This window comes from Sturnus vulgaris, chromosome 2 (genome assembly GCF_052056855.1).
Source record: "Sturnus vulgaris isolate bStuVul1 chromosome 2, bStuVul1.hap1, whole genome shotgun sequence".
Classification (NCBI taxonomy): Eukaryota; Metazoa; Chordata; class Aves; order Passeriformes; family Sturnidae; genus Sturnus; species Sturnus vulgaris.
Window position 1 is genome coordinate 5,198,292 of NC_142244.1, and position 109,542 is coordinate 5,307,833.

At 40.8% G+C, this 109,542-nt stretch overlaps 1 protein-coding gene across 1 annotated transcript; it reads right to left on the reverse strand.

Moving 5' to 3' along the window:
- Window positions 1-8,570: 8,570 nt before the first annotated feature.
- On the reverse strand, window positions 8,571-100,735 carry UVRAG (UV radiation resistance associated). The gene is made up of 15 exons (XM_014882053.2): window positions 100,517-100,735; window positions 86,000-86,117; window positions 84,526-84,560; window positions 82,616-82,777; window positions 81,775-81,849; window positions 77,209-77,294; window positions 63,926-64,031; window positions 61,960-62,086; window positions 60,989-61,073; window positions 60,433-60,520; window positions 59,807-59,867; window positions 57,623-57,788; window positions 41,174-41,252; window positions 23,314-23,405; window positions 8,571-10,539 (listed from the first exon to the last, which is right to left on the reverse strand). The coding sequence occupies exons 1-15, from the start codon at window positions 100,595-100,597 to the stop codon at window positions 9,837-9,839; spliced, it is 2,064 nt and encodes a 687-aa protein (XP_014737539.2). The 5' UTR covers window positions 100,598-100,735; the 3' UTR covers window positions 8,571-9,836.
- Window positions 100,736-109,542: the final 8,807 nt, after the last annotated feature.

A 109,542-nucleotide genomic window follows, 5' to 3' on the forward strand; every position in this document is an offset into this window, starting at 1 on the left:
GGATGCCAGAGGAGAGGTGCACAGGGGCAAGAGGAATAACACATCTTCCTTTCCAGGCACGTTGCCACAATGCTGCCCCTGTTCAAGGGCTGCTGACGGCTTGTGCCTGGGATTTCAGCCTGGATTCATACAGAAACAGGGAGGCTGGACTGGAAAACTGGGGAACTCCATTCATTTCTTATGCTCCATCCTAAGCACTCAGAAGTGAGAGTAGCTTCTCTTCTGCTGCCCATTACACACTGCACCCACAGAGCAGCACCCATGGGGTACGCAGTGCAGGAAACATCCACAGAGGGGTAACACCATCACACGGGGTGGGGAAAGGGATCCTACCAAGGGGATGCTCAGAGGAAGCTGAAATCCCAGGTACAAGCCATGTGCCAGATTTTAAAATAATTTCAAACTCGATGAGAAGAATCCAATGCAATCATAGGATATCCTGAGCTGGAAGGGGCCCACAAGGATCATCAAGTCCAACCAAGGGCCTGAGAGTGCTGTTCAAAGGCACACCATCTCTAAATAAATGGTTTAATTGAAGCTTCTATTCAGTAGGTGCTAATGTTATTATTCTTGATGTTCTCCCTAATTATTGTCACATTCCCTGAGGTTTCCTCCTAAATTCTTCTTACAGAGACCCTTGACATTTTATAGTTAGCTGAATGGAGAAAATACTTGGAGAAAAGGAAGGTGAAGTTTGGTTCCTCCAACCAAAAGTCATGGGACTGAAGTCTTAAAACTAAATTAAATGAAACAAATATAAACCTTTATTCATAACTCTAGCCCCTAATTCTCTAACCTGTTTATGGTGAATCTGGGGATGAGATGAGACCTTTATTTCCTTTGAGGGATCATTGAAGTTCCTCTGCCTTGCATGTGCAGACATGCAATCATGTGGCAGACGTGGCCATGCATCCCCATGAATTACTGAAGTCAAGAATGGCATTTGCAGGGCACTTGCAGCCTCTTTTCTTCCCTGCAAATGCTCAGCAGCATGAGGAGCTGGTCATCTCCATTCTTTGTCCACTCCTTCTGGTTTCCAATCACTGGGAACAGCTTAGGCTGGAAGCATTTGCCCTGGCCAAGTCATTAAGAATCACCCTTGGAGAATTCATGCTCTTCCTCCTCTCCTCTGTTCAGTGACTGCTTGTGTGATTCAGATTCCAGAGCCTCTAATTTGCTCTACTTTCACTAACTACACTAGTACCAAAATTAAAGTGAGGGATATTAAGTCAAACTAAAGTCACACCTGTTTCACAGTGATTTTGTCAGGGAAGAAATCTCTAACATGATCGACTCCAACCATTCCCACAGCACTGCAAAACCCACTTGCTCCCAAACGCCATATCCACCCAGCTTTTAAATCTCACCTGGGATGGGGACTCCCCTACTGCCCTGGGCAGCCTGTTCTGGGGCTGGACAGGCTTGTAATGAAAATGAATAAAAGTTTTGGGACTCATTTGTTTTGGCAGGTAGAGAATGATGAATGGTGTCTGTTTTACTTGTTTATCTTATGCTGAAAATCACAGCTGAGATTTCAAGATGCTTAGCCAAAGGGCATGAAAAATGTTCCTCTACTCCACTGCTCCCCAGCTTGACAAACTCTGCTCAAGGCAGCAACACTTTTCATTAAGGCTGGAAGCTTTGCTGCACAGAGTGAACCCACGCACTCCAGTGCCTGATATCTGGCTAACATCAAGGAGGATTAAAGCTTCCCTCTTTGGCCCTTTAAGTTCCCAGCAAAGCTGACAGCATCTTGGAATTCTCACCCAGGACAAATCCTACCCCAATTTAGCAAGCCTCCTCCATGGACAATAGGGTAGCCAAACTGCTTTTTTGTTGTCACACTATGTGTTATTGACAAAGTTATCACTATAAAAACACCGAGCCAAGCCAGCCAGAGCCCTCCACTTACTCCAGCATGAGAACATTTCCCGCTAGCTCAGAGGAAAAGGTTATTAAAGGCACACTTGGAGGGAAAGAGTGCTGCCATAGGTTGTGCACCTGCACTTGATACACTATCAGTGTATCAGTGTATCAGTATCAGTGTTCAAAGTCCAAGAAAGGTGATCAGTGAAAGGAGGGGTCCACCTGGTAGATGAGGAATATGAAATCCAAAGGTGAGATGTTAAAACGAAATGAGGTAGATGGTAAAAATGTGCAGCAGGAATGTGGTTGAATGTGCTTAAACTGACCAGGGAATTAAGTGAGAAGATGCTGAAGTTTCAAGAGTTTTTAGCTGCCCAAGTCAATACTCTGAACAGACATAGAATCACAGAATCATTAAGGTGGGAAAAGCTCTCCATGATCATCAAGTCCAACTGTTACCCCAGCACTGCCAAGGCCACCACTAACCCATGTCCCCAAGTGCCACATCTACACTATCTATCTGTTAAACCCTTCCAGGAATAGGGACTCCACCACTGCCCTGCACAGCCTGTGCTGGGGCTGGACAACTTTTGGGAAAAAAGTTTCCCTGATATTCAATTTAAATCTCCTGTGGCACATCTTGAACCTGTTTTCTCTTGTCCTAAGAGACCAACACCCACAAAGTAGAAAGGGAGATGTGACATATATCAGTGGGTGGAGAAGCCATGCAGAATCCATAAGGCACTTGCCTTTCATGGCCACCTGAAAAATATGTGCAGCTATCAACCTCTTTCCAAAACAAGTAACTTTTTTTTGGTTACAAATGTAACAGAGAAACAGAAAACAGGGAATGTTTTTAGAGAATTCCAGGTAACTTTCAGCCTGCCAAGAGGGGGTTAAAGGAGGTGTTCTCAGACAGCAGAAAACCACCATAGAATTGCTTTTGTCCTTCGCTTGCAGAGGAACTGAAGATGTCCTGCCTGAGCATACAACATAACCTGTGCTGGAGGAGGAGCAGCCCATCAGCAAGGAAGAGCAGGGTTTCTGCTCCTCAGATCAACCATCTTGGAGCCAGCACAGTCCTGTTTCTGGACACCAGGAGAAGAGCATCTGTGCACTGCCCCAACTGCCCTTACACCTAGAGTGACTTTACCTTTATTTGCCTCCAGAAAGGTGCTTTCTAATTCCATCAGAGCAGCTGGAACATCCATCTCACCACACACACTTCTGGCACAATGCCTTTCTCATGGCAATCACAGCCAGGTCACAAGGAGGAACTCAAAGCTCCTCTGGTAAGCTCAGCTTTAACACTCACCACTAGAACCTCATCTGTAGTGAACAGTGAAAAGAAAAAACAGTATTGTCACCAGCATTTTGGTTTTGAGGTGAAGGAATCTGATGCTGTGCAGGTATGGCAAGACAGTAGGGAACACCTCTACCTTTTGTCAAGGACTGAGAATTCCTATCCAGAGAAGCTGTGGCTGCCTCATGCCAGGAAGTGTTCAAGGCCAGACTGGACAGGGCTTGAAGCAACCTGGCTTAGTGGAAGGTGTTCCTGCCCATGGCTGGGGGTGGAACTGGATGGTCTTTAAAGTCCCTTCCAAACTAAACCATTCTGTGATTCCAATGTGCTTCTGGAGCAGAGTACAACCAGCAATTCCCATGGCAGAAGCTCTGATTCATCCAAGCCCGGAGAACACCAGGCATATTTGATTTCAGATCTCTTGGGATCAGATGTCAAGCTGTGGCCAGAAGCACAATGGCTCATGAACAGGAACCCTCAGCATCTTCCAGGTGAGGCATCAAGACACAGAAGAACTTCCTAGAAAGCAATTTAGACAGTGTTGAACTTTGTTTATTGATGCTCTTTTCAGCATTAGTTTCAACATCTGTGAAAGGAGAAAGTCTCTGAGACTACCCCAAAGCTGAGATGTTATCAAAACCTCCAACAGATGCCGCATCTCATCTAAAGGAATTGTTCTCTCTTAGACCTGCAAAGGGCACAACTGAACCCACAGAAGGGCCCTCTTTCTGCTGTCCACTCATATATCCAATTAAACCATCAAGGATGTATTGGGTTGCAGTGAAATTTCACCATCATTGCAAATTTGCAGGGAGATTGATACAGGAAAATTATTTCCAAACCCAGGACCCATATTTTGAGCAGAGCTAGCGAGGCCAAATGAAACTACAGAAGACAACCCCAAACTCTGTCAAGAATTTCAGAGCAACAACTGAAACCAGACTGATGAAAGAACAACCAGAAAAGCAAGGCTGAAAAAAAGAGACAGACAGTTTTCTGCAGCAGAGCTCCACCAAGGAGAGACAAGGAAGTCTGTGCATGTCCTCCTTTGGAGACACCCTGTAAGGAAAAGATTTTCTTCCCAAAAAATGCCTTGCTTGTAGCATGTGCGAAAATAGATGCACTTAGCATTGGGAGTATTGACAGCAATCACCTGGCCAGCTAGATAGTGCTTTGCTGAAAGGAGAAGTCCAAAGAGACTCATAAGTAGAAGAGCCCCCAAGAGATAATGCTGGGATTCAGATCTGGGTAAGTAACTCAACCATCCATCGTGATGTCACCATCTTGCCACCTTCAGTTGATGCCTGGCAAGGCTGACCTAGAACAGAGACTAGATAAAGCAAAAAGATTAAAATAGGTATTTACTGCAAGGGGGAGTGCAAGAGCCTGGCTGGGGCTACACCCACGTCAAATCCAAAATGGATCCCAGTCACAAGTTTTTACATATTTATAAGTTTTGGCTCATCTACATATTGGGATCAATTGTCCAACCACAGCCCCAGGTTACGAAGTCTCAGCCCATGGCTTGCCGCCTTCCCTTCACCATTGTTTGTGCTTTTTAGGTAATAATTTTCCTTGATTCTCTAGCTGGGAAGGGATTGTTTTGTCTAGCTACCCTGCGAAGAGAACTTACCAACACCCAATATAAAGTTTCAGAGTTACACACCAAGTAGAGAATCTATTGAAAAATATAAAAGCTAAAACCCAAGGCATCGCTGCATGAAGCATAAGGAGAGAAACAGGAGCAGAAGTTCCTCTGCCTACCCTGTCCACAAAGTGCAATCTCACATCTTCATGCCTGGCAGAAGCACAATGGCTGAGCTGGCAGTTTTTCTGTGACTACCAACTCTGAATGTTCGAGGTTAAGAGCTTTTTGTGCAGCTTAAGTGACTGAGCTACCTTATTGCTCTATTTTAAAAAGAAACACATTTTGCATGAAATTTTGAGGCAGGTAGGAGTGTTCTATGTTTGTACATCTGTTTTATACAAACATAAGTATGCTATGGCAGTTCAGGAGTTGCCAATTGGTTCTCATCCATGGTTTCACTTAACACCTGAGACGAGACCATACAACCTGATTTGCAAACTCATTTTTAGCAGATGTAAGAAACACGCTACGTAAGGCAGCTGGCCAGAGGATCACAGAAGTCCAGGCTCAGCTCACAGTTTAAGCACCATCACCTAAAGATGCTCTGAGGGCTGGAGCAGCTCTGGCATGAGAAAAAACCAAGAGAAATAGTATTCTTCAGCCTGGAGAAGGCTCAAGGAAGAACTTAGAGCCCCTGCCAGTGCCTAAAGGGGCTCCACAAGAGTTGTAGAGGAGCTTGGAACAAAGCCCTGAAATGACAGGACCAGAATGAATGGCTTCCCACTGCCAGAGGTTGCTAGATGGAATATTGGGGAAAAAATCCATCCCTGTAAGGGTGGTAAGGCCCTGGCACAGGTTGCCCAGGAAAGCTGAGGCTGCCCCATCCCTGGAAGTGTTCAAGACCAGGATGGATGGGGCTCTGAGCAACCAGGTCTAGTGGGAGGTGTCCTGCCCATGGCAGGACGTGGAACTGGATGATGTTGAAGGTCCCTTCCAAGCCTAATCTATGATTCTATGAAGTAACCTAGTAGAGCAAGACTGAAGAGTCCTGCAGATTAAATGTTGAGCCAGTCAATGCAATACATTCACCACTAAAATGAGCAGCAGCAGAGCTGACATCTCACAGTTATTTAGGGCAAAAAAGCTTTCATACTGTTTAATGAAAAGTTGTAAACCAATGTTGCATTTTACCATATAAAAATAAGTGATCATTTCAGAGCACATAGAGTACATGCAAACCATTCCACCTGAAAAAGGTCAAAATCCAGACAGCAAGGACACATACCTTCTCTGGCCATTTAGAAAGGTGACAGAATGAGGCATAGAAGAGTCCAAGGTTTACCTAGATTAAGTCCACTCTTCCAGCAGCACCTCCATTTTATTCTTCGCTTTCATGCAACTATATTTCAGTAATGCTGTTCAACACTGTAAAATAAAGTACAATTTCTCTCCTGTATCTTCCCACTTCAGCTCCTGGACTATACAGATGTTGCCTTGGGTTTTTACTCTCTGCTGGTAGACAGACTGGGTAGGAGAAAAAAAACCACCCAAAAAAACTCCTAAGACTGGAGAGTCCCTGTAGCTCTTCATATTTCACTGCTTCCCACCAGAGACTCCATATGAGTTGTGGAGAAATTCCTGCCAAGACTCATGCAACAGACTGTTGTTCACTACTGTTCATCAGCATTTTGGGCAGACATATGTTGATCATTAGCTGGCATAACAGAAGGTGCTGGACGAGTAGCAATGCTTCCCCAATGAAGGAACACAATTATTTCCACTATCCATAAATATCTACAAATACAGCTTGATCCCAGCCCCAACGCAGGCTGGAGCTATTTTTCCAGGTGCATGCCATCTTTTGGGGAGAAGCATGAAAAAGAACTTCAGTACCAGCTCTCCTGAAATAGGATTTGGAGCCATCAAGGCAGTCAGATCTTCAGGCAACTCTTCTTGTCCAAACATTAACATCTGAAGCAATATTGATTTGATGAACAATAAGCCAAGGAGTTTTGGGGCTGGGAAAGCCACTGGGGTTTAAACCAGGCTCATAAAGAAAAAAAACACATGGGAGCCATTGAAGAACACTCAAGTTGCGAGATACAAATCAGTTTTATTTTATAAAGACAGACGAGCTTTCCTGCAATTGCCAACATAGCTTTAATGTGTCATTTACTATGGGATATTCTGGTCTCGCTTATTTTAAATACTTGGTCAAGCAAGGATAAACCAATGCTGTAGTGCTTACTATAAAAATATAGTGGGATCTGATATTCCAAAACTAATATGCTCAAGAATCTTAAGGATTTCTAATGAGAGATTAGATTGAGATTGCAATGAAATGCTTTCTCCATTTGAAGACGCTTGCAGACTTAAGTGCCACAGCTGTGCAGGAACTGAAAGGCTCTTGAAAATTGAAAGCACACTGTGATCCAATAACTCATCCTTAAACCTCCTGTTTGTTTCTCTTCCACTACACTGTTTCCAAAGTAATTTACAGGGGGTGAAAAAAATAAACACCAAAAGGAGAAAGCTATGACACGTCTGCAGCCTGTACAACCCCCTTCCTCACAGCCACAAGGAGCTGGTCAGTGCTTCATCAGCCCTGTGATGCTGTCCCACCTCACACCACCTGCTACATGGAAAGTGGTAGAAGTGGAAGAGAAACACAGGGAAAATTTAAGGCTGACTAAAGATACGTCCATAGAAAGCCCATCTGAGCAGCTTTGTGCAACAGATGCAAAAATCAACCGTAGTGTTTGACACATTAACAATTACAGGGGTTAAACAGGAACAGCAACACAACATTGGGGAGGAGAACTAGACTTCATTTGGTTTGTGCAACCTGAGAAATAAACAACTAATAAAACAAAAAAAAAAGAAGTCCCACTGATGCTGTACAAACCTGATTTCACATGTTGCTCAACTGCGCTGAAATGCTCCATATTCACCTACAAAACACAGTGACTTCACAACTACTCTTTGGGTTGCTTTGAAAAGTCCCCATCACACACAAGCTAATGCTTTTCTGTTATACAGGAACACGAGTGTGTGTACAAACAGGCCTGTGCTGCCTCGAGCGTGCCAGATCCCATCCCACAGCATGCAAAACTGACCTAAAGTTACTGAATTTCACCTGAAATTATACTGGTATCAGAAGATGGTACAGGGTCAAGGACAGAATATCTTATGCTCATCACTATGAAGTGCTCTTCTTTCAGGTGTTTATTTCTCCCTCTCTAGGCAGGAGGGAGAAATAAGCACCTGAAAGAAGCACAGCAAGAGCTTCCCTACCTATTCCTTCCCAAAGATGATGGCAGTGCTTTGAGCTACTGCAGCACTTCCTTTGAGGAAGTTTTCATGAGGCTGGAACAGAGGAGATAATTTAGAGGAGAAGATACTCATGGATGTGTCCAACTTTGCACCTGAAATCATGTTCAGTGTCTCAAAATCAAGGTCTCCAAGTGCTCTCATCTAGCACATCATCCTGGGACAGACCAAAGCCAACAAATTGCTGCAGAGAGAGGCTCAATCCCACCACTCAACTGTGGACACAACCATTAAAAGCTAACTGAAGAAATGTGAATATAGTTTTAATACAATCATTAAGGCGTTACCTGGAAAAATGCATATTCTAGAACAGTGCTATTATGTATACTGGTTCTCACAAACACACCTTGTTTTGACAACAGAAAGCTGAGATTATACATATCCATATTTTTTAAAAGTTAATTTCAGCTAGCCTTACAGTGAAGTTAGGAAAAGACTAGGTTGTGGGCTCAAAAGAAAACATAAACCAGGGAGAGAAAAAAAGCCAGGCATGATGAAATATTTTTATTCTGCTATATACCTTTATATTTCAGAGCTCACAACTGAGCCCAGATTCTTGGGTATACAATATAGAAAGCAAGAGCAATGAAATCCAAACTGAAACACATACCAGGAATCACAAAGCAGGCTGCAAACTGCTTTCCCATTAGTGCAGCTGAACACATGTGGTAACCTACCCAACAGCAAACTGCAGCTCCAGAAAACCACTGGAAGTTTCTTTCCTCAAAGTATAGATGGTTTAAAAAACCCCTGTTAATTCAGATGAATAATGTTAAGCACCTCCTTTTTACAGAGGGTGGAGCAATTCCACACATTCACCTAATTCCAAAGTGCTTCATTCCCAGTCTGGGTGTTTTGGAAGATGTCTGAAGTGTCTCAGGGCACACTGTCCCCACTGCACACCTTGGAGGGTAGCAGCTGAATCCCATGTTGGTACTGGGTTCATTAAGTCTCTACTAAAGAGATCTGTGCCCAACCTAAGTGGGGGAGTGGTCAGGCTGAGATTATTACACAGAACCTTAGAGGTGCCTACCTCAAGGTTTCCACTGGTAGGAAGAGCAAGTATGGAGGAAAAGAGGAGTGGGAAAACCCCCAAATATAATTTCTGATTAACCAGGTGCAAGGAAACTGCAAAAATCTTACACGTGCTCGTTCTCTGGCAAGTTCACACCACCAACTGAAGACTCCTCAGTGCAAACTAGAACTTCAAAGGCTACAGAGCACAGCCAAAATAAAGTTGTAGAATTGTAACAAATTCATGGTATTTCTCTAATACTGACTACATTGCTCAAGCAAACACAGGAGTACATGGGAGAATGTAAAGACATCTTACCATAAAAGTATTTTAAATTAAAGGGTTTTTTCTTCTGAAAAGATTAAAATAAATTTAACTCTAAATAATAATTAAGAACTTAACAAACATTCATAGAAGGGGCTGATCAGCACTAGAAGTTGTTTTCAGGAAAGCCTTTATAAATGGATTCCAATGCCCAAGAAAAGAAACCCCACAAAACCTCTAACAGATTATAAATACCAGACATAAAAGGACTTAAAGCAGAATGAAAATTTACCTGGGCTGTGAATACACCATGATCCTGTGTTATTGTGCTCAAGTCCATTTGTCTAACACCATAGGGACAACTTTAGCTTTTTTATTTTCATAATTAATATAAAGAATAAGTGCAATTTTATTTCTATTTCAGATCACTGATTTCACCTCAATGTCTGCTGTCAAATCCCTGTCCGAGCTCACTTGTCCGAGCTTTTACGAGGCCTGCGGAAGCTGGACATGTTCTCATTCAGTGCACAGATCCTTCGAGAGAACTCCTCAAACTCCCCCAGGACTTGTTCATCACACTCAACCGCTACAGCATGTTCCACTGGGATGGAATTAAAGTCTTCCAGCTGCTCTCCTGTGCTGAACCCTGTCGCTTCCATACCCATGATCTCCTCTGCCTGCTCCACAGTGCAGCAAAGCACGGGGTTGAGTGCGGGCTGAAACTCACAGGGCTGCTCGTTGCTCGTGGTGCCAGAGCACTCGCCAGGCAGAAACGCCCCATTTATTGCACTAGAACGTCCTAGGAAAGATTCCTGCCCGTCCTGGGTACTGTTTAGGCTTTCATTTTCTCCATTTAAACTACTGCATGAGTCCTGACCTTTCTTGCTATTTCTTTTGGAGGAGTCCATGGAGGTGTCCAAGGAAGAACATACGGGTCCAGGTTTTTTATCCAGCTCTCCAACACGGGCTGTGACAGCAACAGGCTGTGTTAAAGCAGAGTTGTAACTAGGAGGAGGGGTTTTGTACTGTAGTCTCTCGTTTCCTGTGCTGGCTCGTTTTCGGAGTCCTTTATCTGGAGAAGGAAGCCCGCTGGAAAAACCAATATCCAACCTGCCGAAGCTAGAGCTCTGTCTCTTTGGAACGGGAATTGCACTGGATGTATGGTGTCGATCGCTATGAAAGAAGGAAAGAATACATCACACCCATCAGGCATGCTCATGAGCAATACAGATGTTTAACCAAAGGCTGAAGCAACTGTTTTATCACAACTCCAGGCTCTGTTTGGCCAACAACTTGTATCCCAAAGTGCTAAAACCCCAAACGTGTTTAGTGCCATATGAACCACAGAAGACACCCCAGAGGACAGCTGCACTGAAAAACAGTGAGGTTGTGTAGGAACACTTACACAGCTCTATGGTTTGGCAAGCCAATCACCCAGAAACCATCACATTATGCTAATTTATACTGTTAACACCGTTTTATAGGACCAAGCTGGACTTTATGAAATATTACTATTGACTATATATTTAAATATTTAAGGCCTGTATTGGGTCATCATAAATTCTTCAAAAGTGAGCAATAAGGGATTAATCCTCTATGAGCAAAAATCCAATGGTGGACTTCCCTGACAGCAGCACAAAGGAGAAAACCACACCAACCTCACTATTTGCAGAGGGTTATTCCTGCCAGATCTTCTGCTTTTCTGTGCCAGAACTTCCAAAACTTTTTGGACAAATGCCAACCTCTATTTCTTAAGGAACATGAACCAATCAAGCCTAATTTACAAGTCTGACTTTATTGTTTAATTCCACAGGCCACTTTCACTGTCTCAAGCTCTATAATTTGGAAAATCCACTTTACGTCATCTTGGGTATGTTATGAGAATTCTCCTTCATCCGCTCAATACTATAATCAATATATATATACAATATATCTATAATACAACTATAATCACCATCTTATATGCAAATAGTATGCTGTACATCAACATAGGCAGCTGGTTCATTTTCCTTCCAAATTAAAAAAAAAAAAAAAAAGGGTAAAAAAAGGGCTATTATTGACTTGCTGAATATACAACCCTAAGATTCAACCACTGTCAGTATGAAACTTCACAAACTCCATTTAAAAGAAACTCCTTCTGCCCAAGGCCTGACACATTTTGGGTTTTGTCTGACACAAAATCTCATGTTGTGGTTTAACAGATTGTGTGGTTTTTAGGTGGGGAGGGAGTCCACGGGCTCTGGGACTGGTTCCCTGTGGGGACCAGGCAGAACTAATCAGCTGACTAGTTTTGAAGATTGACACCTGATAAAAACACTTAAAAGAGCTGGATATGCCTCTGTGAAAACACATGTAATGATGGGCAAGCCCGTGAAAAGCTCTGTTGCTTCTGGCCTTTGAACAGATTACTGGGCACTGGCCCCTTCCCAGCGGAGCCCACAGGCCCTTTCTTCCAGCGGCACTGCTGGACCATGCTGCCAGAGGCCATCCCAACACCAGAAGCCAGGTGTGGCTGGGACCAGATGCAGGAGTAGCCCCGAGGGCAGTGCTGGAGGTGGCCCTGAGGCTGGGAGTGGCCACGTGCCCAGGCCTGCTTGAAACTGGCATGGACGGAGCAGTGCCGGACGGCCATGGCTATCTTGGCATGGCTTGCAATGAACTTTGTTTGCTTAGCTGCTTTTAGCCAGCCATGCTGTGGACAGAAGGACAAAAGCAGTGAAGGCAGCTTTTTTTTTTTTTTTTGGCACCCCTTGTGAAGACAATGTGGGGGGTGGCACCAGCAGCCAGTGTGACTCGCATGGTGTCAGTGGAGACCACATGAGCAGCAGCGAGAGGCACAGTGAGTGATTTCCCTGATGCAGAGCCTGGATGAGATAAACCTTCCAGCACTGCAGAACTCTATAAAAATCAGCTTCAATTGATAAAGCTTGAGAACAAGTGAACACCAATTCTCTCCCGAATCAGGAAAAAGGAAAGGGTGAAGACAGATAGAGGAAACAACATGTACACTGAGGTCAGTAAAGAGGGAGTCAAATTCTAGATGGGAGGAGACTGAGGAGCCTTAGTCTTGGGCTGAAATTCTCTTGTAAGGCTGTGGTGAAGAGATAATTGATGCATCAGACTTATATTTTTTCCCTGCAACTCCTGGAACGCACCGGGGGGATGTAGTGTTCTAGCCACAGCCGTGAGCAGAAGCACCTATGCTGAAGTAAGCAGGTGTTGAAGTAGCTTGAACAGAAAGACATGAGAGAAATGAGAAACCTTGCCCCAGGAATAGAAGAAGGAAACCTCTGTTTTCCAGAGATGGATGAAGAGAACTTTTGCTTTCATGCTAGAACAGCTCATCCTTAAAATAGTACCCCATAAGTTGACACGGCCCATGAAAGCTGTAAGCTGAGGGGAGGAACTTTCACACTGTGAAAAGGTTTTCCTTTCCCAAGGGGCTGCTTCGCTGTGATACTGAAGCCACGAGAGAACTGTTTCTTGTGGAGAAGTCTCATAGCATGGCAGACAGACTCCTCTCCCTAAGAGAACTGAAGAAAGACTATTATACAGGTGGTAAACTGACTGAAAGTCCCAGGTTTTGTCTCTTTACGTTGTCAGTGGGAAAGAAAAGAGAATGTGGCAGCAGGAGAAGTGTTCTGAAGGTTTATTCTGATTTCTTATTTTTTTCCTTTTAGTGCTGTTAATAAAGTTTTCTTTATACTCTTTAAAGTTTTGAGCCTGCTTTGCTCTCCTCCTAACCCTTAACTCACAGCAGAAAATGAGTAAATTATTCTAATGGGTGCACTGGCATTTGGCCAGCACTACGTCCACTACATTAATTGGTGTATTGACTCGGAAATTCAGATTGGCGAATCAAAACCACAACACTTAATTGGTGTTTCTGCCCAGTTTTTGAACTGAAGCCACCACATCTTGAAACAGCAGTTAGGAGTAATCTCTACCACAGATCCTTTTCCACATTACCTTTCTTGTTTTGCTCCCCTTTATAAATAGAATAAAGTAGACTGCACTAAGTCCCTCATAAGCATCCCCATGGGAGGGCAGTGAGTAGTACTACTGCCAGTGAATTTCCTCTCCCATATTACCTCCTCCCAGGCTGCCCCTAAATGCATCTATAGGGCTTCCACAAAACCTTCAAATCACCTTAAGGAGAAGCTGGTTTTCAGAATACACAGTTGCAGACAGTGTAAGGGTAAGGTAAGGGCCACACATGAAGGCAGCAGCAAAAACATCAACTTTCTTCTTAGATTTCAACAGCTGTTTCAGACCTCTTGAATGCAAACTCCACAAAGCTTTTACACCTTTGTCTTTCAACCAAGCCCTACAGCATCAACCATTTATTTTCAGAATGATGTAATATGACAAACACAAGAATCTGCAGCAGGAGACTTGTGAACTGTACACGGGCAATTTGCATTGCAGATATTTTAGGGATGGTCTGTTTCGCCCTTCCTTCCCATAGTTTAGTACTTTCTGTCTTTATTCAGAAAAATAAATGAATACTCTGTATCACTTATTTGTTGAGATTCTGTTTATCTTACAGTTAAATGACAAATTCAAGGAATTTACCCAAATTCCAAGATGTGCAAATATTCACAAAGACAGATATTCAAGACACTTTGGTGGGTCAAAGGACACATCATCCCATTTTTATGTGAACTAATTGCCCAGGACAAATTACGGCTGAATGTACAGATCACTACTCAAATTATAGGACACTTTGCAAAGAAGTAGGTGGTGCTTTTCAGTTCAAGAGACCTAAAGCTTTGCTGCCTTCCCCATTATAGGTACACCCAGGTTGCAGAGCTGAATTCTCTCTCTCTTATTTGGGCAGTGTATAATAAGGTGATTTCCATGTGCTATCACAGAGATGTGGCAAGATGCATGTCCCACCCTGAGCCACAGAAAGGACAGTCAGTGGCTCCGTGCAACAGAACTGGACTTCCTTCTCCCCTCTTCTTTAAAGAACTGAGCCCAAAGCACAGGCTGGGACTATTCTTTCTGCTAAGAGCAGCTTAAGTCTATTCAAGCCTGGAGGAGTACAAAAAGGAGCCTCCAGACAAGTGAGTTTTGAGCTTTTTGCAGCTCTAGAATGAGCTGTATATAATTTATTTTTAGGTCTGGACCTATCTGACAAATCAGTTGCCCATTAGCATTTAAAACAGTGAGTGTGCAAAGAAGATGGGGTGGACACCATTCCCACAGGAGCTCCTTTTCAAACTCAAGGGCCACCTATTGTAGATGTGTGGATGTGGCACTTGGGGACATGGGTCAGTGGTGGCCTTGGCCTAGGGAATGGTTTGTCTTGATGATCTTAGAGGTCTTGTCCAACCTTAATGATTCTATGATTGCCATCCCTTTCCAAAAGAAACGGGCCATTCCCAAAAACTATTTCCAGTGCTATACCCCCTGAAACAGCAATGATAAAAATCATTCTGCTTGCCTTCCGTCAAGATGTCAGAAAGTGGAAATATATTCCTGCTGAATCAGAACCAAGGGGGGCTGCAATCCAGAGAAACAATTCCCACATTTGAAATAAAATTTTTTTTTAAATTTTAAAAAAATTTCAAGTCCCCCATCAACCAAACCAACCAACCAAAAAAAAATTAAAAAAGAACTCCAGGACTAGGTATAATATAAGATTTACTGGAAGGATAACTTTTTTCCCCTCATGTGCAATGGATGGCAGAGACAGAGATGTATCATGTTAGCTCTTCTGCCAACAGTTTGTGTTCAGGTTCACCAAGAGACTTCCACAGCAACAGCAGGAACAGTCTCTGTGGCAGCTACAGAAGTTACAGTATAGGACACTTGTATTGTTCCCAAAGTAAAAGAATAGTTTGATGTCAAAGCATCAGATCTTTAACACCTCATATAGCAGTGAGGGCTTCCTATCTCCCCTTCTAGGCAGAATGACTAGAAGGTTTATAGGAAATTCGGCCCCTTCTCTGTGTTTTATTCAATCATCCACAGGTTAAAATAGGTATTTAGGACACTAAAACCTAATTCAGGAAGAATTTCAAGCTGTACCTTGTGGATTTCAGTGATGTATGTTTGTCAAAATAGTGACATAACTATCTACTCTTTCCACAATATTGTGGAAAAATATTGTGATAAAAACTCTTGCCTGGAACATAAACAGTCAGAATTGAGCCCAGACAAGTTACAAACACAGTGGCCTGAACAGCCTATGCTTGGGTTTGGAGAAGACCATCCTGTTGAATACATCACCTTGCAGGCCAAGATGCAAGACCATGCAAGAATAAGTGCCACCTCAGATGAGAAGGATATGGAAGGAAAGAAGAGCAGAAAGTAGGTCTGAAGTTCTGAAGTTGCAGAGGCACACTGTTGTACAAAACACAAGTAATTCTAGGAGAGATCAAACCCAAAGGGAAAGTCTCTTTGCTGTCTTGAGGGAGTAATACCTCTTAACTGTTGTGCTGTGTCTCAAGCTTGCTCAAATTAATTCAACTTACACTGGACTCCTTAGAGGACAGAGACTTCAGTATGGCCTAGGACTGCCTAATTGGCAGGCCCTAAGGTACCTGCAGAATAGCTGAGGTCACTTGGCTTGTTCAGCCTGGAGGATGCTGAGGATCTCCCCACAGGCTGCAGCTTCTTCCCAAGGGGCAGTGGAGCAGCAGCTCCAATCTCTGCTCCCTGTAACTAGGAACAGGACCCAAGGGAATGCCTGGAGCTGTGTCAGGGGAGATTAACGCTGGTTTTCAGGAAAGGGTTCTTTCCTTAGAGTGTGGTCAGGCACTAAACAGGCTCCCCAGGGCAGTGATCACATCCCCAAGGCTGTGAGAGTTCAAGAAGTGTTTGGACAACGCTCTCAGGCACAGGGTGGAATTGCTGGAGTGTCCTGTGAGGGCCAGGAGTTGGACATGACAATATCTGTGTCCCTTCAACTCAGGATATTCTGTGATTCTTCAGCAAAACTTAATCAGCTCAATTTAGGCACAGCAGCAACTCTTTTATGATGCAGAAGAAATTTAAGTATCTGAGTAAACTAACATGAAAACCAAGGTGTCTAGAAACAAGAAAAACAGCTTTAAAAATTGTTGCAGTGGGTGTATAAATTTAAATTCCCCCTCAAAAGAAACATTCTTACATTCCCTTGTAAAACTAGACCTTACAGGAAAATGGGTGAGAAATTAATTAGTTTGCAGGACCAGGAGAGTTTTTTAAGAGGTTATTAGGACAAGGCTACTCAAGCTAACATGTTAGATATGCCTGAACAATACCTCTTTAGCTCAGCAGCCAAAAAAAAAAATCTTCCCTTCCTTACTAAATTGTACTGGCAGAATGATCTATACCAAGAGTATACCTAAGTGTAGCAGTAGTAAGTTGTTTATCTCTCTCATCTACAAAATAACTTCTCAGTAAGCAGAGTACATAAGGGCTGCCCCATAGGGCAGTAAAGCAGGAATTATCCCCATTTATTCTGCAGATATTCAAACTAATGTATTAGATCAAAAAGTGCTTGCAGCCAGATTCCTTGATTGACATGCACTGAAATGGACCTTACGACTTTAAAACCAGATTTTGAGCTGCTGGAGAAATATAAAGGCAGAGTTCAGAAACTGTCCATTGTTACCAATAAATATGAATAGGATGGGTTGAGTTTCAGTCAGGAATAAATACAGGAATAAAAACATCCCAAATCTGAGAATGGAGGAATGAAGTCAATAGTATGGTTTATTTGCTTATCAAATATTACCTAAGGCATCTAGATAGAAGTGAATATGTATGAAGGGATTTGGAGATGACCCAATCAAGAGTTAATTGCCTGGGCGCCTTCCACAGTCACTGGAGAAGGAAAATGAGAAAAGGGTGGTAATCCCCTATTTGAGAGCCAGTTATATCAGTGGGAAAGTCATCCTCCCCGGATACCTCTTCTTGATCACAGGGGGCAACCTAGGCAACAAGCTCGGGCTGAGTGACAAGTGTCTACAAGGCAAACATGAGAAGATAAATAGCTCTCTATAGACTTTTAAGTAGAACAATGGTCTCAGTCTTGCAGGCAAGTAAAACAAATCCATAAGGGATCTGGGTACAGTTGGTTAAACTGTTATGTCTTTTCCTGTGCCATCACCTCCCTCCAAGTAAGAATGGAAGTCATACTGAGGTTTTAGTTCAAAAGTAATGTTTAGACAGAGGCACAGAGCTCAGAAATATAAAGCTGCTATTAATACCTATGAAAACAAGCAGCTGATGGAGGGTTTCTATTCCATTTGTGTTTTCCTTGAGGCTGTATTGTTACTGGAATTCACAGCATTCACATCAAGGTAAAGTCCAGAGAAAGAATCCCAGAAGGATCTGGGTTCAAAGCATCTTTCAAGACCATCTAGTTCCAATCCCCCTGCCATGAGCAGGGACACCTTCCACTAGACCAGGTTGCTCCAAGCACCATCCAACCTGGCTTTGAACACTTCCAGGGATGGGACAGCCACTGCTTCTCTGGGCAGCCTGTGCCAGGCTTCCTCACCCTCACAGGGAAGAATGGCTTCCTAATGGCTAAACTAAACCCACCCTCCATCAGTTTAAAGTCATTGTCCCTTGTCCTTTGAGCTTCACAGCTCATGAAATTAATAAAAATATATAAATACATATGAAAAAGAAAGTAATGTTAGAAAACTATCATCCAGTTACTCAGAAACTTTGGAGACTCTCAGGTATTGTCCCGAGTGAGAAGGGCTTGGCTTGCAGGAGCACAGTCCTTTACTCTAAGGCACAGCCTTGAGCTGAATTTCTCAGGCTGGGCTGATTCAGCTTCCAGCAACAATCCCTTGGTTGGTCTCCTGAGACAGCAGACAGGTGTGGATGTCTGTCCAAAAAGAATGGCCTGTGACCTGTGGAGTATAAAAACTGATTTGATTAATGGTCATCAGGGCCCTAATGACTTTTAGTCATCAGGCTGGAGGTCACTAGAACTGGTTGCGCATACGGGTATGTACAGTTCCTGTCAGAAAGCAGGATTTCTAAATTAAAAAAAAACACAAAAACCAAAAAAACAAAAACAAAAACAAAACCTGAGAAGCCTCAGGTCACCAATTTCAATGTTTCAATTGCATCCAAATCTCAAAAGCCAATTCTAACAGTCTGACTTCAGCTCTAAGTTTTTCTGGCAGAAAAATAACAAAGTAGCCTTGTCATTTGTAATTTTCTCCAAAAATATTAATTTTCTCTAGTTAATAAACAGTCAGTTTGAGCATTTGTAGCCCTAAGGTGGAAGACTCCCCACTGTAAACACGTGAGATAAAGTGACTGAAGCAAAGACACAAACATTTCTGAAATTATTTTCTTAATGAACATATTCTGGTTGCATTTTTGCTAAAACATTTCTTTGGTCAGATTCACCTATGATTATTTTATCTGTCTGCAAGTGGCTCAGAGAAACTGTAAAGCAATATGAGGGACAAAATACAATTTACAGGCTCAAATATGTATCTTTTCCTCCCCACAAAATGTTTCCTGTGAGGAACATTACTGGATCACAGCTGGACAAAATACTAAATTTTGATTGCCTGGCCAAAAGCCAAAATCCACAGCTACAGCTCTTTGCTATGAGAATGCTTTAAAAAAACCACAAAAACCTAAACACCATTTTTGATCTTTTTGTGTTGCAAACTATGACCTCATAGCAGTAAGAATACTAAATGAAGGTGTTTTAGTTGGTTTATAGCCATCTGAAATGCTTGAAGCTCCATGAGCAGTTCAGAGCCAATATCATGTCAACTGTGCTAAAAAGCAATAATAGTTTCTCACCTTCTTAGAGATTACTGGTTAAATAATGTACAATAGCAATAGGAAGGCTGCCAATATGAAGTTAAGATGAAACTGCATCTTTCGGCAGCTAAAAAATTCTGCAACACATTTTAAAAAAACGAAATCTTCATAAATCAAGCCACCAGAGTTTTCAGAACTAAGAAGTTTTGGGCTCCTCTTGATGCTAGCAGTATATTAATCAAGACATAGCCTCAAAACACAAATTTAAACCTTGGCACTCAAATATTTTTGAGAAAAGCCTTTAAATGCAGCTCAAAAGGGCACCTCCCTGCCTACAGACCAGCCATTCCAAAGGAGTTTCTTGTATTTGCCAGCATTAGATAAATCTACTGCCTGTTCACTTAAGAAAAAAATCTTCTCGCTGGACTGCTAAGGTTTGCCAGCATGTTCTTTACTTTCTATTAATTACAAATACTATCCTCCCTCAAAAGCTACAGAGTGGGGAAAAAAAGGGCTGAAGAATAGGAGAGAAAATGAGTCAGAGTCTCTTGATTTAATGCGACCATGATCAAAAGAGCCTAAACTCATGAAAGGTAAATCCGAACACGCAAAAAGAAATAAAACTATGTTAAAAATGTAGAGGCTACACGATAGTGATAATTTGAAGGGGACTTATGAAAAACAGGGAGAGCAACTTTTTAAAGAGTCAGAGAGGGACAGGACAAGGGGGAACGGTTTTAAACTAAGAGAGGGGAGATTCAGATTAGAGATTAGGAAGAAATTCTTGCTTGTGATGGTGGTGAGGCCCTGGCACAGGTTGCCCAGAGAAGCTGTGCCTGGCCCATCCCTGGAAGTGTTCAAATCCAGGTTGGGTGGGGTTTGGAGCAACCTGGGATAGTGGAAGGTGTCCCTGCCCGTTGGCCAGGGAGTGGAACTGGATGACCTTTAAGGTCCCTTCCAATCCAAACCTTTCTATGATTAGGTCTCAAATGCAGGAATAAACTGCCTGCTCACAAGAAAAAGAATTTAACACAAAATTTGCATAGGGCTTTTTGCATCCACAAAAGCTAACCTAAAAAACTGAGCTACTTTTCTAGAAGCTAGTGAAACTCCAGGACTAAAAAACTGAAAACAGAGAGATGTATTCCCAAAAGGAAACAGGAAAGATTCGGGGGACAAAAGTAAACATAGCAGGATATTGGTACCAGGAGAGAGATGAATATGGAAGCAGAGCTTGTAGACCTGCAAGCTTGCTGCAATAAATCACACAAGTTAGGATGTGAAAACATGTATTAATCATTTAAGTGTAATGCCTATGAAACCAAAACAACACAAATCTCACCAGGCACAGGGAACAAGCCACTAAACCTTGATGCAGACACTGGACTCTGCAGACCTTTCAAAGGGCCAAAGGCTAGCCCAGAGCTCCAGGCAAAACAGGGGAACTGATAGAAGACTGAAGCAGAGACTTTACAGCCAAATTTGCTCTGATAGATATATGAAATAGGTGAGCTCATCTACAAAAGCCATGGAGGAATTTTTGGGTTTCTTTTTAGTCTAAAATGGTAATGATTATGGTGGTGACAGAACGCAAATTCAGAAAAACTCAGCTACAGTGCTCAGAAAGGAAAGTGAAGAACAGCAAGAGAACCAAACTAATCAGGCAGTGCAAGTGAATATAAGGATAAGAAAACCTCTTGTCTTCCTGCTCTTATCCTGCAAACGAAGAATAACCTGGAAATATTTTCCTGACTACAGTTTGTGTCAGAGGGTATCAGATGACTCACAGTAACCTGAAAACAAAAAACTCCGTCAAATATTAGCTTTAACAGCTAGTGGCTTTTCTGCTTGTTTCAATGTTCGTAATCAGGTATTATCCACAGGACAGCAGACATCTGTATTCTGCCCAATTATGAAAGTCTAGCCAGTTTTCCCCTCAAGACAGACTCCCTGTAAAGCCTCATTTCCATTTATATTATTAGGAAGCACTAAGAAGCATTGTTTGGAACCATCATTTAAAAAAAAAAAAAAAAAAGTTAAAAATGAACAACTATTCATACAAGTTCTGGAGGTGAGAAGGAAATGAGGCATAGACATCCATGGGGAGAAGAATGGAATATGATACTCCCAAAGAACTAAGCTTAATATTCCTAGATGGAAATATTATCCAGCCAAAAAAAATGTGCTTTGTTATGTTAATGGTTGTGCATCACCTATAGAAAACAACAACAGGATTGTACAGTGGCAAAACCTCCAAGGCATAACTAAAGTTTCCAGATCAGCTCTTCAGAGATAGCACATGCCAGAATGGAAGAACAGGTATTCACACTGAGAATTATTCCCATTTCACGTGTTCCAGTGTCAATCCACTTCTGCTTATTCAAGACTGTAGGAGACATTCATGACCTGCACCCCTCTCACTCTACTGATGAGCAGACAGAAGGGCTACAGATGTCACAGTCTGGCCTTTCATTTTCAGATTTTCTGAGGGGACCACACATCAGCTAAGGATTTTTACACTATTGTGATGGATACAACACGAAAACTCACAGTGATATTTTCCCAATGAAAAAGGCTTTTCTTTATGCATCTTGCTAGAGGAAAAAGCAAAAGCAGGGAGAATCTTTTCAGCTGTGCCTGAAATTACTTACAGAATAAAACTGCATAAGAGGCTGAGCTTCCTTTTCTCAGGACCTATTTACTTCCTCTGTTGGCTGAGTTGAATTTCCATCAAGCAACACTTTTTACAGTATTGCTTAAAGAGGAAGCTTTTTCTACTCCTACATTTGTTTTCCTTAGACAAGACTCCAAAGAGCAACGTGGGGGTGGGGGTGTTCAGCTTGGGAGAACGCTCCAGATACACATTAAAGCCCCTGCCAGTGCCTAAAGAGGCTCCAAGTGAGCTCCAGAGGGACTTTGGACAAGGGCCTAGAATGACAGGACAAGGAAGAATGGCTTTCCACTGCCAGAGGAAGGGTTAGAAGGAATATTGGGAAAAAATTCTTCCCTGTTAGAGTGGTGAGCCCCTGGCAAAGGCTGCCCACAGAAGCTGGGGCTGCCCCATCCCTGGAAGTGTTCAAGACCAGGATGGATGGGGCTCTGAGCAACCAGGTCTAGTGGAAGGTGTCCCTGCCCATGGCATGGGATGGGAACTGGATGATCATTAAGGTCTTTCCAGCACAAACCATTCTATGACTCCCTGTGACCTGTTATAGTAGGATTCACACAAGCACTTTTTAACATCAAAATCAATTTTAAAAAGAGGAAAATGTCAGGAAAAGAAACTGCTTTGTTCATGAGAGTTAAGAAGTCAGGAAAACAAGACCATTCTATGATTCTGTGATAAGAGGAGAATGCAGGACAAAATAATTGCTTAAAGCAAGAGACTGCATGAGTGCACACAATTGAAAGAGTATAAATTAAAGCTGTGTGAATACAAACCATCTATCACCTGTTGAAATACACTGGGTAGTAAGCTGTGCTTCACATTTAGTAAAGCTCACCTCCGTTTCAGGAGAATTGGTTAAGCCTCCTGCTCAAACAACTGCTGCAAGGTAAACCTAAACTACCTTCAGCCTTAAAACATAGAAACCTGTCTGACTTGATTTTCTGCAGTCAGTAGAAGATGAGTCTGAATCCTGCAGAGCGAATCAGAACAGAAGTACACGGGATTTCCCTGGAAGATACTATAACCTTCAGTTATTTATTAATGCAGCTTCTCATTTAGCAACAACGCTGAACATGCAATAGCTATTTTCATTAGCAGTAATTATACTACAGGGAGGTTGTTTTGCTTATCATTCAGATTCCTATGCAGCTCACTTGAATTACAGTCAGGGACTGCCCAGGCTATGAGATGTTCTGCTTAAGCAGTTTGATACAGAAGGTGCACCTGCTACCAAATATTAGATACAGTCTTAAGACAAGAATTAATTCACCTCCCTCCGGTGAACAGTATTGTTTTTTCAAACACAGTTCCCTTGCTACATCAACCTCTGAGAAGGATTGTGGGCCCATCATATGAAAGAACTTGTAAGACCATAAGAAAACAGTAGAATGTTGTGGACAGTTACACGGTCTGTATTTTGGAGAGGTCATAATCTCACTAAGCTTGTGAAGAGGAGCTGCTTGTTTGAGACAAACCCTTACCTTCAATTTTTTCTGTAGCACCCACCTCTTTCTTTAAAATTACAAAAAATAAATACTTACCACCTAACCATTAGCCCAAGCTCCATGAAGTTTTTCAGGTTAGGAAGAGTTTGCCTTAGATCTGGAGTACTCAGCCCATACTGGTATCTAAGCTAGAAAAAGAGAAAAAAAAAATCCTAAAAATTAGCACAGCTTTCCAAATCCCAAAGAATATAACATCATGTTCAGTTAAGTTACTAGAAAGTTTAGGATGATTATCCAGCAGTTCCAAGATATTTATTCCCCTTAAGAAAATGTTCAATTTACTACTTGTATTAGAAAACTCACCCAAGAACTGGGACAACCTAACTCTTAAACCTCCTTACACTTTCTCCATTTACTATCTGCAACAGGAGAGCAGGCTCACAGCTTAATAAAAACATGGCCTTTATGGGAAGAGACCAAATTCCATCACAATGTTCTATATTAATGAATTCCAAATATTTATTTGTGTGTACTTGTCAGTCTGAGTGTATCAGTGTATACTGGAACCAGTAATGGAATTAGTATACTAACATCATTGAGTAAAAATACTATTGTCACACAGCTGATCAATATCTGTGCTCCTTACACAGTTTATATCAGCATTTAAACTCCTGTTACTAGTACCATAATTAAATCCAGCACTCAAATCAGATGCTACTTAGGGAAGGGAAAGGCTTTAAACACTGACATACTTTAACCTGAATATTGACTCCTACAAGTTGTTCTTATGTCATCCACATGACAAAACTGACTGCTGAGAATGATAAAACTCCGTGTTTAACAAGTCACCAAATTAAAAATACCTCTGAAGAAAACAGCACATGGAAAGGAAAAAAGTCTGTCTTTCAAGTTTGAATCTCAAAATTTCAGGGAAACTTTGCAGAGAAATTTATCCCTTGTGTGGTTAAAACATGAAAAAAACCCCAACACCCTTCATTCCAGTATCTCTAAGGCTACTGGAATGATGCACTATCAATTTAATAAGCAGTTCTCAGCATATGTTAACACACTCTAGAAGTCTCTGCTGGATCCAATACAGGCACACACAGTAGCTGCACAAATTTAGTGCTCATAGAGCTACTTGCTGAAACATGGAACAATCCCACTCAAAGTTAAATTTCTTTTGTTTAGAATCGCACACCTGTTTCCATAATTCCTGACAGTAAGATGCAGGAAAGTATCTTAAGTTTCAAAAATTTTTGACGTCTTCCAAATAAGCAGTTTTTCAGAGAAAAAGACTCCTGAAATTGGGAATGATTTTTATGCTTGTCTGAGTTTCAGAAAGAAAAATTACTTTGGAAGAAAATCACCCTCAGTACCGCATTGTACAACAGCCGGCCATTTATTACAGTTTATTATTTCCATATGGACAAAGCCAAATCATATGGTGGGCTTGGGTTCATATTTTCTGCTACAGTGACAGAACCTGGATTAAGACAACCGTACAATATAAATTACAAAACCATCACCACATTCTCCTGATGGGATTATAGTGGATTTGGTTAACCGGAGAACTAGCCTGAAGCAAAAGAAATAAAGAAGAAAAATCCCACAAACCTCAAAAACGTCACATTTGTTCCTCCTCCAACAATGAAAAGTTCACGGAATACCCCTTTTTCTAGTCATTCTTACATTTTAAGGTTTCAGAGCATGAAAATAAGGTGGATTAAGGGATCTCTGCAACAGTCAAGATCAGAAGAATTCATGGGAGACCCCAGCATCCAAACATGAGCAAAATACTGCTTCTACTAGAAGATATTTTCAGATTTCCAAGAGTAGACATGCATATTAAGTAAAGTCAGGATGCAAGTTTCATGAAAGCTCTAGAAAAATTCATTTAACTTCACAAACTGCATACTATTTTGGCTTTGTAACAGATTAAAAGCAAAGCAATACTGCCTTGTGTCTGCATCAATACAAGCTGCTGCTGATGTATTTACAATTCCAGAAACCGCTGAAAAACTCATTTGCCTTCTAGGGACAGAAAGAAACATACAAAAACCAGCTGATAAATTGGGTTTTAGTCTGGATCCAAAATTATCACTCCATTAATGCAGCAAAGGTTAACTCCTGCTTCACATAATTCTGTAGTAGTCTCAAGTACCGTGACAAAGGAATCTCTGCTTTGCTGCATGATGCAGGCCACTACAGGTACACCACCAAACAAATGAGAACATGAAGGCGAAGGGACCTTAAAACACAAGTTTTTTTACTTAAAAGAACAGAATTCCTCTTCCTCCTCTCCTTAAACTCTGACAATGTAAAAAAAAAAAAAATTAGTAAAGACTTTCCCCAGTCCACAAAGCATTTCTCATACACCTTCCCTTAAGTTTAATTTTTTTAACATCCAACACCACACATGCAGGGCTAGTTACTCCATCTCATCCAATAAATAGTAAGGCACTGAACAACAGTCATAATGACTGAATCCAGAGGACACCATGGAGATACACTAAGGATTGCTGGAGCACCTCTGCTCTGGAGACAGACTGGAAGAGCTAGGGCTATTCAGCCTGGAGAAGAGCAGGCTTTAGGGAGACCTCAGAGCCCCTTCCAGTACCTAAAGGGGCTTGAAGAGCTGGAGAGGGACTTTGGACAAGGGCCTAAAACAACAGGACAAAGGGGAATGGCTTCAAACTAACAGAGGATCGGGTTAGATGTTGGGAAGAAATTCTTGGCTGTGAGGGTGGCGAGGCCCTGGCACAGGTTGCCCACAGAAACTGAGGCTGCCCCAGGCTTGGAAGGATGGAGCCCCAAAGCCAGGCTGGATGGGGCTTGGAGCAACCTGATCTAGATGAGGTTTCCCTAACCATGGCAGGGGGGTGGAACTGGATGATCTTTAAGGTCTGCTCCAGTCTAAACCATTCTCTGATTCCCTGTGACCTGTTACAGTAGGATTCACACAAGTACTTTGTAACATCAAAATCAAACTTTAAAAAGAGAAAAATGTAGGGAGAAGCTGCTTTGCTCATGAGAATTAAAAGGGCATGAAAACTAGAGCATACAGAGGTAACCATGTGCTGTTCCTAAGAAACAGTTCGAATTTCAATTGCTGCTATTAAAAGTCACCCATCTCCACACTAAGTTTCCAATGCAATAATTTTCAAAAGCAGCATTTAAGATTTTAAAGTTTAGATTGTTTCTCCAGGATATTCAGGACATTGTTTCTATAAACCCAGCCATCCAAAGAAAACGTGCCTGTTTTAAGTGGAGTAAAGAGGCATCCAAGATTTGTGTTCACATAGAAGACCATGTACTCTCCACAAGACTGAGTAAATTATTAATGATGTTCCAGTGATAAAATATTAATTCTGATTTCCATACCAATATTCAGCTCCTATGCACAGCTTTGTTTTTCCAAGTGCTGCTCTCGTATTAGTTACTAGCATCACTTACTTCACAGAAACAAGATAAAGGAGACAAGATGCATCATATTTTAGGAACAGTTCAAGACAGAAGAACTTTAAAAATTATCTGTATGGAGCACTCTGAAGAAATAGAATAATACATTTACTTTAAGGCCAACTTCTCTACAGAAGACCAGCTAATCATGCCAGTGGGTATTTTCTCTTATACCTATATATTCCAACATCACAGAAGACCATAAGTGTTAAAATAAACTGCATTTAAAACAATGTTCTCAGAGGGAAGGGTAGATTTATTCTTAAAAAGCTTGGATTAGCTTTATAAGAAAGTGTTTAAAGACTGAATTTCCTCAAAAGACTAGTACTACCAAAACCATAGCATTAGCTGTAGGTTAGGCACAAAAAACTAAAGTTAAATTGTAACAAAATAGGCATAATTATTCTACACTTTTTAAGATGAGAGCAAATAATATTCAGCTGCTCCAGTTTCTACCTTGTATTTCCTTCTCTGCAATGGTCTGAACTTACATTGGAAAGTGTCTGTACCCAACACTGAACCAGCTCCAACCTGAACATCTCTAGTCTACTGCCAATCAAACAGTTTCCAAGGATTTATTTCATCAGCTGGACTGTTAGACTTAAAAATCATGACCTAAAATCATGTTAGACAACAGAAAAGCTTACTGCCTTCCTAAAGGTAACAATTCCATAGCATAATCTTCATCCATAAAATCTACCAGTAGAGATACATCATTTGTTAACTAAAATACAAACCTACAAAAGTTCAGTTACTCTCCTACAAAGTCCATAAGAAATGCTAGGACTACTGAAGTTTTTCAATTAAGTTGGCTTAAAAAGAAATTATTTAGTTATTTTTCTATCTCTGGGTAATTGTAGGGTGCACTCAAGATCAAAATTAGAGGGTTTGCCACTCTAGGCCTGCTCTTAAGAAAAATAATTATATCCTCCATTTATGTGCAAAGAACAACTGTCCCCTTCCTGTCCTAATTCCTGCAACAGTATTTAATAACTAATGGTACACACGCATATACATTTACTTCCAGCCAGAAACCACAGAGTACTGGACTCAAATATCTTTTTTGTTTGGAGGGGAGTGCAGAATGACTAATTCTAAACTCATCTGTTCATCATTTCTCATATAGTTTCCCTAGCCATATTCATCTTGTTCTAAGCCATGTGGAAGCAGTCTAACAACCAGAATATATTATTAAAGTTCAAGATAGCAGCCACTTAAGTACATATTGTGCATAATATTCAAGTCTATGCCAAACTCTGTTGTATTTCAGACTTCCCTTAGTCCCTACTGCAGGCAACTGGTTCTTGATGTTGTAGCAGCACCTGTACCTACACAATAGGTGGACACAACCCACTATTACACTATGCAAAGATCTTGCAATATTAAGGCAGTCAAAAGCAATTTTGAATTATTTTCAGCTGTATGAGGAGTTTCTCTTGATAGCATCAAGAATTTCAAAAGCACATCTGCTCCACAAATGTGAAAACCTACAGAGAAAAATAGGAGCAAAAGTATTGTTTCAATCAAATTTGTAGAGCTGGCCACAAGCCAAGCATTTGCATAAGGTTTTCAGAGAACGTCAAATACTGGGACAGAAATATTAACTTTTAGAAGTTTTAATAAAATGACATAGTTAATTGTTTTACAAGATCCTGGGTGACTTTTCAGAGTATGACAGAGCACTGGCAAGGATTCAGATGACTAAGCACTGCAATAATGAAAATGGGAAGTGTTGTTATAATGCCTGTTGCTATATAAACAACTATGGGGGATCAGTGAAATAATGCCTGCTGCTATATAAACAGTTGTGTGTGTTTATACCTTTTGGGGGCAATTACAGAATTTTAGATTACTGAACTCTTCACATGTTCCTTGCCTTTGTTTTATTGAATCTGGCTAGCTGTTCTAGCTCTGAACACCTATGTGGGTTTACTTAAGCCACAACATTAGTGAAACATGTTGTAGTATCAATAGCTCTTTAGATAAGGTACCTCCAAACTAAGCATCTAAAAATCACTTTCATTTCTCATACTTCAAAAGACTATCAGTAAGCATCAATTAGAGTTTAGAAATAACCACAACAAAAGGGTTTTTAAAACTTTTTAAAGATTCTTGGGGAAACAGGAGCTGAAAAAAGAAAAATAACCACTGTGATTATAAGAAGTCTTGAAGCCTTGAAGTCCTCAATCTTGCTTCCAGAAGGAGCGAATAGTGGGCTTGCACAGTAGTGACAGCCCTCATCCAAGCAAGAGGAAGAGCTCAAATACAACAGCTATTTCAATAGATATTATGACTTATCTTCATATGCCTGTGTCCATCTCCCAGAGTTACACCTGAAAAGCAGATGTTTACTTTGCAATTCTTTCAAGAGTATTAAACTAACAAGAAAGCAAGTTACACCCACATCCTTGAAGACCCATGCCCTTCATTAATCCATTGAGCATTTTCAAGTTCCTCAAGCCAACCCAGCATGCCTAAAGCCTTCACTAAAACCATCCTAAAAGACTCCCTCCACAATTTTGATTTAGCAATAGCAAATAAGGCACACAAACAGCAATCAAAGCAGGATGAGAAAATAACTGCATTTTATTCTATACCTTTGAAGGACACCTACAATCAGTTATTTTCAAAGCATACTTAGTCCGAACTAACCCGATTTGTCCCACATTTACAAGGGAGATGCTGATATCAATAAGACAATTTCCTGTTATCACAAAATCCTAGAATAATTTGGGTTGGAAAGGACTTTTAAGGCTCATCCAGTTCTAAATCTCCTGCCATGAGCCTAGATACCTTCCACTAGACCTGACTGCTCCAAGACCTGTCCAGCCTGGCCTTGAACACTTCCAGGGATGGGGCAGTCACAGCTTCCCTGGGCAACCTGTGCCAGGGCCTCATCACTCTCACAGCCAATAAATTCTACCCAATATTCCATCTAAACCTGTCCTCTGTAAGTGGGAAGCCATTCTCCCTTGTCCTATCATTCCAGTCCCTCTCCTGGTCTCTTGGAGCCCCTTCAGGCACTGGAAGGGGCTTTAAGGACCCCTCGAGCATTCTTTTCTGCAGGCTGAATCCCCAGCTCTCCTAGGCTGTCTCCAGAGCAAAGAGGCCCCAGCCCTTGGAGCATCTCCATGGCCTCCACTGGACTCACTCTAACAGGCCCACGTCCTTCTAATGTTGAGGGCCCCTCACTCTCTCATTATGACCTGTAACAGTGATAACTAACACGGGGGATGCTCCACAGTCCCTGGAGCAGGACAGTCACTAGTACAGTTCAGAAATGTTGATCTCTACATTAGAGCAAAATGCCCTCACAGAGCTCTGGCCGATTCAGTTCTCACAAACTGCATCAAACTGAGATGGAAACTTGTTCTCACCACTGGTCCTTCCTGCCCCAAGAACAGCCTTTCTTGGGAAAGGAAACCTCCTTTCCTCTCTTTTCCTCTCAGCCTGGAGAATTTTAATTCACTTCCATCTGAAAGGCAAGGGAAATTCATGCATGAAATCTACATACAGGAATGATTCAGAAGTGACAAGGGAAATTATATTCTCATCTGATAATAGACCTAATTCCCTTTCATCTCCTTTGATTTGTCCTAGGATTATATTAAGCTGCTTCTTACTTTTGCATTCACCAAAACAGAGTTTGATCTTTATTCAAAGACAGCAGCAGCTTCAATTCTAAATGCACAGCAACTTTTACTATCCTGCCAAACATCTATGAGGCAGTTTTCTTCTAATTTTTAAAACTTCAGCAATATTTAATACTGGATTTTGGTTTCACATCAATAGTGTTTATTGGAGATAGACCTCAAGAAAATAAGGAAATAGGAGTATGTGTTTGAGTACATGTAGAACACACTGCAGATGAACATCTAGATGAGCCAAAAAGTTGCATTTCCTCAAGAACTCTCTCGCTGATATTTATGAAACCCTTCTTGAGAGTAAACACAACACCCCTCCAAGAGAGGTCTCAAACATCACCCTTCATAGTTTCAGTCTGGTGTCCAGTAAGGGGAACTACTGTCAAAGACAGGCTGGAAGAAATAGTCACTCCTGTGAGTAAAGTATTCCTATAAAACTTAGCAGTTACTGGGCTTGTTACAAAAACCGGCATATATGGGCCCCCATGCCCATAAAGGTACACCTCATATGCCACAACTGTTTCATAAAAGAACATTTAAAAAGGCAATTTAGAAGATAGAGCAGTTACTAGCCTCCAAAAAGCTTCCCCTGCTCCCCACTGAAGCACTCAAATAACTAAAACCATGTTTACTGCAGTCTTGCTGCATTAATAGCTTGATAAGATGAAACGATAGAGCCCATAACCTTTACTGGTTCAGGTCAGAGCTTCTTAAAAGGGTTCAGTATTACTAATTGATGTTCACTGGATTATAGGAAATGGGCACACTTATTTCCTATGACTTCATTTATCCTGAGCTTTTGTATTAAAAATCATTACATCAGGCACAGAACAAGAGGTCAGATGTGCAAAAGTCAAAAGGACAAAGATAAGTAACATTCTGTGCCTCCATCTTAAATGTGAAACCTTCTCTGTGTGTTTAGTTCCTCAAATGTAATTCTTAATATCTGAAATTTGCTTTTTACCTATATATCAATCTATGACTACCATAAGGGCAATATTCTCAGGGAATACACAGGTATGTACAAAGAACTCTCCCACCTTGTCCTGCATGGAAATCAGAAAATATATGGCTAAGGTTATAATGCTACACACTCCTCCTCCACTTATCCATTATTTTCACTTTTTAATAAATCCACTCCAAAACCAGGCAATTTTCCCATATGATATCAGTCCAGCTCTACCCTGTACGTTAAGATGTTGCAGAAAAGGAACTCATAGTATTATTTCAGTGGGCAAACAATGAGCTCCAACAGATGTTTTAAACACAAAATCTTTCTGCTATTTGTTCTTTCATGTTGCGTCAGGAAAGCACTTGTTTTAAAAAGGGTGAAATTGAGCTTCTGGCCATTCATTCATCCAGGTTTGTGAACCCTGCTCTTCCAGGTGAAAAGGCTTTTGCTTTGAGAAGGCTTTACTCAAATAGCAAGTGATTTAGCCCATGACATGGCGCTTAAATGGAAGAAGAATTTGGGGATTCTCTGCTCCCAGCCACGTCTTGCATTTCAGCTGAACTGCTTTCCAGGTATCTATTACATTACTGTCAGTGAACAAAGGAGACTGACTTCTAAAAAAAAGATTAGATTGTGAATCAAATGGGAAGCCCTCTCACTTGAGGAGTACAGAATGAACAGTTTAACCTGTGAAAGACTGGCTTCCTATCAGGATAACACCAGCATTCAGTGAATTCCACTTGGCAGTAAGACACAACAGCACAGGAAATGGTTTTCCATATGATGGATGATATTTCAAACTTAAAAGCTGAGGTCAGAGAGCATTAAACCAAGGACAGTTCAGCACTGGTCTTCCTGAAAACGTCAACTTACACATGCAAAATTGAAGCAGAGCTTGGTTTTTTCCTAATTACACAATATTAACGTCACAAATATATACATGAATTATACACAAGGCTAGCAAAGAGAGATGCAATAACCCCTTCAGTATTTCCAGTCTCTTGAAAAACAAAATATTTTAAAGCTCTGGATTTCCAAACATTCTGGACTGATCAAAAACTGTATGAGCCCATACATATCAGACACTTTTATTCCATTTGTTGGAGAACAAGTTGCTCTAAACTTCAACCACCGTATATAAAAAACCTGAAAGGCATTTATGGATGATTAATTATCTACATACCAAAAGCTTTCAAAATAGGCTTTGTGCCCTGATGTGCCAAATCTTACACACAGAAGTATGAGACCAATTCTGACCCAAGGAGGACAAAACAAACATATTAAATTATACAACAGAAGAGCAAAGAATGTGGGGGCAGAAGTGAAGATAACAGAAGCAAAGAAAAAAAAAAAAATCAACCCCACAAGTCGTAGCTTGTCACTTGCTTGAAAATAAAAGATAAGAATTTTTTACACATTAAAGTAAGCAAAGTTTCAAGAAATGAGATGCATTTTACCATAATTTCTTTTACCCATGAAGAAATGGGCCACATGGCAGAAAGAGAGAAGGCTCTGAAGGAAGAAACAGGTTTACAAGGCAGGACCTGGAATTCCACAGATGTAAACACTTCATATTTGAATGCCCAGCTTTGCCTCCAGTTCATACACCCTACTTGTTAAGAAAAACTATACACTGCATCTTTTTCCTACACTGGCACATTGTGCCAGGGCTTGGTAACAGACTTCCCACTTTCCTATTTCTTTCAATTCTATAACACAGAACTTATATACACTACAAAGCAGCTGAAGCTGGCAGACAACGTGTTTATGTCAGATTAACTATATCAGGAATCAATTTGCCTTTTGATTACTCAATTTTGGTTCTATTTTAAAAACATACTCATTTTTTAGGAAACTTTGCAGTCTGAAGAGTTAATGCACAGAGATGATGACAGCTACACAGTACAAAAGCTACAGAATAAACACAGAACATGCTTGCAAGGCTGGTCCCCCAAAATTATTTTAGAGGACTGACTCTAAGCACAGCTGGTGATGCCACATCTCCTATTCATAGAAACCCAGAAGAGTTTGGGTTAGAAAGGACTTTTAAGCTCATCCAGTTCTAATCCCCCTGCCATGGGCCTAGATACCTTCCACTAGACCTAGCTGCTCCAAGACCTGCCCAGCCTGGCCTTGAACACTTCCAGGGATGGGGCAGCCACAGCTTCTCTGGGCAACCTGTGCCAGGGCCTCACCGCTCTCACAGCCAATAATTTCTGCCCAATATCCCATCTAACCCTGCCCTCTGACAGTGGGAAGTCATTCTCCCTCGTCCTGTCACTCCTGGCTCTTCTCCAAAGTCCCTCTTCAGCTGTCTTGGAGCCACTTCAGGCACTGGAAGGGGCTCTGAGGTCCTCCTAAAGCCAGGATGAAAAAATCTCTCTTCTCTGGCATGAAAAATCCAAGCTCTCTCAGCCTGCCCATACATGAGAAGTGCTTCATCCCTCCAGTCACTCAACTACACTGGTCATCTCATTAGAGCTGCAGGAGCCTCCAGCACTGCCTGGGCTTAGGCTGCAGATGCTGGGATCTGAACGGGTTGAACAGCCAAGATCTGGTCCCTCACAGAGTAAGTTAATCTTGGCTTTTGCCTATAGACAAGGATAGGCAGGCTTTCAGTTGAATGAAAGCTGGGACTTTAGTTACAGCTAATCCTGTCTCATTTCAACTTATTTTATCTTGGCATAGGCGATAGGAAAGAAAAAAATTTAAAAAGCCTTTCCAAAAAGTTTGCAAAAAACATATATAAATTTCCCAATTCTAAATGATCTGGTTAAGTATCAGCTCACTGTTACCCTAGGAAAGTTTCAGGAATGAAACCTCTCCTAAGAGCTTTTGGCTCTACACAGCTGGAGAAGGTACTTTGTGGTTTTACAGGTGCAGTCCCTTCCTCTTAACATTAAATGAAAACTTGGCACTTCACAAGACAAGGACTAGACTCTGGCTTCAACCCGTGTTCTTTCAAGAACACTTTTCTGTATGTAGCTAAATTGGCCTTGGATTCAGATGGCGCATTCTTTCTGAACCGTATGTTTTATAATCTTAGTTTAGGGGCCTCATAAAAGATGTAGTGTGCAAGTCACAGTATCCTACACTCAAAGGCCCATAACCACTGCTCATACACCACTACCCACAGAAATCTTAAAGACACTTCTGCTCCTTCGTGTTTACTGCCAAAACAAATTTCTAGGCCTAACATTTCTGCTGTTCAGCTTCCCATGGAAAAGTTTATTAGTTTCTATTATAGAGTTGATTTTCTCTCATGTTTGATAGTCTAACAGAGCCAGAAACTGAACCTCTTGCCTCATTTCATGTTTAACAGCTGAGTTTCAGTTCAGCCCCTTACATATGGCACTAGTACATAAGCATTCAACTTTAATTCCATGCAGTTATTAGGAAGACAGCACTTTAACTGCACCTACAATATAACAAGAATTTTGCTTTCCTTCTATGGTTCTTTGAATGTTACTTTGTGCATTAGACAAGCAACTCACCCACAAAACAGCACTGGCTGCTCAGCTTCTCAAGCAGATTACACAAAGCACATAAACGCCACCTGCCACCACCATGTGGACACATTGGCCGTGGACACACAAGAGGAGGCCTAGACATCAGTTACTTCCCTGGATCTGTGCTCTGCTGATGAGAAAAAGAACCTTGGGGGAGCTGACAAGAGACTGATTTTTTTTTTTTTTTTTTCACATCAAATAGCAAAGTCCTGGTGTTGCTCATGACTGTCAGATGAAAGCAGAACTATTCTCTGCCAGGGCTGAGAAAGTCATGCCAATGTGAACAGGAGTATCAGTCCAACACAACTCAACAGCGGTCTGACAAAACAAACGTGGATGAGAAAAGAAGCCTTCCCTGTGAAACAACCCGAAACACAGCATCCAGCCTCAACAGAAGAAAAAATAACCTTAACTTATACAGGGTAACAAATTCCACGGGTTTCACTAAAACCTGGAAGTGATGCCTGGAAGGTGATACTCTATCTGACACCACATGCAGAGACCCCGTTAACAAATACCAATTATGAACTTTTTACATGGGCAGACAGGGATAGAAAAAGGTGAAGAGATTTAAACTAAAAAGGGCAGATTTACATTAGATACTAGAAAAAAACTCTTTACTAAGAAGGTGATGAGGCCCTGGTTGTCCACAGAAGCTGTGGCTGCCCCATCCCTGGAAGTGTTCAAGGCCAGGTTAGACAGGGCTTGGAGCAACCTGGTCTAGGGTTGGTGTAGAGAAGGTGTTGGTCTAGGGAAGGTGTACCCTGCCCATGATCAAGATGGTCTTCAAGTTCCCTTCCAACCCAAACTGTTGTATGATTCTATGAACTGAGGTAAGACTAGACACATTCACTCCTTGGGTTGGCTGTAGGAATACAAAAAGTTGTAAAATGGTCAAAATTATTTGACACCTGGTTTTGCAAGTCTACTTTTCAAGAGTCATTAATTTAGACAAGGACAGAACATCACCACTCCTGAGGCCATGACCAATAAAGCCAGATGGAGATAGTGACCAAGGTCACAGCTAAAAAATACAAGGGGTCTCACAACAGTCATACAGCTGCCCTCTGGTTCTGTGGTAAAGCTGAGATAAGTCTTAGAATAAGAAATCCAGAAGATTAAGAGGCAAACTAATTTGATGTCCTTTAGTGGCTGACTGAAATAGCAAATCAATTGACACTTAGATTGTAAATAATCTGACTGCCCCATTCAAGAAAATAGCTGCAGTAAATTCCCTTCTTACAGGTACATAAAGAAACCAGCTTTACAGTTCTATTGAAATTATGTCCTCTGCAAGCAAACTGGGAACTGGACAAGGAATAATGCCTGTCAAGTATCATGCAAGAGACAACCTCTTGAATACCTAAAGAAATTGGAATTTCGATGAACACGATGGACATGCTCTCCTCAATGGCTACACATCATAAATGCACACATTAGACATAATGACCAATACAGTACAGAAATAATTTAATATAGGATAGCAGAATTGTTTCGGTTGGAAGGGATTCAAGTCCATCTCATTCTAATCCTCTGCCATGGGCAGGGACACCTTCCACTAGACCAGGCTGCTCCAAGCCTCATCCAACCTGGCCTTGGACACCTCCAGGGATGGGGCAGCCACAGCTTCTGTGAGCAGCCTGTGCCAGGGCCTCACCACTCTCATCTTTCTGGGTATACAATTCTGGGCAAGTTATTCTCCCACAGTAACACTGTATGTGCTCTCTAGGGACTCACTCAAGGAGGGACTCAAGGAGGATAATCACTAAATTAAGATCAACTCATCATATGTAAAGAAGAACCTACACTGAAGTCAGGTCAAAGCAATTAAGGCTCTGGGAATGAAGGAAAGAGACAACAAAGCAGTCAGTAAAGCAGCAATAAAGATGCTTTATTTCTACAGGCCTGTGGCTCAAAACTCAAAGCCACTGCACTCTCAATACCCTCTACTTCAAAGTTTTTAAAAAAATTAAATAATTGAGATGGAAAAATCTAGAGCAGCAAGACCACTGCTCAAGCACTTGTGAGAGCTCAGTTCCACAAGGTCCATGTCTGTGCCCCAGTAGAACTGGGTGCCACCCACCACAGTATGTTCAGAACAAAGAGAACTCTGAGAGGTGCCATTTTGACCCTGTTCTGTGTTCACTTCTCACCCACAAAAAACTTCACCAAGCCTCAGGGATTTCCTAATATTCATCCACCATAACAAGAGGTTTTCATTGTGTAATCTCAGTTACTTCACTGTGAATACCAGGACAAGAGTTCACTTCTTTCTCCTACTAAAGCTTCAGCTGCCTCAGATACTCCATGCACATCCTTAACTTAGGAGCTACAGAGTTTATGGGGCTAGTACTTGCTGATACTCTCCCCCTGTCTAATGCTTTGGAGAGCTGTGCAATTCATTCCCATTTTTAGCAACTCTCTTGTACTTTACCTTTGATAATGATAGTGAATTTTTTTGGTAGGTATTATTAGACATAAGTGACTAATTTCTCTTGGAAAAAAACCCCCACGTTTCTATGCTAGCGAGAGTCAAACAGCTGAAATCTTAAATGGAAATTTACGGCCTTAGATAATGTTATCCAACTCAAAAAGCTCCTCTGTGAACTTTGTGAGAGAGTCAATTTTACAAACAGAAAATATGGCTATTGAAACAATTCGTGCTCACATACAGATGGAAGTTATTATGAACTCTCGGAATTAACACACACTGTTTCAACTTTGGAATGTAACAGCAAAGCAAGTTTCTCCAAAAAATACTCTTACCATGCCAGCACTAAGCTGCTTCTAATTCCAGCTGAATTCTCCTGAGTGCAAGATGTGGTTTCCAGTGTTATTATGCTGCTGTTTTACAAAACAGTACCACTTTATCTCTAGAAGAGTTTTTATGTCAGTAATTTTATTTAATATCAACCCCATTTCACTTCTTCCACATTCACATTTTTCCTTGCTGCCAGAATTCTAGGTAATTGCAAAAGGAAAAAAAAATATATAAAAATCTGTGAAACCAAGGAAGCTTATACAAATAATTTCATAATATTTCTTTAACTTGATAAGAGTTTTTCTGGGCTCTTCGTTTGTCAGAGTGTTCAAAACTTGCATGAATGATTTAAGTGAGGCGATAGAGACCCAGGCTCTTGTTTTCATGCTCCAGTGAAGTCACCACTATTCCTCCCACACCTCCAACCTTCCCACAGCCCACAGAGGGAACTAAGCAACTGATTTACATTTATTCCTGACAAAGAGGACTGGTTCTTTGAATTAAGGCCAACACCTCTGGGTGATGGTCTGAAGATAAGAGAGAGGCAGCTGCTCATTCTCTGTCCAAACTTGATTTTTCACACATTCACACAAACTAAGCATATCTGGATACTTCTCTGAAAGCAGCCGTAAGTCTGCTAAAAGCTGTGTAAATTCAACAGCTTCAGCATCCCAAAGAACACACAAAGGATACAGACAATCTTGGGTTTCTACTTCAAGTCAGCCCCAGAGCACAGAGGTTTTGTGATGCATTTCTGCACATTATCTACCTGCTCTGCTTTCGCAATGGAATTTCCCTTGGCAGAACTATAAAAAGCAGCAATATTTGACCAAGGACATCAAAACAAAGGTGAGTACAACAGTTTATGTGGACATCAGTAACACTTTAATGATTAAATAAGTAGTAGAAGCACACCCAGAAATTCCAATTTACTTTTATTATGTTTTTATATCCAACATACAATCTCAAGCATTAAGATGTGAACCACAAGTGTTCCACTAACCACTTTCAAGTCTGGCCACTGACTAGCTTGTTCCAGCACCAATGACCCCAGGTAGAATGGGAAACTCTTTTTATACCAATACATACTTAAAGTCTTCATTTACTTTTATAAGTTTAAACACACACCAGTGATTTCAGAAAGCAACTGCAAGGAATTGTAAGACAACATGGGTGAGTGATTGTGTGTTCAACCACCCAGAGTCCTTCAGAAACAGGACAAGAAAAGCAGAATGAGAAGTTTCAGTAGGTCCAAGAGTGGTAACAACTCAGAGGTGACAAGTCAGAGATCAACAGGAAAACAAGTGAAGTGGTGACAGCTCCTATAAAAAAAATACTACAGGCACAAATATCAAGTAAGCTAAACTACATGAACAGGAAAGACAACCACCCTGGGCTCAATGAAGAATTAATCATTACAATGAAAAAAACAACAGAGCTTCTTGCTTACATCACATAACTGAATGGCAAACTCCAGAATAAGGTAAAAACCAGGAAGGGCTGAAAGGCAAAGCAAACAGCATCAACGACTCAAGTTACAGAATGAACTAGTGTAAGCAGGATGAACTAGGAAGAAGAGATTAAGGAAAGCATTGATTTGATAGTAATGAAGAGATCTATCAAAGCATTTGAGGGAAAGACTAATCCCTTTTTCTCACTAATCTTCCCTCTGGAGGTCAAGTGTGAACAGCTGGCTGCCATTACTAATACCACCAACAAGGAGGTACAGTCTAAGATACATTAACAGCCTGGCTAAGTGAATTTCCAAGATTAATAGGACTTGATTAACTTTGTCTTAAGATATTTTAGCCTTTAAATAATTGCAGAGGTCATTGTCCAAAATACACTAAGCATGGGCAAGTCTGGAAAATGGTAAATGCAATCCAAGCTTAAAAAACAAACAACACAGAAAGACTCAGAAGCTTTACTTCAATTTGGGATAAGGAACGGCAAAAAAGTGATGGAAGAGAAAACTGGAAAAACAAACAAGACTAGTAGAAAGTAAGCATAAAAAGGTCAGATTTTTCAAGACTAAAACTAAGACTAAGATAATTTCAAATAGGTTAGAAACAGAAATGTCTTATTTCTGTTGGAATTTACATCTCCTGGCATTTTCTGATATAATATACTCACAAGCATGCTGGGGAAATGGGATATTGATGAAATACAAGTGAATACAGAAAGGTACTCTTTGGGAGAAATAAAGAATGGTTCATGGCAAAAACTGAAGTGCTGGCAAAATGGGACTCCACCTGGAATAACAGAACCCCAGTTCTATCCAATATTTTAATCAGGTAATCTGGATAGGGCATAGGCTCAGATGCAGCCAGCACAAAGCTGAGACTGAGTTCTCAACCTCTGGTGTTATGCCACCAAAGCAGAAATATGATTGAGAACAAAAAAGTTCATCTTTAATAATAAATTCAAGGTACAGAATGTAAAATGTGAATTAAACAAGCTGCCTGCACAAATTCAGAATGGACTCTTGTGTTGCTGTAGAGAAGATACTTGGGGCTGTTGGTTGCAGAGAATCATTAAGATTTACTCTGCTAGGCTTTTAAGTGTACAAACCTATTAGAACCCAATGAACTGGAAATAAAAGGACAAGACTTAGGAAGCATTTCTCCCATCCTACTCAATGTTTTGAAAGCAACAGTTGCTCGCTGTATCTAGCCTCGGGCATTGCATTTAAAAAAAAAAGTGGATTCAGGTGGAGAATTTGAGACAAGAGAAGTGTTGAAAAGTGGTTTTTCAATGCATGAAAGTCTGCAAAGAGGAAGAGATTTAAATGGATCCGATTATTGTAATATATAAAGAAAGGCAAGACAGGTTTGGACTCAATGTCAGAAATTAGATGTCTTAAGTGGCCAAGACAGTCATGCATTGGAACTAAGCAGTACTTACATCACAGGCTTTTCTTCACACCAGAACATCACCAGGGACAGCATAAGAGCAGCTGACCCTGCCTTAGGACTACACACCACTTGAAACAGCCAGGCCTCTTTCAGACCAGCTTTCTGAACATTCTCTGAATTCCATACCAAATGTGTTAGCTACAGGTATTACTGCCATCTCAAATACAACTTTGCAAAGTCTCTTGCATTTTTCAGACTAAAGGATGTTTTTAAAAATACATTAAAAACAAGGAAGTAAGGTTGATTAGAGGACTTTTTAAATAAAAGTCATACATTTGCAATACTTCCTATTTTCCATATATTGGTTTTTCTTATAAGGGTAGAATACTAATTGAAGTAATAATACAGCAAAATTAAAGACACGTGAGCAAGAATTATATTAATAGACCTTCAGGTACGACAGAATAAAAAACGAGAGAATATTTTAAGTTTTCAAAACAGTGTGAGATCTACAGACTCATAGAATGTACTATTTGAAAAGGAAAAGCTTCATTATTATCTGGCAAGTCCTTCTCTAAGCCACATAGAAGAAATCTCAAGCACAAAGCTGTAAGGTGAGTGTAAATTATGTTTTCAAGGACATTTTTCTTAGTTCATAGGTTTTCACCATAGGGAGCAGTATCACAAGACAGCACATGCACAGTCATGTCATATTGACACCAAGCAGAGAGTAGATATAAATAATAATAAAAAATAATCTTGAATGTACCAACCTGTGCTATATTTTTGTTGAGAAGATAAACTCCATATTCAAACTGAAGCTTCTCCCCTCCTTTTGCATATAAAGGAAATCTGATGGGAAAAAAAAGGGAGGGGAGAGGAGAAAGTATTTAAGGTGAAATTATTCAGAAGCTTATGTAAACTTCAAAAAGCCCCAGATTCCTTTTCTGAGAAGGTAAAGATTTAAAAAGTTTCCCTTGTTGACTTCTCCCAGGAACTCCTGGGATGTATTTAGGAACCCTCTGCAACTCCAGTCAATCAGCATTTAAAAAGTAATGTCAAAACTCAGCTATGGAATTCCATTTTTAAAAGTATTTCAGGTTTTTAAGATTATGATTCTCCCAGAGCTGCAACATCCCTCTCACCAATCAAAGCGTAATTTCAGAAGAACACAGCACAATTCCAGATCCCACATTATCCCTCTGCATTCAGCCAGTCACACTTGGTTAGCTCATTTCCAAACAGAAATAATCTTTTAAAAAAAGGTGCTCTTTAGATCATTATCCTGTGATTGACAGAGCACAAAGCCCTTTACACAGAGAAGAAATCTGCAGGCTCACTTACCATAACAACATTCAGAATTGAAGTGATTTCTTTCAGCAAACTTCACACAAGCACCAAAGGCTTGAGTCACAGCATCACAGGTCACTATTGCCCTTGCAAACATTTTATTACTGATCTTTATTTTTCCTATATAATAAATATTGCTTACCATTTTAAATACCCAGATGTAGTGAACAGCTTTTAAGAACACAGCACGACACTGCTGCGTGAGACAAGAGAACTGAAACATTAGTCCCTTAAATACTGAAACTCTTTGACAGTTTCTGCATTAAAGAATATAATAATTTACATTATATTGTCTGCTTATATCACATATGTATGCTTAAAAAATCTCTGCTTAAGTGAAGCAGTTCTCAAACAACTTTAACAGCTGTACACTGCATTTCTAAGGATTGTCTTCTGACTCCTCCTCAGCACAAGAGGTTACGAGGTCATCATGGTCAATTCAGCAATCTTAGTGCAAACTAAAATTTATTTTTATGGCAACTATAGCATGAATCAAGATTTTGCCTTTTCACAAACCACACACTGCAGCTCCTAATTAAGATGCTGAACGGCTTATCCACATAAGCCCCACGCCTCAGCAGAAACCAAAGTCTCCCTCAAATATAAGATAACAAATACAGGAGATCAATATCTACTAGAAAAAACACACATTCTGGAGAGGTGATTAGGCAAAGTGAATTTTATCATCCATCAGCCCCACAGTAGAGTGCATTTGTAATTTTAGGAATTATATAGTGCCATTAAAGCTAAAGGTTAAACGGTCACCATCACAGCAGATCAAATATTGAGATGTCAGCTTCAGGTTTTCTGCTACTTTCAAATTTGCTAGGTCTCTAAGTTGAGGAACATTAAAATTTTTGTGAATAGTAAATATCTAGCTCACCTTGCTTAATAGATCTATAAATCAAACTAGTTCCCCATGCAGGAAAATGAAACTTTTTAAAATGAAAACATGCTACAAAAATTCCACAACACATTATTCTAAGTGTTCTAAAATACAAAGCAAGAGGAATTCATTTCACTATCTCCAATTACACTATCCAAACAGATCAAGGGTTAGATTTAAAGAATAACTTTACAATTAACAGTCTAAAACTAACCACTTTTTTTACAATAAAAGCACCATTAAGAACACAAATCATGTTTCTCTAGAAGGCAGCATTTCATGAAGTCACTGGTAATGGGAAACATGTATTCTATTATTAGACACAGAGCTCTTTGATCCATGCAGTATAGAAAGGGGGTAAAAACTCGTTTATGGTGCTTGCTGACATCTCCCACACAGATTCTTTTTAAAGGGAAGATCAGACTTTTCTGCTTATCACATTGATCCTGATTCTTTGCCAATATTCACATTTCTATCCTCTAACTTCCACTAATTAATCTTAAACCACGTACATCCTCAGGTCAGCTTTCACAACATAATCACTTAAACAAAGTCTTGAAAACTGTCGGTGGATGTCTCTGCATATAACATTTATGACTCACGAGAAAAAATATTACTAAGTTTTATGCCTCTCTCATTGTATTTTATCTTGCTTGCCTATTAAGCCTGGTCACAAGCAATAAACTCAAGGGAGAGGAACTCAAACATTTTATATACTGCTTCAGTGAGTATAATTGAACCCAACTTGAACTGCTGCCTCCCTGAGTGAAATTCTTCTTGCCCACTCCACAGAAAAGCATTGACTGTAAGCTTAATCTCTCCCTTTGGCATGCTGCAAAAAGCTGGGTCTGCTGTGTAAGGTTTTAGTTATACTAAATACTTTTGAAAAACACTCTTTTAGTGTTGTTATAATCACAAAACACATAATAAAATTCAAAATAGCATCTGCCTACCTATTCTACTCCAAAGTGCACCTTCCTTCTTCCCATTCTTGCTGATATATTTGGGGAAAAAAAAAATCACTAAGCTCCTTTAAAGCAAAACACAGATACTTATTCTGAGATAAAAAATTTGAAGGAGTGTGGTATGTTAAGTGGAAAGAATAAAAAACACAAGCTAGAAGTACCCTTTCTATAATCAACAGAAAATACTATCTAAGGAAAGTTATCAAGTGCTGCAGTCCAGAACAGAGCTCAGAAGTTGAGCTCTGGTCCTCCTCAGAGTAGTACTTACACACTTTGGGAAACCATGCATCATCCATGTGAACAGCCAGGAATTATGAACAAAACAGCTTCTGCACAGTGAGGGTCAACATGTCCCTTTGTAAAAATATGTTGTCATTTACACACAGCTACAGAAAATGACATTTCAATAGCATGTAGACTTCTCAAAATACAGTGTTACCACACCCTGAGTTTACAGAAGATTATCTATAGCTGTATATAAAGAGACAGGCAATACAGCAATAATAGTTTTTATAGTGACTTGTAAAGAAGATCCTGGTTTAGAGAACATTAACCTGATGCAAGAAAAGCCCACCATGTTTAGTAACTTGTAACAGGTTTACCCCATTCAGAGCTGTTTCTGCACCTGGTGTTTCCACTGCTTTTAAGACATGTCAGCAATGGTAAGAGCCTGTAGTGGGGAAAAGCACAAGAACTAGGAGAGATTAAGCTAATAATCAGCCAGTAGGCATGCATAAAGGTGCCTTTAGAATCTATGAGAATTGTGCCAAAGATGCTGAAATTAAACAAGCCTCACTCTGAATTCATAAGGTGAGAACTCTGCGTAAGAGTGATCCAAACTGCACACCAAACTGATTTGAACCATATGGTCAATATATGCTTTCAAGGTCTAAGATAACATAAAGAAGATTCTTGATCTTAAAAGCTTACATTTTTTGGGGGGAGTCTCATGTTTTGCTTATTTAATACTATAGGACTGTGACAAACACTACCTTTTTACTAATTTCTTTTAGTCATGTTCTGTTTTACAGGGCTCACTGGGATCCAAGTCAGATGACCAGTGTTACCCAGCTGCATCATAATGCATATCTATAATAAAACACATGCAGGGCATTTTTAGGCACATAGCTCATATCCCCTTCCATGGCATGTCACTTTTGACAAAACTTGTGTTCTTCTATGGTGATGCCACAATGACTGAACAGTTTCTCCCCTACTGAACCAACACTATTATGTTCAAGACCCAAGCGTTCCCAGCCACACAGGAAGAGATTTTGATTGTCATTTTTCACAGATGACAAAATAAATAAAATAAGCCTAAAATAATAGAAGCAGATAAAAGACACTTTTAATCATCTCTGAATAGCTTAATTTTAGAGGAGCTTAGAATAGAGCTGAGAATCATCTGCCCTAACCTTACCTCTCATCCTTACCCACTTGACCTCTCTCCCATCTCTCCTGCTTGAAGGCTTCCCAAGCCCGTCCTCTATACCTGCAATCTTCATTTCAGCAAGCCATTATCCACCACTTTATTTTGATACATTCCCTATTAATTTCTGCCACACTTCCTAAGCAGACATTAGCTACTGGATAAAGTACTCTTCAACTTAAAACTTGCTTTTCTGTCAAAGGCACCGAACATTCAAATATTTAAACATATGGAGGATCTGCTGATATGCAATGAGTAAGGAAACAAGTGTGAGCAGGTGAAGGTTCAATAGAGTTGTGAAAAAGAAAAAGCGAGGCACAGGTTATGTGCTTGGTTCACAGTTACCCTGACGGGGAAAAGTAACATCAAGTCAGACTTCTAAATAAAAAACAGAGCTGAAAGTCTACCTGTAATCCACACTGAAACTACAAAACCAACACATTACCATCAACAATGGAATTCAGTTTTGAGTTCAAGGACCTCACAACGCTTCGCAAATGCTATGTTTTAAATAGTTTGAATATTTGCATTAAAAATATCATTCTGGTACGTATCAAGCTTATACCAAACTACACCATCAACAGGACTCTGAGGGAGCTGTTACTTTGTTTAGTCAAATTAGACTTTATTCTACCATGGTATTTAATCAAGTAGAACATTCTGTAGACATAAGAAACACACGTCACTCTAAGAAACCTCAAAACCATGTATAATCTCATTACAGTAAATCACATCAAGGTTACAAAGATTAGACAGGATACTAAATCACCCACTCTGGTTTAGAAGTCTTTCTATTAAAAAAGAAAAAGCCAATATATGTGTTTCCAGTCAATATAAAAAAACAATGGTGGCCAGTCGTCAGCATTTCCACTCCAGTTGACTCATGCAGATTCAAAGAGCTGAACAGAAATCCCAGCGTCAAACCAAGGCAAATTCCAATTTCAGTACAAGAAGGATTCCTGAATATGTCTAAACACATTTGTGGTCTTGTGGCAGTACAGCAGCAGCAGACAGGATTTCAGATGAACACTTCTGTCATTTGTGCTTGTCTAGGGGCCTGAAGGCATTTCTGCTAAAAGTTGGTTCTGTAATTCTACAGGATCCCTGCAGGAATCTGATCCAGAGGCTGCAGCCCACCCCATGAGAGCACAAGGCACGGCTCTGTGTTGCCATTCGTCCAGATACAAGGGGATTATCCTGTAATCATAAAGCTACAGGGACAAGGAATTCTAATGTATCACCTCTAAGGCAAGTTCAAACTGCTCTGAACACTCAGTTACTGTAACACTTTCCTCTAAATAAACTTCATCCTTCCTAGGAGTAGCAAAGTTAAGTCATCCTCCATTTTTGATTTAAGTCTTTTCCATGGTTGAAGATATAATGAAGACTGTGCTCATGTGCTGCTAAAAGTAAACCCAAGAAAATTCAGAGGCATATGGAAGAAAAAGCAAGGATTGCTTGCAAGGGTTTTTCATTTTCATGTCTACAGTTTGAGGTGTGATGCCTGCAATTCATATCCATAATGTATTCTAAGTAGTTTTGTTTTTTTTCCTTATAAGGAGTATTATTGATTTCTTAACAAAACAAAGGGTTGCAATCCATCTCTTACCGACTTTAAAAATCCCTGGCTTTGGTACAGCACAGGCAACAATTTGCTAATATAGTGTCTTCAACCAAAACTGCTCACCAATACTCATGTATTTAAAAACCAGAAAACTGACTACAGAAAAAGATATTTTAAAGCTGCTCACAGATATTGATTCTGGAAAACCAGAGGCCTGTTTCAAAGCTAAAACTACGATTAAACTACTTGCAGTGTTTTAAGCATTACACCATTCTTACAACTCAAATAAATTGTGCTAAGTATTTTACTCTAACCACTAAGAACTCTTCACTGTTCTCCTTTCTCCAGCTGACCCTCAACAAATACTCATCAGCCATCAGGAACTAATTTAATTTCATATCTTGAGCTCATCTTTAGCTGTTTTACATAGTCACTTTGGTGCTTGATGAACACTACAGGATCCCTGGCTCAGGCAGATGGTGTATGTTAGGAAAAGTTGAAAGAATCCTTATTCCACACATTTATTTCAGATCTCAAGTATCTCTTACAAATTCAAGTCCAAATACATTTATTGTTGTGTTCTGTGATTTATGAACTCTGCATTCAGAAATATCACATATGTACCAATATAGTGATGGCCCACTTTTATTGTCTATAACCACCTGCCTTTAACACAAACTATTTTTAAAGCTTATGAAATTGCTTCATTTTTAACTGCTTTCACCTGCTTCTACTTTGGCAATACACCATATGTTTTAGATCTTTCATTCTCTCTTCTGTTCAGACCTCTGCCATATCCCCAATTATATTAAAGTCTCAAAGTTTAATCTGTACTTCAGAAAGCTCTTAAGGGAAGAAGTCAGTAAAATAATGGTTTTTACACATCATATCCAACTGTCTTGCACAGGCTGAAGTGCAGCACTATTTAAATATCATATTACATCTCATTTGGCAAATCTAAGTAAAATTCCAAATCTAGTTTAGAGTCATGTTACATAGCCTTAACTTTCCAAGGGATTCAGAACTTTAAGGACCAGTAGTATTTGCAACATTATAAACTAAATTAGGACACTTATGCTTTAAGAACACTCAATTATCACAAAATGGTCTGTGTTGGAAGGGACCTTAAAACCCATCTTATTCCAACCTCCTATCATGGGCAGGGACACCTCCCACTAGACCAGGTTGCTCCAAGCCCTGTCCTACCTGCCCCTGCACATTTTCAGGGATGAGGCAGCCACTGCTTCTCGGGGTAAGCTCTGCCAGGGCCTCCCCACCCTCACAGCCAAAAATTTCTTCCCAATATATCATCTAACCCTGCTGTCTGACAGTGGGAAGCCATTCTCCCTTGTCCTGTCACTGCAGGCCCTTGCTTAAAATCCCTCTGGAGCTCTCTTGGAGCCCCTTTATTCACTGGAAAGAGCTCTCAGGTCTCCTTGGAGCATTCTATTCTTGAGGCTGCCCCTGTGGCCTCCACTGGATTCACTCCAACTCCATCCTTCTGATGTTGGACCCCAGAGCTGGAGGCAACTCTGCAGGTGTGGTCTCACCAGAGCAGGACAGAGGAGCAGAATTTCCCCCCTCCCCTGCTGCCCATGCTGTGGGATCAGCCCAGCACATGGGGGCTTCTAGGTGCCAGCACACATGGCCAGGGTATGTCCAGCTTCTCATCCAGCCATTTTCCCAAGCTGTCCTTCTCCTCAAGGCTGCTCTCAATCCATTCTCTGCCCAGCCTGAACTTGTGCTTGGGATTGCTACAAGCCCAGAGCAGCACCTTGCACTTGGCCTGGTTGAACTTCCAGAGGCTGGCACAGGCCCACCTCTTTAGCCTGTCCAGGTCCCTCTGCATGTCATCCCTTCCCTCTAGCACCACACAGCCTGGTGTTATTGGCAAACTCCATCTCACTGACCATGTCATTTACTTAGAAATTAAACAGTGTTGGTCACAATTACAAATCATGAGAACATCAATCATCACTGCTGTCCATTTGGACATCAAGACATCACCCAGTAGTTAAGTGCAGATTGGAATCTTAGTCCAAAGATAAAATGAAGCTGACACCACCACATTTTCACATCACTGTATTTACACTATCTTTGATACTTCCTGCCCAATTGTGTCCAATTTGCCAGAGAACAAACTCAACCTGGCTTTTTCTTTCACTTCTCATTTTCAAGGACAGTAAGCAAAATGACTGCAGGGAGATGGCTGCAAAGCAGACTTGGCAGAATGCAGCTGAAACCCAGCTATTCACTATCATATAGATAAAGAATTGATGTAATTTCTGTGACTGTAAGTCACTCGTGTCATAGCAGAGTCATCTATCGGATCTGGGGGAACAACTGTGTCTCACACAACACTATTAAAAATGGGTCAGTTAAGAAAAAAAAGTCTTAAGCTTTAGACCGTGGATAGGACACTATATACAAGGATAGGACTAAATAGTACAATCCAGATAAGATAATGGCCTGAAAAAAGTCACAAGTTCTTGTTTGAAATGTCTGAAGTATGAGGAGTGTACAAGAAGAGGTTTAAATATTTACTGGAGTTTGAGTTATTTCAGCCTCACCCCCTTTGGGGTCTACAAGGGGGGCAGGCAGAGGAGGAAAGAACTAGTATTTTCCCTCCACCTTAACCACATCCTGTTTGCTCACTGTAATGGAATGTTGTATCCAGAGGAGGAAGCTTGTTTTATTTAAAAGTCCTGGGGCTTCTCTGAACCAGAAGAAATTAAACCCTGAAAGCCTTTTAAGTGAGAAGGGCCACCACTGTCCGGACAGCTCACTTGAGATCACAGTTTCCCAGGACACTTCAAATCAAACACTAGGACAAATAAGCTGATCAAGAGCCACAAGCACCAAAATATCTAGCATTCCTAACACCTTAGCACTCCTCCTGAAGATCAAGGTGCAAGAAGCTTTGGCTTCACAGCTTTAAAATCTGTTTCCTTCTCAGATAAGCTATACCACAGGTCTATCAGCTTCAAAGCAGAGACTGCACAGATCTACTGAAGAAGACCCAAAATTAAATTAAAAGTCAGAAAAAACGACTACAAGCATGCATTTTGCTTGTAATTGCAGATTAAGACATAAACATGAGTTACAAATCACAAGCAAATTCAGACTGGATTACTATATGGTTTTGAGTTCCTACTTAACCAAATAAGCTACACTTGTAAAACAAATTTGATGACAAAAAATACAGACTGCCATGAGGAAAAAGCATATCCCCATTCAAGCTTCATACAAAACAGAAATAATTAGTTTACTGGGAAAAGAAAACATTGGTTTAACTTTATGAAATGTATTCTCAAAATGCTTTTCTGAACAGTTCAGATGATGATATAATCATAAGCAGAAGCATCTTTCTGTGATAAGTGTAACTGCTGTGACCTTGCTCTTGGGGAATGCACAATAGCTTCAGTATGTAAAGACTGTAGAGAGAAAATAAAAGCAAAGATCTAGATTATGAGTCAGGCAGCTCCTTACAAGACAGTCACCACTTTGTGCAAGAGGGTATCATTCTACTGCTTTAGCAAATAATTTCAAACACCTCAAAATGACAACAAAGAATCCACGGAGCCAGTGACACTGATGGCTTTTTGTAAATTGGCATTTCCGTGACATTTTCAGCTTGGATTCAAGGCTTGCACCATACAAGACATTGATGGATGTCACAACACGTGGATTATCTCTAAGGACAGAGTAGACAACCTTGCTATCAGAACTTTAAATTTCACTGTCACTGAAGGATCATTTTTAATTAGAAGACACTTTATACAGGTCAAGTGTCTGCTTATATAAAAAAATGAAGTAATGTTTTAGAAAAAAAAAAAAAATCTCAACAGGAGTATAGTGTTCCAATGGGAGTAAATTAAGACTAGCACATCTTCACAAAAATATTTCTCAGCTGGTCTCAGATGTCTGGGGTCAGTGGTCTCATCTATTGTAGTAAACAAAATCTATTTTCTCAGACTGGCCAGGAGCATGTAAAAATTTCCAGTTCCCAGAAACCATGTTAACAGTATCTAAATTCATTAAACAACACCTGATCTAATTCTTTATCTATACACAGCAGTATCTGCTGACTCAATGAAGGCAAAAGCATTGTTTTGCTAATTAAGAATCAAATAAGCCAGGATTCTAGCTAAATGTTCTCAAGAATTTTAGAATGCAAAAATGCAGTTCAAGATAAGTTCATGGCAAAAAGCATTCTTTGAGCAATACAGCTAAACCCTTAACACACACTCAATCTACCCCAAAGAATCAACTTTTCTTTGATAGCTATTAGATTTCTCAAGCAACCATCTCCCTCCATCTAAGTTTGCCAAGATTTCTTCCCAAAGCTGCCATTTCATTACCTCAGCTGAAGTACCAAATATGATTAAAGACTTCTCAATTGAGTTGGAAAATCTTCACGTCAGGGAAAAGTTATTCTTCACGTGCTTGTGTTCTGATTTTTCAGACTGCTTTGTTTGCAAGTGACTTATCTGTTACCAGGCACAGAGCAATAACAACCTTAGTGATGTTGTACTAAGTCTACTGTAGCTGAAATCCTGATGTTCCCATTCTTCCAAACTGGAGTAAGGCCATAATAAGGAAGAACACTTACAGATTATGCTCATTCCACAAGTGGATTGCAAATGTTCCAAAATTCTATCCATAGGCTAGTTCAGCAACACTTATCTCCACTCATTTGCAGATCCAGCTTGCCACACTTAAAAAAATTAAAGATAATACATCAAGAAAGGTAATTTGGAACCCTTTGCAGAACTGGCAAGGAATCCCATAAGTTTCCTTTATTCAGAGGCCTGAAAAGAAATTTTTTTACATCAGAGCTTCCACTGTCAGTAACTCACTTTTCATGATTTAACACTGTGTGAACCACATACAACATACCAGTTTTCCTGAGCAGTGCAAATGAGTAGGTTTAAAATACAACACTAATGTACCAAAATAATTGTTTGAGTATGTGCAGATTCAAAATATGTCCTGCCTGATTTACTTAGATCTTCTCCACTTCTAATGAAACATGGTTCCCTAAACTAATGAAAAGCACCCCAAACTTGAGTAATCCAGTCTGCTGGGGTTTGAGTTCAAGATTCAGTCAACCAACTGTGGAGATACATCAGCATTCCCCACACATAAATGTGCTACAGACCTTAATACAACTAAAGTTGAAGTACAAGATAAACTTACTCAATGCTTTGCATACTTAAGGAATCCAGAACCCTCTGAAGACCCAAGAAGTACACCTCTGGCTCATTCTTCACACGCTCCTCAGGTGCAACCATCCCAGTGGAGGGTGACCTGTTTTTTATTTATAGACTTCCCCTTCCCACAAGGGCTACAGTAATGAAATCAAACTGGCCCTCAAAGTATCAGAACCTAGAGAAATCAAACATCAAGAAAAAAACTGACTAACCACTGCAATCTTCTGGCATGCTTGAGGTTCTCAATAATGATCAAGCTGAGCTGCAGAAAAACACAACTTTGAGGGTGTAACTCCACATCAGAGAAATAGTTTCCAGGAAATTATTTCAGGAACAAACCTATCCCTTTTAGTGATATTATTAGATAGCTGTATTTTGATCCTGTTCTCTATGAGGACCCCATATTACAACAGACAGATGTTTCCTATTTTAATGACAACAAAAGGTATTTAGACAGGACAAGTAACCCATGGTAGCATCCTTCATTTCACTCTCCCTTACATCATTTCATACAACTTTTGGCTCCTGAGGTACATCAACGTCATAAAACAACTGCAAAGATATCAGATGCCCCAACGTACATGCCCAAGACCTGCAGGGTAGCTGTGTGAATCTTTGGCCTTTGCTGTCTGTGTTTGTCAGGCAGAGTGAAAGAAAAGAAAAAAATTGTCTTTCTATAAATTACAAAATACCAAGGAAACCTTTACAGTTGTTTACTGTTATCTCGGATCAACTAATGCCAAATATTTCTGAAAAAAATGCACCAGACTAGATCAGGTTTCTTCCATTACTGTCTAGGTCCTGTTTGTTTATCCTAATATGTTACATATATTTTTTGCCTTTATAACAACGAATACCAACAAGTTCAATATTTAAATATGTGTCAATAAAAAAAAAAGCCCTTTCTGGAGATGAGACAACTCTGCAATGCCACTCCAGTACTCCAGTACTGCAGTACTCCAGTAGCTATGCTTGCAAACAACAATGTTCTAGCTACCTTTTAAATATAAAACCTTTTTAGGCATTGTTGCCATTTTCTACCTCTTCATTCTTTGCTCAATCTGAAGTATGGCACTGAGGTGGCCACTTTCTTACTACTGCTCCTACTAGTCCTCCCTTAACACATTTTGGTGGGAAGAAGGTGTAGCATCCACTATTTGATTTCTCTATTATTATTAGAGAGAAATAATGTTAGCAAAACTATAGTTTCCAGTTCTAAATTACCTGGCAGGGAATTAAGAGTTCTTGAAAAATCTTTGAGACATAGTAGGAGTGCTAGTGCAAAAATTCAACATAAATAATTTGTCTGAATGTACATTTCACTTGTCCAGATATACAAAGCATACCAGAAAGGTGAGTAAACTTAAAAAAACCCTATTTTTCTTCTTAGAGGAATATATATATTTCCAAACTGTTTGTACTCAAAAATATCATGACATGAGCAGCAACACCAACACAGGGAATGTCACAATGTATGTCTCACTCCAGTCACAACAATCCTTATTTTGCCCTAAACTGGGAATCATTCTTTATTAAAAATCTAGGAGCAGACTAACAGAAGCATTAAATACAGGGCTTCAGAGACACACTATCAGAACATACCAGAAATAGTTTCATCTTAGAATTTTCCCTCTGTTGCTCAGCACATGATGAAGTGCTAGGTTTCATTTCCACCAGAACACTGCCAAAGAATTTAGATGATTTATTCTGCAAGCAAGCTTGTTCATCAATGGAGAGAGGATCATGTTGCTGTATAAACAGCTCTAATTTGGGAGTTACATATCCATAGACTCACAGAATCATTAAGGTTCTTAGATCTTTAAGAAAATCCCAAACTAAACCACTTGCCCAGCACTGCCAAGGCCACCACTGACCCATGTTTTTCAAGTGCCACATCCACATGGCTTTTAAATCCCTCCAGGGATGTTGACTCCACCACTGTACCAGACTCATACAGTGCTGGACAACACTTTCAGGGAAAAAATGTTTCCTAAAATCCTAAAACTTCTCTGGCACAATTTGAGGCAGTTTCCTCTCATCCTGTCACTTGTTACCTGGGAACAGAAACTCCCCACCTGGCTTCACCCTCCTGTGGAGTTGTAGAAAGTGTAAAGGTCCCCCCTGAGCCTCCTCTTCTCTGCCAAACTGCTTCAGCCTCTCCTGCTGCTCCAGACCCTTCCTGAACTCCACCCCCATCTCGGGGGACGCTCCAGCTCCTCAATGTCTGTCTTACTGAGAGAGGCCCAGAATTGGAGGTGCCTCACCATTGCCCAGCACAGGGGAACAGTCACTGCCCTGGGCCTGATGCCACACCAATCCTGTACAGGCCAGGTGCCATTGGCCTCTTGCTCACCTGGGCACACCTGGGCTCATGTTCAGCCACTGTCCATCAGCACCCCCAGGACCCTTCCCAGCTTTCCAGTCACTTTGCCCCAATCCTGCAGCGTTCCACGGGGTTGTGGTGACCCAAGGGTAGGATACAACCCTTGTTCCTGTTGAATCTCATACAGCTGGCCTTGTCCCATCAATGCAGCCTGTCCAGATCCTTCTGCAGAGCTTTCCTGCCCCCTCCAGCAGGTCAACACTCCTGCCAAACACGGTGTCCTCTGCAAACTAACTCAAAGGCTACTCATTGCTTTGAAATCTTTCAGACTCCAGAACTTCTGAGAAATCTTTTTTTCCTACATATTGTATACACTCTGGAGATGCTGAAAGGGACCACTGAAAAAGTGAATTAATGAGAAATTTTGTAAAAATCAGATTCTTGACTCAGCATGGTAATTCAAAAAGTCATAGAAGTAGATATCATAGGAGAAAACTTAGAGCATTTTGGTAGCACCAAAATTAGGTTTTGGAATACAAAAGAGGAACAGTTATGGAGCAGATTATGAACACTACAAGGCTGACCATATACTATATGGTACTAACAGTCACTCTAGACTTCATTTATATACTTCATCATATACTTCATTCTACATCCAGTACTGTGGCCAGACAAGTGCTTAGTTCTCACCACAGCCTCCTACTTCAAAGTCCCAATGTAACAGTTATTGTAGCAGAAAAAATTGTAAATTCTCAAGGTCCTCATAGAAGTGACCTGGATGATGCAAGTGAACCAATCTGAAGCAGATGAAGCATTTCCCAGAAGTTACTTACATTCTGAAAGCTCTCAAAATATTTAACCAGCTCAACAGGAGGGCTTAGAAAGGTTGGTAAAGAAACTTGAAAGTGTAGTAACATCTTTATACAGTATAACTTTAAAAACAAACACCTGTACTTATGAATTTGCTCTTGAGTGAAAACCTCAGCTATTTACCCCAACAAACAATTTCTAGAAACTCCTAATAAAGATCTCAGAGAAACCCTGCATTTTGGTTTAAAGGAGAAGTATCTGCCAAGGAAAGCAGGAACCTTCCTGGGATGGAAATCATGAACTCCTTCCCTCCAAATTACTATAACTTTGAAATTAAGGGGTTTTCAGGCAAAGATATGGGAAAAGGAGTAACAGACCAGCCCCTGACCTCCAGCCCATTCTCGCTGCATTTTCCAAGAGAAAACCTCCCAGCTAGGAGACAGAAGCAAACTGCACTCCCTCCCCCATACTGGCCACACCTTTTGTCTCCCTTAAGTTTCTGTAATTCTCATCTCTTGGACAACAAATGGGAGAAAAACTTCCTGAGAATGAAAAATAAAAAAAAAAAAAAAAAAGAAATAAAAATCCTAACCTCCAACACGCTGCAATAAAAGAAAAACAAAAGCCAAGTATGTAAATATAAGCCAGTCAATAACAGGACACTGAGTGTTATAGTGAAGATCAAATATAGGGATTACATCACTGCAATTACTCAACAAATTATGTTGGAGTTTGAAAAGCTGCTAAAGGATAGGTAACTGAAATAAAGAAATTTAATAAGGCACGTTAACTGCTGTGCTCAACACAATTAGAAGCAAGGGAGAAACATGATCTATTAGTTTAGAAAGAAAACTGCAATTTAAGACATTTGACATAAGACCTTGGAGTTGGTTGGATTGTTTCTCCAATAGCTGGGAAGAAAAGATCTCCAGCAGGACCTAATTCTGAAAAAGTCTTGCACAACACAGGTAAATAGCCCAACAGGGATTCATTTACTTAGCTAAACTCTGTCCTTTTCAGAAATCTGTTGTGAAATTAGGTATTAAGTCACAAGAGTTTGGAAGGCTGTGGCATGAAGCGCTAAACCTTCCAATCTATATGAGAGAGCAGGAAATTGAATTAATCTTTACACACCCACACACAGGGAGCTCTGCTACTCAGAAATTTGTTTTCAAGACACAAATGTTCTAGTTTGCAATCCTTCTCAAAGCGATGTACATGAAGGAATATGATATCTGCTTCAAGAACTACACTGAAGCAAAACAGGTCTATGTTCTATTAAGGGACCCAGGAAGTGTGTTCAGACAAGTTATTAAAGTCGTATCAAAATTACTCTGCAAGACAATTATATAGTTGTGTTTTATGGGGTTAAAACAGGAAGACTTCAGCAAGTAAGTCTAAATCTTAAGGCAAATTACCTTGCCTGTCCTGCCAAAAGTCACTAACCTTCAAAGAGAAATCAGACCCTTTCAAGCATCCCAATCCTGTCAACTAGACACAATAAAACCCTTCCATCTTTATTTGGATTATGAGGAATTAGTGTTAAAATGTTGTAATACTTTGACTGTGTATTTCCAAAAATAAGAATCTGGCTTTTCACAGCTTCCTGTCAATAGAGTCAGCTACTTTCCACAAGTTCATTTCCCCTCAGTCATTTTCTCTGCTCCTTTTCAAACTTTTGTGGAAAAATGAAATTATTGATGCTGCAAGCCATCCAGACACACAGTTGCAGAATCCCTGAGTTGTAAGGGACTTCAAGCTAATCTCATTCCAACTCCGTGCCAGGGCAGGGACACCTTCAGCTAGACCAGGTTGCTCCAAGCCCCATCCAACCTGGCCTTGAACACTTCCAGGAATGGGTAGTCCATAAACTCTCTGGGCAAACTTTGCCAGTGCCCAGAATCTGAACGGAGCAGTTGGCCTCCCACCAATGGTCAGTGCTGCATTCCGGGCAGTTCAACGGTTTCAGGTTACAAAGGGAACCTTAACCAGTCATTGCCACTAATTTTGTATTAGAGCACACGGGTGCAAAGACAGTGGGAAAATAAACAAATTTCCAAAACGCAGGAGACTTTCAGAGAGTCAATTTAAAGACAGCAAGATGGTTTCCTAGAAGGAAAATAGTAACAGTGTAGCTACATGTTCAAAGACTATGATTATAGAACAAATTAAAAGCTCTGTATTGAATATTCAGTTGATTTATAGTAGGTGGCAGGTTACTGTGTTTTTCCAATTGATTAAAGAACTCTGTGTTAAAACAAAGCTATTTGTTCTCTCCCCTTTATGAACCACTATTCCAGCACTGGCAGCAGCTCCTCATTGAAACTACACTTGCTATCTGCAGTTTATTCCCATAGCCAGCAGCAAAACATAAAAGGCAAGTTTTCTAAATAGAAACCAAAACTCATTAAACACTATTTAAGTTTTTCTAGCATTACTGGATGCCAAACCAAAGGCATTTATGTGCCAACAGACCCAGAATAAAAAAGCTGAGCTACCCTATTGTATCCCAAAATTCCAACAAGAGAAACTCAATGACTATTCCACGCTACTGAAAGCGGTAAAAAGTAACTTCAAATCTCATATTGCCTCAGACTACCCAAAACTGTTTAATATGGGGTTTTCTGTGTGTTGATTTGCTGTTTTGAAGAAAGTAGATCTGTGTGTTTACAATATACTTACTCTCGCTCTTTCTCCGTCAGCTTGTCATTTATATTATCTTTGATTGTAGACCGGGAGCCCTTGTGAATTATAGGATACCTGAGTGGCACTTGTAAGAAGAAGGATATCATGGAAACTAGGTGAGCGGTATAGCCCAGGGCAACAGCGATGCTTCCATCATCTTTTGCTGTCAATGACAAAAAGATTCTATTATTAATTGTATCCATCGAATCCTAGCATTTATCTTTATTCCTTAGAGAACCACAATTAATGTAGCCCTCAGAAATCAGAACTCAAGGAAAGAAGGAGGCCTGGAGTAATTTTAGAGAGCTTTACAAGCGTTTGCAGTTCACTGTGTCGTGTTTGCCTCTTGTGACCAGGCACAGAAAACTAGTGATGGCTTGTTCTGCAAATTTTACTTTCAAAGCTACACTGCCAGGATGGGGGAGGGTAAGGAAGATATGGGAAAAGTGAAACAAAACTCCCAAGACAAAACTCAAGTATTAAGCTTTCTGCGTTTCTCTAGATGAAGCTGACACGTGTGAGTGGGATCAGGGGAAAGCTGCATTCCTCCTCAACTTTATTCATGAGTGAGATCAGTTGGAGAGCACTGACCTCAAGCTATGAACTCTATTCTCTGCCAACAGCTAGAAAAACTTAGATTAACCCATTGTTTTAAAGTATCATTTTCAATTTGATATTTAAGCTTTCATCCTTAAAGCTTCACCTGCCAGGAATACACATAGATCTTGCAATTGAAACTACATCTTTTAGCCATATAAAGGCTTTTCTTTTCTCTTTTCTCTATTTTAAATTCTTTTTAAGGGATACAGACAGTGCAATAGTCATCTCTTCTGATGCATCCCTGAAACCAGCTAAACAGAGGATCTTCAAGAAAGCTTATAATGATATTCAACGACCATTCACTGAGCTCTATCAGGGTCTGTCATGATAATTGTATTTAAGTTACACCCCTGTCGAAATGGATTTTGTAAAATAGGTCAAAATTTGCAGCAAAACTGCCTTTTTTGGGATTTTTTTTTTCATTTTTCAGATGCCCACATTTTTAAAAGATGGTATCTACTGAGTCAGAGAAGATCCATGCCAGACAGCTGGGTTTCAAATTTAACTGCCTATTTTGCTAAATTGAATGCTTAGTACTTCTTCCTCAAAATACAATACTTTTAGAGACTCGGAAAAAAGAATTAGTAATTCTTTTGCAATGAATTAATACCAGCAAACTGAAAATGGGCCAGAAGATGGCACACCACTGATTCCCCAAGAGTTAGCAAACCGAGTTGATTACCACATTCAATGCAATCAGGGAAACAAAGCAATAGACTGATTTTTGTCCTACTGACAAATTAATCTGTTTTAAACATTATTCCTCCAATATACATATTATTAGTACAAGTTAATTACTATGGGGTGGCTTTAAAGAGTTAGATAATTGATGGAGGTTTTTGCTCAAGAAACCAGAGTGAACAAGTACTGGGGGCAACAAATCCTCACGGAGATTTTAATGAATTTCCAGTTCACGTCAAACATTTGTAGATGAATGCATGCAGTTACCTGTACAACTGTTATACAGGCAGGCACATGATATATTTGCTTCTGCAATAGGATGAGGGTTGACAGTTAAAGTAGAGAGTCACTTGTAAGGTACTCCATACTGTCAGAGAGGTCCAAAGTCTTTTTTTGCAATGTATTTATTTGGCAAGTTCACCAGCAACTACAGCAAACCAAATGGAGATTCATGCCTGTTGCCCACCAAGATTTATGGACTAAAAGTAGCCCCAGTGTAATTCTAGGTCAGACATAAATACTTTCCAGAATTACTGAATTTGAAAGGCACCTCTGGGAATGGCACAGTCCTCATCCCTGGCTCAGAGAAGATTGTCCCCAAGACTGTATCCAGCTGGGTTCTGAGCATCCCCAAGGATGAAGACTTTGCTGCCTCTCTAGGTAACGTGCTCCAGTGTTTCAATATGCAGTCTTAGACCACACAGGTGCTTTACTAAGAGTCAAAATTAATCTCCTTAGCTTTAGCTAGGGAGTAGCAACAAATAATTCATACGTGTTCTTCTAGTCTAGATCTTTCTGGTCAAAAATTTGGACCCCAAGCTATTGCTACCAGTTTTCTTAATTTCAATAAGTTTAGAAGCAGTGTTAACTGTAACAACTACATTAAGAATATGCAGTTACCTTGAAAATCTTCAGAATTAGGAAGCTTGACTCCACAAACAAAGTAATCCTTTTGGTTATTCTGTAAGTTTAAAATCAACAGTGGAAAGTGAGCATAAAATAGTAACATCCATAACACCAAAACCTGCATAAAACATGACAACAAAGCTAACACACAATAAAATAAAAATCAAAAAACTAAATATTCAACTAAACTAAGAGGGTCTGACACAGTATTTTAATCCATATCTCACATAGTTCAGAAAATAAATGCAACGTTTTTAAAGAGTGAAGATCTTTATATTAATTCAATATATAAAAGATTTTGAAGCTTAGCATTTTAACATATGTTTCTATGCACTCAGCTAGCCTACTGTCAGGGTTGCTTTATGCAATTATACACAAAGTGGAAAACATCCTTTAAATTATAGCTGCTCTATTTTCATAGAGGACACTGTATAAGAGGTGCTGGTGTAAGTTCCTTCCCTGCAAAGTTTATAATCTAAAGAGCAAATGTAAGAAAAAGTTGAAACAAACAGAATGAGCAAAGAGCATATTCTGTCACAAGTAAAGCATATTTGTTTGCAGTGTAATAAATAGGAAGTCCATTTCACATTGAGCAGATTGTCAGGATGTTGAAAACATACCAAATCAATAGGGTAGATGTAGGACAGCTCCGACAGCAACTGCTTGCAACGAATAGTCTGCTGGGCATTTGTCTTCAAAAACTGTTCTCTTTGGGGAAAGAGATTCCAAAACCATTACTTCCTTCAAAAGCTCCAAATAAAGGTATTGAGCTGTCACATCCCCTCTGCAGCTTTCCAATTATCACCTCCTATCCTCCAAAAAGTTAGGTAAATCCACCCGAAAAAAAATACAGCACACAAAGCTAATTTTTGTTTTCAGGCACACCATACACTATAGACATATTTTGAATCAGGTATTACAAAGCTGTGTTACACTAAAATACACCTAGAAGTCCTATCAGACTCTACATATACAACCAAGCATCTGTTTTCTTCTATTCTAGACTTGCCACTGGTAATTATCACTTTAGATATCTATGAATTGTAGCAGACATGTCTTAACAGAAGTTTTAGGGCAACATGAGGAAGAATTTGGTGCCACAAGTCCCATTTTCGATGGCTTGCTCCCCAGCTTATCTCTTTTTTCCAATTACAGAACAAACATAGGTCCTTTTACCTCTTAGCAGTGCATTCCTTTCTTAATTCATACAGAGATTCATTATGCTCTTCAAGTTTCTGGTGTTCAGTCCCAAATGCATTCTCTAAGCAACATGAGGAATCAGGAAAAAAATAGTTATAAGTATTTTCTTAGTTATCCAAAGTTTTAAAAGTAGATACTGACAAAATGTTGGCAATAATCCTCCACTTATTCTTAACCTCCCATTTTTCATATTATGCTCTCATTATAGAGAATGTCAGCACAGGAGGAATACCCATCTTCATGCACTACACACTACTCACCAGCCAAATATCCTCTTTTAGTATCTATTTCTCTCAACCACACAGTGCAGTAATCTAATTATGGGGTCTCAATACTTGCATAGCCAGACTAAAGTACATGGTAAAAACCATCCTTTTTAGTAGTGGCTAATTACTTCAGACTCAAGTATGTATTGAAACCAAAAAAATCCTGCGACAAGATCAAATGTGTATAGTTTGGTCTTGGTGAGCTCCAAAGAGGCAGTGATACAGCTTTTCACTACAGGAGACTTGCCTGGTAAAGGATGATACCAAGATGACTGAGCACTTCATCTGTCACTTACATATCAAAATATTAAGAGGGATTTTTGTCTTCTAATACTTAAAACTGAATCCAAATCACAGGTACAGCAAGTTCCCTCATGACATTATGAAATCCCTTTATCATGGCAATATTTACTGTACTATACTGCAGTTCTCATAAAATGTCAGTTAAACACAGATTTAAGATTGCTTTGGGTAAGTGTCATAGTAAGAAGTTATTTAGAGACAAGATACCGGAAACTGCTGTCTAAAACTCAGTGTAACATAGAGAGTGAAGAAATTACGCCTGGCTGCAAATTTCAGATAAAGACAAAACGTGAGCACATCACAGTCAGACAATGAAAATAGAACAGAAACCAGCATTTTCATTCTGGTCATGAACTAGACTAAGGTTTCTACACTTACCTCTGTCAAGCAATGTACTTTTTTGTTTATGCAACAAGGCTACTTCTTGACCAAGGGCCTTCTTCTGTCGCTCCAGTTCATTACGTAGCACCAGGATCTTCAACTGTAAACATTCACTCTCCTTTTTCTATGGAAAGAAATACAGATTTTTTTTTTTTTTTTAAAGTTTAATTGCACAGAAGCAGTTTCATAAAAAGGTGATAGGAGGGAAAGAAAAAATAGGACAAGACTAGCACCTGCCCAAGAACGGAGTTCATAGATTACCACTGGAAACAGATTGCCAAAGACTCTGCTTTGGAAGGAAAGCAATGCAGCTCTGTGCCAGTGCTTGTTCCTCCTGTGGGATGCATCTCCTCTCTTAAGCCCAGACCACAAATTAATAAGGGTGCTTCACCAGGACATAAAAAATTACAGCACAGCACTAGCAGCGGGATGAGCTTTCATTCCCTGGCAAAGGGCTCACCATCAAGAGGGAAGGTGAGCAGTAAGAAGTCTGTACAAAGTGGAGGCAGGAGCTGGAAAAAAGCTGGAGATGTTCAAGCTGCACTATGAGATTCAATTCCCAGTCTCAAAGGATACAAAGGAGGATACAAAGAAAAAGCTGTGAGTGTTTAGCCTGGAGAACAGAAAAGGCTCCAGGGACACCTTAGAGCCCCAGTTGTCCAAGAGAGCCAGAGAAGGAATTTGGACAAGGGCCTGAAATGGCAGGACAAGGAGAAATGGCTTCCCACTGCTAGAGATCAGGGTTAGATGGGATATGGGAACAAAATCATTGGCTGTGAGGGTGAGGAGGCCCTGGTACAGTTTGCCCACAGAAACTGTGGCTGACCCATACCTGGAAGTGTTCAAGGCCAGTTGGACAGGGCTTGGAGCAGTCTAGTCTAATGGAGGGTATGTCTACCTACGGCAAGCAGTTGGAACTGGATGAGCTTTAAGGTTCCTTCCAACCAAAAGCATACTAGGATTGTATTATATAGTTTTGCTGTCAGATATTTAAATATGAAAAGCCTTCGCAATGAGGGATGAGAATATCCGTAACTGAAAAGATTATGGTTAAACAGTCAAGATACCATGAAAAGACAAAGCAGCTCTGGGTTGGAATGACTCACAAGACATTTTATATTGCCCCTTATGGAAGGTGACTTCTTCATCTCTTCATCTGCAATGTAATCCCTGTACTTACAGTGGGTAAACAAGATCCCATTTTTCCCAAATCCTTGAATCGATTTGACACTTTTGGAACTTAGCTTAATGCTCTCAACTCGGAACCTGCTTTACAGCAATAAATTAACTTCATACTGCAAATGTGCCCTTTACAAGGCACCTGACAGATACCAATGAGTACCAACATAATGAAGTCACCACAAACCACTTCTGTTCTGACAACTCATCTTTGAACCATGATCAGCTTTCCTGGGCAGAAAGCAGGAACTAATGTCAACAGACTTCTCTGGGGAGGGGAGGAAAGCAAGCAAAAACCAAATGTCAAAAGTCATTGTAAGATCTAGCGCAATTTCTGTTTAAAATGAATATGTCACTTGAGTGACAGCATTTGCATGAATTCTGTTCATCCAAAGGGAGTCAGGGTTCAAGAAGATACAGCCAGTGGACTAACCTCACTCTAAATCCACCACAGGTTCCTGTCAAGTTTCATATAAATCATTAGAAGTTTGTTTTTCCTGAAAGACCTCTTTCGTGCACTGTGCAATATTTATGCTTTGATAGCACAGACTGTACAAAATAAAAGTAAAAATAGGATAACCAATTTATCAATCCATCTGAGTAACTCACACAACTCAAACTGATGATATTACACAGCTCTCAGAGGAGTTCCTATTTAAAATGACAGGTGTAAAGAAAGATTTCAAGTTCAAGTGTTTAAAAAAAAAAAAAAAGCTCACAGTCAAGACATCAGTCAGATGCTTCAGCAAGCCCATAAAATAAGGTTTTAACAAATCAAACATACCAGTTCGTTCCTTGTAGATGTACATCTCAGCTTTTCTTCAATCTCCCTTCCTATTTTCTGAACAGTTACCTGAGTCTGTTTAATTGCACACTGAGCTCTGTGGAGCCTGCAAGGAGAAAGTTACAGCTGTGATAAAGGTGCCCCACACATGCAAACAGTTCAAAACCAGCAGCAGGAATGCAAAGTCAGACTGTCAGCTTCCATTCCAAAATATCAAATGACAAAGCACAAGGAAGGAAGGGTTATTGGGCAGAAATTCTTCCCTGTGAGAGTGGTGAGGCCCTGGCACAGGTTGCCCAGAGAAGCTGTAACTGCCCCATCCCTGGAAAAGTTCAAGGCCAGTTGAACAGGGCTTGGAGCAACCTGGTCTAGTGCAAGGTGCTCTTGCCCATGGCAGGGGGTTGGAACTGCATGAGCTCTAGGGTCCCACAACACCAAACCCTTCTGTGATAACTTGCATAGTTAATGAAGAAAACTACCAAGTCTTTAAATTCAATCAAGTATCAAAATCTCCTCTTCAATTTTTCAATTCAACAGATGCTGACCAGGCTGCAGATGAGAGAGCAGGTAATTATGGGTATCTCATTTTAATTAAATCACCATTAACATGAAGATAGAGACACACAAGCATTGTTAACACAGGCCACCTTTAGAAAAAGTGCAAGAATCGTTCAGCTAAGATACAGCTACCCAGCCAAGAACATGAAACATTCTTCAGCATCTCCCACTATGCTATGGGCCCTTCTCTAGCAAAAACATACGTTTCTTAATTAGAATCATGCTTGAAAACATTAAAAGATTATGATGTGTTACTGACTGTTAGCCCTGACTTCAGGGTTAAGAGAGAAAGCCAATTATGTGCCATATTTATTGGGGAAAAAAAAAAACAGCCAGAGGAAAAAAGACAGCAAAAACAGGTCTAAGAGAGACATTAACATCTTTCTTAAAATTGACACGAAGTAGAAATGATCGTATTTATTATAAAAAGAGAGTTGTACATGGAAACAAACATTGCTAGTAATATTAATAAACAAGATCTTTTGATTTAGGACTGTTACAGTTCTAAATGAATACACTTAAGTCACCAGATGCCTTTAGCTCCTTCACACTGCTGCTTCTCCTAAACACAGTAATAGCATAATTTAAAACAAAAATGTAAGTAATTTCTTTGGTTTCTCTAGTGTTTCTCAAACTGCTCATAGCATTGGCAGCCGCAGAGCTGGTCAGGGGCAGCTGTACCCCATGAAGAAACACTGCTCTGCTGGCTGCTGAGGGGGGCTAAGATTGCTGAGACCAACAGTCCAGCATCACCCAAGGGCTCGGTCTAACAATGAAGAACTGAGACCTCCTAGAAACCCTAATCCTACTGGGAACTTTGTGAATGCATCCCGAGGCTGTTGGCTATGGAACATGTACACAGGTCAAAGGCAAGGTTTCCTGACCATCCTGAACATTGCTCAGAGCTCTGCTGGCATGTCATCCAGCAGATCTAAGTTTTCTACATCCACACTTTCCAACTTGTCTCTTTCCAAAAGTCTGGAATGTTTTCCTTCTGCATACAAGAAAGCCTTACCCAAGCTAAAACTTTTAGGTAAAGAGTAATAACTGAATGACATTTCCCCTTCCTCTTTATATAGTTTAACACTGGAAGAACATTCTCAATTTAATCCATTAAGTGATCACGAGACAGTCTTACAAGTTTTCACAACACTCCATTTAGGCAGCAAAACCTCCTGGAAGGTGTTCTACTCATTGAAAGAGTATTTACATAAAGGAGAAATTGTTGGAAAGGTCATTTACCATGTGAGTTTGTCACAGTAATTTGATCAACACTCATTAAAAACCTACAAATTGCGTAGTAATTAAGGTCTCCTATTCATGCTCAAAAGATAAGGAACAGACATTTACAGAGACTGACTTGGCAAAAAAATACATATAGTGGAATATTTGTTCAACTGGGTGAATCAGTATCTAAATATGTATTTCTGACATAAAAACTGCTATACAAAATAATTCAGCAGTAAAGTCTTGTTTAAATAAGAAATTGATTTCTTTTTAAGCCAAGCATCATTCACTCACTCCTTGCACAGTTGAACTTTGCTGCCTTGATGCCAACTAAGGCCATTTACAGTGCAAGACAGAAAAATTACTGATACTGGTTGACTCAATCCCAGCACATCCACTGGTGTTCTAACAACTTTAAAATAGTAACAAGACCACATCCAAAGTTAAATCTTTCAAGATTAAAATTTTAGGGACTTCATGTGACAAAAGCAGCAACTATCAACAGAAAATTTCTTCTCAGCCAAAAAAAGTCCCCACGTGGGAGTCTTTGGTCATCCAACAAGGGGAATACAAACTAAGCTGTAAGAACGCCAACATGGAAATTTTGTCTATCACTTCTGCATAAGCAGACTTTGGTGGAAGCAATTATGATTGCACTAATGGAGATCAGCAAGCTGAGGCCATAAATCTGGATTAAAACATACACAGAATAAATAGAGAGAAACTTCAATCCTAACTGACCACATCTTGTTTCCATTTCTAGGCTAAATGCAGGTCCAATGTTACAGCTTAGTCAGCACAAGCTGTGCTTTGAGCACAGTCCTGTTTGGCTTAATAACTGTCAACAATAAGCCAACTGATGACATCACCTACATGCCATCAGCCAACGTGGGATTCTTCCTACATTGCCCAAGACTTCATTTTTGAATGTATTTTATTAAAATTAGCAGTTCCATAGCACAGTAAAAGCTAATTGAGGGCTTGAAGAGGCCACTGGCCTGCTACCAAATTTCCTCCAGCAATCGGGAAAGCCAAGCCAGTTACAGCAGAAACTCCAGCCTTTTTAAAGGGCTAGTTTAGCCAACAGTGTTGTCATCCAGTGTCTGCAGCAGCTCACAACCACTGTCAGCCAGAAGCAGAGCAACTGGAACGTGAAGTGTGACAGATTTACTGCTGTTGCTTGGGGCTGTGAGAGCTGCTGTGCAATTGTCCAACATCAGGCCAGTTCCATGCTGCTGCCTGGGAAAGAACCGGAAAGCAAAGCAGACATTAAAATTCCTGAGCATCCTGACTGATTGGAGGTGGAGATGCACAAGGCTGCTGTTCTACTTCTGTTCCCATAGCACCTGCTTTCTGAGATGGAGGAGATTAAAAAGACACAAAACACTCTCCCTTTCCTTTGACAGTTTAGAAAACAGTCAGATACATTAAAAGTGCAATCCATGTATTGTAAGCTAAGTCTAACAAAAGCTGCATCCCTACTTGGTCTACAAAGGACCAGCATAAAAAATTTCAACATCTCTCCTTTATACTTTCTAGATCCCAAGTTCCTGAAATACAGGCTATTTGGGTTATTTCCTCAAGGCTTTTCAAGTCTTACATCAAATTGCTTTCCCCAACAAAGACTGCCCCTTCCCCCCCCAAAAAAAAGCCCACAACCCACTTTCTACCTTGGCTGTAAGGTTTGAAACCATTCTAGCATACAGTATCCCACCAATCAATCCAATTTGGGTACCGGCTTGAATGGGGGACGGGGGGAAAAAATGGTTATCAAGTTTTGGACTTCTTCATCATTACAGCGTTCCTTTGACATAATGTTCTTGTCTTGTTTGCAAGATCAATCAGTTTTCCCTACTTGCCAGGACTGAACAGTGAAGTGGTCCAACAAAACTTGACTTTACAACTTCGGTATGTGCTGTAACACATTCACTCTCTTTAAGCCTGCAGAAAGTTTGAAGGTTCAGCTGGAGCACTTTCCTTTACAACATGCTGCAGTATCCTAGTCTCTCTTGATCATGCATTAGTCCAGTGATTTAGTAGTTTGTGTAGCAAGTTCATTTCCGTCTGCAATCGCTAAAAAACTGAAAGCTGGAGTGTAGTGAGAGTTGCGCCTATTAAGTGTCATGGTTTGAAAGATAGGGCTCTGTCAAGGAAAGCAGAACTTCCCTTGGAATGGAAAAATTACCTCCTTCCCTCCAAATTATTATAGCCTGGATATTACAGGGCTTTCAGGCAAATATATGGGAAGTGGAGTGTGGCTGCAGAAGCAGCCAGGAGATGCGCCCTCCAGGAATGGGGAGGGCATCAGGCTCCCGGGTTTTCCCCTGAGGCACCCACATAGATGGTGAGGGTCCTTTCCAGTCAGATCAGGTCCCAGTTCAACAGCTGCTCTAATGAGTAAAGGCTCACCCATGGTAGGAGAAACAGAGGGAGGACAAAAGCTCCATAGTGGCAGAGAATCCTCTGGGCAGGCACCGCAGACCGGCTGTCCCTCCTCCGAGAGCACAAGAGGAGCAGAGCCCAGCCCCTCAGCCCAACAGCCAAAACCTGGAGATTTGTCTGCCCTTCCCCAGAGAATGACCCTCAGCTACAATAGCGCAGTCAGCTGCACTATTCCCCCTCTCCCTTGGCTACATCTTTTGTCTCTTTTAAGTACTGGTCATTACTGTATCTTAGCAACAGATGGGACAAAATACCACGAGAGAGAGAAACAAAAGGAAAAATCCTAACCCTCAACATTGAAATAACATATGCTTGTATTTACATTAATGAAAGAGTCTCAGCTTTATCAGACAGTTGATACATGATTTTTCTATCATCCACTCCCGATACCTATTTTCTATCAGACACATCTGGATTTTTCATGTACAGAACTTTAAGCCATAAATACATCAATTAATTATAGCAGTCACAGACTACAGCCCCTTTTCACAAAAGAAATAAATGACTGGTCCTATTTGCCAGAACAACCTTAGTTTACAGCAAGACTAAATTTAAACTGAGAATTATTACTACATGGGATTTAAAAAATATAATGGAACACTTCTGGCAACAAGTGACCTGGAGGGTCCTGGAAGTACCCAAACCTATTACTAAAGAAAAAAATAATTAAAGACTTTCCTATTAAATTCAGAAACTAGAATGCACACTACTTTATATTAGTCCACAAATTTAGATTCTGGAGAGTGCCAGCCAGCTTTAAGATTTTTTTTTTTTCATAATCCCTTAAACCATCATTTGCTACATCTGCTTTCCCACAAGAAAAAATTCCTAATTTATAATCATATACTCCCTTTCCAATTTCTTCAGACAAACAGTGCTGTTGCAGCACAGATAACTTTCCATCATTCTTTCAAACAGGTTGGAGTCCTACACATGTAAATCACTTAGGTGTAAGCCTTATGCTTGCATTGGAGAGTCTACATTTAAGCCTTACACATTTAAGACTCAAATTAAGCTTTAAAATAATTAAGTTCATGTGGATTTGTGGACTGCAACAGTGAATGCTTTGAGCTATTTGGAAACAGAGCAGGAAAAAAACCCAAACATGTCTATCAAATGGGCAGCAGGGCAGGTTCCAACCTCCAGTTTGAGGAATATTTAAGGAAGCTAGCTAGGATATAGACCACCTTCAATACTCACAGGGCATGAATGGAAGAGGAAAGCCTTAAAGGGCAACTCAAACTTTTTTTGAGAAATTAAGCAACAAAATATGAGATGTCTCTAGTGCTCTTATTCCTTAATTCTTAAATTCAGAGATTTAACTCCAGTTAAATGGATGGATTTATGGGCTGATTTTTTAAATTCAAAACACAAATGTGGAAAATTACAAAGGAAACTTATTTTTGTTCTTTCTCAGTTTGTGATTACAGAAACCTTGCTGCCAGGGCACACAATCATATTCAACACACTGTATTTAGAAAAAAAAAGGTAAATTAGATGCAAATCAAATTTCTAAAGTGCATAAACATGTCAAGATGATTCCTGGCAGGTGAACTGTAACACCTGTAGAATTCAACAGCCTTTTCCTAACAAATCTTCATAGAAGTCTCCATTCTCTGAAACAGTGAGCAAGCCTAAGACCAGGATTCACTGAAAAACTCAAAAGGAAGATGCAAAAATTCAGACTGAATGCGTTCCAGGTTCCATCCAAAAAGAGACCAGTTGTTCTCCACTTGTTTGTGTTCTTCCACTGAAGGCCACATAACTGATAAAGTGCTTGTGACAGCAGAGCACAGGTTTATGCAATGCAGAAAGGAGGTGGAACACTAGCCAATATTCAGGTGGCTCATGTTTCAAAGCTGCATACTGCTGCACTCTCCTCCTGGAAGCCACCTCCAAATCTGAGTTTTCTTCCAAGAGAAGCAGAATTCTGCAGCTATAGTAGTGAAAACTCCCACCTAACAGAGATGGTTGTGATGCTCTCAGGAGTGTTCATGCATTCCCTATCCTGCCCTGCTTTAATGAGAAAATTTATTAGAGCATTTTCCCCACTACAAGGTCTTTAACCTGTTTTATTTGTTCTCAGTCAAAATTCTGCCTTGACTTTCCCTGGTGTGGTTGGATAGTTCTGAGGATTTTAGAGACAGGATTACATTCACCAAAATCTTTGTCCAGGAAAAGAAAAGAGGAGAAAGAAAGCAACTCACAGCACCATTCTCATGGCCATATCCAGGACAAAAGTGCAACAAAAATAAACAGTCCTGATGTTCACAAAATCCTCCTTCTTAAAACTTTCAGGTATCCGTCAGTAAATTACCTATTCTCCTCTGGTGGCACTTGGCTATTTAGATTAAAGATATGGAAGACATTTTCTATAACAAGGATGGTGAAACACTGGCACAGGTTGTTCAAGGTGATAGTAGGTGCCCCATCCCTGGAAGTGTTCAAGGCCAGGTGGATGGGGCTTGAAGCAACCTGGTCATGGCAGGCAGGTGGAACTGGATGATCTTTAAAGGTCACTGTGAACCCAAACTATTCTAAGATTCTACAACATTCTGGTTTTCATTCATTTCATAGAGCCAGGAAAAGAAGCAGAACTAGGTTCTGACTTCTCAGTATTGCTTCATTCATACCATCTTTTACACACTGTCATAAATAGAGAGGCAGAATAAAGTTACTTTTTAAGCCCTGCACAGCTTTGTGTAATTCCTCTCAAAAGTGCTCTGAAACTGAATTTGACCAAGATCTAGCAATATATCTATGCTAAAAATGTGCCACTGCAGGGGTAGCTTATTGCATATGGCAAATTAGGAAAATGGAAGATCAGAGCAGCAGCAGACTACTAACCCAGCAGTTAACAAATACGTACTGCTCTTATGCTTCATGGACTGTTTCAACTTGCTACGATCCATGTCACTCTCTGCTACAGATTTTGGCAAAAGGCAGGCTTGTAAGTTTAGTGTTCTAATGACTGAATAGCCTCAGTTCCCATACAGCTCAGCACCACAGAGGTAAAATTCCTGGGAAGAGATTTGTCCAAAAGTCTGATGCCACCAATAAAAATCGCTAAGGAACCTCTCAAAACAGAAAAAAAATCAGATCCCAGTTTTCATCTCCATCGCCACTTCTCACGATGTCACCACAGCACAATTCCAACCCACAAAGTTTTCAGACCAAGAAGGATGACACTTGTTAAACTGCTCATCCATTTCAGAACTGCTTAATTAAGCATACAGAGGCACTCTAGAGGTCCAATTCCAACTCCTATTTACTAATCCTGGCCTTAGGCCACTTGGATTTGCCTGTCCAAATCCAAGGGAGGATGTCTGCCTGGTCTTGGCTGCCTCTTGGGTACAAAGTGCCAAGTCTTCCAGGTACAAATATTTCCTGTCTAGAAACATCAAACCTGGACATCACAAAAAAAGCCCCCCAAAAAAATAAAAAACAAAAAAAACAACAACAACAACAACAACAACAAAAAAAAAAAAAAAAAAAACACAAAAAAAAAAAAAACACAAAAAAAACCCCAAACAAACAACCAAAAAAAAACCAACCAAAAAAAAAACCAAAAACACCCACCCCAAAAAAACAAAACAAAACAAAAAACCCACCCAAAAAAACCCCAAACCCAACGCTTATCACTAGCAAAGGGATGTTTTAGGAGAGGAACTTAAGATGGTGAGGAGATCCTAGGAGAGGATGATGGCAACAGCAGTAGCAACACTGCAGTCCAAAAGTCTCCAATACGATTGCCAAGAAGCTCTCAGAAAAAGCTAGAACAAGGCACTGCAAGAGTATCAGGTTATTTATTAGTTATCACCTTTCCTGACCCATTCACATCCTACAGAAAGATGGTTCCACCACATGAACATCCATAACTGCACTGTTTAGTGTTTCCATGTAGACCCATCTACTTCCCAGCTCCATTGGGTTCACTTTTTTCACAGAGGTTAAGATGGAAATAGAGGAACTTCAGGAAAGTTCAAAAGGCAGAACAGCTTTGCACGGCTCACATCTGGATTTATCAGATGCTGTGCAACTCTCTGAAGTCAGACAACCAGTGATGAGAGCGTGTGTTCTTCCTGCTTTCCCTCCTTTTCACACCAGTAAACAACTGGAAGCCTAAAGTTTGGAACTGCTACTTAAATGAGCCATAGAACAGCAAAGTCTGGCTGAGCTCCTGTCACAGGACACTGACATTGTTCAAGAGGGACTGGTTTACAGAAGACAAGTCAGTGTACCTGAGATGCACCTTAGCACTGAACAGCTTAAGCCCACGAAGCCCTTGTGCTGCTCTACTCTTTCAGCATGATTTCCATGTGTTAAAAATAGCTGCACAAAGGCAGTTACTACATTTGGCATATGCAATCCCAGTGACTCTGTAGTCTCAGAGAAACTATGCTGAGGAGCTACTAATAAGTTATTCAGCTCCACAGCAGCCTACATTGACCATATATTTTGTCTTCATCTCTAGTTTCAAAGATCAAGTTCTGTTTGTTCAACAAAACTGTTAATAAAGATGGATAATTTAAACAAAAGCTGATTTTATACCATATCAACATGTTTTAGCCTTGGTCACTAGAAGGTGATTTTATGAATACCTCTGTTTCAGATCACAAACACTACTAACATTTGTATTCTTAAATAATATCTCTTCAGTGATGAGACACATACTCTTCTTTAAGTGAACAGTTATATTACAGACGGCAAACCCTGAAATGAAGTCTGTCACTTGAAGCATACCCTGCCCCATGAGAGATTAATAACCAGAAGTATTATTCAAATCAAATTTTGCCAGATTAGACACTAATAGTATTAAGCACCTGCCTGGAGCTAGTCTTTTTACCCATCCCAGCACTCAAATTACAGCAATGTCATTCTGTTGTTGGATTTGTTGTAAAAGAACACTTTTTTAAAGCAAAAACACAAGCAAACTGTTTTAAATCTGCAATAACTGTCTGGCTGAAGGAACAGTTAAGCCATAGAGATGGCAGTTCTGAATGGAGTAATAAAAACTACAGGAAACAAAACTTCAAAGGGGCAGATTTTCACTAGTTCTCAGAGAACCTTTTGTTTCCAGGTAGAATATGGGAGGATTTCAGGCATTCACATACTTAGAGGCACAAGCCAATTGCTCTATAAGCGTCACAAAAAGCTGATGCAGAATACACTATATTAATTTTGGTATTTAGAAATTGAAGTAAAATTCTATTACATAGCACTTTAAGCCCTTTCTTTAGCAATATCTGATTTTTCCAACACCACTTAATATTAAATGTCTATTTTTCAAAGCTTTAAGAAAAGAAAGGCTAGAAAACCAAGAGCATACTAAATATAAACCTATTCCCATTAGTGCTGCAAACGTGCTCAGAACTTGGTTGTTGAGACATGTCCAGAACATGACCTCAGATGAATTTGGCCCATCCTGAGTGTTGTGTGAAAGGCGTTTCTGTGTAACTTATTACTACCAGCAATATAATGTTTAAAAAGTCTTTAAATTATCTCTTTTCAGGAAATATGACAAGGGATAAAAACCTCAAAATTTGAGCTTTCCAGCTGATGTGGTGAATTTTTGTTAGTTAGCCCTTTCAAAGCAAATGGCTGGAAGAACATTTGTCACTTCTATATGGCACAAACAACTTACAAGCAGCACCATGTTTGCCTGAGGATGTTGTCCCTGTCCCAGAATAAGAAGGGTCACAAGCTGCAGAGGTGCTGAAACGTTCTTTGTGTAAAGAGGTGTTGCCTGAACATTTAACTTGTTCTTCTTGCTTAACTGACTTGTAAATCCACACAATTCAGCATCTAAACACAGGCACTACTTTAATCCAACGCACAAAAAATTTTCCATTGTTCACACACTCTGTCATTCCCAATTAATTTTATTATCAACAAAATTTGAGCCAAGCATACACTTTTCATTAAGGTCTATTCACAAGCATCGTAAATTTTAGCTATTCACTTCTGAGGAAAAATACTTACATCACTTTTTTCCCCAAAAGCAGTTTTGAAACACAGATCAAACCACAGGAGATCTCACTGGGCAGTCAAGAGTTAGGGGATGAGCTAGAACCAGTTCTCTCCATTTTGGCTATCAGTGGCTTTGCTGCATCTGGCAGCACAGTACCACCACAACAACTGGGACCTAGATCCCACTGTCACCAACATTTGCTTCCTTTTGTAAAGGAGTAAATAAAGCTAGTACGAGCTGTTCTTCATATTTACATTGTGAAAACATTAGGAAACTACATGTGCAGCTTGTGAATTTTTACTACAGACAAATATCTTATAAGAAACTCTTCAAAACATGAGATTTATGTGACCAGTTGCAGATCTTTATAGTGTGGACACCTCAGTATTCTCTTTACAGCCAATGGACAGAAGAAGAAAGACAGCAACTCATTTCCTCCCAAAATACATTCTGCCTAATGAATCATAACTGAAATTATGCCCATCTCTCTCTTCTGTTCAAAGAGAAACACACTCATACAATCTTTGGGAAGAGTTCATGGGTCGATTGTTCAAGCATGGACTCTTGGAGGAGGTAGCAAACCAAACTGCTTGGTAGGTGTCTTAGGTTGCTTGGTAGGTGTCTTAGGTTGCAATGCAAGATATAACCAGCAGCATGTACTCTATCTCCATCTGTTAAAATCAGGTGCTCTTTATCTCTTCCATAACCCATCCATCCTCCCTCCAGGAGGATATCTTCTGTTAATGGGCCATTGAGTCCCACTGCATGACTGATAAAATTCCATCATCCCATTGGGAGATGCTCCAGCTAGGGGGGGCGGAGCCAAGCCTTTCCTACCTAGATAAAAATCTAAGATTTGAAACACCAAAGCAGCCTTTTTCCACTGGATTGCAGAGGAAAACCAGACCCATCTATACCACTACTGGACTTTCAGAGGAAAACTACACCCTTCCACAGGATCACTGGTTCAACAGAAACCACATCTGCCACTCCATGAGGACTGCAGCCAGCATTTAATCAGACTGCTACCAACACCCTGACTGATAGGGTGTCAGGTTGTATTCTGACTCTGTCAGAGGTTTTTTTGTATTACTGCATTTTTATTTTAATTTTCCCAGTAAAGAACTGTTATTCCTATCCCCGTATCTTTACCTGAGAGCCCCTTAATTTCAAAATTGTAAGAATTCAGAGGGAGGGAGTTTATATATTCCATTTCAAAAGAGGCTCCTGCCTTCCTTAGCAGACATTTGTCTTTTCAAACCAAAACAACAGGAGAAAAAGGACACCTGACAAAAACTGACTAGAGATTATTTTAAAACAAACACCATCACCAGGCTTTTCAGCCTGATATCAAAGGTAAGCAGCAGTATAGAAAACACACCTGTAAAAAAGAAGAGTTAATGTGAGAGGGATAGAAAGTATTCTAAACTACACAGAGGACTCTGCCTTAATTCCTAACAAACTTTGCCAACCACAATGAAATCAGAAAAAATGACACCTAGGTAGAGTCACAAGTTACAGTTTCTAACTTCTGCTGGAACTAAATGCAATGTAATCCCCTTGATATGGTATACAGAATCCACTAAAACACAGTCAGCAGCAGGCCTGGTTCTGAGGCCTGGAAAACACTGCTCCTTTTGGGACAAAATAAAAAAGGAGAATGTCTCTGCTCAGAGACAGAGCTTAACAGAAACTAAACCAAACAGCATGCCTAGGCACTGTGTGAGATTAAGCCTGGACTCTCACATTCCCAAAACAGAGGGAAGCTTCAGTAGTCAGGGTTCAAAACAGCACTGGTAAGCACACAACAAGGTGAACTTTATCACAGCTGACACCTTAATTTCTTGTCAGCTTGAGGTAAAAAACGCACATTCAGAAGAAGGATTACAGACTGATTACATGGGGATGGATAGGGATCCACCTAGTCAAGTTCATGACCATAGTGTGTCTTTTTTCTAAAACATGCTTCATACTAGATAGATGTGCACATAAAATGTGAAAAACCTTCGTGAATGAGGTAATCACGGTAACTGCACATTTTTTTCCTTTTTCTATTTAACAAAGACTTAATGTTAGGTACTACAAGTCTCTTCTAATGGACAGTGCCAGAACGTAATCGGAACTTCCTATCACTCCCCCTGGTTGTTTCTCACTAAAAGCACAGAATAAAAAACATTTAGAAAGCAGCCTTCAGTTTAAATATGCTTTACAGAATCAAGAAACAGAACACTCAAATTTTAAGAGAGCTTAAATAAAGACATCTGAATAAGCAGCCTAAGCTGACTTTTCCTCTCTCTTCAGGCAGGCAACACTGACACCTACTGTCAACACTGTCAAATGGATTTAACTTGTACAACTGATTTAAAAAGTCAAATGTATTTTTACATAGACTTTTGAAAGCATATTAAACACTTCGTATTCAAGGGTGTGCTATCCTTCATAGCACATCTACTGCCTTTACTGCAGAATTGAAGTTATCAATCGGTCTTGTAAAATGCCATTTAGATTCCTCAAAACCAACTTACTGACAGTGGTGGACCACAAATACACTTTTCCATAACTCATATTTTTTAACTATTATAATTAAAGAAGATCTGAAAAAGGACATCTCGGTTTAACTTAATACTAGCAATTCATGTGTTTTATTACCACAGACATTTTAGCAGCCACCCAAAAGCAAAAAACCCCAGTACCTTTCTTAGATCACAGCTGTGCTGGAGTAACTGGGTCCTGACTGTGTTCTCGTGTATTTAAAAAAAAATGTACTGCTGTTGAGAACAGACTAGAGTCTTTCCACAGAAACTCTCCAACAAAGAAGCTCCATGATCTTCATATTCACAAGGCATGTCCATGGGCCAGCTTCACAGTCAGGCCTAGTTCAGAGCACTCAGAAGCCCAGCCACCACCACAGAACACACATACACCACAGCCCAGCTCCTCACTACATGAGTATATTGGCACAACCTTGATATCTCCTTGGCACGTTCCACATCATGTTGGGGTTTTTTTAATAGTTGGAAAGATCTTCCCACATAGACACTACAGAAGTTACAATAGCTGCACAAAATATTATCAAAAACCTTACCTAAGCAAAGAGAAGACATCGTATGAGTTACGAACACAGCTCTGGTCCACCTGCAGAAGACTGTTCTTTAGGGTACCTGAGTGATCCTTGAGGAAAAGAAGGAATATTATTTTTAAAATAAAAAAATCCATCTTGATTAAGAGCATGCACTTTTAGTAGAATAAATTATGTATTTTAAATCTATCTTTACACGTGTTTTATCTGTGGTAGGTAGAAACAATTTAAGGTGGCAATAACACCACTTACCTATAAAGGTATAAAAGACCTATCAGTTTATCTGTACTCTAGACATATAGTGTGTTTTCTTATACTTTATAATCCATAACTATCTGAATTTTATGCACAGAAACACTGAAAAGTGCAACTGACAGCATTGCCATTCTTCAGCTTCAGATCTGAGAGCCCACTCAGTCACGTGCCAGAGAATTACATGAACATGAGATAAAGCTCTATCCTTTATCCATGCTGTAACACATTAAAACATCAAAGTAATCTTAGTTTTGAGTGACGTGAACAAGTTTCTGGAGTTACAAAGTAAGAATGACTTAAGGCTGTTCTTTTAAGAGACCAAAGTATCCGTTCTGCACAAAAGGTATCAAAACAGTAACAGACAAACAGCAATTCCTCATGCTGCCAATGTCAGATACTGAGCTTTTCTGTATCAGGCATGGTCACACAAATTCCCAGAAAAGTCACAAACTCGGAAGTGCTGCTTTACATGATAAAGTAAATTTTAAGCAGGTCAAAGCCACCTGGTGGCACTGTCAGAAAGATCATGGATTGCAAGAAAAAATATACTTTAGCGTATAATGCAGCCCAATCTGGTACCTGTGATCAGCCAGCATTCCAACAGATATTCCAACAGGATTCTGAGTACCACAATCCCTGCCTAAAGATTCTTTCCTGCCCCAACAGGAGTCTCTCTCCACATAGAAATTCAGAGTTAAACGTCAACATCTCCTGTGACACAACTGTGTTACCCACAGGCCACACATTCCTTTCCACCAAAAATATGGTTCTACCAAATACAATCCTGAGATCTACACACTATGTAGCACATCACATTGCAACAGGGGCACCATCCCAGCAGCTCTCTCCACTCCTCATTTTCCTACCCAAGACACTGGATGCTAAATGCTGAAATCTAGACATCTCTCCATTAAAAAAAACACCAAAATAAAAACAACTTAATGTCTGAAAGAACTAGGATGATGGAAAACTGAAAATGCACAAGGTACCAGCATGACCATGCCCTATCCCTGGAAGTGTTCAAGGCCAGGCTGGATGGGGCTCAGAGCAACCTGATCAATTGGAAGGTGTCCCTGCCCATGGCAGGGGGGTAGAACTAGATGAGCTCTTGGGTGCCTTCTAACCCAAACCATTCTAGGATTTTACTGCATAAAATTGATGGTGTTCCAACAAACATTGCCTTCAAAAAGCAAAGAGAACAAGAGGACTGACCTAGAATAACTGTTTGCAGGAGTGAAAGAATTTGCAGCAGCAACCTATTTCAGTCTTTTTCCTCTGTACTACGGTGTTTAAAGAAATTTTCCAAACAATCAGGCACCAAGTGGTGTATGCAAACTGTTCTACTCTGAGGAAATTTGCAGAACATGTAATATAAGGGTTTTAGACCTGGCTATTAGGAAGTTTACCCTCTGAAAGAGGAGTGTGTCTTTTTCTCTGCCGTATCTACTAGATACAGGCACACGTACTCGCAAACACACAAAAAGGCTTTGCCTGTGCAAAGTGGCCAGGATCTAGCTGCTAAAAAATACTTATAGGATATGCATGTGGGGAAGACTATTGATGGAGATCAGAGACTGAAAAAAGACAGAGATGCAGTTTTCCAAAGATGAGGGCCTTTCCTTCTTGATGGTTGAAAACGAAGCCACAATTCAGCATCCTTGAAAAATACAACTATGTTTCTTTTCCCCCTGCCTCTGACAACTTTAGAGCTACAGAGAGCTGCATTGACTAGTTCTGCTTTAACTTCTTTAAGGAAAAATCAGAAAGCTAGTCATTAATTGGAAGCTACATTTGCTTCCCTCCATGCAATCTCTGAAAAAGAATCTCTGCAAGAACAAGGTTGAGTTTGATCAGTTGGAAGTAGCTAGCATAAAATGGCTGAAAGGCAATCTGTAAGTCAGGAAGGCATTGAGGAAACCAGAAGTCTGGCTTTAGGAAAGTTAGTATAGCATTCAGAATTGATTATGTTGAACCTGGGTAAATACTGGTTTTACACACAAGCATGAAGCCTCAGACAAAACCAAACAGATTCAGAAAGCTGCTTAAGGATCGGGAACACTTTGAATCCAGGTTAACAGCTTCAAAATACATCCCTGAAGTACACATCTATCTTATTTAAACATTGGTCCAGCTCAAGCAACTCCAAATAAACGTTCAGTGTATGATTAGTTGAGAGGGCGAAACAGAGAGGAAAAAGCCCTTCAGTGGTCCAGTGCCAGAAAGGAAACAGGAAAATACACTGGACACGGTTCTGATGAAAGTAGCAGAATCCTGCTGAAATCATCCAGCAAAATTACTGCTGCAAAATAATTATAAACTTGTTCAAGTCCAGAAGTTGGAGGTACAATTATGTGGGAGTGAAATGTGATCAAGAACAAAGCAGCTATATTGGCAGCACACTTTCGTATTTACCTGAGAAGAAAAGCTGTAAACACTAGAAAAGTTACTGTCAGACATCTATAGTAAAGAAAGTACCCTTCAGTGTTCAGAAGGCACCCACAAAGGCTTTTGAAACCTTTGAAACCCAACCTTTTCCGTCGCTCTGAGCTAAGTATCCATGGCAATAAAAAACCTGCAACTTGAGTAAGATCATGACTCAAAAGAAAACTTTTTTTTAGCATCTCAGCAACAGCCAAGTTTTTTCTGGACAGAAGAGGTGGAAGAAAGGTAAAGCTCCTAATACCTATATATTGTCATGGATACAGAATTTTTAAGTTTTATGGCATCTCTAGAAAAACAAGTGAAGAATCAGTGACAATAACAATAAAGAGGCTCTGGTTCTTTTATTCAGGTGAAACAATTACTATACTACAGTTGTCTGAGATACTTAGAATTTCTCCACCAGTAATGCTACGAGAGTTTCCTACTTTGCTCCTCTACATGACAGGCTATGACTGTATTTGCAACCAAGATACAGAATGAGGAACCTGCAGGGTGAGAGACCCCATGTGCAGAGCTGCCTCCAGCTCTGTGATCTCCAACATCAGCAGGACATGGAGCTACTGGAGCAAGTGCAGAGGAGGCCAGGGAGATGCTCTGAAGGCTGGAGCCCCTCTGCTCTGGAGACAGGCTGGGAGAGCTGAGATGTTCAGCCTGGAGAAGAGAAGGCTCCAGGGGGACCTTAGACGCCCTGCCAGTGCCTAAAGCAGCTGTAAGAGAGCTGGAGAGGTTGGGCAAGGGCCTGGAGTGACAGAATGATCCCAGTAGATCCTTCCCAACTTAGAATATTCTGGGACTCTATGACAAGGGGAATGACTTCACACTGACAGAAAGCAGGGTAAGATCAGGTATTTCAAAGAAATTCTTCCCTGTGAGGGTGTTGAGGCCCTGGCACAGGTTGCCCACAGAAGCATGGCTGCCCCATGTCTGGAACTGTTCTGAACCGGGTTGGATGGGGCTTGAAGCAACCTGGTCTAGTGGGAGGTGTCCCTGCCCATGGCAGGGGGCTGGAACAAGATGGCCTTGAAGATCCCCTGCAACCCAAATGATTCTATGATATGATTCTATAACCAAAACCAAGAAGTACCTTTAAACCTTATAAGCCAGAGAACAATCCTGACAGCAACTGGAAAAAGAAGATAGTGTTCCCGTCTTCAAATTCAGGCCCAGCCTGTCAATATTGAAATCCTGAGAAACTACAACTGCATCCTGCTTCAGGAAAACTGAATGCAGAATCTGCAGCTGTGTGTCAAGGAGTCATTTCCTCTCCAGCCATGGTCTCCTTAACACAACCTATCTGTACAACAGCATGGCCACCAACAATTTGAGATTAAAAAAACCTGTCAGATGCACTATTTACAGCAGGCAAGTTTAAACCTTTTCACATCAATGAGGTAACAATCAGAGACAATACTGGCTGGGCAGGCACAAATACTACAGTGGATGCTTGAGAAGCAAATGAATAGAGCAAATAAATAGCTTCCCATTAAAGACCTACAAACTCCAGGCTTCAGACTGATAACCAAAACTTTGTGGTTTATATTTGTCATGAAAATGAGTCTTAACAACCACATCACTTTCAATATGTCTTCTGTTTGAATGAAATGTCTGCCTCAAAGAACACAGTGAAAGCTTATTTTCGGTAACCAGAAGAGTTTTGAACCCGAAATGCTACACTTTAAGTCTTCAAAACATCACAGATAACCATGCAACCAAAGCAAGGTATTAGTTTATATCTGTCAAGTCAAAAAACTATTCCTCCTCAAAATAAAGCATTTTCATATTCTGAGCTTCCAAATGTGAAAAATCAATCTCACAGGATGAATTTCAGTTTGTCACCAGTACCAATAAGCCAGAACAAATACAAGACACCCTTACCTTCTGTTCAAATGAAGCTCCGTAATAACCATCATTGAGACCAAAAATAATCTCATTTGGGTTTCTTGCATGGATCTGCAGGGAAGGAAGAAAACAAATCAGTTTAAAGCCAGCTTACTGCAAATTTTCACACCAAATGAGCACAAACTGCTCCCAGAGCCTAAAGCAGTTTTTCATCACCTGTAATTTTAGAAACTAGAAAAATTCACAGAAAACTGACTTTAACTATGTTCAGACACGCTACTTTGAAATCAGATACACCAAACATAGCATCTTTCCTATTATTGCATTTCCAGGTGACAAAAATAAATAAGATAGCTGGAAACTGAACAGAGGTAAGACTCAAGATGACAGTCTGGAGAACAGAAGGCTCCCAGGAGACTTTAGACCCCCTGCCAGGGGCTTAAGGAGCTCCAAGAAAGCTGAAGAAGGACTTTGGACAAGGAGGAATGACTTCTCACTGCCAGAGAGCAGGGTTAGATGGGCTATTGGGAAGGAATTCTTGGCTGTGAGGGTGGTGAGGCCCTGGCACAGGTTGCCCACAGAAGCTGTGAATGCCCCATGCCTGGAAGTGGGCCATGGAGAAACCTGGTTCAGTGGAAGGTGTCACCATGCATGGTAGGGGGTGGAACTGGATGGTATTTAAGGTCTCTTCCAATCCCAACCACTGTATGATTTTATAATTAAAGCTCTGATATAAACTAACATGAATATCTGTAATCAAACTTTAAAATACAATCTTCAAACACACTCATTTCCTTTCTCAGCATCCTATATATGAATTCATCCAGATGTTTTGCTTCTTGAAGAAAGAAGTTTAGAAGAAATGATTTCACATTACCTGCTGGCCTAAGTACTTCAACCCATCTAGATTGACCTTCCATTCAATCAAAAGCTGAAAATGCTCCTTCTTGCCACCCCAGATCCTCACAACAAAACAAGAGACAGAGGTATCGAGACGATCAGGCATTATTCCAAAGTCCAGACTCCTCCATGTTGGATTCTGTGTATTCAAAGAAGGATAAATACAGTTTAAACAGGCTGAAACTAGTCAGCTGAACTTGACAAAGAAAGTAGCAAATCTCACCTCAAAGATTTTTTAAAATCTTAAGAATGAGGAACAACAGCTATTTCAAGCTCTGCTGCTTCCTTACCCTCTTTGCTAGAGAGAATTCCTCAGTTAAAAGGTACATGCTGTAAAACTGAATGGGTTTTGCTTCCATTACAAGACATCAAAGAATTTACTTCAGAAATTACTAATTCAGTTTAACCAAATCGGGAACTTTCAAAATGGAAGTAACATTCCTTTCACAGTTATAATTCAGCTTCTGAAAACCAGAGCATAGCTTGTATTTCCAAAGTTAAATGCTGATATATTCCCCAATAATTAAATTTGCAGAACTTGCTGATGTATTTGTTCACATTCTTCTCCTCCATGACTGATGTTCATTCCTCAAATGCTGTCACTAAAAGCTCATCTTTACTCCATGAGATCAGGCTTGCACCTGGAGCTTTTCAGAAGCAGCACACATTAAGCTAAACTGAAAATTCCACCAGAACTCAGATTTGCACAGACGACGCGTTCCAAGAATTTCCATTCATCTCTAACAACACCTAAAGAACTGACCCAAGCTGTAACAAAACCAAGTCAATCCAACATTACTAGTGCCAAGAGACACTAGGGTGTCCAAAAAGCAGAAATGGGAAAGTGTTTTTATTTATATTTATTTCTCTCATTCCTCTGCTGAACACAGAAACAGCAGCTCCTCCAAAACAAAAGGTAGGAACCCACCACCCCACGAAAGAACTCGCCTTCCCTTCTAGTGCTTAAGCAGCTTGGAAAAGGCCGAGCATCCCTGAACTGGATGAGTGAATTTGAAATAGGATGCTTCTGAAAAGAAGGGAGAAGCAAAGTTACCCACTAAGTATTACAGAAGAAATGCATTAATCAAGTCCTCCTAACAAGAAAGAATATTTCATAGCTATTCAGGCACAAAAATACCAGGTCATTAAAATACCCAGAGGTTCTATACAGGTTGTCCTCAAGACATCTTTTATTTAGATCTTTGTCATTCCATCTCTTGTATCCTGCGGTTAGTTTCCCTTTTTGTTTTTCCTTTTCCTGATTTAGAACAGATACAACCAAAAATCCTAACAACTTAAGAGAGAAATTGGAGAAGTTAGCAGCCTTCAGTATGCAGACAGCTTTTCCTTCATTCAGGAGGGTTTCATAGCATTTACCCAGGTTGCTATAAATGGAGCACTTCTGCCTTGTTAATGCAGGCATTAAAAAGTCTTCAGCAGGTTTTCAAACTCCCTTAGCCAACATCTGCAACATCCTACTCCTAATCCTACTATTATCCTTCCTCATTTGTAATAAACTGTTTAGTTCTGGCCCCTTCATTCATCTAAACTGAAAAATTTAGAAAATCTAACATGCTTGCTAACTTAAGTTTCATAAATCTATTAGCTCTTCAGAGAATACATGTATATATCTGGCAGGTACATGTTCCTTGCTGTTTTCCTACACAACATGAAGATGTTAACAGAAATCAGCATTTCCACTGCTCAGTAGCTCCCTATTTTAACCTTCATTAGAAGAATCTGAAAAGGAGGAGAACACAGTGCTCCTAACAGAAGTGAACAGTGGAGAGGCACATTAAACCGTTATGGTATTCAGCAGAGAAATCAATATACTGCACTAAATACACAATTTTTTAATAAAAGTTTTTCCACTTTAAAGTAACTTACCAGAGAATTCTTGATCACCTCGCTCTTATAAAATTCTAAAGAAAAAAAGTAAAAAAGTATGTTTAGATTAGCTTAAACACTGATAAAAATCTTAGTATTTGAAACAGAAAAAAACTAAAATAAGTAACAATCAAGAAAGACAAATGTTAGTGTCCAGCTTATCAGTAACTAATTCATGAAATAGACTTTGAAATGCAGTCATGCTTTTGACTAAAAGTACTCCTTCACACTTACTTATTACAAGTCATTATTTAAATTTAGCATTTCATCTTTACATCCATGATAATCCTCAAGGTTTACGAGCTTTCGATTTCTGAGGAATGAACGTGGCAAATACTTAACAGTATTTGGATGACATTTGCAAAAATGACTGGTTCACCACACAACATCTTCCTGGAACACAGCAGCTTGGATAAATTAATTACAGCACTTTCCTGAGGAGCAGTAGTGACCTGTTCCAGGTGCTCAGAGAGGGAACAGCCAAGACACCTGACAGAGGTGCCAACAACCCTATTTTTAAATGAGAACAAGCAACTGCTGGCACATGAACCTTGGCTTTCCCAGTACAAGCAAGAGCTTAAAAGACTTTAGATGGACAGCTCTAGAGGCAGGAACACAGATTTGTACAATGTCCCAGCCCAAGGACATTGGAGACCAAGGATCAAGCTTGGATGAAGTGTAAAACAGTCCCTAACACTGAACACTGCAGAAACAGTCATCAGTGACAGGTTTAACCAGCCACCACAACAAAGCCCAGGCAGCAAGCTCAAGTTTTGTATTCTTGTCCTTCTAAAGCAACAACCTTAGTAAAATTAGCAAGGCAAAATGCCAGATCTGTCACTGTGCCAGATGAGAATAAAAATTAAGAAAAATCAAAATTCATCTCCAATCACACCAAAAGGAGCAAGAAAACATATTTTTAATAACATCTCTCTACAATGAAGAACTATATACCATAGTAGGAAAGAAAAGCAAGAAAGAGAAGGGATCTAGTGCTCTAACACAGTTATCTGAACTAGAACAGATGCCTGGATGCTTCTTGTCCCTGGCTGATAAATCTATTTTTTGAAAAACTTTGATAACAATATGTGCTGATGTATGCTCTGTAAAACAACTGGTATGCACAGAGTGGGACACTCTTCCCCACAAAAGACAACTAAAGCTCCAAAAGCTTTAACTTTTATGTGCTCTCGGAAGTTCCCAATTTCTTACATCATCACTCATGCTCAGGAAAGAACAATGACAAAAATAGGTAGATTTAACAGACTAAATGACCTGTCATCTGTTTTACCTCCTTGACTGCTAACACTGAAAGCCTTCATGCAACTGATGAAGCTAAAGAGCTCTTTTCCAGTGTTAGAAAAGGTGATGTAACTAATGGCAGCAAGTTGTCAAGACAAAAAAAAAAAGAGAATTCATATCATAAGAATTCAAAGATTAACTAGCAAAAAGGTTGATAGCAAGCCTGGTTTACCTTTGTAGATCTTGGTGTTATCACACAAGTGAAGAGTGAAGTACGTATCCAAGAGGCGATAACCATTCTTATTAATAATGTTACGTGCAGCAATATTCCGAAGATGACGAAGCCGGCGCTAAAAAGAAGAAAAAAAAAAAGTCAAAGAACTTTCCTAGATTGAAAATTAACCCTTTCTCTTTTTTTAAAGCATGTTAATGATTCCCAAAGCACTGTTGTGAAAAAAAAATCCCACCAAACGCTCAATTTTCTCTGTCAGACAGCAAGTGTAAACAGCCAGGATTCAGCAAAGCTGCAGGACAAGCAACAAGCACCTACAAACTTGGATTAAGCAACACGGATATTCAAGAGAAGCTATTCTCACTCATGTCCTGTATGTCATTTTTATCCCACATGACTAAATCACCCAAACTCTTCAAGCAGTTTCAAGCAAATATGTGACACTATCAGCTTCAAACACAGCAGCAGCATCACCCAGATGTTTTGCATCATCGCACTGGAAACACTTCCCAGCCAAAGCTATTTTCAACAGGCATTAATGGACAAAGAGCTCAAACAAACCACCACCTAATCCAGAGCCATAAGGAACTAGCTGCACAAAGCTTCCTGATTACACAGTAATCCTGGAAACTACTCTAACAACCTCAAACAAAATACATCAGGAAGATATATCAAGATTTTCAGGGAGAATTAAGGGCACAGTGAAATTTGAGATTTTCACTGTCAGTTACCATCTGCTGCAACGCGAGAGTCCTTTTCCCTTGGAATGAATACAGTAGGATATGTCTCTAAAATATTTAGTTTAAGTGATGTCATCCAACTCCAACATTATCTTGGTTTACTACAATCCTGCACCTTGAATGAAAACCATCAGATCAAATCAATCTCTCTCTCCCACCTCCCTGTGCCCAACAGCTTTAATAGTTATGGCTAAGGTCTTAGCTTCAAGGCACACCACACCCTTAAATCTCTGACAAATATTTTACATTATTAACTTCTTATAAAACTTGACTAGTTAACAAAGCAATTTTGCAGGACTGCCACACTTAAACCATTGCTTAGTTGTTTCTATTCTCTTCTATCTTCGAAGACCCATGCTTCAGACATTCTCCCATGAATCCAGCACTCAGCGAACTGCCACTTCAAATCCATAAAGTTCTCACCAAATCCTTCAGTGTCATATTTTCCCAATCAATCTCTCAACTCACCAGTGTCTCACCCACTACCATGGGGATGTTGATGAATGGCTCCACATACTTTGTGGATCACCACAATCCACCAACAAGCCTCAAACAACTGGTTTAGTGCTTACTTTTACCTCAAAGTTCATCTTACACCATTTTTTCCCAACGGCGTCTTTATTTGTAAGGCTAAATCCACCTTAAAAGGTGATTGACCAAAACCACATTTTAAAAGCTTTTGAAACCAAAAGACAATTTTTCTATTTGCAGCTTGTCTTAAAAGGCTTTTAACAAGAGTTGAAAGGCCATCATCTGTTTTAGAATCATAGTATGACAATCACTTAACACCACTCCAGTGAAATAATAGTTTTCCTTCATGGAAAGGTACGAGGAATATTACATTTCTGTTCATGTGACAGCCTAAAAATCACTGATGGATTCATTTCATTCAAAGTCTATTTACGACTTGGACTAAAAACAGAGCCTGGGATAGGATTCCCAGGTACCTCTAGTATATATATGAACTACAAAATTAAAACCAAAAATTCCTAACCAACAAAAAACGTTCTGAGAGACTACATGGTCTTATTTTCTTAGAAACTGGTATCAAAAATGTCAACAGAAATATTAAGCCTCACTTAAAAGAAGCTACATGGACCTTTAACATTTTTTCACATCTAACCTCAAAGATGGGGAGCTTCACTGGCTGTTTTTATGTGCAGCTGAAACATTCCTTCAGAAACTGTTATGAACATGCATTTTGATACCTATAAAAATGATCCAAGAATTTTATGTGCCATCTCTCTTTTAATTACCATCAGTAACACAGAAATCAATCAATTACCATGCTCATTCCCTTCATTTTTGGTATCTTCTTTTCCCTTTCATCCCTTACAATTAACAGCCCACACTGCACCCCAAGAAAGAGGGCAACTTTCTCCAGGTCTCTTTAGGATTGCAAACTAATATGTGTGCCTGCTTTAAGTAGTATGTTTCATTGATTAGCTCTGAAGCAAAGTCAAACAAGTTTCTTACCATTTCTTACAGTACACAGTCAGGTTAACGAGGTTTAAAAAAACAAAAAAGCTGTCAAGTGTCCTAACCTACACCTGCACCTCTGAACAAGATGTGAGTCCTTATCTCAATGGTTTGTGACTTCCTTGCACCGTTCAGGATATGGGGGTTAAAGTCTCACTTCTCCTAAACATGTTGTTAAACTTGGGGCTGTAAGACAACACAGTCCAGAACTCAATGTGCAACAGGTAATGAATGTCTATTTGAATCTCCAGCTTAGCCAGCACTCTCCTCCTATCCATTTAGCCTGGCTGACAGGGAACAAATTGCCAAATACATAGACAATTTTATCATTCACATTCTTTAGCATGTGGTCATGATGACAGAGACTTGAATCCTCATAATAAATCTTCTTGTTTACCCACTGTGTTTGCTGATATTATACTGAATTATTCAAATTTCGTCAGAACTCTACATAGGCAACATTCAGAGTTAATTAATCTCTCCTGATCCAAGATAATTAGCTTCAACCAGGAGACTATCAGCTGCAAAGACATACTCAAAGATAACTAAATAGGCTCTAGAATTCCTCATTAAGGGCTTTGTTTTGTGACAAAGTAAATATTATTTTGAGGGAAGTTTTAAATGTCTCTAGTGTTACCTCCTATGCATTTCATATCATTTTGTTCTGGAGACATTGGAATACACAAAACAAAAACCCCACTGTGTTGCAGCTCAGCTAGCACTGGCATCAGCCAAACACTGCCAGCCCCCAGCGCTGCATCACCCTTTCTTATTCATTCTACCAGAGATAACCACTTGTGCAGCTGCTAACAGAATCATATCTGGGAACCAATCTGGATGGAAACTAACCACCTCTCCCTTTCCCTGAGTTAGTTTCACCAGCTCAGTTCCTCAATATGGTTCACCACGGGCCGGACAAGCAGCTGAGCAGACCAAGGAGGGGACAGTGCAGCAGCAAGAGGCCGAAGGCAGAGAACTGCTGGAATGAAACCACCAGCTTGAAGTGTACACGGAGCAACAAAGCCTGGCACTGCCACGAGCCGAGGGAAGGCAGCTCACAATGAGCTACCAGAGCATTTCAAACTGCAAAAGCAACCTCTTTTAAGAGAATAAACAAGTACACTCTATGTTGAATGCAGCAGCTGCAAATAATACACAATTCTTTCATTTCTTTCTCCTTCTAGGTGAAGTGCTAAAAAGGGCCCCTTTTCTTTAGTGACAAGTCTCAGCTATTTTGATCTTTCTATAAAAGTGTCAAGAAATCTTCATCATGAGGGAGGATTCCTCCAGGATAAGATGTTCTGCAGCCAGAGCAGTCATTCCAAAAAGCCCACCTTAAAAATCAAGATACAAGGGCTAAAAAACAATCCAAGTGCCTTGGCAGCCTCCTGAGTCACTTAACTTCAAAAAGGCCAGCATGAATGCCAGATGATAGTGCAGGACCTGCTTTCATTAAAACCAAGAGCAAAATATGCAACGAGTATAGCTAATTTTCACTGCTATCTTCTCAAAGAGTTTACAGGTTACCAGCAATACAGGACTGAAGACTTCAGACAGGCATCTACAGCAAGTATCTTAATGAGACACCCTACAGCAAAAAACGTTATTTTTACAGAACTAATACCATGGAAAAGATTATTTAACCTTTCCAAGAGCTCTCAATTCAGCACATGCAGCCTTAACAGTGGCATATCTGGATCAGTGCTTAATACGGTAGGACAGCAAGTTTAACAGCTCATTCTCAGGCGTTTGTGACACAAGTTATTTTGGTTACAATTGTCCTAGACCTTTGCAATTTCCAAGAAAGCCAATGGAGCAGTGAAATTGCATTACAGGCCTGGTTATCCTTTGCTATAATTGCCATTCTAAGTTGCATTTGATTAAAAGCAACTGCTATATATCAACTACATGTTGACTCACGTGAAAGAAAATAGTGCTTCCTTCTGTGTTGAAGATAAATGACTACAAACCGGGAGCAGAGATCCATTAGGAGAAATCCTGAGTAGCTTGTATTTTAAAAACACTGCTGCATGTAAAGATAGCACAGGTTATAAGCAGACAGCTATCCCAAAGACACACAAAGTCTGATCAGGAAATCCGTAGGAGAGACCTGAAGAACAGAACCTATCATCAGGTTTCACCCCTCCTGCCTGCAGAGGCAGAAAAGCAGCTTCCCAAAAATCTACAACAACATCTCAAGAGAGGTGCTGTGGAGTGCAGCAAGACCATCCCTGTTCAGCGATTACCAGCTTCACCCAAAACTCAGAGAAAGAGAAGCACTCAGTTTTCACCATTCTGAGAACTATTTGCAGTTGTGCAATATATCTAGTGCTCCCATTCAATGACCTTCTGGGAACCCCTCCAGATTTACCACAGGCCATAAACAAATCAGACTGTTCCAGAATCAAGCATTTTCATCATCAACTTTGTTAAGATGGCCTTTTCATCAGATGATTCCAGACAGTCTACCAAGTCTTCTGAGGTCTAAAGGAATGAAGCTGTCTAGTCCCTTCATGCTTTAGTTTCCTCAACACTAAGACACCATAACCTTTCACTACCTCTGCCTAGAATGCCACCTTCAGCATCCTGATGCACGTTCCCGTCCTGCATGGATGTGTGTTTTGTGCAGTCTTACGGTGAGCAGAAAACTGAACCAAGGCAAAACTGCCAAAACCAAAAGTTAGTAAGGGTGGGTAACTGGATAACTAAGAGTAACATCTGAGTAAGTTCCTCCAATTCAGCTCCCTACAGCTACGCAGATGTGCCCACCACAAAAGAGGACACAGCAGGCAGACTTCAACACTTAAGTTTCTTTATGGCTTAAGCCTAAGAGTGGCTGAGATGCCACTGTTTGCTTTTCTCCAGGCATGAGAAACAGAAGTGATAAAGCTATTCACTGTTTCTTTGTCTAATATTCGGGTATAATTAATAAAAATCACTGCAGAGATGGCACAACAGGGAGGTAAGAAAAGGGATTAAATCAAATGAGAGAGAAGTGCACTGTTGTTAATACACAGTCTGGACTGCTCATGGCAGGAGAACAGGACTACCTACAACAACCTCAAGTATTCATGGAATTTCATAATTATTTGTTCAAGGTCATATAATGGGTAGCAAAAGCAAGCATGGAGAGTTCTGATTCCTCTTCCATCTTAACCACTTCATTATTCCCTTACAAGAATCTGATGAAAAAAAATAGCATCAGTATATCCAAGCTGGATGAGAACACAGCCAAAGATCATTTTCTATTTCTGGTACTCAGCCATCACATTGACTCTAGCTCTGGCTCCAAGTATCAATTGTGAAGCTCAGGTCACTACCATGGGCAACAGCAAAGCCCATTCTAATCACATGGAGCCTATCATGCTATCAGCAGCTGAGATGACCTAATGGCTCACAGCTGGGAAAAGGGGGAGGTCTGTCTTCTCTTTGTCCCACATCTGCCTTCTCCCAGTAGCATAGCCTTCCATCTTTAGCCCTAGCTCCTTTAGCAAAGCTGTTAATAAATTCTACTCTCAGCAGGCCCTTTGACATGTTAAATAAATTTGCAAAGGTGTCAAGGGAGTATGTGAACTCTTAATCAAGGCAGGCAGCTTGGTTTCTTCCAGCAAGAACCATCCAAGATGCCATAAAACAGCCCCCTCTCTGTAAATGGAGGGTTTGGCTCAAAACTTCCCGATGTTACTAAGTGACAGTGGGCCTACTGCACCCATGGCCATAAGTAAGCTTCAGAAATTCTATCAGGCAGATTTTTAAGGAACTTTATAAATAGGAATACATTTTCCAGAATGAAGCTTAAATTCAATTCTCCAGGAAGAAAGTTTAATACATCTCCAACTGAATTTGAAAAAGGCTGCCCCAGGCATCCATTCCTGATGACTTTCCACACAACCCACGTAACCAGAAACTTACTTTTGTCTGAAATGTAAATATAATGGTAAAACTAGCATTGAGAAGGCTGGGAAATCATCTTGTACAAGCAAAATAAAAGTTTACATAAATAACTTAGCCTAAATTCATCAAAATTGTATCACCACTCAGGACACTCTCAGAGGCCTGATGAGCTGAAAAGCAATTATTGTATTTCCAGAACAAAGAACTTTTAACACTAGCTAAAATTTCAGCACCAGGTCTCCTTCCTTAGCCTTCAATGGAGTACCCTACTTATCAAGCAGTTTTTAATCAAGACACACCAAGACAGTCTTCATCTCTGTTTTCAGACTGGGGCCCTCCTCACAATTTTGTCAAGAAAATAAATTCCCTGAATTATTTTCAGATCAGGATCAGCTCTGACCTCTGTATAGAATAGTACATTCTGTTTTTACCTGGCTTTCACATGAATTTCACAGCTTGGTTCCTTTCTCTATGACCCACAGAAGCTCTGGAAGAATTTAAGCAAAATCCTTTCAACTATTTTAGCATTAAAGCAGGAGGCAAAGATTAGTTAGCAACACAAATGTTACTACAGCAAATTCAGTGTTTTTGAACTGAACAGACTTGAGCTTGCAATGTCAGCTATTTAGATGTCTGGATATTTGTCAGAATTAAGTCTTACTAAAACAGAGGGCTCTGTGTGCTTTGTAGCTCATAGCAGACAGGTTGAGGTGGGTATTTTTCTTAAAAAGCATAAAACCTCCAGCCCTGAAACAAAGAAAAGTTACCAAAATATGATCTACATTTAGCCAACATGAGCATTATTTATTATCACAGCACTGCTCTACACCTCCATATTGCACCTTCTAACTTGCTCAGATTTTTCATTATTTGCTTCCACCTCTCCATGCCAGTTTATCAAGAAGCAATCACATGATCCAATCTCTTGAAAGTCAAATGGTAGACAAGAATTCATACTTAATTTTACCTAAGTTTCCCAGCTGCCTCATTTTCCAGTTTAATACCTTTTTTTTTTTTTTTGGAAGTGGAGCATATCTCACAGAAGGTTTGGGTCAACTATGCTGCAAAACATAAAGCTTTTAATATCCAAAAAATGTACGTGGGAAGTTCAGGTACTGCTCAGATGTATGGTTACTTAAAATCACAGGAAGGGCAAGAAAACACTTGTACTCCAATTTACATTTGCTAGGAAGATTTGAGGATCACAATTTAAGTTTTCCATAGTTAAGAGTCAAGAGAATCAAATGCCCTTTCAGCTCTACTTCTCATGCAAAATTTGATATGCAATTTTGTGGGACACACCATAAGGAATTTTTAGGAATTCTTTTTTAATATCTTCCAGCACACACTTGAAGACAGCAAGACCCTTAAAGCTACATAGCCATCATTAGTTCATATACAGCCATAATTAGTTCAACAAATCACTCGAGGTTCTCCTTATGCACCTCGTTCATATCTCCATTTCCTCATGTCAAGTGATCAACAGTCATCCAGGAACTCCCCTCTATAAGATTTAGCTACTTTCTGCAAGTGCCTTTAAAAAACTATTCCTACTAGGAATCAGAACTGAGGACACCTACAGTTTGAAGATGCACTGCAGGAACACAACTGCACTTTTTTTCCTGTGAAGGTGCAACACACTCACATACATCTTACATTCCCAAAGATCTTATGCAAGGAATCAGATATATTGAACCTGTGCAGAGTGATTTACCCAGACTAAAGGACCACAGGAAAAGTCAAAGCTTAAATGGCCACTAGAGAAGTTAAAGCTATTTTATAGGCTCAAAGTTTTCTAAGGTGCACAACTGTGAATTTTAGCTTACAGTTCCTTAAATCAAAGTGCCTCCTTTCCTTTATACTTCTGGACAGCCGAAAGGCTTTTGAAAGTTTTCCTTAAGAAGGAAAACAGCTATGAAGCTTTCACACGAACACATCAAGGGTCAATACAGGTTTCTAATCATCCATAGCCCATGCCATGACTACTCCTGCTTCTGTAATGCACTGAGAGCTTCACCAGGAACAGCAGCAAATGGAAGATACTCAAAAGACAAAGTCTGCCCTAATTCACACAAGGAGAAAGTGAAACAGGAAGAATAAGAAATATCTCAACACTTGACATGGTCCATGCAGAAGTGTAATTATTTTCCAGCTATCTGAATGCAGAACAGCCCTTTGCAAAGTCAGTATGGAGTTAAAAAATGCAACGTCTGAAGTCAATGTGAGATCTAACAAAATATGTTAGTCTATGGCGTGATCTGCTCCTTCAATACTAACTAAAGGAACAGTAGCATCAGAAAATAATTAAAACAGATTACTATAACTCAAAAAAACTTCAGGCTATGCATTACTCTTGAAAGGCAGCTGTGTTCTCTGGTCTATCCTCCCCTACTAGCTAACCCTCTAAACTCCTTCCTCACTAAGTAATTGCATTTACACTGAGGAGCAACTCAGAACTCAACTTCTACCCCCATGAAATGATGTAAAAAGCTGGTAACTGTTCAGCTGGTACAAGAAATCTTCTCTTTGTACCCCATAATCACACATAGAAAATCTACACCACTTCAATGAAAGAACCAAGACTAAAACTGATGTAAGCTCATGATGTTCACACAACTCACTAATCTTCTGAATGTTTATCCTATTTTTCCACATCTAAAATTTATGCTAATTTCTGCAGAAAGACTGTAAAAGCCTGTTATTTAAAGCATATTGTAGGGGCAGGTACAGAATACACATTCAGTCTTGGGACACAAACAAGATAGCTGGTAAGGTGTGGCAAAACAAGACTTAACACACAGAATTAACTTAAGCATAATGTTAGCAGGAAAGGTTCAAAAGCCAACTCATGAGCCTGTGTAGGGTCTTGGCAAATGAAGTTTTTTCTGTGTATTGTTTCAACAGCTGTGTTTGGTTATGATCACTATAACATCAAGGGTGAGAGATCCAGTGAGCTGGCAAACACCACAGCTCCAAAGAGTAAGAACTGTCAGCACACCCTAAAGAAATTGCTCTAAACCATGGTTAAGAAAATCTGACAAATATTGCCCACTGGCCAGACAAAGCTCTTCTTGCTAGGTGTTTACATAAGATGCAAATAATAGGAAACTAGACAGTCTTTCCACTTTTACCAAAACCTTTTAGAAGATGTAGCTAGAAATAACATCTTTCCTTATTGATGTTTTTCTCTGAGTTTGTCTAAGTAAGTATTTAGTCTCAAGATGAAAGACTCAAATGTAGCTGCTTCTTTGACACAGCATGGGAACTAACCCACCAGATAGAAAAGAGAACATCAGGGTGCAAGTCTCACCTCATCAATAACACACTGCAGCAGTTGAGAAGTCCCTTAAGCCTCTTAACACGACCTTGGGGAAGAGAGCATTAGTCCACATCAGCTGTGGGAATAACCTGGGAATATCAAGATGATTCTCAGAAGGAAGCACCCAAAAAGTAAACAGGGCCTTACAGAAGCGAGGGCACCAACAAAATCAAAGCAATGGCAATTCTGACCTTAAAGAAGCACAAGGATGCTCTAGGCTGCACAATCAAACAGCATATGATGATTAATAACCTGAAGCATATTAATGCTTACCTGGTTGCTGGATTAATAAATCAAGGGCAAAAAAGTAAGTTTCCCTTCATAAAAGAGACTTCAGTCTTTAGCTAGCAAGTTGCTCAATTAAGAGCATTCCATAACCCCCCACAAACATCCCAAATAAAGAATGAAAACTGATTTAATATGGCTTTTGGACCTAACAGTCTCTCTCTAACTTATCAACAGATCATTTGGTCTGCAAAACACACCTGCATCCCTTAAGGAATACAGGTAGTACACTGCAGATAGCAAAACTCCAGCCCTAGGTTAACAGCCAGCCTTTTGGGCTAAAATTACAATTCTCCAGTAGCTTTAACAACTCCTCCTAATTTGCCTCTTACAAACACTAAACATTCATAGAGCTGGGTATGGATACAACTGAGTAAGATCAGCAGGTCACAACTCACCCTGTGGTGTTTCACTGGAGCAGCACTTCCCTCCCACTCAGCATTTAAAGACAGTGTGTGTCAAAGAGAAGTGAAAGCAATATTCCAATAAAACACTTTCCATACACTATTCTGATTCCTCCCCTCCCCCATACTTTGTAGGAAAGGGGAAGTAAAATATAATCAGTCCTTTTTTTTTCCCATATAGCTCAGGAGAATATATAACAAGAGTAATATAAAACTATTGTTTAAAAAGATACAATTTTCTCACTGTTTAGTTGAAAGTCTCATTCATATGCAGCCCTGGGCCCATACAGTAACTTTCTTTACTTCTCCTACACAAGATCCCTCAAACACATTTGCCAGCACACTTTGAAACATCCCTTTCTGCCATGTTGCCCAAAATGTTGTGTATGAGTGATGCACATCTTTAAAGAAAGAAACCAAGTCAAATCTGGAACTGGATCTGGCAGGGGATACAAAAGAAGGATTTTTTTACATATTATACCCAGAAAAAGAAAGTCAAAGCAAATGTTACCCCCTATAAATAATGCTGGAAAACTGGTAACAACTGATGAGAAGGCTGAGGTACTCAACAACTCTTTTGCCTCAATCCTCTCTTCCTACACCTCTTGAATGGATGGACAGCGGGATATGGACTAGGGGAACGAAGCCCGTCACACTAAGATAGGGTTCATCACCACCTGAAGGACTTGAATCTGCACAAGTCTGTGGGACCCGAAGAGATGCATCAGAGTCTTGAGGGAACTGGATGATTTAGTTGCCAAGCCAGTCTCCATGATATTGGAAAAATCATGGCAGTCAGGTGAAGTCCCAGGAAAAGGGGAAGAATAGTACCAATCTTTAAAAAGGCCAGAAAGGAGGACCCTGGGAACCACCACCCCGTCCGCCTCACCTCTGTGCCTGGGAAGATGCCAGAAGAGATCCTCTGAGAAGCTGTGCTAAGGCACATGGAAGACAGGGAGGTGACTCGACAGACAGCATGGTTTCACCAAAGCAAAATCCTGTCTGACCAACCCAGTGGGCTTCTGTGATGGGGTGACTACATCAGTGGACGAGGGAAGAGTTACAGATGTCATTTATCTGGACTTTAGTAAAGCCTTTGATGGGGTCTCCCACAGCATCTTTCTCTCCAAATTGGAGAGATGGATTGGATGAGTGGACTGTTTGATGGATAAGGAATTGGTTGGATGGTCAAATCCCAAGGGCAGAGATTCTCCCAGAGTTAAACTAGTACAGAAGCCACAGCAACCATGAATGCTCTTGAACTCTTAAAAGTGCATAAAACTCCAACTGGACCTTTAGGAATTCCAGCCTTAACGTTAATGGAGACTAGAGAGTGTCCTTGAGAAGTTTCACTAGCTGATTGCTCTGTTGTGCTCTACTCTAAAAATACACTTCTGACACCCGTAGCTGAAACCTCACTGCTGCTTCTCTCCACAGAAACTTTCACTATCTGTCAAGAGATGTTGGTGAACTGAAAGACACGGAAAATATTGGGTCACCTGGTGTGACACTATTCATGGCTGTGCACAGTGGCACAACTTACCCCTTCCCTCCTTACTACCACATCCATCCCCAGCAGACTCTCCCTCCCTCACACACACCCTCCCAGGCACTGGTTCTGGAGTCCATGACTATGTGCTTTCCTGTCACTAGACAGCCACATGTGAAATGTGTTTTGGCCAGCAATTAGCACAGCAGCATTCAAAAGATCATTTGACTGTGGCATGACTGCCTCTCTACATTCAGGCTGCATTTTTCTGTCCAGTCCCTTCCATTGAGGATATATAAAAGTCTGAAAGGTTTGGATCCCCCAACCCCTCCACTGCTTTGAGCTGCTTATAATGACAGGATTGAACAGTTTGTTTTGAGCATTCAGAAATCAATTTTATTTTTGAGAATTTTGAGAATTCAGAAATTAAGTTCTCATGATACTCCCAATTTTCTTGCACTGAGCAAATGGGAAGAGATCTCACTAATGAATGTCAGCTCCTGAAATGCAATTATTTCACATTTTCAGTTCTGTTATACTCAGTCTTACAGCAAAAGAAAACAACATCCGGACACAATTACTAAGGGATTCAAATGGGAATTTTATGCTTAATCAGATGCATTTCTTTACAGCCATATCCTCTATTTCTCTTTCTTAAAATACAGAATACAACAGCAAAAGGCATTCTGCCCCAGTCATCCCACCACACAAACAAGTTAAACAAGACGTCAGTCAGTTTTAACATAAGCATGATCCCAGTAGCAAAAGGTTTTGGACTTAACTTTTCACTCCTGCAAATGTGTCAGTAGCAGGAATATTGTTTTCTAATCAATGTGAGTATTACTGGAACAATTAAAGCTAGACTAAACTCAGATTACATCGTCAGTACTTCTGCCCGTAAAAAGTCACTTCAGTCATTAAAAGCACTCACCTTGAATTCACAGTTGAGAATTTGTCTTTAGAGAGATTTAAAGCCATGACTCAGACAATCCTGCTCTCAATTCTTATAGTTAGAAATATGTTGCACTGAGTGTTCTAGAGAAAGCTGCTTACTGAAACAAATCACCAAGTTGATTTCTGTGCTGGCACATAACAAACAATTACCTTGCTTTACGTAGCACCACATAGCTTGGATCAGCCCAGACTATGGCATTACAGAGGTGGAATGACTTTTCTTTTTCATAATTCTCCAGTAAAATTGCTCCACTGTGCTGAGTCCCTTCAAAGTATCTTGCACTTCAGTAACGGACTTTTGAGCTCAGAAAATACGGAGAAAGAGGCGATTTGCTATCAGTGTGTTCAGTTGAGCCTCTCAATTTGATTCCAAGTACAGACACAGTACACAGATCCCTCAGCACATGGTGTTAGCAGAGCACACAGCAGAACAATGCCTCAGTCTCTATCACAGCCTTACCCTTGCTACAATTAACATATAAGCATCTTCGATAAATATTTACTCAACTGGAACATCTTATAATTGGTGACTCAATTTCTGCTCCTAGGAACTCCTATAAAAGTTTCTGCTCCTGGGAGAAAAAGTCTGTGCTTTGGTCTCACTTTCACAAACGAAGTCCAATGACTAATATCTTAGGCTTCTCCCTGCAGCATTCACTTGGTCCTGGCACAAGCCTGAGAAAGAATAAAACCGAAAATTCAGCAAGGAGAAGGCCATACTTGATCTCGAGGGCAATCCACTGTTTCCTGTTCATACAGAGCTGAGTTCATGTTTATGTTTATTAACAGAGCAGACCCACATTTCAGAATAAGTATTTGCTCTCAAATTAGGGCCGGGTGGCCAACAGCCACCTCCATTCCCTGCCTTTGCCCCTAAGTGGATGTCTCCCAGAGCATGTCTAACAAAACAGCAGTTATAGATCCACTTCAAGTTAACATCTGTTGATTTTTTTCTCTGCTCTCTCACCTAGTAACATGTAGCTCAAGTAACACAGACCGTGCGTCTACCTCATAACAACATCGACTGCACCGAGTCAATGAGCCAAAACAACACTCACATCTTACAGTATTTCTAAAGAAAAGCAAAATTTTGCTAATTACTCCCACCTTAATCACTCCTGCTCCAGCTCCTCAAGTCAGTCACCACATGCAAGAGGGGAAAGGGCACAGAGTCTGAGAGGGGTTGCAAAATGCTCAGGCAGAACCTAGTCTTCCTCGCTCAAAATTAAAACGCGTGACAAATGCCCAGTAAACCAAAAGCCAGCTATCAGCAAACAGGAAAAAGAGAGCTAGGTGAAGGGGGGATGCAACGGGAAGAGAACATTTCACCACTTTTCAGGATACACTTCATTTTATATCCACACTCACTCCCCGACTCTGCCAAGGAAAGGCAGAGAGGACACTCCAGCTGCTTCGGCCTCAGGAGGTGCCGAAGTTTAACACCGATTTTCAGGGTGTTATTCCTGCTGCAACTCCCACCTTTAGTCTGCTCCAGATCCTTTGCAAGCACAGTAGTTTCCTGGGAGAGGAAACATCACCCGACTCCCCCGGCAGACGGGCACAGACCCCTAGCCCCATGCTTCCTCTCGCCTTCCTACCAGCCTAAGAGAAAGCTGCTCAAACTCCCCCTTCCACAAGCTTGGGGACACTACCTCAGGTAATGCCAGACCTCGGGGAAGCCCCACTGACACCTCATGGAGGACCCGTCCACCCCTTTACCTCAGGGCACCCCTGTACACCTCAAGGAGCTCCTCTCAGTTCAGGAAACATGTCCCTTCACCCCAGAACAACCCACACCTCAGTGAGCACGCCCCTGTGCACACCTCTGGGCATCCCCCACCTAAAAGAGCACACCCCCTTCACCTCAGACCACCCCACACTTCAGGGGACACTCCTGATTCACCCTCCTCCGCCTCAGCCCTCTCCGAGCGCCGCCTCGAGGCCCCGCCGTACCTGCTGCGAAGGCAGCTCCACATGCAGGGCGCGGGCGGCCGAGCCGGGCGGTAATGCGGCGGGACCGGCGGCCGAGGTCATCCTCACGGAGGGTCCCCGCTCCGCTCCACTCCCCTGAGGCCGCCGGGCGCGCAGGGGTTAATGGCGGCAGCAACGCCGAGCCGGCCGCCCGCTACGGAGCCATATTACCGCAGTGCCGGGGGGTGGGCGAGGCACCGCCTTCTGCACGCCCATTGGTCCTCGCGCCGCAGGGGCGGGAGCCCACCCGCCTTCTCGAGTCACGACTGGCTTAACTTGACGTCAATCAACGCCCCTCTCCGCTGGCCCTGTCAAACCGCTGGAACGCGCGCCGGCGTCGATTAGAGGGCCCGCTTCCGGAAGGCGGGACGGCGCCCAATGGCGGGCGGTGATTGGAGGGAATCGAGTTTGATTGACAGCACGGCCTCCATCACGTGTGCGGGAGCTGTTGTCATCACGTGGTGGGACGGAAAATAGTTCAGCGGAGGGGGCGGGGGGGCGGTCGCCATGGCAGCCGGAGGGGCTGCGAGGCTGGGCCCGGCTCTGGGGATCGGCACTGGCGTCATCCTCACCGCCCCCCCGCATCACTCCGGCCTGCCCCACCCCGTATCCACCTGCTCCATGTGTTACCTGCCCCGCAACACGCCCCGTGGCACACCCATCTATGTCATGTCGATATAAAAAGGACCTTAGGCTATTGCAGAGTGTCCATAGGATGGCGAATGGTCTGGAGAGCCTTATAAGGAGCAACTGAGGTCACTTCTTTTCTTCAGCCTGGAGAAGAGACTGAACAAGGAGAGTCGACCTCATTGAGGCCTCCAATATCCTCAGGAGGAGAACAGAGGGACACGTGCCAATCTCTTGGCTCTCATGACCATTGACAGGACTGGCCTGAAGCTGAGTTGGGGAAGGTTTAAGTTGGATTTGAGAAAAAGGTTCTTCATCCAGAGGGTGGTTGAGCACTGGAACAGGCTCCCCAGGAAAATAGTACAGCACCAAATCTGACAGAGTTCAAGAAGCCTTTGGACAATGTTCTCAGGCACATGGTGGGATTGTTGTGGTGTCCTGCACAGGGCCAAGAATTGGACTGGATGATCCTGATGAGTGTCTTCCATCTCAGCTTATTCCATGATGCTGTGATTCTATGAACCTTCTGCGCAGCACATCCACTGCCCCATGTCACCTCAGCCTGCCTCATATCACCCCAACCTGCCCCACATTGTGCCAACCAACCCAATATCAGACAAACCCATCCCACATCACATGGACTCATCCCATTCCATGCCAAACCATCTCACGTCAGGCCAACTCACATCATACCAGCCGTGATGCCTACACACACCAAAGCCCAAAGCAACCATCCCTTCAGTGCCTACCTCCATCCATCCCACCCAGGCAACATCCATCCTGAGCAGAGGGAGGACCATGCCCACCTGGAACAGCACCATCCCCACAGCAGCTCTCGGAGCACCAGTCCTGTCCCTGTGCCCCACCAGGGCCATCCATCCCACTCTGCAGCACCTGCCTGGTCATACCTGAGCCACTCATCCCCATGGCACTGCCAGGGACTGTCAGGGACTGAGCCAAAATACCTGGCACTGCTGGGAACACCAGCCCTGCCATCCCTGCAGCAGCACTGGGAATGCCTGTCCCTGCTGCGTGCCACAGCACTGGAAATACCTGTTCCCACTGAGCCAGGCAGCTCTGAAAGAGTTGAGTGTGCTGTACAGTGCTGGAAAACCCCATCCTCTGCTCCTCCTCTCCTCCAGTCCTCCTGTCCTCAGCATCATGCATCTCCTACTCCATGGAGACCATCCTGCTGGAAGCTCAGTAAGCCTTCATTCACCTGCAAACTCCTAGGTTTGTAATATCCATGCTGTGGTGAGGTGTTGTAACATTGTATTCAGCACTTATATTGGTTTAGGGTATTCAAAAATGAATTTGTTAAAAAGAGGAAGTGAAATGAAAACTGGAATGGAAAGTCAAGTTTATTGGGGGTTGATGGCCATCCTTGCAGCATGAAGTCATCCACTTTCATCCTGCTCCTTCCTTTGCAACTGCTCGCCATGGTCTGCTTTTCTCCAAAATGCTTCCTAGTTGAAATGGAGATGCTAAACTTTTCTCCTGGGTGATTTGTGATGCACTGTGTGCATCCCACATCCATAACCTGCCCATCTACCCAACCTGAGTGATGTGTCTACTGTGTAGAGGGAAGGGATGGCATTGAGAGGGATCTGGACAGGCTGGAGAAGTGGGACTGTGTGAACCTTGTGAAGTTCAAACCAGACCAAGTTCAAGGTCCTGCACATGGGTCAGGGCAATCCCAAGCACAAACAAAGGCTGGGCAACGAAACTGAACAGGGAGCAGCCCTGGGGAGAAGTATTTGAGAGTGTTGATGGATGAGAAGCTAACAAGATTGCCCATGTGTGCTGAGAGACCAGAAGCCCCCGTGTGCTGGGCTGATCCCACAGCAAGGGCAGTAGGGGAGGGAGGATTCTGCCCCTCTGCCCCACCCAGGTGAGACCCCCACCTGCAGAGCTGCCTCCAGCTCTGGGGTCCAATATCAGGAGGATGTGGAGCTGCTGGAGCAAGTGAAGAGGAGGCCAGGGAGATGCTCTGAAGGCTGGAGCACTTCTGCTCTGGAGACAGGCTGGGAGAGCTGGGAGTGGAGAAGGGAAGGCTCCAGGGAGACCTTAGAGCACCTGCCAGTGCCTAAAGGGGCTCCAAGAGAGCTGGAGATGGGCTTTGTTCAAGGGCCTGGAATGGCAGAATAATCCTCGTGATTCCTTTCCAACTCAGAATATTCTGTGACTCTGTGAGTCTGTGACAAGGGGCAATGACCTCACGCTGGCAGAAAGCAGGGTTAAATTGGATATTTCAAAGAAATTTTTTTCTGTGAGAGTGGTGAGGCCCTGGCACAGGTTGCCCAAAGAAGTTGTGGCTGCCCCATCCATGGAAGTGTTCAAGGCCAAATTGGATGGGGCTTAGAACAACCTGGTTTAGTAGAAAGTATCTTTGCACATGGCAGGGGGCTGGAACAAGATGAGCTTTAAGATCCCTTCCAATCTAGGATGTGATTCTGTGATCTTCAGTTTTCTTCAGGTGAATTCAACAGTCAAAGACATCACCAGATTTCTGACTCTGTCTTGTGTTTATGTGTTTTCTAAATTCACACTGGCAAGTTTTCACTTTGACCTTATGGAATACCAGAAAGCATTTCTTCTGGACAGGTTTTTTGTTTGTTTGTTTGTTTTTTTGTTTTTTTTCTTTTTGAGAGCATAGCCAGAAGATAATTAAAATTACTACTAACAAAATTCCAAGAAGCAGTTTTAACAAAATCTGGTAAAGACTCTTGCAGAATGAAGTGTATTTTTGAAAAGCCTGTGGAGAAAGCTGGATGAAATGGCAGTGAGAAATTGTCAGAAATTACATTTGAATATTTAATTGCCATTTCTGGAAGCACTACTTTATCAGTGGTCTTTTTGCACTGAAGCTGAGACACGTGGACTCACATCCTTCAAAAGGAAGGAAATCTCATGGAGAGATACCACTTGCATGTTATTACAGATATTGTTTAGTAGACTTTATTGCAAATTTTTGCATAGTAGATAGAACCTTTGGGAAGGGAAGGAATGACCTTGTGGCTAACAATAACTCCTACCACAGATCAGGTCAAATATGTTTCTTACTGGGGTATGAGATCATTGAAAAATCACTCTAATGAGACAACATACTTCACTGATGGGTAGAAGGATTCCAAATGCAAAGCAAAATACTTGAAGTCTGTGAGCTGTTTAAAGAGAAAAAAAAAAAGGCAAATTCTGCACTGAATGCATATTAAATAATGTAATTAACAGCCACAAATGGTGGGTTAAGAGAGTTTGTTTAACTTTGCTTTGGGAGGGATCAAGCTCAAGCAATAGCTATTAAAACAGGAGACTGGTTTTGTGGGCATTGGACTTTGCACCTGTTTGTGTCCAAAGTATTTCTTAGGGTTTGTATTTCTAGTTGCAGCTGAATGTTTTCTCCCTTCACAGAGGTTGTTTAGAACTGCCGTGAGACACTCGCAGATACCTAAGGTATTCTGGTCATCCTTAGGCAATGTATCAGAAGCTCACAGTGAAAAGCACTGTAAAGGTCAGATCTTTTCAATGTGGAGGCCCCTGGTTTTAAATTAATAGTAATATAAGTCTTTAATGCAATAAACTCCAAGGGCCGTATTAATTTGCAACTGGCCGTTGTTTGCATTTCACCATCACCATCAGCTGCATAAATGTGGGGGTACTAAAACTGATTTAATTAATTTATCCTAAGTTTCCTGAGTGTCCCATTGTAGATAAACCTCACCTCAGACAGAGACACTTCATCGTGTTTTTGAGACACCATCAAGCTGTTTAGGTCACATTATGTGCACAGAGGAGATCCACTTTCAGTAGAAGACATTTTCAAATCAGCTCATAATCATTAGACAATTTCCATGCAGGACACAGAAGAGGACTCCTGGTGCTTTGGAGGGCAAATGATGTTTAGAATATCTGTTACTCTTCTGGTGCTTAGAAGGGCTATTATTTATATGGAAAAAACTTCCTTCTCAGACTCAAACATATATTTTAAATATATATTGTGAATGAGATAGGGAAAGTAGCGAAAGGACTAGAGCACAGGTGTGACAAGGAGTGGCTGAGGGAGCAGGGGGGGACTCAGCCTGGAGAAACAGAGGCTCAGGTGGGGCCTTTTCCCTTTCTACAACTCCCTGAAAGGAGTGTGGAGCCAAGTGGGAGTCAGGCTCTTCTCCCAGGGAACAAGGGACAGGACAACAGGAAATGGCCTCAAGTTATGTGAGGGGAGGTTTAGGTAAGATATTGGGAAAACTTTTTCATGGAAATGGTCGTCCAGCCCTGGAACAGTTTGTCTAGGACAATGGTAGAGTCCCCATTCCTGGCAGGATTTAACAGATGTATGGATGTAGCACTTGGAGACATGAATTAGTGGGGGGCTGGGTAGTAATGGAGGAACAGTTGGGCTCAATGGTCTCAAAGGCTTTAGAACCTAAATGATTCTGTAATTCTATGAAATAAAATATATTTTAAATGAGAAAGCAATTAAATGAAGAACAGGACATGGGGTCCATCACACCCATCCACCTCAAAGTGGTTGCTGCCACTGGGGGCTACATTAAAAGCCCATGTAAATCAACCAGAAGATGCTTTTTTATTTCAGTGGGTAGATCAAGGCTAAAGGCTAGTGGTTCACAACTGAATAAGGATTGGGACTGCCAACTGCTGCAAGGATTGTCTTCCAAACAAGGTGCAAAATTCCTAAGCTCCCAGGTAGGTACAGTAATGAAATATCTCCTGGTACATTACCAGAAGTCACTGAAGGAAACTTATTGCTGAATGCTGCTTGAAATAAAGTCTCTCCCTTTATTGCACCTGCATTTTCATCTTGCAGAGGTGATAATGTGATTTTATCTCTTAATCTGATGCGTCGTGATTGTACTTTCCACTCCAGAAGTTGTTGTATTTCATCTATGGGAAAAGTAAATCATTCTTTGGAATAATGATAGAGACCTTTAAGGTCCTTTGAATGAAAAGTTTCTGCAGGATGATCCATTGATGTAAGCTAAGCATACATAAGAAGACAAAAAGTCAGTATACCCATTTAATTGGAGCCTACTGGCTGTTAAGCCTCCCCAGGACAGCACCAAAACTTTGTACTTTCATTGGCTATAAGCATCTCCCAGACAATACAATGCCATTATACAAAACCATCAAGACTTTCTTGATCTTTGATACTTAAAAGGTATTATCTGTAGGTCAAAATATTCTGACTGACTCTTCACTGATGAAACTTTTACATTTAGAAAGAATTTGTAATATCCAGACCTTCTGATGTGACAAGGAAGAAGAATGGATGGGTACTATGGTTGCTGATGCTATACAGCTTATTTGCATAAAGGTATAGAATCATTTGGGTTGGAAAAGACCTCTCAGATCATCAGGCTCAACCATTCCCAAGATTTCACACAATGGCAGTATGAGATTTTGGCACTGAGGTTAATACTGGCTCAGTCAAATCTGGCAGGAGGGCATTCCTGCCTGCACCTGCCTGTGTCACCTTGATCAAAGCTCAGCAGAAAGTACACAGCAAAGCCTAAAACTACTGGGGGGGAAAACTCTCAGTGTAGAACTGTGGATCAGATCTAAGAGGAATCAGGGAACCAGTAAATAATCAGACCATGGATGCAATTCAGATTCCCACCAAGCTTATGTTATGGCCTTTTACAGCCTGCTAAAACACTTTTCACCCCCCAAAAACCCCATCTGAGGGAAAAAAAAGACAACCACAAAGCAAAATGGAGAAATCCCTACACTAGCTTTTTTTTCCCTGCCCTTTCAGCTGCCTAACACGGTCCCTTGAATCCCTGGCAGAAAGAGGCAAGAAATGCCTATTTTTGATAGCATGGATTTTTCTTTAAATGGAAAAACTTCATTCATCTAAGCTGTTGCCAAACAGAACCATTTTCAAGGGGATCATTTTACAGCACGAAGCTTTGAGAATCTGCACTGTAGAAAAATTTGTTATTCCTTGTGGTACTGCTGCTTGGGCTAAATTGACAAAAAATTTATTCAGAGGGTAATGCATCCATTTCTGGTCTCTGCCTCCTCCTCAAAGGCGGGCGTTCCAGTCTGGGTGAGTGATTTCTTGGCATTACTACTTGGCATTTCCCCAAAATGCTTGGGGGCTTTGTTACATTATCATGGAGTTGCTGACAGGCACCTCACGGGGGCAGCATCCTCTAGTATTCTTGTTTCAATCTCCTTCATTAAACCCAGCTCTGCTTCCACATTGAATTAAAAAAAAAAAAAAACCAACAAAAAAACTGTCTACACAAAATAGCATTATTCTGTTTATGCTGTGTTAATTAACGAGGGGCTCAAAGCAAGCTGGTGACATCCCACCTTTAAGCGAGTGCTGTAGGAAATAATGTTGCCCTGCTTCAAAGAGAGGGAAAAAACAGCTGAGCATACCCACACAATCATAAAGATTGGAAAAGCCCCCAAGACCACTGAGTCCAATCATTCTATACCAAGCCTACCACTAACCCATGTCCTCAAGTTCCACATCCACACATCTGTTAAATGCATCCAGGGATGGAGACTCTGCCACTGCCCTGGGCAGCCTGTTCTAATGCCTGACTGCCCTTTCAGTGAATAAAGTTTCCCTAATATATTATGTTAACCTTCCCTGGTGCAAATTAAGGCCGTTTCCTCTTGTCCTGTCCCTTGTCCCCTGGGAGCAGAGCCCAACCCTCACCTGACTTCACTCTCCTGTCAGGGAGTTGTAGAGAGTGAGAAAGCCCCCCCCAGGCTTCCTTTTCTCAACACTGAGCCCCACCCAGCTCTTTCAGCCACTTCTGGCACTCCCTTCTCCAGCTTCATTCCCTTCTGTAGAAATATTCCTGCCTTCCTTTCTTGTCTTGAAGGGCTCAAAACTGAAGCCAGGATTCATGTAACATGCTCAGGATGCCCTATGGCTGGCAGTCAAGGAAGGGATAAATCACTGCAGGTGGCCTGCATCCAACTGCTATGCCTTTTCCATAAACTGAGTCATGTACCCTTTTGTTCTGTTTGCCAGAGGGAGAGCTCTGATTTGAGGGAAAGACGACAAAATAGGACAGTAACTATGTGTAAACACATGAGGATAAAGTGGTGAAAGTGGAAAGTCCCCTCTTCCAGCCTGTAATGAGGGACAGATTTATCAGGATTCTTGCAGGTATAATGAGGAATGTTAGGAGGACACAGATCTTAAAGAACCAGAGAAGTACAAATGTACTCCATACATCAAGCTAAATAAAAGCAGAGGAAGGAGAAGTTGCTGAGCTAAAAGCAAGACAGGTCCACAGGAAAGCAAAGATGCCCATTTCTCCACAGAGATTGTAAGAACAGCTGGTCTGTCGTGGATAGCAGCCTATCTCAGCCAAGGGAAGTGACCTAGATAAGGCAGCAAGAGCATAGCAACTCCATCCTGACCCTGCCCCAGCAACACACAGCATAGTCATAGAACCAAAGCATCACAGAACTGTCATGGTTGGAAACGTCCTCTCTAAGACCATTGAGTCCAACAATTAACCTGGCACTGCCAAGGCCACCACGAGCCCCTTGCCTGCAAGTCACATCCACAAACCTTTAGAACACTCCTAGGGATCATGATTCGACCACTTCCCTGGGCAGACTGTTCTAATGCTTATCACCACAAAGTCAGAGGTGATCATTTTAACTCCTATTAGAGCTTAAGTTCATAGAATCAGACAGAATGGTTTGAATTTGAAGCAACCTTAAATATCATCCAGTTCCACTCCCCTGCCATGGGAGAGACACCTTCCACTAGACCAGGTTGCTCCAAGACCTATCCAACCCGGCCTTGATCACTTCCAGGCATGGGGCAGACACAGTTTCTGTGGGCAACCTGTGTCACTGTTTCACAGGGAAGAATTTCTTCCTAATAACCCTTCAAACCCTGCCCTTCTGTCACTGTGAAGCCATTGCCTGTTGTCCTACCCCTCCATTCCTTTGTCCAAAGTCCTTCTACAGCTCTCTGGGAGCCCCTTTAGGCACTGGCAGGAGCTCCAAGCTCTCCCTGAAGCCTCTCTTTTCCAGGCTGAACATTCCCACCTTACCCAGTCTGTCTGCAGAGAGGGGTTCTAGCCCTCAGGGCCTCTATGTGGCCTCCTCTGGACTTGCTAGGTCTACGTCTTTTTGGGGACTCCAGAGATGAAGGCAGCAGTGCAGAAGTAAAAGGGCCAGATCACCTCCCTTGAGCTGCTGCCACTCTGTAGGATCAGCCCAGGAAGCATTTGGCCTTCTGCACACTTTTGTATGAAGCTGCCTGGGCTAGTACCTTGGACACAAACTGAGATCAGACAAAAATTCCCCTTTCATAGATGGGTGATAGGTAGCAAAAGAACAGTGTTCAGTGTCAATCTTATGTTAGACTTTAATTAATA

What these genes read in the sequence shown, in the direction of transcription:
- UVRAG (XM_014882053.2), bottom strand. Translation starts at nt 100,597, where the DNA reads ATGACCTCGGCCGCCGGTCCCGCCGCATTACCGCCCGGCTCGGCCGCC. An exon ending in AAGTACATTGCTTGACAGAG is followed by an intron (nt 61,074 to 61,959) that starts GTAAGTGTAGAA and finishes CATGTTGCTTAG; the next exon opens with AGAATGCATTTGGGACTGAA. An exon ending in CTGACGGAGAAAGAGCGAGA is followed by an intron (nt 41,253 to 57,622) that starts GTAAGTATATTG and finishes TTTTCCCATCAG; the next exon opens with ATTTCCTTTATATGCAAAAG.